The sequence below is a fragment of the Pieris napi genome, chromosome 13 (assembly GCF_905475465.1).
Source record: "Pieris napi chromosome 13, ilPieNapi1.2, whole genome shotgun sequence".
Classification (NCBI taxonomy): domain Eukaryota; kingdom Metazoa; phylum Arthropoda; class Insecta; order Lepidoptera; family Pieridae; genus Pieris; species Pieris napi.
In genome coordinates this window covers 6,707,247-6,850,114 of record NC_062246.1, presented here as the reverse complement: position 1 = coordinate 6,850,114, position 142,868 = coordinate 6,707,247, and the positions used below count along the sequence as shown (strand labels likewise).

At 33.0% G+C, this 142,868-nt stretch overlaps 7 protein-coding genes across 13 annotated transcripts; 4 read left to right on the top strand and 3 right to left on the bottom strand.

Annotated features, from left to right (window-relative positions):
- Positions 1 to 45,034: 45,034 nt before the first annotated feature.
- LOC125055549 (39S ribosomal protein L46, mitochondrial) lies at positions 45,035 to 48,482 on the bottom strand. Its single transcript, XM_047658011.1, has 6 exons — positions 48,322 to 48,482; positions 47,885 to 48,044; positions 47,614 to 47,747; positions 47,190 to 47,332; positions 46,629 to 46,754; positions 45,035 to 45,241 (listed from the first exon to the last, which is right to left on the bottom strand). Exons 1-6 carry the CDS (start codon positions 48,380 to 48,382, stop codon positions 45,095 to 45,097), a joined length of 771 nt encoding a protein of 256 aa, XP_047513967.1. The 5' UTR covers positions 48,383 to 48,482; the 3' UTR covers positions 45,035 to 45,094.
- A 901-nt stretch (positions 48,483 to 49,383) lies between these two features.
- LOC125055213 (non-lysosomal glucosylceramidase) lies at positions 49,384 to 67,350 on the top strand. The gene is made up of 16 exons (XM_047657556.1): positions 49,384 to 49,543; positions 49,740 to 49,902; positions 49,982 to 50,070; positions 50,204 to 50,384; positions 50,754 to 50,916; positions 51,987 to 52,113; positions 55,106 to 55,393; positions 57,300 to 57,423; positions 58,193 to 58,318; positions 59,312 to 59,422; positions 60,082 to 60,196; positions 60,668 to 60,797; positions 61,738 to 62,266; positions 62,808 to 63,023; positions 64,808 to 65,037; positions 66,158 to 67,350. The coding sequence occupies exons 2-16, from the start codon at positions 49,751 to 49,753 to the stop codon at positions 66,376 to 66,378; spliced, it is 2,802 nt and encodes a 933-aa protein (XP_047513512.1). The 5' UTR covers positions 49,384 to 49,543; positions 49,740 to 49,750; the 3' UTR covers positions 66,379 to 67,350.
- Positions 67,351 to 70,194: 2,844 nt separating this feature from the next.
- Positions 70,195 to 92,038, bottom strand: LOC125055229 (phosphoinositide 3-kinase adapter protein 1). Of its 4 annotated transcripts, none has more exons than XM_047657598.1 (15): positions 91,813 to 92,038; positions 83,740 to 84,043; positions 83,265 to 83,509; positions 76,626 to 76,743; positions 76,055 to 76,281; positions 75,270 to 75,436; positions 74,733 to 74,877; positions 74,042 to 74,193; positions 73,713 to 73,845; positions 73,145 to 73,335; positions 72,121 to 72,940; positions 71,965 to 72,045; positions 71,452 to 71,552; positions 70,915 to 71,048; positions 70,195 to 70,434 (listed from the first exon to the last, which is right to left on the bottom strand). In XM_047657598.1, exons 1-15 carry the CDS (start codon positions 91,814 to 91,816, stop codon positions 70,263 to 70,265), a joined length of 2,994 nt encoding a protein of 997 aa, XP_047513554.1. In that variant the 5' UTR covers positions 91,817 to 92,038; the 3' UTR covers positions 70,195 to 70,262. The 4 variants fall into 4 exon arrangements, with proteins under 4 accessions (XP_047513554.1, XP_047513552.1, XP_047513553.1 ...); XM_047657596.1 differs by lacking the exon at positions 91,813 to 92,038 and adding an exon at positions 85,591 to 85,699; XM_047657597.1 differs by lacking the exon at positions 91,813 to 92,038 and adding an exon at positions 84,137 to 84,261.
- A 1,521-nt stretch (positions 92,039 to 93,559) lies between these two features.
- Positions 93,560 to 95,657, top strand: LOC125055376 (J domain-containing protein). The gene is made up of 4 exons (XM_047657817.1): positions 93,560 to 93,709; positions 93,965 to 94,112; positions 94,376 to 94,477; positions 94,641 to 95,657. The coding sequence occupies exons 2-4, from the start codon at positions 94,026 to 94,028 to the stop codon at positions 94,962 to 94,964; spliced, it is 513 nt and encodes a 170-aa protein (XP_047513773.1). The 5' UTR covers positions 93,560 to 93,709; positions 93,965 to 94,025; the 3' UTR covers positions 94,965 to 95,657.
- Positions 95,658 to 101,997: 6,340 nt separating this feature from the next.
- On the bottom strand, positions 101,998 to 120,372 carry LOC125055387 (prolyl 4-hydroxylase subunit alpha-1). 4 transcript variants are annotated; one of them, XM_047657834.1, is made up of 12 exons: positions 120,173 to 120,372; positions 115,484 to 115,679; positions 114,781 to 114,926; positions 111,905 to 112,053; positions 110,556 to 110,745; positions 109,955 to 110,106; positions 107,266 to 107,396; positions 105,936 to 106,089; positions 104,320 to 104,544; positions 103,747 to 103,806; positions 102,791 to 102,956; positions 101,998 to 102,198 (listed from the first exon to the last, which is right to left on the bottom strand). In XM_047657834.1, the coding sequence occupies exons 2-12, from the start codon at positions 115,666 to 115,668 to the stop codon at positions 102,080 to 102,082; spliced, it is 1,677 nt and encodes a 558-aa protein (XP_047513790.1). In that variant the 5' UTR covers positions 115,669 to 115,679; positions 120,173 to 120,372; the 3' UTR covers positions 101,998 to 102,079. The 4 variants fall into 4 exon arrangements, with proteins under 4 accessions (XP_047513790.1, XP_047513787.1, XP_047513791.1 ...); XM_047657831.1 differs by having other exon boundaries at positions 110,556 to 110,737; positions 111,897 to 112,053; positions 120,173 to 120,370; XM_047657835.1 differs by having other exon boundaries at positions 109,967 to 110,106; positions 110,556 to 110,737; positions 111,897 to 112,053; positions 120,173 to 120,369.
- A 725-nt stretch (positions 120,373 to 121,097) lies between these two features.
- LOC125055419 (DDB1- and CUL4-associated factor 13) lies at positions 121,098 to 124,717 on the top strand. The gene is made up of 5 exons (XM_047657878.1): positions 121,098 to 121,331; positions 121,426 to 121,970; positions 122,138 to 122,304; positions 122,814 to 123,114; positions 124,452 to 124,717. Exons 1-5 carry the CDS (start codon positions 121,253 to 121,255, stop codon positions 124,701 to 124,703), a joined length of 1,344 nt encoding a protein of 447 aa, XP_047513834.1. The 5' UTR covers positions 121,098 to 121,252; the 3' UTR covers positions 124,704 to 124,717.
- Positions 124,718 to 127,190: 2,473 nt separating this feature from the next.
- Positions 127,191 to 129,567, top strand: LOC125055464. Its single transcript, XM_047657928.1, has 2 exons — positions 127,191 to 127,632; positions 127,813 to 129,567. Exons 1-2 carry the CDS (start codon positions 127,529 to 127,531, stop codon positions 129,524 to 129,526), a joined length of 1,818 nt encoding a protein of 605 aa, XP_047513884.1. The 5' UTR covers positions 127,191 to 127,528; the 3' UTR covers positions 129,527 to 129,567.
- Positions 129,568 to 142,868: the final 13,301 nt, after the last annotated feature.

Below are 142,868 nucleotides of genomic sequence, written 5' to 3'. Positions count from 1 at the left end.
ATTTATTTCTTGCAAAAGAACAATTAAACTTAATACTATTTATTAATATATATTTGTAAGAAAATAAATTTCACTAATTTCGTTTTTTTCCTATTTTTTATATCTGTTTCCCATTTTTTTTCAAGAACCCCTTCGCAGGTGAAGGCCTCCTCCAAGGAACTCCAAGATTAACACATGTAATTACTTATTTCCAACACACAAATATACATTATTTACAATATGCTTAACCTACATAGTAATAATAATAAAATAGAAAAATAAAACAAATTCAAAAAGTTTGGTCCCTGCTTTACCTATAATGCTGGCAGTGTTTCCTCGCTGTATTGCGATACTGTAAAAGTATAATTATCTATGTATATATTGAATAAATTATATAATTTATCTTTGATATTAATTTAATAATAAATATATATCAAATAAATAATAAATATAAGTTTTTATGTTGTTAGTCATATTGTTTTTCATAAAAACAGTTATGTTAGCATTCTAATAGGTGTAATTATACATCATAATTATTATTCTTTAGGAACTTTACTGGACTCAAATGGTTTCATTAAAATCTAATTAAATCTATAGTAGTATAGTACACATTTCAAAGAACTTAGTCGTGTAGGACTCGAGGCAGTTTATGTTCAAAGCAATGTTAAGAAAATATTAGATTATAGGAAATTGTCGAAAACTATTACAGAAACGTATATTGCATATGTTTATTCTTATAATATTTATATATACATGATTAAATTTTTATTTAAAAAAGTTTATAATGTGGTGGTAACATAAACTACATATTTCTGCCTTCTGGACGTCGAACAAATTTACAATGTATTTACTAAGACCATATAAAGCCCACGAACATAGGCTCCACCATCACGTGAATGTCGAGGCTATACAACTCCTTGATACCACGGGCCTAGTGACTGAAAAGGACAAAACCATTTGACCTAGTGAATTAGTATTAGTGCACCTTACTATTAAGTGCTAAACAGTGAGTGAAAAAATTGAATATAAGAACAGAGTGTCTTCTCCTCAATAGATACTGCAAGTAGCGTTATTGACACTTTCTTATGTTAGAAATGTGTATATATATACAAAATGACTAATGAAAACGAGTTGAATGAGGACATTACAAGAAAATCATATCAAATCGATTCTTAAGTTGTTAAGGCTATTTATGATATAAGAATGATAGAAGAAATTAGATACAATTCAATAATGAACATTTATAATTCGTTTTCATATTACTGTAATTTAATTTAATCTTAAATCTACTTGTAAACTGCGGACTGTATATAGCTATCCGAATAAGGAGAAATGATCCAGTAATTTCACAAAATGGTGTCGTTACGAAAAGTGTAAACATAATGGTTATGTTCACAGATATAATGGGAACGTTTTATGGCAGTGCGCAATAACAAAATAGAAGAAAACAGAAAAATATGTCATCAAAACTATAAAAGGACCAACTTTTGGCGTTACAACCTTTTAGGTCTGGGCCTTAGATTTCTTTCGTGATCATTTGTTTTTTCAAATAGTCGATCAGCCTTCTGTGCCTGACATACGCTGTCGACATTTTTGGTGGTTTTCTCACGTTTTCTCTTTCACTGTACGAGCGAGTGTTAAATGCGCACACAGAAGGAAAGTCCGTTGGAGTACAGCCGGGTATCGAACCTATGACATCAGGGATGAGAGTCGTACGCTGATAATCCTTTTTTTTAAATGAGGTGAAAATGCGCTTACGCAGGCCCGCGCCATGGATGTCTTGACGCGGGGACTGTAAGGCTGTGTCTACACTTAAAGCCCTCTGCTATTCAGCCCTCCACACGACCTTAAGATGGGCCCTCGACGTTCGCCAAGGCATTCAACCCAATGGACACTGACAACCCTATGCCATCACTTTTCTAAAAGGTTACAATACACTTTGTAACCTTACACATTTTATTATTATTTATTACTTAAGATGTCATGTGGAACATGGTGTAATGGTTGCAGCTCCTTAGAAACGTTGTATGAAACAAAAAACTTGGCGATTAATTTTGATTAAAGAGTGGCGGAGAGTTTACTGCCAGTTCTTCTCTTCCGTTTTACGCCCTTGATTTGAGAACTCGCAGTAAATGTAAAATTAGAAGCATTTCATATATATTTTCTTTTTGACATTCATAAGTGTACATTGTGTTACCTATATGGATAAATGATTTTCAATTTAGAATTTTGAAATTTATTGCGCAAGATTAGTTTTCGTCAAAATTGCTTAAATCTTCACGAATGCAAATAGTACAGATTAAATTAATAGAACGATCCATTGATCAATCTTTGTGTCAAAACTAGTGTTATCGTTTTGACAACACAATTACAAAATTAATACAAAATCTATTATGTTGCTGGTGATAACTATGGAGTATTACAGTTGTTTGTTTAATTAAGTTTATTGACCGCAATTTTATTCATTTTAAATGGAAAATATCCATTATTGTAATAATTTTATTTGTGAACATTTAACAAAATAGATATAATATATTTTCCTTATTTGTTTTGGAAATTCTATAATTAAAAGTAGAAGTGTTGAAACTGCATCATATTACCTGTATGTAATTTAATAATTCGTTTGATTGAGTACATCTAAGTACATTGAGAAGATAAAAATAGTGCATGGTATGTGGTCACGTGTCTGGTCATATAACGGTGATGACATATTTTACCGACTCGCCGTCTTGCCGGCCACATCTCCAATGCTCACGCGCCACTTATTGAACTTCGGATAATTAATTCGTCAATATACATTGAATTAAAAAAGATAAACGAAGACGGTCATATGCTGGTGAGAAAAAAATTGAATATATCGCAAAATTGGGAACATTCCAAGCCAACGTTTATATCTTTATATATATAATTCTTCTGTGAGTGTGTATGTCACTGAACTTCTCTCTGACTGGACCGATTTTGATGAAATTTTTTGTGTGTGTTCAAGGGGACCTGGGAATGGTTTAGATTCACAAATCAGCCCGCCAAATGGCGCTGCAGTCGGTACTTTCATACTTTGCTTTACTAATTGCTTGAAATATCATGCAGGACAACGTCTGTCGGGTCCACTAGTGTTTAATAAAGTAAAAAGTTTATCTCAAGAATGAATGTTTATAAAGAATTTGTTGGATGATCCGGGTATGAAAAGATCAGATTTTTTTATGAAAAACCACAACAAAATTTAGCCTTGTTAAATATAACTAGTGGACCCGACAGACTTTGCAATATACGTCTTAAATATAAAATTTCAACCCTTAAAAAATAACATTGTAAATCACCACACCACATCAACACACAAAAAATTTATCGTTAATCAAGACATATCAATCGTTTAGGACATGTTTGGACACACGCACATAAGGTTTATAAACCTATGTTTATTTATTTAATTCACAATTTATATCACAGGTTCTTACCTAGCTAGGAAAGCAGTGTCCCAATACCTTCTTAATTGTAATTATTAATCGTGCTGTTTGTTTCAAATGTTATACGGGACAAAATAAAGAATTATTACTAACTTACTTATTACTTTCTACGTCAAATACTCAGTGGTCTCACTAAGGGTCAGTGCTGTGGTCATAAAGCTTCCCCTAGTGTCCTGAGTAAGGCCTGCCTTGCGATTCTGTAACTCACTTTTCGAACTCCCACAGCGGTTTTCGCATCGGCAGTCGCTCTCAAATCAGTCGTGAAGCAGGCATTTTATGATTTGGCATTCTGATAAACAATAAACTAATCAAATTCGAAAAGTGAGTTACAGAATCGCAAGGCAGAACTCTATATATTTTGTTTTATCTCTCTTCATTAACGTGTTAATTAGTGCGTCCTAATCTTTCTTTCTTTATGATAGTATTAAACTGATTTTGAAACTTTTATCACTAGTAAAAGAGAATGTAATATATATTTACACGCCGTTATTATTGGATACACAAAAATTGATGTGGATATCACGCAGTTACCTGCTATATTGCAGTACTGAAATTGCTATTATTATTCTATAAATAATTAAAAAATGTCAAACCAAATTGTCGGTGACTCTGAGACTAATTATCCTTTAGACGATTTCTTATATATTTAATTTCTAATGTCAATAAGGTAATTGTTAACACTTTCTATATATTTAATATCTTAAACTTGGTGTTAGGCTATTACTATATTCATTTAGACCTGTCCGGTAATAGACATAAACATAGTTTTACCGTTTAATCTCATTTAAATTATTGTTTATTTCGCTTGTACCGTTATAATCTTTCAAAACAAAATCAGTCCTACCTTCTGTTTTGGTATATATCTTTTTTCCTCTTATTTATATAACATTTTTAGTATACGTTTTATGTATTACACGTCAAGAGATTACAACGTTTAAGGTTCAGATTTCTTTATAGTAAAGTAATGAATGAAAAATGGCTTCAATTTATTGTGCCTGATGCGTCGTCGATTTTTGTATCTTATACTAGCCAAAACCGTGTAAAGAAACATTAGGTTTTGAAGAAGTTTTATTTTATTTAAATAAAGTTACTAATGTTAATACCCATTAAAGATGGCATCTTCCTTTCTACTCTTGAGGAAGATTCCATTTCTATGGGAACGTATCAAAACGTTAAAAACGTAGGCGAAATCATGCCCACAAGGATTCAAACTGTCATTTTTTCAAGAGAGGTAGCACTCGTAATTAGTTTTTCACATTTGTAACGTCATTTAATTACTAATAATTAAGTAAAAATATATTGTCTTTATTAACGACCACTTCATATGTTTGGCCGTGTATATAGGTTTTAAAGAATTCATTAAAAATTACTATGTCAGACAACCGAATTTCATTTAGTTAACTGAAATAGAACTTAAATTAAATATTCATTAGGTGCCGTTCTTTCTTACAGATTATATAAACTCTGTGCAAACAATTTTGTCATCACACGATGTAAAGGAACGCAGGTAGAAACTTGGTTCTAGGGCTATCGATTTGCATTAATTTTATCTTGAAAATCCAGTGCATTCCAGCGTGCGCTAGACGGACATAACAGCTATTTATTTCTGGCAACGAACCCACGTCCTTGGGGTCGACCTTATATTGCGCAACACCGGTTTTGAATGCGATGGTCTATGAACGCCACTACGCGAAAGTTAAAATACTGTGATTACAGTAGGTTACGAAAAAGTGCGGTAGATTTTATTTGAAATTTTATTCGTTTCATAGTATAGTTATAGTTATTTAATATATACTTGAACAACAATATATTCTAGACTAGTCTAGACTTGTTTTGTTAGTGTAAAATTAAAATGTGCACTATCACTATAACTTACCTATACATAGTTTGTAAAAAGGGGGCAATCAACGAATAGGGTTACCTGATGTTAAGGATACCGCTCATGAGTACTCAATGCCTGAGGGCTTGAAAGTTGCCAGCCTTTTAAGAATTGGCTCTTTAATATCGATGGTCCCTAAGTCGAATTGGTTCGGAAATACTTCAGTGGGTAGCTGGTTCTACATAATAGTGGTCCAAATTTGTTTGAGTCAAAGAAGTTTTTTTAACATTATACTTCAGTACATTTGCTTACCTACGAACAGTAAAAAAAATACACATATACAGTACATATACTGTAATAGCTGGAGACTCGATGGAACGCCTATGACCGATGACAAGTCCATTTAATAGTTTTTATCCGTTAATTAGGATGTAATTAACTGAACAAACTTGACACGTAGTTAAATCTATGAGACGTTAAACAAGTTCTAATAACTGTACCTGTACATTTTTGTGCTTTGAAGATTTCTATTTTTATTATAAACTCACAAAGAATGCGGCGATAATATTTTTCCTTATAGACAAATAGGTGATCAGTACCTGACTGACGCGATATGGGTCTCTTTTCAGAACTTTTCCTAATAATGCATTGGTTGGTCATAGAAAAACGCCAAAACCAGCCAACAGCGAGATTCCATTCTAAAAAAGATATAGAAAAATCCATGGCAACCTATGGCACAATTAGGGTTTGAACTCAGAACTCGTCAGTAAGAATGAGACTAAAAGCAGTTAAAACGTCCTTTAAATAAATTTTACATACACTGATTCAATTTGTCAAATGATTAATGACATTACTCTTGTCTATGACTTTTTTGAAGGAAGATAGCCTTGAAGATTAATTATTATAAAATATAGAATTTTTTATGTAAAAGACTTGAACTTTTTGTTATATAATATTTGTTATTGCTTATAAGGAATTAACTCATTACTGGTCTGAGTTAAAAAAATCATTTTAGAGTTTTAAAAAAGCCGTGCGAACCACTAGCTGTCACTCATAAAGAAAACTTATCGAATACGTATGAGAATACAACCTAAAATTCTGATGATATAAGACGATTTTTATAAAGAACTTCTTTTATATTATTAAAAAAAAATTATTATATGCCTGTATTTAATTAAAAAAGTTCTGGTATCAAAAGATTCACAATAAGAATGCTGATAATGATAATAGTAATAGGGGAAGAATGTTTTCCATGGACCTCACTAAGTGTATATTTGCTTAACACAGGCGATTGATTTTTGATATAGAACTTTTTTTTATATTATTAAAAAAAATTATTATTATATGCCAGTAGATGAAAAACTACTGGACTTGTTTCAAAAGTGTATCGTAAGAATGATGATAATGATAACACGTGGGTAACACTGAAAATGTTTAGAACTGGCTAGTTAGAAACATTACTAATGAAAACTTTTTTTAATTTCAATTTTAGAACTCTTTGGTAACCTATTGCATTCATTTGTCAATTGTTTTTGAAAATTGGCGGCAAATCCAAAACTCTTGTTACACGTGAACATGAACCTTACGCGAGAAAATTTTCGGTCAATGATTTATTATAACTTTCGTTTAACTCAACAATAAAAGCTATGATAGGTTGCGATTAGCATTTCTTAATGAAGCCCCATCTTGTGCCCCTATTTACAGTTGGTTTAACGAGTTTAAGCGTGGATGTAGCAATCTCAATGATGATCCGCGTGAGGGACGTCCTTTAACAGCGACTACTGAAGATAACATTAGTGCTGTGCGACGCATGATAGAGGAAGATAAGAGGAAGTATGAGTCAAGTTCAAAAGTATTGGCAACTTTCTACATTAAGCTGTTTTTCATTTTCTAAACATTTTCAGTGTTACCTAGGTAGTAATAAGTGAAGAATGTTTTCCACAGACCTCAGTAACTGCTTAACACATGCGATTGCATTTTGCATTTTTGACATAGAACTTATTTTTGTATTTAAAAAAAAACTGTATTGTTATTTGCCAGTAGCTGAAAAACTACTGACTGATTGACTGGTTTCAAAAATTTACCATATGAATGCTGAGAATGATAATAGTAATAGATGAATAATGTTTTACATAGAGCTGAGTTAATTTGTCAAACAGAGGAGATTTTGTTAACTTATTTTTATTTATAGAATGCGAAAGTTGTTTGCTTGCGTTTTATATTTGGTGTGCAAATGACAGCCTTATTATATAAGTTCATAATTGCTACAATCGCTTTTAAAATTATTCTATTTATAGATAGCACCAACATGTTTTTGATATGCTACTTCCATATGTCAAACATGACTTATAAAATAAGAACGAGACATCAAAGTAATAATGAATTAATCTTGCTAATAATTGGATATAATAGTGGTAATCTATTTTATTAATTGATAATATTATCAGCAGTACACATTTATCAGAGAAACATTTTATTATTGCTTTACTATTTAATGCAAAGGAACTTAAATTTAGATATAGAAATCTGAGGTAGTTCCAAAGTAACACCAACCTTTTTAGGTCTGGGCCTCAGATTTCTGTATCTGTTTCACGGTCTTATGTTAATCTAATAGGCAAGTAGGTAATCAGCCACCTGTGCCTGATGCCGTCGATGCTTTTGGTCCAAGGAAAGCCGATTTCCTCACGAAATTTCCTTCACCGAAATGTTAAATGCCCACATAGAAAGAAAGTCCATTGATGCACAGCCGGGGATCAAACCTACGTCTTCAGGGATGAGAGTCGCACGCTGAATCCACAAGGCCAACACTGCTCCAAAGTAAATCTATTTTATTATTTTTGTTTTTAAGTGATGTATCAGGTTTGTCTTGTCTTGAACAGACGAAGTCACAAGTATAACATAGCTATACACTTTCTTATGGCCGTAAATTATAATTGTATTATAAATGCGTATTGTTTTCTATTGTGTTCTTACTATGCGATGGAATACGCAAAACATGAAGATGAAATGTCAACGGGGTATGAAGATGGGAGAGTGCTTTTTGCTTAAATATTAATAAAATATTGTTTTAAACTAGCGGACTATACTAATTAAAAAAATCATCTAATAGTTACCTACTATATAATTATAGACACGGGCCTCGACAGTCCGTTGTCGCCTTTTTTTAATAGTAGGTACATGGCCTCTATATTTGCCTCCTGTCCTGTCCGTTTGCGGGGGGCAAACGGACAGGAGGCAATTCAAATAGAAGGATACCACCGCCCATGGACACTCCCAATGTCAGAGGGCTTGCGAGTGCGTTGCTGGCCTTTTGTTTATATAATATCGGGCAAACGGGCTGGAGGTTCATCTGATGTAAAGTGATACCGCCACCCAAGGACACTCAATGCCAAAGGGCTCGCGAGTGCGCTGCCGGCCTTTTCAGAATTGCTCTTTTCTTGAAGATAATTGTTTTCATAACCTAATCTCTTAAAACTAGTTCAGTTCTCAAACCTGGTAGTACCAGAGGTTTAAGATATTCTGAAGTACACTATTTTTTAGTTGAGTTTTTAATAACAACTTATTTATTTCATATGTAGTTTTAGTTAGTAATGGTCAGTTAACAAAACAAAACAAAAAATGCATGGCCACTTTCCAGATAGTCCAGTTTTCAAAAAGATATTCAGCCAAGCATAGCGGTAGACTTAGGAACAAGACGTCACTACTACGTCACTACATCCACGTCGAAAAGAGAGTTGGGTCGTACTAGAACGCTCCATCGTCAGTATTATTTGCCGCATCTCAGTGCACACATCTCTTAATAGATTCACGTAGATACTGGTGGCGGAGTGAAAGTGGCAGGCACCTCTGAGCTCTCGGCAAGTGAAGGCCGACCTCGCACCAATCATAAATATGTATATCTACTTAGCAACAAGCTTATGATGGCCCAGTATAGTATGAAAAGTTATTTCACTGTATTTATTTTTAAACTCATAGAACTCATAACTAAAATGGTCGTTTAAAAAAATAGCAAAATTGTATTTGTATTAAAGTTTCATTCAATAAGTAATGATAAAGAATAGGCACACTTTCGTTCTGCACTTCACATTCGTAAAGCTTAGTGTCAGAGACAATTCATTTACTCTATGGTCATCTTAGGTCGATCAGATTAAGAGACGTCATCACCTTATCACGTTTGTTATTAAGATACCGAAATCTAGCGAGTTCGGTTCAAATAGTATGTATATAGTCGATTAACATATTAATTACGGATATAAACATAAAATTATTAACCTAGTGATATACTCTATGCTGTATTTGTAATGAACAAAAGTTAAACCTACTATTGATGTAGCATTAAGAATAATTTAATGGACGACTTTGAGCCCAGCCATTAAATCTAACGTTAAATATATATATATATATATATTTGTTACATATGTTAAATATTGAATACAAAGACTAATTAAAATATATTAATTTGAATTTTTACAGTCTCATTTAATTCAAAATTTGTGTAAAACTTTATTGTATTCGAAAATTAATTTGAAATCCTTGTACTTATTTTATCGGCAATATGTTAAACGCGATTATTGAATTCTCCGAAAACAATATCCATAAATTTGAACTTTTAAAATAACACTTAAATAGGTCTATAAAATCAAATATACGATCTGTTCTCGTTTCAAAACTGGAGTAGCCGGATAACGAATCGTGCACTTTTTAAGCGTAAATTGAAACACAAATGGAACACGAGTAGCGGCTACTGATTACCGAGTTGCTTTGAGCAATAAATTTGTGGAATACTCATTACATAGAATCCGGATATAGATAAATCATAGACGCAAAGCTCTGTTGTCGATGGCGTGGCAATTATGGCCGTGCCCGCGGCGCATTCCACCCGTAAGGCCTAATTAGTTCAGTATGCGATGAGCCTTTGTCTAACAGTTCACCTTGTCGAGTTTTTACGAGTGGCTTTTAAATGCTGATCGTTTCGCGTATTCGACCTTTAATAGAGGACGTGTCCCTTTTGGCACAAAACTTGCGTCGATTGCGTGATATCGAACGGATTTATTACAAATAAATGCAATTTCATGTTGCGTTATGAAGTAGTTCTCTGTGTCAATTGCTTGTTTAGACATAGTTAGTGAGGAATTATTTTTATAAAGTTTCGGTATTACAATAAATGTATATTTTTAATTTCACATGATGAAAATGACTGAAGAGGTCTCGAATTCGACTTCAAAATGATTTTATGTGTTTATTAATACAAAATTAATATAAATTAATTTTATAAGTATATGATTTTGGACGCACACTTCTTTTTTCTTAGATTGTGCACGGGCAACTCTAAAGGTATTTTTTATATTTATTTCTAATTAACTTCGTATTATAAAACGAAAAGATTTTACTATCGTGTATTAGGTGTATGTTTATTTAAAACATACTTTTTTAATACGAATTATAGATTTCTTTAGCGCGTACAATATTGAATAACCTAAAATAAAATATATATTTATGTAATCCGAAGGTAATATAAAGTTTACTATACGTTATAATTTGGGCTTTTCATAATAAGATGCGCGAAGTTTATCACGCAAAATCTGGCCAATTGCCGTGCAGACACTACGTTACGATTAAGAAAAAAACTTTAAGTGTCTATTAAACCCGATAACCAGTTCAACATGTCTAAAGTCAAAAGACCGTAAACGGGATTGTCAAAAAATGCTATTTGTATCTAAACAAAGTTAATATTAAAGAATCCACATATAAAAAAGTACATTTTTACCATATTTTTTATAAATCATACTTCAATCCATCAAAATTTAAAGGCTTTAAATTTCTTTAATTACCTCTCAGAAACTATATTGTTTCCATAACGCTTAGAGAGAGTCCCAAACTTAGTCATTTCCCCACTGGTACCCCACAATAAAACAGAAGTTCTATGTATATAACGATTAAAGTCAAAAACCACTGCATTCTTTTCAATAAATTTTCACCATTATAATTCTACATTATCACTGTATTAATTATTTCCCAAATATTTGAGAAATGCGCGCCGTGACAGTTTAGAAAGTAATGTTAGAAAAATTGTCTTCAAATGGTTTTTTGGTGTAGTTCTTTTATATATCTCTTATTATATTAACTGCGATCAAGTTTATTAAAAAGCTGCATACGTTTTAATTATACTCCAATAACCAACACACTCCAGGAAACAGAAAACTGAGTTTCTAAGTTATTCAGAGCAAGATTCGTTCATAATCTCTTTTTTTTTTTATTGAGAAAAAGCTTGCCAACGCTCGGCACACTGAGACATTGGTAAAAACAAACACAAAATACAATTATTAATGTGACAAGCACTTATAGGCAAACATGACATACATATAGAGATCATAACCTATTATTAAACAAAACAAACATTACAAAAAAAAACAGAACAATTACTAATCAAAGAAAAAATTCTAATTACAAAAAACTAAACAAAATATAATAATAAAAATAAATTATAATAATAAAAAATAATCTCTTGATGTCTATTAAAGTTTGATAATTCATTAAATAATTTGTTATAGCAATGACCAGACTATCAGTGCCGCGGAGAGCGCGGCAAACAAGTTGGAGCGAGCATCGTTTCGTACGTGTGTTTGCCAGGCGTAAACCGCTCCTAGGCCAACACTGTTACGCAAACATGTTGAACATAGCACAAACATGCAGCAATGATCGTTAAAAATAATATTTATTCAGCTACCGCACCACGCCGTTTGAACCATGAATTATTTTCTAACTGTAAAAGAAAGTTAACAGTTAATAATAATACTAATCATTTAAAGGTACTGCGTAAATCACTCGGCTTTGGTTGGTTGTCATCTCGTCCCTTAGTGTTACTAAGGGTATTTACACTTTATTTTTGTGACACTAGTTGAGTGGTAGTTATTAAAAAAGAAAGATAAATCCTCCCTCAAACGCAACGTACCCACTAAAACGGGTGTCTAGCTCGTTTCCTCCGCCTCTTATAAAAATACTAACAAAGGTAACCCCTAATTCGCAAGAAGTTAGTATAGAAAGTATATATATATATACTTTAATACTTTTACTTTAATTTACAATATATCAACGTCGAAATCACTACAGCGTAAAATCCTTGGGTATTTTTTTTCTTATCGTTACATTTGTTTTCACTACAGGTACAATAAGTATACAGTAATCAATCAATACGATGAAGCATTGACGATACTTTGGCAAAATTACCTTCAGAAGTTTTTGTAACATATAACTAAATTCTTATTAAATATGTCTATCTACAGTTTAAAATATAAAGTGTTATTTTTAAAGACCAATTCTACATATTTATTCAGTCATTAGTAAACGTTTCACTATTCAATGACACATAAAGTTATCTCATTATAATGTTTTCTCGTGGAAAATTATATTATAAGTAAACTGCGCAACTTGAACACTATTTATTAATGTTTATTACCTAACTTCATCGCTAAAGCTTACAATAAGTATCGGCCTGGTGCAAGGGCGTGTAATGACCGTCTAAGCCTAGTATATCTACACTATGATAATTTAGAAAATTAATGATAAAAACACACAAACATACATTATATTACAATAATCAAAAATTATTTTACTTAACTTTGAATTCTAAAACTTAAATGACCGGAGCGTGTTATGTTAATATTCTGTTGACACTTGTGTACGTGATTAATTAAAAATAATACCAACATTCACTCAAGTGCATTGTACACTCAGATATTTAAACAAAAGCTTTAGAACGCTAAACACAATTCACTTAATTATGTATTCAACCTGCACCTTACAACTTACACATTACCAAAAAAATGATCGTATTCAAGCTTTAGGTATCTAACGATGACTGTTTATGTACATTGCACAATGTACATGATACTTCGTGATTTATAAATAGCTCGAGGCAACGGCAGGTGCAAGCAACCGCGCAGACGCTTGGTCGCCATGCTTCCGCGAATCCAAATCAAACCTTTCAGGACAACATACATACACTCCATACTCAGTACGAACCACTTAAGGAATAACTGGGCAGGTTTTCCGACTGATTGCATTAATTACTCAGTTGGTTAAAACAAGATACAAGTTTATTAACGTTAACTATAACAATTTAGCACATGACATCGAAATTTTCAGTCGCTAACAAGTTTTTTCATCTAGTTCTACTCAAGAGTAATTTATTAGTTTATAAAATATGAAAAATTGCAGCTTCGTACACAACAAATGGTCGCAATTGAAGATATAGGACGAGGGTAACAGGCTCTGCCGGTGCATCGTTCGAGAGGTATTTGTCCGGAGTCCGGGCAACAGGAAAACAGACAGATATAAATGGAATCCCGATTGCAGAGTTTAATTCATCCGGCCGGCTGTTCAATGTCGTCCGCGGTTTTTATTGAAACAAAATGTGGCTTCATGATGTTGCTTTTTATTCGTATAGTTTTTTACTTTTAATATGTATTGCATTTTGCGATACAAGATATATTAATTGCACAACGTATTCTTTTCGTAAATTGCATTTATCATAAAATTTTAATAGCGCAATAATGTAGTTCATTTTAGAGAACTAGAAAGCTGCTCCTACCAAGTACATACGGTACAAAGAGATCCGATCTTGGCGCGTATCGTCGGCATACAGGTCGCAAATGATGATACAAGGATAAAGGTTGTCTGGTAAACGTTTGGACGGGAATAATGATAGGCGGCTGGCAGACTCTAGGGCGCCGAGCACTGACGCCGCGCGGCCTGTCTGCAGCGCTCTGCGTATCACACATACCTACACACAGACAAACATTGTTTAATTAGCATAACTAAGTATGCCGCGAATTGATCAAAGAATAAACACGCAATTAGAATTCTCTGCAGCACTTCACTACCAGTGGAAAATATACAGTGTATCTACCGTACATTCGTATGTATTTCCCTTAGGTGTGTATTGTTTTCATTTAATATTTCCTTATCACTTCGTTTGACCGAAGCACTAACATATTATTGACTGCGACTATCTAGCCCTTTGACCTATCCAGTGGACTTCTACGAAAATTACGTCAACGCGCCCGATGAAGAATTAACATTAAGGGCTAATGTGAAGTTGACAAATGTGTTATGAATAAAAATGAATAGAGATGAGTTAACTGGTTAGGTTAGCTTGGTCCCGGTAGAATGCGACAGCGACCCCGGAGCCTCTGTAACGCGGCTTTGTCGGAACTACTCGAGGTGGTTTTAGTGGGTATTGCTCACCCAGTCTCTGAATAGCAGAGATTTTGGCGTGGGTCGAGTCCCACATACCCCTGTTCAGGGGATGCGCAAATGCATTTCCACCTCGGATATCAAAAAAAAAAAAAAAAAAAAGGTTAGGTTAGCTTGGCCGATGGCTCGCTGTCCTCGGCGTCGGTGTGTCTCACATCTCGTTTTGTACTCGCTCGCACCTGCGACCAATACTTGCGTCATTTACAAGTTACAACTTTAAAATAATAAAACAGGTTTCGATTTTGATCTATAAGACGGTGGATCGGCGATTATTGTTCAAAGCAAACACCTGGCAGACCCCGTGCTGACACGACATTCGATACGATCGCGACTACGGACACAATCCAAATAATACATAATTACATTTACAACTGACTCATTACATAATGGAACACGTATCGCTTCATCTAGATTGATAATTCGGATTGACATTTTACAGCCAGTAAAATCTTTGGGCTATCTATTTAAGCTAGGAAGGCTGTTCTTGAAAAAATAGAGTTGCCGGAATAACGAAGCTATAGGATATGATGTGGAGCTTAATTGATTTCTAGGTTTATATCCGTAGAGTTCGAGTCTGTAAACATTTTCTTTGTCCTGCCCACCTTCACTTGTTTGCATAAATTAATTTAAGTCACAGCGTTTTCAATTCCTTACGCATTCCTTTTGAACAAATGTAGCCTTTTGACTCATTATTCCACCTTAGTTGGCGTTCCGTACACGTATAAGAAGACATATGTTTTTTAAACAAAGACTGCAGTGCAACGACCTGCCCTTATTTGGTAGAGTCAGCATAAAAGACAAGATTCTGTCACAGTAAAGCATAATCGTTATTATACTTTCAATTTAAGGAAATTGCTTTCATTTTAAGTATATTTTATCAGTTTATTTATTGAAAAATCCCTAAGGTAACAAGCCAGCGGTATTTAGGTGTGAGAAATGTATTTGAGAATTAATTGTATATGTGTTGTGTAAAACGTGCAGATGTTAAGCAGGTAGTCTGGATTCTGGGATATTTAATCTATATGGCCTCGATTAGGAGCATTTAAAAGGCCATGACTCAGTTCAGTTTTGTTTAAAGTTTGACCCTCAATTGCTATCACTCTTGTTATACGAGAATTTATTATCCTATTTATTGTTAACTTATATTTAGTATCACATTTCCCATATAAACTCATTATTAACTACGTCTATTAATATAATTTATAGCTTATAATAAAATAATCTTTTCCTATAAAATATACGTTAATTTAATGGCGTAGAAAATGAAACTGTTCGAAAAATAATTCGGTGAGGCTATTATAAGACTTGACGTGATAAGAGTTCACAGGTGTACCGGCAACCAGTTGGGAGCGGTGTCAGTTTACACTAGGTTTCACATTAGTAAATTTATACGCCGTATCACATAACAATATTAATAATTGTTTTATCGTTATAAATTATAATAATTATTAATTGATTCTTAGAATGAACTGCAAAACAAAGTGATTCATCTGGATTTGTAGCGAGCACAGATGTGAGTCTGCGCAGCGGGGAGTGTTGATTAAATTAAGTGACGTTTCATTTTAATTCGCCGACATAAATCTCTGATATTACGAGCTCCGTTATCGTGGCAGGTGCGCCCTCTCCAGAGCAAAGGTCTTCGCGCAACTTCACACGACTCGACCCGTGTTACTGATATCAATTTACAATCATTATTGTCATTTAATTATATTATATATAGAACATTAATAATAATGAAGTTTATTTGCCTCTTAACAATATTGCATTTTACGGGTTTACATGCTGCAGATTTTGACCATCTTTGTGAGAAGTTGGTGCCTATAATAGGACTATAGAATATAAAAACACTTTTTTACCGGATTGAAGTTATGTATTTTTATAAATTTACAATTATTTTACATAATTTTGATAGCACGCGAAACTTCGGTTAGGTTTAAAATTATGTAAAATAATTGTAAATCTATAAAAATACATAATTTCAATCCGGTAAAAAGTGTTTTTCTATGTGTAAAAATTATGTCAATAAAAGACAATACTAGGATTATTACATATTATTAGGTTTTACGGTTTTGAATGCTCCGGGCACTCTACTATATAGAAGTTCTGTGGTAACAGGTCTTTAGCCTTCCATCGCAGACACAAAATATACAAAAATATGACTATATACTATGAATAAACTAATGTAATAAACAAAACAAAATAAAACTAAAGCATTTATTTATTTACTCTTCGTTAGGTACCTTATACAAAAACATACATATAAAAAAGCAGGTTACATAAGTTAATACGCAACGGACGGCCTTATCGCTAACAAGCGATTTTTCCAGGCAACCCTAAAATGGAACAATAAAAAAACACCTACAGAGGGTAAAGTACAAGAAGTGCATAAATTATTAACAAAAACACAAAATTCGGTGGTTGCAGCATTAGTGGTTGTAGGTGTGTGAAAGAATTTAAGTTAAAGTGTAAAAATATTTCCACAACAAACACTATGTTTTACATTTTAATAATTATATAACTTTAAAGATTTTAATAGGAAACTTTTAATTTCGTACTCAAGACTTAATGGTGTAAATGTATATAAGACCATAGTTATATCAATGGATATAACGTTCGAGAACGAGCTTAAGCAATATTGTAAAGCAAGTTTTATCTAGTATTGTGGCTCCTGGTTCATTACCATAAGTATTTGCGTCTCTATAGTAAATCACGACAGTTATGCACAAGTACTTTACTCATTGCAGATTAGGTACAGGTGTTAATCACGAAATTATTCAAATTAAAGTACTGGTTTTGCAATCCTTGCATAATTACACAAACAAGAATTATTCCTTTTGCATCTTATGCTTTTAACGTTGTATCTAATAACAGCGAATAGATTCATTTGTTAACTAAAAAAGCGGTGTTAGCGGCTGGAGAAGTAAATACGCGCAATTAAAACTTGCTCAATAAAGTAAAGCATTGTAATTAAACCGTCAAAACACTAAGATCTCCGGCACAGGATGCTCACTAACTAAAATAGTCAAAATATCATCAATCAACGATTCTATTGACATGAAAGAAAATGAAGATGTGATATAAAAACCAAACAAAATATATTGAAATCTGGAACAATATCGTAAAATCTTGTATTTAATATTGCGTTTGACAAGGTCGTGTCATGGATTAAAACCCAAGCTTTTAGCCCTTTGATTCGATGACAGGCTTGAGTGATTCTGTGGTGTTCCAACAATGCTGTAGAGAGCATATCAAATGTGAAGCGGAGCTATCATGTGAAGCATTCCATCGCAGTAGAACCGCACGCGGCGAGCGGCAGAAATGTGGCCGAAGCGAAACCCAACACCGCGTGCCACTGCGCCGCAAGGTCGGCTACTGCACTGCGCATGCGTGACCTAGCATCTACTGTCTACAACATCTACCCTCGAGACAAAATAACGTTAGCTCATACATAGATGTAAACAAGATGCTATGACTTAGTACCAATTATTATATTTTTTTTATCAAACTTGATTTGTTTATGTTGCCTGGAAGAGATCGCTTAACTATATATACCTAATAAATGAAAGCACAAATTAGCTATGAAATCGCTCAAAATGTTACGTTTATTAATATTTTCAATTATTTTGTGTTCGTCGTTTAACTCTTGTTGTATGTTTATTGTTGTGCAATAAAATGTCAATAAATAATCATGCAGTCTGCATTAACAATCTCTTATCTAACCACAAATATTTTTTAGAATACCAGCCAGGATTCAAATTGCTTACCAAAAACACCAAAAAGGTCATATAACATCTAGATTTGTAGCTATTATATTTTACTGCGCATACAATTATAACATTAACGTGTCATAAAATCCTTACTCAAATATTAAATATATATTTTAAAGCAGTCAACAAACCTCCAATTGTTCGATATTAACTGTTTTAAATCGATTAAATCACGAACTGGAGCACGCTTATTAAGTGCGAATGTCACGAATCTGACAAAAGTATTTAATTTATGTAACAGCCGCTATTTATAGCCGAGATAGCACTGCCGAGGTCCTCGTTACGCAGAGGCATGCCTGGTCCAATTGTCCCATCTAATTGAAACATGCATGATAACCCTTGTTATTTAAGATAACAAGACAATACACCACGGCCTCATTAATATTCCTATTTGCACTTTTAACCACTTAACTTGAAGCCAGTATGTCTACGTCAATTGTCCACTGTAAAGCATAAATTCCATTCTAATTGCGAATACGTAAATACAGGTTGAGTAAATAAAAATTAGACGACGTAAGTCGACAAATGTCGTGGGTTAGTCTGCCTTTAACAATTTTATTTTTGTTCTGAATACAACGTAAAACATATGTTTGTATATTCATATATATATCCAAGCTTAGTCAGAATAAATCAATGCATAATATAATTGTAGTCTTTTGAATTAAGATATAAAATAAAAGTTTAATCCCAATCTAATCTAGTTCTTTATTCTATTCCTACTATAACTAAACGTAAAAATGACGTTAGTTATAATTTATTTGTTGTTTATTTTTAACCACACATCTATTTATAGCGATCATTGTTTTACAATGGAAACCGCAACAGATAATTTAAATAACATAATATTATTTAGTTCACGATAAAATTAAAAGGATGTGATAAAAAAATAAATAAAAACTAACGATTCATATCTCTTTCATATATTTTAACAAGTCAATCATTAATATTGTAGCGTTTTGGTGAAATATTCACGTATTACATTTCGATTAACAACAAAAAACTGAATTATGTGTGATATTTTCTATATTTTTCGATTGAGTTCCGAGCCCAACTCAAAAATGGGTTCTGAATCAGACCTAACAATCGATCATTAGAACTTATTTGTTTTTGACGGTGACAGGATTCGAAGCTACAGGTTGGTTATCTAAAGGTTGCATCACATCATTCGTCATGCTGTCATTGGGACAGGACACGACGAAACAATCAAAGTTACCGCGTGATAACGGCGATGCACTTTAGATGTGCTCACGAAATGTGAATTAAAAATGGTCGATTAATAATTTCATAAAAGGTTTGGAATTGAATTGGAAACCCAAGGCTATTCAACGTGTATTGATATTTTTGATTTAAAAATAACTTTTATTATAGTTTTATATTGTTTGATTATCAAACTAGACTCTATATCGAATACGGATCTAGATTTTTCAATAGATATATGTCCGTATATTGTCTGGCTGTACGAACAAATAAAGAAAAATTGGTAGTATTTACAAAGAAATAGAAGACTCATAGCTCTATTTTATAAACGATATATCGTCTGTTTGTAGGGAGACCTTTGGACCTTGGTTGGTTTTAATTCCCAGTAAAGCTTTAAAGTTTATTATTAATTTTTCATAAAATAACTTTTTTTTAAATATAATACGGCAAACGAGCCTGCGTAACGCGCAAAAAGGGCAGTCATCGCAGCCCATAGACACCCATTTTTAGTAGGTACGTTGCCGGCCTTTGAGGGAGGGGAACACTCGAATTTGAATAGTGTTAACAAATTCAAAATTACGTAATAACATTATACCACGTTCAATTATATATACACTTATTGTAAAGTTACACACATATTTGAGCGAGCAACTGGAATTATTTGCAGATATAAAACCTTATTTACACGGACTCCATGAACTACAAAACAATTAGAGGACTCTGAATTGCTTGCATTTCAATGCAAACACCCTTATTTTCGTAGACATAAGACTGAAAATGTCTGAGCCAGGTTGACGGAACGCAACAGCTATTTGAATGCGAGATTATTGAAGCCAAGTTTTGCATACGACATACCGCAAACCACATCATAAAATATATGTAAATGCTTATGAATTAAAAGTAATTTAATGAACGCAACGATGGATAGTAGATATAAGAAGTGTTAAATCGCTTTTAAAGTCGATAACAATACATTACCTATCAAAACAAAAACAACAACAACTAAAACCGGAAAAGCAAAACAAATATGGAAGAAACACATTCTAAAACAACCTAATCAAGAAGCCTTCCCACCACGGTTGGTCGCCGCGGGAAGATCAGACCACCACCCTCTAACAAAAAAACATAATATATATATAGCATCGCTCAATAATAGGACTTTAAAATTTAGAGGAGGCCTTTGTCAAGAGGCACACCAAACTCCGAGATATACTGGAGTGTAAATATATTAAAGTTCAGATATATAAAACGACAGAGTTTCGGAATTTAAAGGCTATACATATTATTATTATTATTAACAATACATTTAACTCACAATTATTTAAGAGAAATAATTGTGAGTAGTATCCTAGAACTCTACGCCTATTGAATATTCGTGTCTACTATAACATTGTGTTATCAATAAAATCCTAAGATATTTTATTACACGTGTTTGTGATGGTTCACGTATTTTAAAGTACATTTTGTTGTTAATAGCTTATAAATAAATCATTGAATAATTAGTGTTTACCTCATAAGACACCTGAACGTCTGACCAGATGCATTTGTATGCGACGGTGGTGCGAGCACGCCCATTCATTTTTAAATGACAACAAATTTCAATCCAAAACATCGTTATCTCCATTCCCACTCTTGGGACAATAAAATTTCGATAGCCGATGAAAAACTGGCCATCTCGATAGCCATAAATTCGAGCCGAAACGGATGGGACAAATTTTTATAATGGGCCTCCCCCATTTGAACTCCGCGCCGCGTTAATGACAGCCTAACAGTTTGTTTTAACATCATTATAGGAGCGTATCAGACATTCCATCTCGGGTACCTGCGCCTGGGCGTGTAGATAGGTACCTACATGTGTCGGAACAACTCTGATACATTTCGATACTTATTCCATACCAATGATTTTATGATCACTGTTTCATAGAGTTTTTCTATGATATATTTTGGAAATGAAATGTTTTTAAAAATAGTCTGTATTATATTAGGGAGCGTTCAAGTATTACGTAACGCAATTTTTGGAGATTATTACCCCCCCCCCCCATGTTACTCGCCGTAACGTTTTTCAGTACCCAAGTACAGTACTGTACCCAAGTATAGTAAAACGTTTCGTGACCACCTAGTGACTCCTAATGAAAGAAGAACATAGTCATATATTATAAGTTAATAAGACGCCGGTGTTAATTGGTTTGTTTTCTGTTCGGTTCATTTGAAAATGGAGTATTTTTTAAGTGTAGTTTGTATCTTAGTAATCTACAACATTTTTGTCAGTCGTAAAAATGGAGACAAGTTACCTTACTTTGTTTTTTCTTTGTTAACATTATCACCAATGCCCTCCACGATGATAACGAATAACCGATAATACGATATTTCATTTATCTGCCAATTAAAAGCAATAAAAACTATAAATCCTTTTTTATTATAGTATTTATTAAGGAAAGATAATTAAATCATCAAGAATTTTATAACGCTAATATAAACTCCAGGTTCCTTCACCACCACCAGGCATAGTCAACCCAAAGCGTACGTCAAGACTGATCGGGACCTCTGTCAAAAATATTAAATATAAGAGAAAGTTTGGTTTAAATGATCCTACATTTGCAAATTTTATCCCCAAGTAATCAAAGGTAAAAATATTGTTATATGTTCTCAATAACTTGATAAATATAGACATTTATAATTCCTATCGTGTAGCACGATTATATATAATCTACAAAAGATACTTAAAGCAAATCTTTTAATAATTGCAATAACAAAGGACGGTGAAAAAAACAAAAGAAAGTTAACTACGCCGCGCACCGAAATGAGTAGTCTTAATTGATTTCAGACGCACAAAGTGACCGAAGCAGAGAGGATTGACATTTGAATGGTAAAAAAAGTTAAAGGGGATGCAAGGAGAGTGGCAAGCGAATGATTTAGCGCAGACACAGGTTCCCATGGGAAACCGTCCGCAAATATTGACAGTGCAACATGTTTATATGCACTTAATGCATCGCACACCTTTTTTACATTTATTTGCTCTGAACTCGCGAGGCAGACGTACCGTCGGCACCGTGTTTGTTGTTTTTCTCATAATTTTATTTAACAGGTATAATATCTTACGTCCGTTATAAATTGATAACATCCGATATCATGGAGTGTTTCAAAATTTTATATAAATTTCTCGATTTATATAGGATCGAATTAAAGTTTTTGAATAATAAAATCGATCATTATCAGTAGTTCTAAATAGCTTTGAATTATGTTTCCTTAGCAAATATGTGTGAAGGTGTTAAAGAATTCCACCCATACCTATGCAAAAATCTCTGTCTTGTATCGCGCAGTTCTGACATACATTAACCACTATTTAAGCCTCGACTTGTTTTTAAGAAATCACAGAATATACTTAAAAGAAGTATTAAGAATATCCATACCGCAAAACACCCCACATTATTTTTTAGAACGGTAAACGGGCAGGAGGCTCATCTAAGTGATATCGCCGCCCATGAACACTCAATGCCAGACGGCTCGCGAGTGCGCAGCCGACTTTTAAGAATTGATACGCTCTTTTCTTGTAGGACCCTAATTGGTTCGGAAGTACTACAGTGGGCAGCCGGTTCCACATACTGTTGTGGGACGACGGAAGTCCAGGTAATACGGATGGAATTTCGTATAGTGCGTAGGCATCCGATGATGTAACTTAGCTGCAGGTATAATGCCAAACAACTCATCTGAACACTCTCCGTGGTGAATGAGGCAGAAGATGTAGAGAGCCTCATCACTACTCACCGCCGGGTCAAGCCGCTCGGCAAGGGATTGAACGTGAATGAATCGAACCCCTCTTCGTTGAATACGGTCAAGTGGAAGAAGCTGGTACTGGGACGCTCCCAAAATATACCTACACACCATCGCGTACATACCCTCACTTTCACACCATCACACAACACAGCCGAATTAGGTATTAGTTAAATGTATTTTAAATTTTTATTGATTTTTTCCTTTGTAAGTTTCGTAAATGTTTGAACCTTTTTGTGTATATTATGTTAATCTTTGGCTATATGTTTAGTATAATTGTATTTTGTTATATACAATTTAAGTAAGCTGTAGAAGAACGAAATAAATAAATACTTAAGCTCTATATCATAAAAAGCTCTTAATATCTACGTATATACTCGTAGAAGCATTAGTGCAATATAAAAACTGATTGTATTTCTGTTACGACTCAATAATATATATTTGAACGCTTTAATTATAATTTACGCATTAGTAGGTACTATAGATTTAGGGTGTAGGAAGGTAATGTGTTCACAATATGTTTAGCTTTTCTATATTTCGCTAGAACGAAAGACTTATTCCTCCATTGTTGCTTTAAACGGCTTTATAACAATGAAGAATTATAAAATAACTAAACTAAAGTCTTCTAATATTTTTTCACAAAATTTTAATTAAAAAATAACAATTAATGCTAGGTTCTATAATAAAGAATAAGAAAATGTATGAATTACCAAGTCACAATTGTGTTTTTTTTTAAAGTCAACAAAAATACTCACCTACCTACGGTAGTCTTAAGTCTTACTGTCTACTCATTTTTCCAAAGACAATTCTTTGCTCAAGGTTTCAAAGATAATACGCAGTTAGTTGCAAAGGATGTACCTAATTAGTTTAAATTTAGAACTTCATTATACCTTGTAATTTAAAATATTGAATTGGAATAGCAAACACAGAGGGTGAATAATTTGCGGTCACAATAATGGGTCAAAATTATGTGTTATGTCCTTGTGGGAATGTGCAAGTTATTGCGTCACGTTCCCTCTAATTATCTTAGTCGATGGATGAGCAAATTATAGCTTTTCGATTGCGGTGGGCAGCAGATCCCAAATGAAACAGATTTAATGGATTTTTGGTCGTGTCATTTATTTTATGATTAAGTTTTTTATGTTTTAAATTATTTTTAACACTTTGGCCTGCGTACATATAGGCTATTTTTTATTGAGATATCTAGCAAATAGGCTAATTTAGCATCTAATATGCTTTTGAAGCTTGTAAGGTTTGTTATTGTTTTGGTGATATCTATCTTTATATATATAATTCTTCTGTGAGTGTGTATGTCACTGAACTTCTCTCAAACGACTGGACCGATTTTGATGAAATTTTTTGTGTGTGTTCAAGGGGATCTGGGAATGGTTTAGATTCACAAATCAGCCCGCCAGATGGCGCTGCAGTCGGTACTTTCATACTTTGCTTTACTAATTGCTTGAAATATCATGCAGGACAACGTCTGTCGGGTCCACTAGTATATAATATATAAAAATGAAACCCGTTTTCCGTAAGTATGTATTAAAAAAAAAAAAAGAATCGACTGTTAGGCGGTACGATGTTCGCCAGGCCAGCTAGTGTTATATATAATTTTAATTACAAATGCCAGAGTGAAAAGTAGGCATCGTTAAAAATTTAAATATCTATTGTAATCTTTTAGATAAACTTTGATTAACTATGCTATTTTATGTTCATCTGCTAAATTGTGACTTGCTTTCATGTATTTTCTAATGCTTTATTGTATTTTAGAACCTACCAATTGCTATTCAGAAACCAAGGTTCATAATCACAAGAAGAAAGTAGATTATAGATTTTAGTTAAGTAGGTATAATTCTCCATTGTTACTTATAATTTTATTTTTGTTAATTAGTTATGCATTTAGCCTAATTATTTCATTATTTTTTTTCAAAACTAGGTTTGCCAGGATCGCTTGTTAAGGCCGTTGTATTCCTTATAATGAATGTTACCTACCTGTTGTCTGTACTTAATATAAAGTGTTAATAAATAAATATAAGTATTCGATAAACAGAATATTGCTTTTTTAATAGGCATACGTTTGTTTGTTAGACTCAAGAATCAAATTTGTCTATGATGCAAGCGTAACTACAAAGTATTATTTATAATTTTAGTAGTAGTTAGTATAGTAATAAGGTTGACAATTGAATAAAAGAATTAGTATAAAATACTATTTACGATTACACCTATTGTATTTGTATATACATAACTATCTATATATTATATATTACAGCCAGCACGAAAATAAGATATGGTTAAGACATCAAATCAATTATTGGTTTCCGAGTGGACTCATCTTTAGAGTTATTTTACCATTATGATTTCGATCAAAAAAGGAATAAAAGCCGGAATAACTTATTTATCGGGTGCAAGGGAGAACCGGCCTTATGGTATAGAAAGAGGTTCACAAATAAGATACACATTGCTCATGTGGTGCTTGGAGCGATTTCGATTAACGATGAGGCCCCACTGGCGGTTAAACCGCCGCGGTTGCACAAAATTATTAATTCAGGCGGTCGTCAATATCTCCCGGGTGTAAATGAACTTTCTTGAATAAAAAAATTGTGTTTAACTATAGGACTTCAGATAAAATAATTATTTATTGCCAGTTCTCTTTCGTTCTACTGGATTTGAGAACCGGCAGTAAATTTAAAATTAGAAGCATTTAATGTATATTTCTTTTTTGACGTTCATAAATGTACATTGTGTTACCTAAATAAATAAATGACTTTTGACTTTTCTTTAAGTTTTTGTAGGTACACGACAAAAGCTTATTCATGTCTGTATATACCTAAAGGCGTTTACACCTTTGATAAACACACCAAGCCTAATGTGAACTCAAATCTTAACTCCAAATTGCATCCGCATCCCCTTGATGTCTGGAACTAGCGAACTGTGGAATTTATAGGTGGTCTTCCCTGGAGATACGACCTCCAACTGTTAGAAAAATAGCATACTTCTCCCTCACCGGCAACTCACCCACTGAAATGGGTGTCCATTGGCTGAGATGGCTGGCTGCCCTTTTTGGGCGAAGCTGGGGGGCAAATTAGCATTAAAAAAATCTTTTAACCGTCATTATTTTTTCTATGAAGCAAATACTTTACGCGAAAACACGTTTTAGAATGCCTAAGGCTTGTGAAGATGAGCAAAGGAACCGTCAATCTGATCTGTTTGTGTGGTCTGGCGTTTATAAGCGGGTAATCACCGCAGTGCGGCCGTCCTCTAAGGATACATGAATGCGTGCAAAGGATTTGGACTGTTTACGACTTCGTGGGTGGTTATGGGCGTGGTGTCTTCTATCCCTTTCCCGCAAATGGACCCTGGGTATAGGCGTTTCAACTGTGGCCGCTCCCACAGGACCCCTCGTTAACTTTTTGCCCCTCACGCTTTAAGACATGGTCACGCAGGCAAATATTTACTCACGATTTTGGAAATCTTATTATCGGACGTACTACCACATTTACATCAAAGAAGATCCGATTAAAGCGTATATATATCAATTTTTCAACTCTTTAGTCTAAAATTGTTCGTTCGAACCCCGTCAAGAATCGGAATAAGATAATAAAAATAAGACGTAAATAATCTATTATCGTGACACAATTGGTAAAAATAGGCTTGCTATTCCATTCACATCTAGAATTAAATTAGAAGAATAACATAATAATTAAAAATAGTGTAATATGTATGACTGATTAGTTTAATTATTATTCAATTCGACTGAGGGCCCTTCAAGAATGCCTACAAATTCTTAAGACCGGCAACGCACTCGCGAGCTCTCTGCCATTGACAGTGTCCATTTTATCACTTATAATCAGGCCAGCCTCCTGCCCAGCCTTTGCCTAGTTCTATAAAAAAGTACGGGTATACAGTTTAAAGTAAGTAGGTAATATCACCTACAGGTGATATTCAGAAACGAGACTTAGCGCTAGACTCCCGTGAATCAGAAACATATTTGAATTTGAGATATACGGGACTCATAGTTCGCTCTAAGTTACGTTTCTGAATCTTACCCAAGATATTCACAATCATTTGGAAAATTGATGCAGTGTGTACGTAACTTTGTACTTACCAAGGTCCAACATTAATTAGGTGAATGTAAAATAATAATTTATTAATCATAAATTCAAAATTAATTATTTTATGTTTGATTAAATTGATATATTTCAACAATATTTCTATTTACCGTAATTTTGTTTATTACGGTAGGGGAGCGTGGGGCTAGTTGTAACAATTTTAACAAATAATTGAATATCATGAAGTGTATTGGCTTAATTACTACTAAATAAACTTTGATGGATACTCTAACTATTTATCTATGAAGTCTAATCGAAATATTATCAAATCTACAGGACAACTGAAATATTCACATGTGAGCCATGGTTATCAAGCAGTAACAGAACTGGCTCTTTCTTGGTAGGTTTCGCGTTTTTGAAAAAATGATCTACAAAAATCAAAAATTCTTTATCAGTCATCCACCCTGAAGAATTACCAGCTCCAATGCAATCTTGAGGTCCACCGCGAATGAACATTTCTGAGTATTTAAGCCGGGGAAAAATGAACATCGGCCGTCAGTAACTTACAGCAATCTGGGGGCAAATTGTAACATGTTACAACAAACCCCGAGGTTTTGTTACAACTAGCCCCTTGATATAGTTCTTAATATTTATCACGATAACTATTAAATAAACTTAGTAATCTTGAAAACTGTTATACAACATCATAAATAGTTATATTTTAGCATAAAATAAAATACATAAAACTTCAAAGCTACGAAAATAGTGAAACTAACCAAAAATTTACGTTAGTAAAATTATAGGTTACCTGTCAACAATAAAGCGTTTGCACACACCCACTCACTGAGCCGCCTGGTGGGACCCTGGCTGTGGTAAAGTGGCGTGGCACGTTATAAGTTTAAGATTAGGTAAAAAAAAAACGTGAATAAAATTCAAATTCCTATTGAAAAAGGTCTGTTACTATTTACCCCTGTTACAACAAGCCCCACGCTCCCCTACTCTTAATCTATTTAGTTTAAAATTGATTTATTTTTCCTAATTTGGCTTTATTTTTTGTTCCTGGCTAGTTTGTGATTCCTATGCCCTAATTTGATGTGAATTTGTGTCATATTTACATTTATTTTCTCGGCATGTTGTTCTAGAACTTATAAATAAATAAACAAATCCTCAGCAGGTAGCTACACTCATAACAAGTAGTTTTTTTTTTGCTATATTTTTGTTCCTTGCTTATAATTTTCGTAATAATTGATGTGAATTTGGATCATGTTTTCTTGTATAACGCATGTTTTGTAACTTATAAATAAACAAACAAATACCTACCCAACAAATCCTCACAAGTATTACACAAATATATGTAAAGTAACAAATCATACGAACAAATCAATAAAATTTTCATATGGAATGTATATTTATAGTTTTTAGTCTGTCGGCATGTAAACGCGAGGACCTCACACAGGACTCCACAGATAAAGAAATTATCTTTTTTCAAACTAACGAGTTCTCATCTTCACGTATCTAATTGGTGCCTGCCGAACTCTGATTCATTTTATGCCTTCCACTTTAGACTATAATAAAAGGGTTGTACGTTTGAGTAACAGTAGGTGTATTGGAAATCGGGACGAGGTTATTTAATAGTAGACATAAAATTGAATTCTTACATGAATGTTTACGAATAATTAAAAAAGTCCGCAAAGAACGCCCGCGTTTGAGGGTACACTCCACTCCCAAAGTTTGTGCCCATATAATAGGTATGACTTGTATTCTTTGGTAAGTAAGTAAATAATATAATGCGTATAGTAGAGTTGTGTAGGGTTGTACATTTGGACTGTTTATGTGTTTGCTAAGAACTCCAAAATTGCGGAACAAATGTTAACGCTACCTGCGTAGATACTTAATTAACTTAACAAATTAATATGTATTATGATATATTTGAAAATAAATTTCAACACGAGCACCTCTTTATAGTACTACGCGAACCGATTCATAAAAAATAAGTTCGTAATAAATAACGCGTAATGCAAAATTTATCGAAGTCCTTCAACCGATACATTTCTATGATTTTTGATCTTTTTTTTGAGACTAGAAGTTCCTTCTGTGTCAATCTGAAACATTCTTCTCCAGGAGTGGGTTACGTGGCATGTAAGAGTAATCCAAAAAGGCGCTTCAATAATTAATCAGTTACGAGCTATCCTTTGTTTAGTAGATAACAGCCAGCGGCATCCGTGAAGGTGCTTCTTCTCACAAATTATCTCTCTAAAAGGAATCTGTTAAGGGTCTTAAAGCATAAAAAGTCGTGAGTCATCCGAGTATGAATCATGGATACCGCTACCTTCTAACGTTTCACTGATAAGACTAATGCAAAGAAAACCATCCCTTTTATTCAGCCCTAGTAAGTAGGTACAGCCAAATTTAAGAGTCATAGCACAGTTGGTACCTATATCTTTGACGACTCATTGGTCTAGTGGTTAGTACCCCTGACTGCGAATCCATGGGTCCCGGGTTTGTTCCCCGGCTGAGACGAACATCGATGTGATGAGCATTTGGTGTTGTGCTTAGGTCTTGGGTGTTTAAATATGTATTTATATGTCTATCTATCTATAATATGAATGTTTATCCGTTGCCTAGTACCCATAACACAAGCTTCACCAGCTTAGCATGGGACTAGGAATTGGTGTGAATTGTCTTAAAAAAAAAATCTCGTGTTGTGGTGTTTGTGGTTAAACTCCTCCGAAACGGCTCGACCGATTCTCATGAACTTTTGTGTGCATATTGGGTATGTCTGAGAACCGGACAACATCTATTTTTCATCCCCCTAAATGTTAAGGGTAGTCCAGTCCACCCCTAATTTTTTTTTTATTTTTAGATATTTTTTTCTGTTTTTATTTTTTTATGATACAGCATTAAAAAATACATACAACCCCTAATTTTCACCCTCAACGATCAACCCCTATTTTTTATTATAAATGATATACATGGCAAAACGACGTTTGTAATAATAAATAGGTATGCACCGCAAGCGAGCCGCAAATAAAAGAGTGCCGAGTACATATCTAAAGTGAAATGGTGGACTAAAGTGAAATAGTAGAGTCATAGTGGCGACACAGGTTCTAGTACAATATTTTACCTGCCAAACTAAATTATATATCCTCTTGTTTTAAATCATGCCTTTTTAACATGTCCACGTTCATAAGGACAGGTATAAGTCAAATTTATCAAATCAATGGTTAATTGGTTTAAATTGTATACCTACGGCGCGGAAACTATGGCAATAGAGCAAAGTGATTTTGACTACAGATTTATGCATCAATAACTACATAAAAGTACGCGATGCTATATGCCTAAAACAAAAATCCATATCGCTAAAACATCTTATACTGAAAGTGACATTGTACATCAAACACAAGAATTCGAAGCATCTCACAAGGATTTGAACATTGTGAATAAACAATTGTAAATGATTCCAAGTACAGAAGCGGTGTTCTGTGAGAAATGCCGCTGGCGCTAGCAGTACAATAGCGATTAAGCGTAGACAGACCAACAAACACTGTTCGTCATTACACCAATGAAAAAGTGACACTCGAAGTCGCAGGGTTTTAAGATAAAGTATATTACGGTATGTATTGTTTAATGAAACAGTTGTTAAGGATACAGTTATACTTTGTTCGATTAGAAATTTTAGTTGAATGTAATCTGAGATTGTCTTGTAGTTAACATTGGGAATTGAATTCTTTTAACCGTTAAGCTTTTCATTATCTCATATGGGATAGCTGGGATTCATAATTTGAAGCACATATTTAAGATACAACTGTTCCGTTATCTTTTTAAAGGGCGGGCGGAATTAATATTATGCTTTTAGGCAACCTTTTAAACCTTAAAAGAGATACAATTTTAACTAATATTATAAAGAGGTAAGATTTGATTGATTACATTGAATAGGCTCCAAAACTACGTTATCCCTCATGAACATAGGCTATAGAATACTTTTCCAAGTGAAAAAGACCAATACTTTTAAATCACGTACGCTGTGGAAGCTATTGACAATAGAGCATAGTGTTGTTGGCTTAAGTTTTATAGAAGACATCAATATCTACATAAAAGTCGGCGATACCATATGTGTAACAAAATTCGTTTTACATTTAAAGGACTATCAACCGAAATAAGCTATAGAAGATCAAGCCACGAGCGAATTAATGTCGAACCACAGAGCACAGCTGTATATAAGCATGAAGACAGCAGCAACTGATATTCCATTTTCAAATTGCTTTCTAATAAGTTTCCGTTGACTTAGTTGTTATTTTTTGAAGCCTAAATCATTTAAGTTAGATTCGTGAATTAATTCTATTACTGCAATGTGCGAAATGAGCGAATAAACGCGCCATCTTTAAGTCACTTTTTCCTTAATATAAATTATACTCATAAACAAATGAGGTAACATAATCCTCAATCTGATAATTTTAATATCGTTTGATTAAAGTTATAATTAATTCACAGGTGTGAGTGGCATAAATAATATGATATACCTATATTTTCCATTGTGTGAATTCATAAATACAGCCGATAAACATATCTAGTAATAAATTAATTGGTATTCATTATATTGTGAATTCCAACATAGTGTCTTAGAGTGATTTCCATGAATGAACTATTCATGGTTTTCCTTAATAATCAAGCGCAGTTCGCCTAGAGCAAAGATTCCACTAGACGCTTGTTTATTGCTTCACAAGAATTTCGAGTATTACGAGAACGCAAAATGTACACGAAGAAAAGATTTCTTTCAAAAAACTTCCTTTTTGAAGTGAAACTTCTTTATCGGGGTTGGAAAAAAATTTAGTGTAACATTTTTGCGTTACGCGTCACATTTATCCGTTACGCGCCATGTTGCTTTTTGAATCAAACTTCTTTATCGGCGTTAAAATATGACATATAGTATGTTTTTGACTTTGAAGTTTGACAACGGATTACATTTTCGACTTGAAATTTGCTAATCGAAATTTGCAGCAATTAATTTGTCAATTGTAAGCTAGGCAGTGTATCAAAATTTACTGTGTTTAAAGAAATAGTTTCGGACCTCTAAACTTAAAACAAACTAATTATGGCTCTGCGTACAACAAAGGTTTTATATAAGTTTCACTTCTTACGTGTGTACACCTAGTACACGCACACATTTTTTATTTTTTTTAGGTCAGGGGGCAAACCGGCAGGAGGCTGATGTTAATTGATATGCCGCCGCCCATGGACACTGTCAATACCAGGACTCGAAGGCTTCTTATGGAATAATATCCTTGTTCTGTAGAAATCAATGGTCAAAATGAAATCTATGAAATTACATGACATTTTTAAATTTTAATCTTCTATTTAAAAAAACAACCATCATTGCTTATCTACACGTGCTAAAATGTTTTGAATGTTATTATCTATTAATTTAGCTACATTCTATATATCGTTAGGGTGGAATTAGGCCAAAATACAACAGCAACATTTCGTCAGAGTAGCAAGTTCCCAAAATGCGACAGTACAGAAGTCGATTTTTTATTTTTTTCTCCTACAAGCTACGGATAACTTTTACTAACAGTTTTTTTTATTACATCGACGTTAAAGGCAACACCAAAGCAACACGGCTTTATAAAGGGAACACTAGAACCTGTTAAATATTCCTACGCAAAAACTAAATAAGATTGGCAGAGATATTTAGGTTACAAAATACTACTGAAGGTAGCATAGATTAAAACATCTAACTGTAGGTACATATAATAAAGCTTCCCTTCAATCACCTCTCTTAATTAAATTGTGTTGCGTAGTTGAAAAAATCTATACAAACGAAGCAACTTTGTTTTATAAAGACTTCGGACTATTGTTTCAGAATAGCTGAAACAAATTAAACAAAGGTTACGCAATCAAAAGGTTGGATGACGAACGTTTTAGCACATCCATAAAAACAAGCGAAACGGCAATAAATTAATAACTCATCGTCAAATGCCTCCAATTACCGAACAATATAAAGCAAAGTCAAGCAGGTAAACAAAATAGAGCTGTTATAAATTTTACAAGAGCGCTCGAAGCCCACACTGCTCTCGACCGCATTATGCAGTTTTTTTCTTTGATTTTTTGCTCGTTGGCATTCGCATTGTAGGCCTACTTCCGTCGGTACGGTTTTTATGGTGGCGCTTAGTTTGGACAAAGGCTAAACCAAATAGTGCACACTTGATGGAGATGTGACATGAGTGCGTCATCGCGTTGGCATTTGTTTTACTTTATTACATAAACTAATAAGGATGGAAAACAGTTTTCTTGTAACGATATACATTTTATACTAATTAACAAGATTGATTTGGTCAAAATTATCATTAGAAAATTACCTTAGAAAGTTACCGAAACCATGTTGACGAGAGTTTTTTTTAATTTAGAACTTAATAGGTATAATGTTGTTAAACAATTTGGCGTGAGAAGCATAAATTTTGGAATTTTTAATATTTCGACCACGGATTTTATTAAGTCAAGTATCCTATAGGGGCAAACACAGTTCTGTGTCCGTTTTATTGATTATTTATAAGCAAGTTGGTCATCAGACTTCTTGTACCTGACACATCTCGATTTGTAGCAGATATATGTTAATGACCTTCAAGGAAATTAGCGACAATACGGAATATTTTCCTATTTTTAGACTTATAGAATGATGAAGATATCTTCTTTATATTTTACAGTTATAACCGATGGATTCAACTGGAATGTATAGCAGGAAACGAAACTGTTATTTGTTATATTAAATTATATTACAATTTAATATTGTTTTACTTGTCCGGGAAATTCAGAACGTGTAAACGGACAACAATGTATCAAAAGGCTCAGGGTTAGATCTTCGACGAAAGAATCTCAGTAATCAGTGAAATTGACAAATGTATCTCTTTATATATAAAATTCTCGTGTCACAATGTTCGTTCCCATACTCCTCCGAAACGGCTCGACCGATTCTTATAATTTTTTGTCTGAGTCTGAAGTCTGAGAATCGGCTACTATCTATCTTTCAAACCCCTAAGTTATAACCACCCCAAATTTTTTTTTATATTTCGATTTTCATTTTTTTATGATACAGCATACCTAAATACATGCAACCCTGAATTTTCACCCCTCTACGATTAACCCCTTTTTTATAGTAGATAGTAATTTTATTGAAGTAAAAAATATTTCCTAGACATAATATACAACATACATGGCAAAACAACGTTTGCCGGGTTAACTAGTATAGTCATATAATACTTTTGTACGTCTGTTGAACAAATTTTCTTAGCATCAGATATTCATTCCACAACTTAATACTGAGAATTGAAAGTATAGCGTGAACCACTGATCTACGGGGTCTATAAAAGTGTCTAGTTTTCGGCTGTGTTTATCTTGGAACAAAGCATACGTGATTGATTTCAGGGTTGGGGGGGGTAGGGGAGGTGATGCTTAGCGGCAGTGACCGCTGCAGCCAGGTGCGTCCGGCCATCGACACCATAAAATTAATAACCCGTCGAGCCTCCTAACCGATGCACTCTTGAATCATGACCACTTCATATAAAGTGCACTTGGACGCTGCGTTTGTAACAGGCGTTAGGTTTATGTGATTATCAAATAAGTACGTTTCAGTTGTCCTTGACAAATCATAAACAATAAATATTTACAATCAAGCATAGAGTATTAACAATTTTCTTAACCTTCAAAGTACTAATAAAAATTATTAAAAAGAAAATCGAAATAAATTTAAAAAGTTTGGTCCCTGTGGCAGTGTACCTTTATGGCTGGCAGCATTTCCTCGCTGTATTGCGATACATATTCGTTGAGCCAGGAAAGTACCAGCTCTGGGGTCATCGGTACTATCTACTAGGAGCCAACTTAAATTTTTAATTAGCGCCTGTGTACTTGAACCCCACGGCCCAAGAGTCTCTACTCCAAAGGGAACTAAATTAGGTCGGTACCGGAATATCGATATAAATATTTAGCAATTCTAAGTGCTAAGGTCCGAGATAATTTATACCTGAAAATCATAATTGAAATGCTAGCAATGCGCAAAAAATATGTTGTGTTTCGTAACGTGCAAACGTTTATTTCGTGTGAAGTAACTTTAACTCTCATCGAATTGAATATGTTACGGCGTTCCCAGAGTTATGTCTCGGTATCATACGGAATGTAATTGAATTTTTTCTACATTTTGAATTCCTCTTATAGGTAGCTACCGGCTACCTAGCCAGTGAATGAACCACATTACACAGTATTGAAACATCAATGGTATTATCTCTTATGGCTGTTAGTAATAGCCCTTTCATAACTTGTTAATAGAATTAACGGCGTACAATAAAATGTTCCATTTGTTAAGTCGCATCAAAAATCAGAAATGAACCTTTTCATCGCCACGCTCCATTCAACTTTGGTTTTGTATTTAATTTTATACTTAATGGCTGTTGTGGATTGATGTGATCCAGCATCGAGGCCGCGGGGAGGGGCAAGGGGCACGAACGTATTCCACCGAGACGGTGAGTCTGTCTGATAAAAGAGGATTTTATCCGCCCGATTTAGCATGAAATTGGACTACAAAGTGAATAAAGCTACATGATTGTAAACATTATGTGATCCTCTTTTTACAGCGGACATTCGGCTTATTTAGGTACGGTTTTTTCGACTATATTCCATTACGAGGCCGTTTATTGCCTTGTTAACCCTAGTTAACGAACTGAGGTTTCTTTCAGGTGCGGTGAGCGATCACGTCGGTAAGTTTATTGCTTTTGCCTTCAAGTATAATTGATTTGCGGTATTCAAGATTACAAAGCCGATTCGTGTGGTTCTCTCCTAATCGGCGCGACTTAAAAGGATAACGTAAGTACTTCGGAGGGAATTTTAAAAGCTCGTAAAGACATCGTGGGTGTAAATCAAGAGAGGCGCGCGTTCCCACGCGAGAGCGTCGCAGCAGCAGAATGAATGACTCACTGAACTCGAAGCTCCATTTCCACAAGTCATAGTGCAATTAATAATATACGGCATCCTGTCGAATTATCTCTCGTCGTGGCAGGGGTCCGGGCGGCTTTAATTTACCACAATGGAAGATGGTTCTGAGAAGCGTCGGTCGGCTAGGCGGGCCGATTCTTCGACGAAAACAAACAGAAAATAATTATCATAAAGATGAAGAGCGGCCGCGAGGCTCGCTGCTAATGGGAGCCCACCTGGCACACTAGCGCACACTCGCGCAACGCGTACACTCACACATTCCACGCCACATGTAACCTGCCAGATACAACCGTCATCCCGACAAGTCATCTCCGCTTTGCCGTGATTGACTTTTGATACAGGATTTATGCTATACTAATCCAATGTTAACACAGCCAGTGTAGGTAATTAGAAACTTAACAAAGCCCATAAATTGTAGAGTTTAAACACAAAAAATGCACTGGAAGTTCAATGTTGAAAACTAGTTTTCTATACGATTTAGTATCCAATACCGATAACGCACCCGCGATGTGAATAGGTCTATAGGTATCTATAGATGGCGATGGCATTTTTTATAAGGAGAAACCTATAATACATCTTAGTTAAAAACTTCTTAATTCAAACCTAATTATAAAATTTCTGTTAAGTTTTTTTATTGAACAAATTTTATTTTCAATCGAATTCCACGCAACTTTGTTTTTTTTCTAAAATCATATAATTAAGTCGGCTCGCCGATTATGTCATCTCAACAGCTTAATCCATTATTTTTCAGAGGCATGTGGAAAATTCTACGCCTTAGGTAATTAACAGCGATCGTGTTTATCAAAAGAATGCGTAATGCGTACAATTAAAGGTCTACAGAGAAGCTTACGGTGTCTTTACTGTTATTGAATTAGTAGTGACTTACTTTTCTAGACGCGAGCAAAAGTAAACAATATTAATTTTTGCCGTAAGTTATGTAACTTAACATTAGTTAGTTACATATATATATGTAAAGAGAATGATCTCTTTAATTTGAATATTCGCGCGCACTGGCAGTTTGTGAGTGAGCCGCGTCGTGTCACGTCAAGCTAGCTGACATTGTCAAAGATGTAAAGGGCAAATATGCTGAGATTGTTGAATTGCATTTTAATCTTATTTGTAAATTATTTTAATACTTAGTTATAGCTTAACATCGAGAGGTGATAACAATGAACTTTTATTGTCGTTTCTTTATTTACAGGTAAGATTGTGTTAGTCTTGTAATTATTGTTAGATTGTATCAGTGTGTAACCTACTCGATAAATAAAATTGCATTCTTTATTTACAGAGAAACAAATAGAAGTTTTATTTAGCCTCTTGCTTGCTATTGAAATACAGACTATTGTCTTATATATATATTTTAGTTTATAATTAGAATCGCAGTGTTGTGGCTTCAGCGCGCGACTCTCATCCCTGAGGTCAAAGATTCGATCCCCGGCTGTGCACCAATGCACTTTCTTTCTATGTACGCATTTAACATCCGCTCGAACGGTGAAGGAAAACATCGTGAGGAAACCAGCTTGCCTTAGACCCAAAAAGTCAACGACGTGCGTCAGGCACAAAAGGCTGATCACCTACTTGCCTATTAGATTACCAAATGATCATGAAACAGATACAGAAGTCTGAGGCCCAGACCTAAAAAGGTGACGCCATTGATTTATTTTATTTTAATTAGATTGCAAACCAATTGTTAGCAATCGATTTACACTAGTAGCCAATTAATTGTAATACGTCAATTTAGTAATAATTGTGTCCTTTAGTTTTTCATTCACTCATAAATCTTGTATTCTTAATATAGAAGAATACAGTATAAATAGAAACAGAAGAATAACAGAAGTGTCACTTAGATTTAAGAACCCTTAAATAAGTCCTATAAGTCTTTTGATAGCAACCACAGAACCTCTAATTTTATGTTAGTTATAAGATCATGTTTTAAACGGATAGTTGACACCCAGCTTCAAACCAAGAGTTTCATTTATTCCAACATACTTCAAGCAACCGACACTAAACTTAACTCGCGTTAGCTACAAAAAGATTTAAAGAATTGAAAATACTAGAATTAAGGAATTGGTCTTTGGAACAATGTGTATTACTCATAGCTTCTGGCGAATCATTGCAGACAATTGCGTTCTATAGAAAAATTATTGATTTCAACGAGTGATCCAACACGATTATAGGTTCCTGCAAGTTGTATTGTATTGTAAAAATTATTAGGCCATGACTATCAACCTGTGCAATCACCTTTCTAGAAGTTATAAATCACTGCCGGGTAGTGCTTTCAAGGGGAGGGTGAATAAATTTTTAAAGACAAGGTGCCAATTATATAGAGTTTTGATCATAAGTTTTGACAACAATTATACTTAACTGTTCTTATAATTTTGACATCATGATAATTGATATTAAATTTGCACGTCTATTTTATATGGCTGATTGTGCAGTCTTTTTTTATAATTAAACAAACTAAATGTACCACTTTCTTTGCAAATAAAAACTTATTATTATTATTACTATTAAACTGGTTTCATTCGCCGCCAATTTAAATTTTAGTATTGTCCTGTAAAACATTGATGAAAGGAATGTCTTTCTACGTTCATCTTAATCAGTTAAGCTCTTTGTAATGAACTAAAAACAGTTCTAATTGTTATGTTTCGAAGTTTTGAAAGGGTCTCACTTTAGCGATAAGGCTGTGTTGTCAACGATTTAACACTGCGGCCGCTATCATACTGTGAAAGCCGGAGATAACTTGAGGAATTCGAGGGTCCGAGTCGGAATACGGTTTTTCTCATTCTTTTTTCGGCATCCACATTTCAGACGTTTTTGCGAAGATTCCAAATATCGGGTGGTCCATTAATGTTGGAACAATGGCTCGTTCAGTTTCTATTATCGTTTTTTTTCTACATTCGACCGCTACAAAAATTAGTCTATTTAATTGCAGATTTAATGTGTGAGGGCTAATTGTTGACTAATGGTACATTTAACTAATGGTGATAGTTGAAATAAAAATCTTAGGTTAAGGGTTAAATAGTAGCTTAAGGGTTTTACGTAATTCAAAGGGGACAATGCAATAAAATTAACCGCAATAAAAGGATAGAAATTACGGAAATTTAGGACTTTAGATAATCAAATCAAAGAGTCAAAAACAGAACCATGTATATCATGTTGATACAGTTGGAAGGATTCTGTATACAGATGATATTGGAAATTCTACCTACTGTCGTATTTTTCTAAGGTGAGGTAACTGTAACTAATCATAGATCATAGAGGTTGTAATGTGTCTATTTATCTCTATCAACACTCTTTAGATATTGGTGAGCGAAATAAAACTCCTGACACTCAATTTAAAAATATATAGATCTTAGTTATTTTATTAGAAAGTAATGGAATATGTATCTAAGTGTATTTTTCTATTCAACATTTTTGTGTCTGATTATTTATTTATAGCTTAAGAACGATTGTTCATTATTATGTTTGCTTTTTTTGTTCATTTTATTTATTTATTAACACTTCGTTGCATACATACATACAGTTGTAATAATTAAATGAAAAGGGGGCAACTGGCGGCCGTATCGCTTTCGAGCGATCTCTTACAGGCCTTCCAGGCGTAAGAAAGAAATGTGAGAAAAGAAAATTAGATAAAGCAAGCTGAAAATGTCCAAAAATATAGTTATATCACTGTAATTTAAAAAAATATCACTACTGACACTCCATGCCGAAGGTTTTTCCTTCTATTTCGTACTAATGTACCTTTAACATTTCGTTAAGAGCAGAATTAAGACAAATTATTGGAAATATTTATTTCTAAATACAACCCGTTAACCTAATAAAACCAGAACAAAACATCGAAATTCACGCGATGATATAATATCTCAGAGAATGCCTTTATGGGGCGTATTTCAAATTTTTATCAATTATGATATTCCATAGCCGCAGGCGCACTCCACGGGGAGTCGGGCAGGTTAACATGAAAACAGTTTCTATACATTTATAAATGTAAATGCTTACACGTCTTTGTAATTATTATTTTTATGACTTTCAAGATCGGAATACAGATATCAAATGTTTAATAACGATATCCTTTCGCCGATACATTCAGGACCGTTTGTGAATCAGTGGGTGAAATTTTAATATATTAGAACCGATTAGGGAGCGTTCAAGTATTACGTAACGCGTTTTGGAAGGCCCCCCCTTTTGTACAACGTTACTATGCGGGGCGGGGATTGAACTTCGCGTTATTTTTAATATTATATTCGACTTACACCACATAATAGGTAGTAACTAAAGAGACACAAGGTGGTCACGAAACGTTTTACTATACTTGAGTACAGTACTGTACTAGGGTACTGAAAAACGTTACATGGGGGGGGGGGTCAATAATCTTCAAAAATTGCGTTACGTAATACTTGAACGCTCCCTTAGAACTGGAATCCTTTAATACATCCTATATGTTGTTTATTATTGGTTTAATTAATTAATATTGGTACGAAAGATATTTACAGAGATTGTAGTAATTTTAGACGCTAAATGTGTGAAAGTCTGAGTCGGTTGTTTTATGACCCAACAGATATTATGTTCTATGGATGAATGAGAAGACTCCAATACGTATTGGGCTAACGTGGGGACTACAGACCATTCCCTCTCGCCTAAGAGAGAAGACCTATGGCCATTAGTGGGACATATACAACGTGTAATTGAGTACGCTGAAAAACTTGGTAACGTGTAATTGAGTACGCTGAAAAACAGTTTATTAAAATTAAACTGAGTAGTAAACAAAACAATACATACACGTAGAAAAAAATAAAACAACAGAAATAGATTAAAAATAACAAAAAGACTAAATATTTCTTACAGGAATAAAGGAAGGAAAAAACATATAGGAACTGAGAAGGAAACCTTTCGTCAGTTCCCTCAAATGACAATAATTTTGATATTATTTTCTACCAGCATATACAGTTGTGGTCTCTGGCAGAATGACCAGCGCTGTGGGACACGTCTGCTGCACAGCAGCTGCTGCTAATGCTGAGCCAGGGCCAGTAACAACCGCAACACACACACATTAGGTACACACGCAAAATGTACCTGAAGGTACCTTATTCTTTAAAAATAATTGTTGTTATTTCTTTTTGACGTGATAACGTCTTTAAAATCGTTTTAGTCGGGTGACATGTTCAGAAACTTGTGTCACACCAAAACCTCACGAGCGCGATCGCAGGTATAACAAGAGAGAGACGGACCGATCTCCCGTCTCATCTCGAGCGCTGCCAGTCATTCCGTGAATGTATGAAGAAAAATGTATATCATAGTCGAATAAGTAAACTTGTAATTTTACAACCGAAATTTATTAGACCAGTCAGTAAAGACAATTAATTCATAATAATTCCAAAAGTTTTCAAATTTTGATGTAAGGTCGGGAGTGGTATTAAAAACAAACTATAAAATTTTGCAACCTGCTCTGCGGTCCGGAACATTGTTAAAAATAAGTTTTGGTCGTGAAAAAAATTCCAAAAGTTCTGCAAACTTGGGGAAGTTTTCGATATAATATTTCATATCACGTATAAAATCTGCAACCAACCAAAGTGTACGGAACATTTTTTGTTATTAAAAATTAATGTTTTTCTTTATTAAACTGAAGGAAAACGTTCCAAAAGTTCTGCAAATTTGACAGATATATCGAAAATAAAATAAATAACAAAAAATGTTCCGTACACTTAGGTTGGTTGCAAATTTTATACGTGATATGAAATATTATATCGAAAACTTCCCCAAGTTTGCAGAACTTTTGGAATTTTTTTCACGACCATACAGCAAAAATTAATTTAATTGCAATTTTAACAATGTTCCGGACTGCGGACAAGGTTGCAAAATGAGATTTATTGTCGTCCCAATGTACCATTCACTTGACCGAAGTTTGAAAACTTTTGGAATTATTATCAAATTTTCGATTTCGAATGTCTATAATGACTGGCCTATATCATCAAAAGTGTGAATAAAACGATAGATGTAATTTAAAATTTGAAAAAATTGTTATCTTCATTAATTCCTTACTTCCCAAAAACTTATATCACCAATAAGACGTTATCACGTAAACATCTCGATCGTAAACCTACTTTACAAACAACCAATATTTTTTTTGATTAATATTATTCTGTGTGTTTCGTTAGTACTTAATAAATGTTATGCAATAGTATGTAATAGGACAAGCGACCGCTAGATAGTCAGTTCTTTATTCAATAACACGCTGATGACCGCGATTTTGTCTAGGGTAAAAGCAACTGTGTAAAATTTAATATTATTTCCAGAATGTCATGTATAAAAATGCCTTAATCATTTTTATATATTGTTCTTACACCTCGAAGGTCCTGCTTGAGCCCTGGCACCAATGGTTTTTATTCTAATGCGCAACAAAGACGTACGGTGAATACAGAAAACCAAATATACCTAGAATTAATTCATAGCTGACAATTGACATTTTTAAATCAATTAAAAGTGTTATTTGTTAAACACCATAGTAATAACCCTTCTTGGCTTGGCGACTGCCTGACGTTTCCGGAAGATACTCATATTGTACTTGTAAAGGGGCAAGTTAGAAGCACTATGTTATAAGAGTAGAGGAAGAGAGAGAAGAATGTAAGGAACGTAGGGAGTGGAGGTTTGTAGTCTCTGCCTACAACTTTGGAAAAGAGGTGGGACTTATACAAACGAATAAAGTATAAATCAAAAATCCTTGTTTAACAGTCTAATTGATTTGATTTCAAACTTCTTGATTAATATTCCATTTACGAATTAAAATTTAAAAATAAAATCCTGTAAAATGCTGGCACAAAACTGAGAAATAATTTAACTTTTAACTTCATGATCAACTTATGATTTCTAGAAAATATTTTTTGCTTACATTTTGTCTAGAAAACCAGAGACTAAAAACCAAAATAAACAAACCCATCATTGTCAAACAGAACTAAGTAAAATTACGCACGAGAAGCTGCAGTATATAGTTGCTGATATAATATATCCCTGCTTATCTATTTTATTATAATAGTTTCCTGATTACAGTTAGACAATATTAATTTAATAATACAGTAAACTGTCCCTCAGGCGAATTATAGCAAGCGATAACTGGAAATTATACTTTACTCTTACCTAGGCGTTGTTTTTAACCTAGATAACCTATTTCTCAAACGTTCTACCTTTACTATAAGCGTAGTAGTGTTTTCCAACATCGAGATCTTTTTTAAAAGGTTATTTTATGGGGTAAATCGAAAGATGTTATTCCAGCTTATCTAAATCAGTCTGGGTCGACCCACAACTGTTAAGTCGTTTAAAAATAAAACTGTATTGCAATGCACGCCAAATATTTATTCGCTACTAATCAAGAGAAACCGCGTAATGAATACACAACCACAGAATTACCACACAAAGTAAATCTCGGTTATGAATTGCGGCATAATGTTTATTTTCAATAATATTATTTAATGTTACGTGCGAAACGAAAAACAGTGTTGTGTTTGTAAACGAAACGGAAAACCGCCGGAGCCTTGAGAAGTGCAGCTAACATATTCCATCTTAACCTATTTACGAGGTGAATTAAGCTTTCATCACACCACGATAAACTCAAACTTCAAAAGCAGTTTTGAGGCAATTGATAATCCGTACATAGATACATTAACGCGCGAATATAAACTCTAATTACTTTTAATAAGGATTAAATTTTATTTTATTGGCAACTATACACAAACATGCCCCTGGAAGCTTCGATCTGTTTACTCGTAAATCACGCTCATTGTTTAATTAAACTTCTATTTCGAAGCGTTGGCTTCGAGTCGGAGGATTCGCGCTAAATTTAATAATTTCACGTAAAGTGTGGGATGTAACTGCGCATTTAACTTTCGAATAATAACACGTTGCATTGTAATATATTGTTGGCGTGGCACGTGATTGTTATAATTTTGACTTTTGACAAAATCCAGAAGCGTTTAATCAGGCGAGACTTATAAATGTTGGTCTTATTACAAAAGTTATTAAAAAAAATTTGATTACGATTATGCAATAAACAAATATCATATTGTATTTAGAGCAGGCTTCAGCGTGCGACTCTCATCCCTGGAAGTAGGTTCGAACCCCGGCTTTGCACAAATGGACTTTCTATGTGGGCACTCAGAAAGCATCGTGAGGAAACCGGCCTGTGTGTCAGGCGTACCTATTAGAAAAAACAAATGATCACGAAACAGATACACAAACAAATCTGGGACCCAATCCTAAACTGTTTGTTGTTTTTCTGGTTTTTTTAAATTAAATTGTAATAATAAAAGTCTGTTATGTTATGATTATTTTATTTACTTTTTTAATACATTTATTCTCTAGTGTTACAAGTATTAATATATTTTTCGTCTTTATATATCTGTATATTCTTTTTGTTATCTCTGAAACTGTTCTAGGATGTATAATAGATTCAAGAGTTTTGTTTTCGTTGAGGTTATTATTAACTTGAATATACTGATGTATCTGTTTTTTTCTTTGTAATGAAAAAAGTTAGTTTAAATCTTGCTCAACCGTTCATTTTTATTGTAGAAAAATTACAAAATAACATGCAATGTTCACGGGTTTTCTTAGTTTAATGCAGACACGTCATTATGAAGAATGTTTTGATGAAATTTAATTTATATAATAGATAGTATTTTGAATTCTAAAAACGGTTCATTAAAGATTTTTGTATGCTCACACGCTAAAAACATTGAATATAGGTGAAATAAAACAAATATATTTTATATTAATATTTAATACTTACTACATATTCTTAACTATTCTTAATAATTTGGTATATCAGTATGTTTCTTCTATTAAAAATTCTTTTAATGCTTTATCGTATCTTTGTGGCAAAAATTCACTCATTTCATTCCTCGTCAACCATTTTGATTTTATGTTTTTACTAACGGTTCCATCTTTAAAATTTGCGTAATAGAAGAAAACCTAAAATACACAATGTATGTAGCGACATCTATTGAACGCTTAAAGAAACATTTGTGAAGTTGGAATTATCTGTGGTAACAAAAATTACTGTTCGAAATATATGCAGTAATTGTGCGTTTTCCAATTACAGCACTAGACCGCATTATGCGGCATAATGCTCAACGTTGAATGTTCCAACTACAGCAACGTTTCGCACAATTGAGCACTCTTAAAACGAATGCTCTCGCGTGCTTCTCGCAATAAATACCAACACAGTGACAGAAAATTGACCAGTGTTTTTCTTTAAGTTGGCATTTATCGAAATTTTCGTTAGTAAATATTATTTATTGTTGAAAAATTTGTTTCTTCGTAGATTTAGAAAATAATTAAAGTTATTTCAAACTGCTTAAAAAAAATATAAGTATGGATGAAGGTATAAATAGTTACTTTTTTTATATTCCACATTTAAAATATGAATACAATTTTATTTTAAAATTCGGATCTGTAAAAAAATTTATTTTACAGGATTATACTCTTGTAAACATTGCAATGGTTTTGAAAAAGTATATAATTTTTGTAGAAATCATTTCAAAAAAATTACTCAAAACGTAAATGATGTAAACTTCTTACATGAAACTATATATGTTACTGTTAATTTAGCTTGTTAAAACCTTATATTCTTTAAAGGTTTTCTCTTATTTCAGTAAAAAAATGTTAATGAAATAATTTGATTATTAAAATAAGCGTAAAAAGTTTTCAACCAATTATTATTGTTAACCATTTAGTTAACGTTAACATTATTTATACATTAATGAGGTTGCTAACTCTATTCAGAACATTTTTTTTTCAACACTGACTTAGCACACTCTGCTGATGCATTTGAAAACTAATTCACGTTCCAATTAAGCTTCAGCATTATGCGGCATTGTGCGGCACTAAGTCGCATTATGCTCTGTAATTGGAAAACGCACATTGGTACAGTAGATTTTTATATAGATAAGAACAAATTCGCTTACGACAGAATAATACTATATATAGGCAAAACCGCAAAAAAGGCAAACCATTTATTGGTATTGCAAATGAGCAGCCACGACCCCAACGTTTATTATTTTAATATTAACAAGTAAACAGTGTAATTTTTGTAGATTGTTCAGTTAAGGTGATAAAAATTGTCAGTTTTGCGCATGCGGCATAGAGAAACTGTTTCTGTAGCAATCTTACTACATATTTGTGCCTAGCACAATAAATTATGTAACAGATTAGTAGAAGTATGAAAGAAGTTATTACAAACGATGGCGCGATGAGCAATCGCTGTGCTTTATTTTCGAAAATTCATACTTTTTCTGTTTAAATGATGCTACATTAATAAAACATTATTCCTAGAAGATATTCTATTTAAAAATTTTACCTTAGCTCCAACCTTGCCATCCAATTCAGAAGGATATTTGTATTTATAAAACCCGCAAGGTGCATTTGATAGAAATGTAACTTTTAATTCTTGTCCACATTGCTCTTGTAACACTCGTTCAGCGGTCTGAAGATTAAAGAAATATGCTGTTCATACTATTTTAATTTTAAATTAATTAAAAAGAGTTCTTTTATTTCACGTTCTTCCTCATGGTTGTTCTATGTAATATAAGCCATGTAACTATGTAGGTCTTGGAAGCTGTTGTTTGGTTCCTGTGAAGGCGCAGACGCGAACTACTAGAATCTACGTGTTTAAATAGACAATGATGATACACACTGAAATGTATATGGCATATTCCTTTAGTGCAATAAGACCAGTTATATTGTTGTAAATGTCTCATATATTTTTATCTATGTTTTTTTTACATATCTTCTCATTGAAGAAGGCATCTTGATTACTGCTTATATCATAAGATAGAATTGTATGGCATCAGAAAAAAAATGTAACTATTATAGTTCTTTACAAAAACCAAACCTCAGCAGTGTAAAAAAATTAACTCACTTGTCTTAGAGTCTCTCCCTCTTTCCAATGACCTTGAGGTAAAATAGTCTTTATATCATTGCCTAATTTCTGTTCAGTGACAAGAACAAGATGGCGCTGCAAACACCTATCTGAAGATGTGTTATCTCCCTTTTTGTCTGCATCTGTAATGTTAAAATTAAATAATGGTTTGCTTACTATATAAAACAATTATTTTGGAAATTATTACTAGAGTAGTATTTACTAGAAAAGCTCAAAACATATAAATTTATATATCATGTGTAACATGTACTATGTAGCTAAATCAAATCTTTTATTATTTACAGTCACCACAGTATAGTTACTTGTAATGATTACCTTTTCTTTAAATATTTGGGAAAGTAATTACTTAAGCTGGTTATTGATTTTCCACATTATTATTTTATATTAAGAAGTAATAGGTTACCTGTTTCAATGGGGGCAAATTGAAACTTAGCCAATTCTTCATTTGCTGCATCTTCATAATCTTGGGCAGTTATTTTACTTACAGTATCCAAATCTACTTCTACTGATTCATTTTTAAGGAGCTCTGCCTGTTTTCTAGACACAACAGATTGTAGAAGTAAGCATTTTAATTAAAAACATATAACATTAGAATATAATTGTTTTGACTTAATTATATAACTTTTTTTTAAGTTAAATCATATTAGAATAACAGTAATTAAAATGTTTCTTACTTATCATTTTCATGTCTTAATTCATGATCTGATTTTAAGCTGTTTTCAACTTCTACAGTCCATAAGTGGTCCTTGAATTTCTTTTGAATTTCATTTAAAGGTGGTGTTACTATGGGTAAGCGTTCAACACAAACACTTGTAACAATATTCCATGAGTTAGCTAAAGTAATAAATTAATCATGAATGAATCAGTAGCTCTTTCCTTGAGTATTATTTAAATATGGGATAAATTATTTAAAGAAATTAGTTATTAGGAAAACCAGGCTATCTGTATTAAACACATATTATGGAAATGGGCCATGTGACCGGCCCATTTCCACTTTAACTTTTTTTGAATGTGTTAACTTTGGTGAGGTAAAAAAGTATACAAACATATTTTTTTTAATATGAAAAAACTAGACTTATTTACAAATAGGTTATTCAAAATATACACAAACCTCGAGTTAAAATTCTATGACAAATATACTTTTCTGAACGTAGAATGTTTTTTAAAAACATTGTCTTAGTCTTTTATTTAAATTATGCAATTGATTTAAATACTGAATAAACCTTTATTATTATTTTAAAATAATAATCAAAGTTATTTTTAAATGTTGTTTGAAATGGAGTCAACTGTCAAGTGTGAGTGTCAACTATCAAAGGATAAGTGTCGAAATTTCTTTGATTAGACATTTCATTGACAATAACCACTGACTATTATCCACATAAATGATCCAAGACTTGAGACAAAATCACTTTACGACAGGCGTGACCCACTACCGGCAAATGAATTTGTATGTCAGAATGACAGCTCACGACCGATTACCACCAGGTATTCCCTATACCTGGTGATATGGTAATCGGTAACTTTTTCTTTGGTGAATAAACCGTGATAAAATAATAAAGGTATTTGTTAATTCTTCATTTTCTACCACCATCCTAAGTAAAAATAAGATGAAATTAATATTTTTCATGTTTTATTTAAGATAGGAACGTAAACTAGAGTAGAAATAATATTTTAAAACGACATCCTTAAAAATGATATCAAATAATAAATGTTTCCTTAGATTATTTTAACTTTTTATGGGTTAAACAAATACATTTTAAATATTATTATACTCTATGGAAACAATAACAGTTTCGTGAATGATATCTTGTTATTATAATGTGACTAATAAATAGTTGCGATCGACATCCTTAATTTGATAGTATTTCAAATGTACAAAAGCATTATATTATAATAACATTATAACTATCAACCAATAAGACACATGACTGTGAATAAGGCGACTCGTTCACCCATACATAACAGATAAGTCATGTAATATTTCGAGCTAAATAGCTTATTTACAGTTTCACAGTTTATAAGAGATAAAAGCTAATTATTAGGCTAATTTATTTATATTATCCTACTACTTACTCGACATTGTGTAATCTCATTTCACTTGAGCAAAGTGTTCTTTCGTAATGTAGAGCCACAGTAAAAATTCAATTTGTCAATTTGACATATGCAATGCTTCAACGTTTGTGCGATTTGTCTACAATAAGAATCCAACAATATTTAATCTCATGTTCGTCGTCAAAATTCTCATAATTTATTTTTTTATTTGCTGCAGGTTGTCGTAATTCGTAAATATTCGTAGCCAATTTATATTTTATTTTAAAATCATCAAATTTTTCGTAAGTTTATTTTTTAATTAATATTTAATTAATTATTTACAAGTTTTTGTTTTTGTTAAAAAAATACAAGTATAAGTTATATGAATCGGATTATGTATAAAATGGAAATGTGTACAATTTATACAGCATATTTATTTATTATTAAATCAGGCCAATAACAAACAGAACAATTTTATTAAATTCTTAACTCTTTCAGACTTGATAGGAATGGAAGCAACAGGGGATAGCAACTTGGACCTTGATGAACCATCAAAATGGGGACTAAAATTGCTTCTCAATCATGAATATCCTCTGCAGACAAAACAGCTACTTATACCAAAACCAAATCAGATCCTTGATTTGGTGCCGCTTTCAGCAAGGTATGTATAAAGGTTATATTAGACATCTGTACTATTTTGTTTAATCTATAATTTGTTTTAATAAAAATAATTATTGTAGATATGTGAAGTATTACTGTGCGAAAAGAATGCAAAAGAAGCGGCCCATAATGGATTATTTTAATACAATTAATGCACAAAGGATACATGGTAAGCCATAAGTTACATCTTCTTTCAATATATAGGAATTATAGTATTAATCACAAAATATATAGGAATTTGTTGTACAGAAATCTTTCAAAGAAAATCATTATATTTTATTTTATTTCTATTATATTTCTAGGTTGCCCCATTGGTGGTATTGGTGGTGGAACTATAGGTAGAGGATTCAAAGGAGAATTCTGTAGATTTCAGTTGTATCCTGGTATATATGAATACATAACTGTACCAGAATGCCAGTTTATAGTCAATATAAGAAATGAACAGAATGTTACTATATTTCAGTCAGTTTTGTCTACATATAAGTAAGTAACAATATTTACATATTTATTGAATTAGTAATGTAAAAAAAACAAATACACTTCATAACCTTTCTTCAAAGTAAAAATATACAGTGATAACAAAAGAATATGAGTTACTATGTGCCTTGGTGTTACTTTTACCTAAATTGGTATTTAAATTTCTTCAGCTTGATAAATAACGGCATTTTTATTTTCATGAAAATTTCCTGTGGAAAATACAGTTATTTAAGCCAATGTATCAAGAATTATCTGATATATTTGAGTTTGATTCGCTTATATAATAGTTAACAAAACATTATAAATGAGTCAGAAATGTGTTCCCCATTCTCCATAGACAATTTAAAAAAGTTAATAATTCTTCAATGTTTATAGCAAACCAAAGAAAGCACCGACATCTTGGGAATGGAATCTAGACAGTTCTCAATGTGAATATACTGCATTGTATCCAAGAGCGTGGACCACTTATGACCTTTCCAAATATGGAATAAAATTAGTCTGTCGCCAAATATCACCGATTATACCGCATAACTATAAGGTGAGTATTTTATAGAAATTTATTATTGTCTTTTGTTTGTTCTGAAATATAGACAGATACATTTAAAGAATTTGATGTTGTTTACATAATATGCTGACCACCGTGTTTGAAAAGCAAACAATCTAATGCACATATTTTTATCCCTTAAATCTCTGTTTACTCGCCTGAACCAAAAAAAAATTCCTAAACTGTTTGAGTTTGGTGATACCAGCTAAAATTCTAAAAACTGCAAACGCTGAATCTCTAAGCGTAAATTATAGTTAAAAAACGCAAGCGTAAAATAAAACTCGATGTAATATGTAAATTTATAGCATTATTCATAATTTTAATGTCTGGCAAGGAATATGTTCCCGATGTCCTTATAATAGTTGTTCTATAATCTATCCATTTAGAATCTGATTTAAATATTTTATTAAAAAAATATTATAATAATCGAAATTACAAATTGTTCGTAATACGGAGTAATAACATAACAAGCTTATGAGATTAACTTTGTCTTATATTTAATTGGTATTTATAGTCATATTATCAGTAATAAATTGAACGCAACATATAGAAGTCAACATACTTACGTCCGTATGCCCTTTATAAAATTGTTTATATACTCGAATTATAGTCATAAATCTAGTATAAATCGATAAGAATTGAAATCTTAAAATAAAGATAATTGAGCTTTAGGATTGTCTTGATAAGGAAATGTAACAATGTGTCATAAAATCAATGCATCTAAATTATATCAATTACAGTAATAAATAAGTTATGTGATAAATACTTGGATGAGGAAAAGGAGAGGTAACAATAATCCTAAACAACTGGTTAGGTATAAAAATTATTTTTCAGACATGCTTCAGAACGACGAAAATTTAAATACTTGTGTGAAAACAATTTTTTTTTCAGTTAATTCCGCTCGTTTATAAACGTAAATTGTTTTCATTAATGTACTCTATCTTTTCTTGCTTTCATATATTGCGTTGTAATGAAAAGAGAGATGACAGTGCTTTTGTAAAAATTATGTAATTTTTTTTATAAACCTAAAATATCTGTTAAGTTTACAATTATATTTATTCCAGGACTCGAGTCTACCCTGTGCAGTTTTTGTTTTTACCGCCAAAAACGTGTGTAACGAACGTCGCACCGTAAATATAACGTTTACATGGACCGAGATACCAGTTGGAGTGAATAAACGTAAAAATAGTGGTAAGAGCTTTATATCATTTGTGTCTTAGTACGTAGTAAAGTAAAAGTAAGTAGTTACTTGGAAATCCTGGGTTCGGATCCTGACGAATAAGTAATGTATGTATCTAGTTGTCGCACGGTGACCTTTTTCGCACGCCTGAGAGACGGTGGTGTAGGGATTTAGGGGCTTGCCCTGCCCTTTAGGGGGTTTGATGTTTTCCTAGGTCAAATCTTCTAAAGGAAAGAAAGAATAACGCAACGTCATTACCTGTTAGTTATTGAAATACTTTCAAAGAATTAATTATATTAAAATGATAAATTACGTATCGCACATTTACAAACTTGCGTTTGAATACTACAATTTGAATTAACAGTGACAAATTCTGTAGATCTTTTACGCCAATCAATCACATATTTAATCGGTTGTCATGGTTACCAATGACGCTGATCGAGAAAGTAGTAATTTTCTAACCATGAATATGATCTTGTATTTAATAAGTATTAGTCAACCTTAACCTTAAAGTAATAATGAAACAGGCATATTAATTAGTTGAGATTTCGTAGTAGATTTTCCATTTTTATTTTACGTGTGTTATTTCTTATCAATCTTATTAGAACGCGTTCTTCTATTGTTTTCTTTTTTAGTTGTAATTGTAACTTTAAACTTTTTATCTATTATTACTGCGATAAAATGATTTACACATTTCCTGGGATTGATGAAGATAATTAATGCGTTAATTAATGGTTGTACAGACCATTGTTACTATAATGTTAATCAAGGTCATTTCAATCAATCAATCTTTATCACGGCGTATATTTATTACTAGCCTGATCACTTCTTACACATTTTGGAAATAAATATGTTATGTAATGGAGCCCTTTTAAACCAGTGCAGATAGCCTTTAAAATAAATAAAAAGTGAAAAAAATTACAGTAGGATGAAACCCATTAGAAAAGCAGGGGAATATGATCAAAATGAAAGGAAAAATAAATTACGGTCGATCTGAGGTCGGGAAGGGGTAGAGGGGGGAGTTTTAAGGGTAAAAAACGGTTTATCTCGATTTCCGGCAAAACTAAAAGTCCTATCGAAGAAAGTTAAATGGCAAAGTTGTAGGTAATAAAAAGATCTAAAACTTTTGTATTCACACATTTTTCACATAACCTCAAAATTTATGTGAAAAATTCAAAAAACCAAGTTTTTGGTTTTTAATTTTTATCTTTTACAAAAATATTTTTTTTTTTTAACGAAATTTGGTGAAAACTTACCTTTCTATGTCCCAAATACGCTGTAATTTATTTGATTAAAAATATTTATTTGTTCACCTTATTTTGAATTAATATCGAAAAAACACCCTAATTTTCAATCGAAAATTCTGACGTCAAAATTTCAGCTTTTTTCAAAAAGTTGGTGTGCTTTCAGTTCGTTGAAATCTCTACTTTCCTATGGTAAAAATATATATATATATATTACCATAGTAAATCTTCTCAGAAAACGCAAAAAATCGTATGCAGTAACGCCCAGACCATAGAGAAGTAAGGAAGGGGATGCCCTTCCTTACTTCTCTATGAAATACGAAAATTTTAGCCCATCTAAAGGCTAAATTTTTTTTTTAGGTCACTCAGGTATATATAAGTTATCTTAAAATAGTAATAAATAGGCATCTGATTATAATTTAAAGAAGATTCATAGAGAAGTAGGGAAGAGGATGACGGGTCTGGGCGTTACTGCATACGATTTTTTGCATTTTCTGAGAAGATTTACTATGCTAATATATATATATTTTTTTACCATAGGAAAGTAGAGATTTCAACGAACTGAAAGCATACCAACTTTTTGAAAAAAGCTGAAATTTTGACGTCAGAATTTTCGATTGAAAATTAGGGTGTTTTTTCGATATTAATTCAAAATAAGGTGAACAAATAAATATTTATAATCAAATAAATTACAGCGTATTTGGGACATAGAAAGGTAAGTTTTCACCAAATTTCGTTAAAAAAAAAATATTTTTGTAAAAGATAAAAATTAAAAACCAAAAACTTGGTTTTTTGAATTTTTCACATAAATTTTGAGGTTATGTGAAAAATGTGTGAATACAAAAGTTTTAGATCTTTTTATTACCTACAACTTTGCCATTTAACTTTCTTCGATAGGACTTTTAGTTTTGCCGGAAATCGAGATAAACCGTTTTTTACCCTTAAAACTCCCCCCCCTTCCCTTCCCGACCTCAGATCGACCGTAATTTATTTTTCCTTTCATTTTGATCATATTCCCCTGCTTTTCTAATGGGTTTCATCCTATTGTATTTTTTTTAGGTTTCAAAAATTATCGGCACTGGTCTATTTACGCTCGCACCAAAGGTTAACTGCTTAATATATAATAAAAAAAAATCATGTGTCTAATTCACACGTTTGTAGAAGTGAAACCTTCAAAAACAAAGTTTTTATAATTAAAATATGTAAATTAGACTTTTTCTCTATCTAAATGTAGGATCTTTTCTTTAAAAAAATATATATTTTAATATTAAATTTTTATTTATAACTTTAATATCAATCTTTAATTTGGTAAAAACTAAAATTATAAAAGTTTGAAATAAATTCACAAGATCCAACGTGGGAGAAAATGAGATAGGAAGCATTATACCTACAGTGTATAAACTTTTAATTAAGTGTAGTACGAAGTTTTCACTTCAAAAAGTTTCTATAACTAATGATTTGTAAATAAAATTGATAAATAATCTAATTTTATAATTAAACTACTTACTTGACTTACTTATTTAATTTTCATCAAATTTGTTTTTTTATTTCAGAAAATGTTCAAATACACACTAATTTAAAGTTTATACACTGTATAATGCCTCCTATCTCACTCTCTCCCACGCCAAATCCTATTAATTTATGTGTCTGTCCCTTTTTTTATACTGTAGCTTTTTCTGTTGCATCCGGTTTGAAATCACAACGATTCTAAAGAAGTTTCACTTCAAAAAGTAAATTTATATTTTACATGATTTTTCAGGGAAGCTAGACTTGGAGAGGTATTCAGAAGAGAATACGTGCGGAGTGACATTAGAACAAAGAGTTTCTGACACTCCACTCACGTTTACAATAGCCAAGAATAAATCCGAGAACGAGACAATACACGAGGGTTACTGCTTGTGGAATTCGTTGAAGACGTCCAGTTATGTATGGGAGTGTATTAAGAAGAATGGCAAACTAGAACCAGATCCTAGTCAAAGTGCAACTCCTCCCAAAGGCGAAAAGGATAAAATTGATGATAGCGATAAACCAAAGAAAATTTATAAAAGTAAGTTGTAGTCTTCTTCTTCAGGTGCCACAATTACTAAAGCTTGGCTGTTAACAACTTTAATTGTCGGTCATCCTGCGCTAGTCTAAACAGTTCTTGCGGATGTGATGACGTTTGGCAACCACGAATCCATCCTTCTACCACTCCGTCTCTTTCTTTTTTTTTCGTGGGGAAATGCGTTACGCATACTCTTCCGCGGCATAGAAGTTGTCTCGTGGCGATGGGTTATTGGGACTCGCAGCTGTGTATACCCAATAAAACCTCACGGCGCCACCAGAAATCGAGACAGGACACGGTAACAGCGTAGCATTGTCCGCATCCAGCCACGCGATCAGCCGTTGAAATCACGGTACTGTCTGGCTACAAATCCGATTTCGATTGAAAATTAGGGTGCTTTTTCGATATTCAATCAAAATAATGTGAAAAAATATTTATTTCTAATCAAATAAATTACAGCGTATTGAGGACATAAGAAGGTAACTTTTCACCAAATGTCGTGGAATTTTACTTTTTTGTAAAAGATGAAAATTAAAAAACTATTTTTTTTTTAATTTATCACATAAATTTTGAGGTTATGTGAAAAAAGTGTAAAAACAAAAGTTATAGATCTTTTTATTATCTACAACTTTGCCATTTGACTTATTCCCATAGGACTTTTAGTTTTGCCGGAAATCGAGATAAACCGTTTTTTAGGTTTAAAGACTTTATTTCTCAAAAAGACAAAAAAAAAGACTTACATGAGAATAATACTCTAGATTAACATAACATTGTAGTCGTTCTTAAAATAATCACAAAAAAGATAGCCGCACATGCAATAAATTTAAAAATAAAAGTAACCAAAGAAATATGAATTAAAAGTAATTATAAGAAATGAATTATAAAGTAATTTTGTTTAACATATTCACTTAGCTTCGATTTGAATGAATTGATAGAAGTAATATTTTTTATATCTGTGGGTAGTTTATTATACAGCTGTGCGCCGTCGTAGGTAAACATTTTTTTGCCGTAGTTCGTACGTACTTTAGGTAATGCAAGATAACTCGTTCGACGCATACTTCGATGAGTAAACCGTTTTTTACTCTTAACACCTCACCCCTTTCCCCTTCCCAACCTCAGATCGCCCGTAAATTCCTTTCATTTTTATAATTTTCTCCTCCTTTTGCCATGGTTTGCATCCTACTATTATTTTTTTCACTTTTATTATTTTTAAAAGGCCCCGAGTCTATACCTATAGGCTTTTTTTAATTCATGTTTTAATGTTAGTTTTGTACATTCATGGTATTTAATGAGTAAAATCGTAAATTGGCATGTGTAAGTAAAAATTAACGCTTAAATTCCTTCTTTGTAGTGCCATTAAGACTGTTAATTGGTAATGAAATACTAAATCTAGTTGCCATTGTGGATTTGGCCGCGTACCAGCACTATGTGTAACCAGCTGTCCAAGTGATTCCGAACCAATTTGTCTCAGGGTACTCCAATAAAAAAGAGCTTGCCAATTCATAAAAGCCTGGCAACTTGCGAGCCCTCTGGCATTGAGAGTGTCTGTAGGCGGCGGTATCACTTGACATTATATGAGCCTCCTGCACGTTTCCCCCTGTTCTTAATAAAAAATATTTTAAAGTGATCTACCTATACGTATATTAGTGTATATTAAAAGTACGCGTGTATATTTTATACTTAAAAAACAAGTATAAAGGTTAAATAAACTATTAAGTAACTATACTAAACAACTAATCTTAAAAAAACAAAGCGTAACAATTTTTTAAAGGCCGGCAACGCACTTGCGACTGTCACTTAACATCAGGTGTGAGCCCGTTTGCCATCCGTAATTGTTTTTAAAAATCATAAAATTTGATAGATTTTTTCCGGTTTTATAAATGGTGGAAAATGCAAATTTTAATTGCAGATGATTCCATTGGTCTGTCGAACTCCATATCGTTGGATCCTGGTGGATGTGATGTTGCAGAGTTCTGCCTTGTTTGGGATATGCCTATGATAAAATACAAGAAAGAGAGAAAGGTGCATAAACGGTAAGTATATAACATAATTCTATTATATATATATAATTCTGGTTTCATATATATATAACGTATTGAAGATTCTGTGGAAAAAAACGTGTCAAATGACGATGACTAAGTATGTCATGTATGTATGTTTTTGCCCACTGCAGTATTTCCCAACCAATTGTACAGGTGAGGGCAGGTTATCAGGTGAGCCTTCTGCCCGTTTGCCCTTTACTTTATAAAACAACTTTTAATGAATAAGATTGAGCAATATTCTCAGTCAGCAGTTGGTCGATGTTCAAATGAAATCTGAACAGTCCCATTAAGCGTAATACCTATGATAAGAGTTATCATAGATTTTGGTTGGGGCCTGATAAAAAAGTTCTAGATATCTCTTTATTTTACTGAAATCATTTGAAAAATATCCTAATTTATATTATTTCAAACATCTACCAATTAAATTTTATATAAGTATGTTAGGGTATTAAAATTTGTTAATTTTTTTTTAAAGACAATTCACACCAATTGACCTAGTCCCATGCTAAGCTGGTGAAGCTTGTGTTATGGGTACTAGGCAACGGATTTATATACATATTATAGATAGATATACAATATACATATAAATACATATTTAAACACCCAAGACCTAAGAACAACACCAAATGCTCATCACATCGATGTTCGCCTCAGCCGGGGATCGAACCCGGGACCCATGGATTCGCAGTCAGGGGTACTAACCACTAGACCAATGAGTCGTCAAATTCACATTTAATTTTAGTTCAAACAACATTTTCAGATATTACACAAAGTATTTCGGTAGTGACGGTATAGCGGGTGCGAGCATAGCTGCGTACGCGCTTCGGAACTATAAGAGTTGGGAGAAGCAACTCGCAGAGTGGCAGGACCCAATACTTAATAACAGGTAAGGTGTCTCAATTATGAGTATTCATACGATACACAATATCGCTACTGTGAAATCACTCTGCATTGATATCGATAGTGTCGGAGACCGCATTCAATATGTGCAACGTCTTTGTTAACGGGGATCTATGCCATAGACTCATTTTGGTCCTTCGTATCGCAAAAAACCCGGCCTACGCCGTCGCAAATATCCCCTAGGTACAAAGAAAGTACAAAATCTTGTAAATTCCGATACCGACTCTATTAGAAGTTTTTGGACCTGCATCCCAAGGAGCTAATATGCTCTACGTATATCGTATATATACATATATATTATATAATATAACTTACAAAAACGTCAGGATCGCTGTAGCCATTGAAGGTTACATACTAAGGAATCTGACGTTAATAACTAGATAATATATTAGATTGGCCTAATGTAATTAAATTAGAAAATCATAAAAAAATCTCGGAGATAATGGTATACTTTAAAAACACAAAAATATTAGAAGCACAATAAATATTTGGATTATCTTTAAATTGGGAAACATAAAATATTTATGGAACAATAACAATGGTTTAAAACGCGTTAGAAGCATGTTGAATTAATTCGTTAAACATCTTACAATGGGTAATTCATATTATACCGTCATCGCATGTAAGTGTATCAGGGCGATATGTGGAATTGCCGGACCAATATACTAAGATTATTACAATTACCTGGAAAACTATATATTTTAGGGTGACATTCTGATTTCCGACACAAGACAGCTTGGTCACTCTCAATGTGTGAATTAATGACCTAATTTATAGTATGTTAGTGTAATTTTCATTTTCACAAATTTTTCATGTTGTAAAATGAACGTAAACAGTTGGTAAACCTTTACGCGAGTGAAGTTGTGGGTAATTTCTAGTTATTATATAATTGTTGTTAATAAGATAGTTTACGTAATCTAAAATTTTGGGTCTACATATTAACAATTGACTATATACCTATATTTTTTTTAATTTGCAGCAATATACCAGATTGGTTAAAAAGTGCCTTAATGAATGAGCTTTACTATGTGGCGGACGGTGGGACTATTTGGTTTGACGTCAGCGAAGACTTTCCTGAGACTGATCCTAGGTTAACATACATATATAACTCTTATATAAGCTACCTTTTAGTCATATAACAAACACAATTATTTATATAAATAGAGATAAGTAAAGAAATTTCTCTATTCGTTTTCTATATCTCTAGGGGCCGGTCAAGTATCACGTAAGCAGATTTAATGCAATATATCCCCCTCCCCCTCCCCTTGACAGCAAAAGTAAGCAAAGCTCTCAAAAATAATAGTACATAAATGTATTGGTTTTTTGTAGGAATCCCCGAAAATGCATTTTGTTTTCAAGCATAGACAATGTGTGGGTAATATGTTAAAAAAGGAACGGCCCCGATCTGTCAGTTGTCACTTTGACAATGTTCTTATTTTCTCTTCGAAATATCGGTTTAGGGGAATCCTGGAATAGAATAGAAAACAGTATATTATATGTAAACGTCATAAAAACAGATTATGTGGTTACATGGAACTTGAGACAAAATCGCTTTGCAACTGGCGTGGTCCACACGCCAAAGGATTTTGTATAAGAATGATATTATTTATAATTGATTTTTTCTCAAACCCCTGAACAAACATTACTCAACTGTCATTTGTCAATTGTTAACCTATGTTTTAGTCTATGTTCTAAAAATTTCCATTAGATATATTTTTTAGGTAATTTATTAATTTTCGATGTTTTCAGACATGATTTCGGTGTATTCGGTTACTTGGAGGGTCATGAATATAGAATGTATAATACATACGATGTTCATTTCTATGCATCGTTTGCCTTAGCACAGTTGTGGCCTAATTTACAAGTAAGTATAATTGCGTATAAATTTTAAATTTGGAACACTTTTTTGACATTTATCGCGCATGACGGATGGTTTTACAACTAATTAGTTATGCATGAATTTGTGTCGCCTGCTATATTTTATTATTTATGTCTAACTGTTGTATGGGTAAATATTTAAAAAAATATACGTAAAGAGCATTCCATGTCGCATCTAAAATTGTTGTTGTTGGCCTAGTGGCTTCAGCGCTTTCGAACCTGGCTGAGCCCCAATGGACGAAGAATGAATGAAGTTTCCTTCACGAAGAAACCGAAGCATGCCTTAGACCCAGAAAGTCGACGGCGTGTGTCAGGCACAGAAACCTGATCGCTTGCCTATTAGAAAAACAAATAATCACGAAATAGATAAAAATCTTTCAAAATTGTTTTACGTACCTAATTCAACATAATTTTTTTTTTATTGGGTGTAAAGTCAAGTCTTCCTATATTTGTGTAGGTTGTATTACAATATATGTACCGAGACGCGATAGCTCTGGAGACTACTCAATGCCGACAATCTCTATATGATGGGAAATATGTAAAATTCAAAATAAAGGAATCCATTCCACACGATTTGGGCGATCCAGGTCAGTATTAAAAGTCTTTATAAATATATCGAACTTGAAAAAATATAATCTAATTGTAAATCTAAACCATTCTTGGATTTACTTACGGCCGCTTTCTATACTCAATTTATTTCAATCCAATTTTAACTACTAGAGATTATTTCAATTTATTTCGCATAAAATCATGATCAATAATCGATCGATGAATCGTTTTTGTATTTGAAGTCAACAAATCGTTGACATTTATCAATCTAAATTTGCGGAAATAGATTGGAAATAATTTTAGATTATGGATCGAGTATAGAAAGTGATAAATATACCGTTAATCACACAAAAATGTTCATCAAAATCGGTCCAACCGTTTAGGTTGAGTTCACGCTCAAAAGATTTTGTATATAGAGATTATCGTAGCAAGAATCTCGTAGAACTTTAAAACTTGAAGTAATATTTCAATAACCAAGTTTTCAAGAGGTTTTCATTTATTACATTTATAGTACTTAACCAAAGACAAAAAAAGGATTGTGTGGTTTTATGAAACCACGGTAAAAGTGAAAAGTTTTTCACATTATAGACATTTAACTAAAAAATTTTGGAATAATATTCCATTAATGGTATAAAAATCGCTTTATCAATCTTAATTTTATACTTGGAAAATTGGAATGATAATGGGAAATAATAAAAGTTGACTAAAGTCCAACTAATATTTTTATTGAACTCTGTGTCTTAGAGAGTACGACATACATAATACTTAACAATTATTTAGATTATATACACATATTAAATAATTGTCTATACACTACACGGTCAGCTGCTGCGAACTATAAGCGCCGCCATATTGGCCTTGGCTGCTATGATGAGCGCGTTTCACTTTATCCTAACTCCGCGGCCGACCGTCACGCGACATGCACACAGACGAAAAAGTTTGAGACGATGTAATAAAAGTTTCACTTTAATATTACAGAGGACATCCCATTCACAAACATAAACGCGTATAACATACATGACGTGTCCGAATGGCGCGATCTAAACCTCAAATACATCCTCCAAGTCATGCGTGATTATCGTCTGTTAAGGGCCTATAGTGCCCCATTCCCAAACGAACGTTACTATTCCATGGCCTATATTGATGACGTTAGAGAAGGCACAGAGAACGATCTCTACACACGATCAACGGAACAACCGGATGAGAAATCGCCGGATTTATCCGTCGACTTATCTCTCGACCCTTCACCCGTACCCAACAAGGAGGTCCCTGATATTCTGGATCTCCTCTATCGCAGCTCAGAAGTAGTGCAAGAGTGTCAGGAGATAGAAGATCCCAAAGAATCGGTTACGACTTGGAATGCTAAGCAGTATTTGATGGATATGTATCCGTCGTGTGCGGCGTTGCTTAGGAAGGGATTGACGTGGGACAAGGATGGTGATGGGTTGATTGAAAATGGTGGTTTCCCCGATCAAACTTATGATGCGTGGGTTATGTCTGGACCTAGGTGAGTTTTAATTTCGGATTGATAATTGAAGTCTGATAAAGGTTTTTTTATAGTAAAACGAAATATTCTTTCACTGATTGAGTTATAGGATTTGAGCTAAACATACGGCAGGTTACCATGTTTTTACAGACATTAGACATATTTGTGTAGGTGCACATAAAGTTATCTAATTTTTTTAATTATGTCTAAAAACTAGAATAATTTTAATGAGTTGGAAAATACGTCAATATATTCATAAATGTTTAGTAAATACGGGCACCTAAGGAAAGCTAAGTTCTAAAGTCGATTACAGTTAAATGAGAGTTAATTGTATGACGTAGTCCGTATATAATCGTGTAAGTAAAAAAAAATCATGTCTTCATTGCCGACCACTTATTGTTTGACCGTGTACATCGGGTTTAAAGGATTCATCAGAAATTTATAAAAATTGCCAATAAAATTTCATTTAATTGACTGAAATCGACTTTAGAACTTAAATTTGTTCAGGTGGCCGATTTTTTTTGCAAAAGAGTATATAAATATGTTATAAAATTGTTTTTAGTGCTTATTGTGGTAGTCTCTGGGTGGCTTCAATAAGTGTAGTCCGAGCGATGGCACACATACTCGGACAAGAAGAAGATGAAAGAGAGTTCTCGAAACTTCTAGAACGGGCGAAAACGTCGTTTGGTGATAAATTGTGGAATGGAAGCTTCTATAAGTTCGATACTAAGCCCTCGAATAAGAATGTCGTGATGGCAGACCAGTTGGCTGGACAGTGGTATGTGTTTACTGTTTGATTCCCATTTTTTTACAGGAAATCATTGGCGCTACAACCCTTAGTCTTGGCTAGAATTTTGTGTCTGTTTTTCTTAATAGGCTAGTAGATGATCACACGCTCTCGATTTTTGGGCCAAAAGAAATATCTTACATTGGAATCTCTCTCCTAACAATTAAAATTCGACCGTAGAAAGAAATGTGTAGGTTTTCTGTAGAGGCCTTACTATATATTTTGACATGACTTTCCGAAAGCACACAGCGCACGTTATAACAACTCTCAGCCACACTCCCAAATACACTCCCATTCCCACTTCGAAATACACTCCCATTCACACTCCCAAATACACTCCCATTCCCACTTCGAAATACACTCCCATTCCCACTTCGAAATACACTCCCATTCCCACTTCGAAATACACTCCCATTCCCACTTCGAAATACACACCCATTCACGCAATTACTTATTGTCTTATCAAACTTTTGTTTGATTAAATGTAACACTAAGGCCGTTTCTCCACTGCTCCGGTCCGGCAAACGTTAATTACCGATCCGATTTAGAAACTCACAACAGTACTTACGTACTTCTCCACTACTCCGGCATCCGGTTTTTAACGATCCGATAACTTGCTAGATCGGAACGCGGTGTTTTATCGGTCCAAGTATATCCAAGTATCCAAGAGGTTACAAATTATTATTCACAGTTTTATTTATAGTTTGTTTAATTTGAAATCTGGATAACCTGGACCATTAAACCAAATTATATTGCTATTTATTTATATTTTAATACCATAGTATTAGTGAACTATTTAGTAAGTAGATTATAAATTATAATATTTTAAGACAGACAATATAAAAAAAGTAATAAACTTGCCAGGGTAATAAAATATTCAGAATTTTGAAACGTTTTATTAATACAATAAAGTATATGGGTTTTAGTTATTATAGGTGTTAAATGATAAATATACAAGTATCAAACTCAAACTCAAACTCAAAATATCTTTATTCAAGTGGGTTACCAAGTACACTTTTGAATCGTCAAGTTAAATTAATCGTAAATTTACATTTATCGATTATTGTCGGATCGGATATAGTGGAGAAGCGCAATCCGGCCTTCCGATATTTTTCTCATGACTCATTCCGGTATCCGACGCCGGACCGGAGCAGTGGAGAAAGGGCCTAAGACTAGTATTTCTTTAAAAGAATATCATCATGTACCACAGAATAATTGTAATCTAGTTACCGACAACCCCTAGTGTCAGGACTAGCGTTTAATCAATTTTGTCGCAACCATATTTCTGGTATGAATAAAGTTTTATAATAATTATTATTATTGGTGCGTTGATTGTGAGCAGTTTTCGCCTAGTGGATTCAGCGTGCAACTCAAGATAATGAGGTCGTACTAATGCTAATGGACTTCGTCTATGTACGCTTTTAACATTCGCTCGAACTGTGAAGGAAAACATGGTGAGGAAACCGGCTTGCCTTAGACGCAAAAAAGTCGACGGCGTGTGTGACAAGAGGCTTTTCGCCTACTTCCCTATTAGATTGAGAATCAGTATGAAACAGATACAGAAATCTGAGGCCCAGACCTAAAAAGGTTGTGATAGTAAGGATTGTTTTTTTTCTGGTGCTTTGCTGGAATGTACTGTCATTGAAACGCATGCTTAGAACCTGACAGTTCAAAGGAATTCATAATTTTGATATTAATGACGACGTATACCAAATATATGTTAAAGAAACAAAAATAGTTTTAAATATCAACCTTAACAGAAAATAATAAAATAGGTTCCTCCGCGCATCTGACTGGAACGAGGAAGTGTTCCCCGAAGCAAACGTACGGAAGGCACTTCAGACCATATATGATAATAATTGTCAGAAGTTCTTGAATGGGAGATGTGGGGCTGTCAATGGATTCGTGACGGGTCGGCGTAGTAAAATTGATACCACGGCGCTGCAGAGTATGGAAGTATGGCCTGGTGTCACCTTTGGGCTTGCCTCGCTCATGATATATGAAGGTACTGTTTGTCATTTATTTCAGTGAAGTGGGGTTTAAAATTGATTGATTTGTCTCAACCACAATTAAAAAATGTTTTATAATAGAAATCGGACCGGACCTTTATTCATTCACAAAAATTATATAATATTTCATATTAAGTTTAAAGATTACAATTGAACAGGTAATGACGTAATATCAACATATTTTTTTATTATTTATTAAAGTACACCTGATGATAAATTTTTCATAGTATAAGTTACAATCTATCTGTTCATTTATATATGTTATACATGACAATTATGGTGAACACAAATTTTAGTTTTTACTTATTTAAAAGTACTTATTACCTTAACAATGTGAATGAGGCACCCTATAGGCGTAGACGCCGTTTAAAAATTAAACTCACTTGCGATTGGCAATGTGAGTGTCCATGGGCGGGCGGTATCTCTTATGATAATATGGTGAACCTTCTGCCTGTTTGCCTCCTGTTAAATAAAATATTATAAAAAAATTGCACTGTAGGAACCTCAAACGAACGACAGTTCTTTCTGTACATACTAGTTGTAGTTTTAGGCTACTTAAATTATAGAATCAAAGCAAGACTAAATTAAATGGAATAACTAAAATAAAATATTGTCAATTTATCTTGCCTGTCATAATTTTTTGTCCTACACAATACTTAACTGGGAATCTCCTGTAATACTCTCATCCATGAGATCTAAGGTTCGATCCCCGGTGCACAAATAATGTAATTATTTTACGATTTTACCCATGTAACTCGCCGTAACGTTTTTCAGTACTTAAGTACAGTACTGTACCCAAGTAAAGTAAAACGTTTCGTGACGTTAGTGACTCTTTAGTTACTATTATGTGGTGTTAGTCGAAAAAAATATTAACAATAACGCGTAATTTAATCCCCGCCCCGCATCGTAACGTTTTACAAAAGGAAAAAATACGTTACGTAATACTTGAACGCTCCCTTGTTCAGTTCATTCAGCACTTGTATAATGAAGGAAAATTGCGAGGAAACTGGCATGCCTTGGGCCTAAGTCCCAATAAGTCGACGGCTATTAGGAAAAATGATTACGAAACAGATACAGAATAGGCCTAGACCTAATTTAATGATTTAATTATTCCAGGTATGCATGAGCAAGCATTCGCAATGGCTGGTGGTCTCTACAATACATTAACTAAAATGGGCTTGGCATTCGAGACACCCGAAGCCTTATACGAAAATGGTAACCACAGATCCATAGCGTATATGCGGCCTCTTTCGATATGGTCAATGTATCAGGCGATTATTGCTAGGCCGCCGCGAATTAACCACGTAAATGGTCAAATACATGGAAAACATTTATAGTGATGCCACGGTAAGGGCGGATGATTTTGAAAAAATAAATTAATTCGGAAAATAGTTTTGCTAGAAAGTGGATAAAATTATTGATTATCGCTTTTTGTCACGTGATGAGTCATGGACAGTAGTTTTTGTGCATTTTTGATTTGCGATGGTCACACCTGTCGAAAAGTTTGTATTGTCTAGAGCTCCTGGCCCTAGACATGTGTAAGCAGCGACATTTGTTATGTCGTGTCCGTTAGGTTCGTGATGCCTAAAATAAAAGTGCCTAAAGGATACATCGACTTAATTAAAAAAAAAATTATATTTTAAGTCATCCGCCTTTGTGTCATTATCGTGGAATATTTTACTCTAAGTGAATGTTACCCACGTGTCAAAATGAGTAATTTATTAACACTTGTTTAGCACTGCACAAAGATATTTTAAATCACTTATGAGCATTCTTCACGTTTAATATTTATTGTGTACGATAAATAATATATATATATGTATATATAAATAATTAAAAATGACTACGGAGTCCAAATACTATATTTAAAAAATTGTTTATGGACTATTTCTATAAAAAACATAAAACCAGGCAATAAATTCTGAGATTTGTATTTTGAAAAAAGAATTCCAAAACGATGTTTATTCGACGAATCCTCCAGTGTATCGATATATATATCGATCTTGAAAACCATAAATCGAAATAAATATCGATCGTGGAGTTTGCTCCATATTAAATGCAATAAAATTGCGTGTTGACATTACCATTTTATTGTGCCATTTAAAATTGTTATCTACGTGCTACAGCGAGCTTACCACGAATTTTCAATACAGCTTTCACTGCTTGACTCCATGATTTATTAAATGTAATGATTAGATCATCTTGTCTACCAATACTCGATGTTAAATTAAATCTCTAGTTTTCGAAAAGTTAGGAAATTTAAACTGAGCTGTGTATTTCCAAAGATAATATATTCAAGTAATTATTTTTAAAAAAACGCGCAAAAATTAGCCTAAAAAGGCGGCAAATTTAAGATTTTACTGATGTTTACTGTAATATGCATGCAATGCGTCATTTAATATAATTTAACTAACTATATAGGATTCATACTAAAATGTCGATCACGGTTCGTTCTCGATCTAATAAAATATTTTTATTAATGTATAACTAAATTTATACCAGACCGAGAACGAACTGCGAACGGCATAAGTGTATATCCAGCCTAAATAGGCATATTGACAGCCTCTTACTGTATTTCAGTAATTAATACCCTTAGCACAAAAATACGTAAATCTAAAAGTATTATAATTTTTGTATAAAAAACTTGACTAGCACAGTGTGCATTTTTGTAACTAGTTGGAAGCACGAATATCCTTCAAAAGGCATTCGTGTCAAATGCGAGCTGTCAGAAACTGACATTATCGTTGACAGATAAAAGGTTTGTGCTACGGGCTACAACATTCTAAAATGGAAACGACTGATGGAGTTTGATTAGCCTAGGTTTTGGCCAATCGTAATCGAGCTGTTACATTTGACGTTTTTTTTTTTATTTAACTCAGGTTGTACGCCAGCCTAAAGGCCGATTTACATTATCTTAGTGTTTAGGAGAGTGCTTTAGTAGGTACAACTTGAAAGGCAAGTTCTTTAGCGTAGCGTTTACTAAAGCAAGTAGCGTTTACATGTTTCAACTAAAGTACTATCCTAAAGCACTCTCCTAAACACTAATGATAATGTAAATCGGCCTTTAATAATAGGCCACCATTTCAATAACCAATGTTTTTTAAACTTCGAATTCTTAATATTATTTCTAAAATTTTTATATGAACTTCTATTATATCTGTCATCCAATTTCGCCACGATAATTTTAAATATATGTAAGAATATATGGGCCAATTAAACATAACGGTGATAGAGATGTTTTCATTAACCCCGACATTTTTAACAATGTGGAAGCAGAGGAATTATTTTTGTATGTTGGTAACGAATATATTAATATACTACACTATTCCTAAGTAATAAAGGCTATTTTAATTTCCAAAATATAAAAAATAGCCGTGAAAATCCGAGGAGCGCGGAGTCTCCTATAAAATGTAGTCGATGCCAGTTAATGAAAAACTTTATTCATTTAAATTTTTAAAATTAAAATATACCGTGATGTTTCTTGATTGACCCAAGTATTAAAAAGAGGCCTTTGTATCTTAATATTTTAACTTTAATGTCTACACAAAGTCTTGCTCTCTTAGAAAGTAATAAAACTGTATAAAAATAATAATTAGACTATACTCCTATTTTAAACATTTATAAATATTCCGCATCTATCTAATCAATTTACATTTTTTACGAATGTCATAATTTATAACTATTGTTTGTATTTTTGGTAAAACATTAACGTACCAGTGCAATAGGATTAAACAATCTATGAATTAAGGTCTATGGTTAGATTCAGAAACGAGACGTCTAGCGACCAATCAATGTCAAAATTCAATAGGTTTTTGACATATTGGCGCTAATTTCTGTTTCCTTAGATTGTTAATTCAGACTTAATGTTATTTGGTATAGTTCTTACCCTCTTATAAAAGAGGCCATTCAATAGTTTAGAAGTAGTATATTTTATAGAAAATCTATGCTTAACGCCTTTCTTGCAAATTCCTTTTAAATTCACATAATGCTGGTCAGAAACAATTATTATGTCATAAGAAGTATTATTTTGAAGTTATATCATTTTGAGTAAATAGGATTTCATTTAAATTAAAAAAAATGTTTTTAAATGCAGGAGAAGTGAAAAATTGCATGAATTCCTTTTCCGAACTATTTTATGCTTAATTAAATTAATTAATGGTCTAATTACAGCCAATATATACAACATTGTTTTACGCTATAGAAAATAAGTACAGTGTTACCATTATTTTTATATTGAAATAACATCGTAATGGCAACAAAAACAGTACTATAGTCTACGTTTTATAATAAGGCCCATACGTTAAGCATAGATCAACTGACGAATTTGAATTAGTAGCCAGTGTAGAGGGGATATTAAAAGGCGACTTTATCATTTATTTATACGTATATTTGTATCATAAATGCATTTTGGGAAAGTTAATATAAAAGTATGAATAAAATATTTTGTTTTTATTTATTCCTAAGATCCTAAAGGTATAAAGTAACTATTATTTTGTACCGTAAAAGCATTCCAAATAAATAAAATTTTCACTAACAGTAATTATTTACAAGTATTTACATTGTTGTAATTTTCAGTCTTGGTTTTAAAAATGAATCAAATCGGGCATTAAGAAAAGTAAACAATTTTCAATAGTCTGTAGCTCTAGTATTAAGTCTATGTCAAACATATTTATTTTTCTTACAAAAAAAGAGTAGTAGCTAGTAGTAGCTTGAGACAAAATCACGCCAAATTTTTAATTAGGTTTTAATGAAATTGGTCACGTGACAAAGCGAGAGCTAATGTCATTGTCATACAAATTCCTTAGGCGGTAGTGGGTCACGTCTATCGCAAAGTGATTTTGTGTCAAACCCGGGTTTTATAGAATAAGACGTTATCTTTGTTAGAGATGCTCTGTTAACAATATACGTCTATCTCGTAAACAGTTACAATTGACAGTTGCTATGACAGCTAGATTTAATTTGATCAATTACCAATATACACGCCTCAGAGCGGAATATGATAGATTTTTTGGAAGTAATAACATGTTTAGAAACAAAACAAAAAGCGACTGCGCTTCTTAAGGCCCTTGTCAACTAATTTTCTGGGAACTATTCACCATCTCTAATTGTTTAGGTGGGGACATAATTATTAAGTGGTTGGCAGAAAACATTCATTTTACTTGGTAGCAATGTTTATGTATCATTATTTTTAATAAGTTTGATAAATGTTCCTAATGACTATCTAAGAATGAGTAGCAGATATATTCATGTACATGTGAGCTCCATCGCGGTCGTCACAACGAATTCGGTCGCGGGCACCAAAAGTCATTCGTAAGTGCGTTGCGTCCGAGTCGCAGTCGAGTCGCTCGCGAGACGCAGAGGCCTCCCTTTCTACTATTGTAGCCATGTGTGTTCTGCGGAATAATATAAAGATATAGTATTGTTGTGATGATCTTCAAGTGGAAGCGTTACATCATTCACAGACTACGTAAGTTAGATTACCGATATTTGAAAGTAGTCTATAATAGACAACTTTATTATAAAATTATGGAGTGACAGTCTATAAGGTTTTGTGCTTGTCTATTTATCCTATAAAAGGTTGTAGCAAATTGAGAAATTCAAAATTATAACCTGTAAAAATGTATAGCGCTGTTTCTCATTTAAAAAAATTCTTTATATGGAAATCAAGTCTATTTCAATAAAAAATAACATGTCTTACGAACGTAATCGAACCGACATACAAAAAAAAAATTATGTACCACATTTGATTACGTTTCAAAAGTCCACTCAATTCAATCGCGTAGTGTTACTAAGAATAGACGCGTTAACTAGCTTGTTAAAATTGAGTTAAATGAGTGAATTCCTGTAGTTAATGACAATTACATGTGCTTTACCTATCTTGTTTGGGATGTCCAAATGTTGTGAATTGAGCGCATCCGTTGACAGGGCGAGGCGGGGGCGGAATCAGATAATCATCCAAGCGATTGTCGCCGTCGCAAGAGTTCATTGTTAGTGTACTTGACGATATCTGAAATTCAATATTTATTACTATACCTTAAGTATGAGCAGTAGGCCACTTATCGATCTTTATTACTGATTAGTGTGTAATTATTATGATTTTTCATATAAAATAGCTTTTTAATCGATGTGAAATGATGTGATGCCTATGAAAAGTAATCATTAGGTTTTAGGGTTTGTCAAGGAGTGTTGTTTAATATTTAGATTTGAACAGTTTCATACACTAAGTAATTTAGTCCCATAAGAGATTGAATCCTAAAAATGTTATAGAACATATGAAGGGCGCTAAAATTTAAATTTATTTAGTATAGAGATGTAGACCACAGGCTGGGCGTTGTTTGTTCCTAAATATCTTTCTGTATGATCGAAAACATCTATGTTAACACAACTTCTAAGAAATTTAAAGTACTTACAATAGATCTGGCCTTATCATCGTGGCATTCTGATTGTACACTATTAGTCTCTCCAACACTTCCGCCACTCACTGTGCTCAGACGACCTGATGATGATGAACCTAAAAAGATAACTCTTTAAAAAACTGTAGATTCAAAATCAAATTTATAACTTATAAAAATATAATGTTTATGTAGCTGTAGTCATGAAATATTTGTATGAAATATCTTACATCGCCAACAAATGGTTACGCGTAAAAATAAGATTTTAAAATATTTTACGACTCATTAGTCTAGTGGTTAGTACCCCTGACTGCAAATCCATGGGTCCCGGGTTCTCCGGCTGAGACGAACATCGATGTGATGAGCATTTGGTGTTGTGCTTAGGTCTTGGGTGTTTAAATATGTATTTATATGTCTATCTATCTATAATATGTATGTATATCGGTTGCCTAGTATCCATAACACAAGCTTCACCAGCTAAGCATGGTATTATTTGTCAAAAAAAAAAAAAAAAGACTAAAGCGTACTTACTTTCACTTAGGCTACTATTAGGTCTAGTACTTCCATTTCGTTTCTCAATAGTGCCTGTATTACTATTACTGCCATCGTTATCTACAAAAAGGGAATATATTTATTTGGTTTCACTTGACAAACATTATTTAGAAATTTCATAATATATATACGTACGTTTATTTTTACTCTTAGAAAACATCTTTTTAACCCTCTCGAATGGTGTAGGCCTCTTTAGCTTATCTTTTATTTTCTGTTGAATCTTATCGTATTCCTCACGCATTTTATTTAACTGTTCTTGCTTTTCTTTGAGTGACTGTTGCGTTTCATTTCTATTCCGCCATTCCATGACTAGCTTTTCCACTTCGGATATTGAGAAGACGTTGTTTTTAAAATCATTGATTATTTCAGCTAATTCTTCTTGTCCAGTTGCATCTTTACCGGATTTTACTGAATTACCACTATTGCGGTTATCTTTGGTACTCAAAGTAATCTGACTTATATCAGATGTTGGAGTCTCTATCAGAAATGATTTGGACTCTTCGGTGGGAGAGTATAAGAAGATATCAGATTGGTGGGGGATTAATCTCGAGCTGTTCGCGTATAAGTTGTTTGGTCGAAATTTGGGACTTTCTACTTTGATGTTCGATGGTTGTACTAAATAGTCGTGTTCGATTGCTTGTTGGATTCGGTCTGCAGTGTCGTCGCGAAGTTGGAAATCGTTTTGGTATAATTGCTCGCTAGGTTTTGGTATTTTGAGACTAGGTCTTCTTTTCTTTGTGATATCGTCTGGTTTTTCGAAGTTATCTTCCAAACTTTGTGTACACGTCTCGCTGAATGGATCAGAGCCATTGACAGCGGTTTCACGCGTTGGTGAATCGATGACGTCAGTGGACTCAACGATTTGTAGTTCTTGTTTGCCCTCTTCCTGCCCTTCCTTATCAGGGTCAGACATGTTCTTAAGATAGTAGTACATGTTCGAGAATTCGTTTATTTTCTGAAAGAGAAATGTTCATTAGAATTGTTGAACTTTGGTTATTAATGCTTTTTAAATGTTGTTAATGTATAAATTACTGCTATGTATTGTTCTTTTTAAATAGTAAAATTATATTATTGCTTGCGATACTTGAAACTAATTGGACCAGATGTTTTGTATGTTCTCGACACAATATTTAGGAATATCAATATTATAATGACTTACAAGATGATCAGCTAACATATCAGCTAGTTTGTAATGTTTATGGTCGCGTGCAAGGTCCGCCGGTGTGCGTCTACGTGCGTTCATCAACGCGACCGCAGCCCCACCACCGGGACATTCGAGGAGTTGCCAACAAACTCTTTCTAGACCGAATCGAGCTGCCCAGTGGAGTAACGTTGGGTATTCTTCACCACCTAGTAGATTCAATAGATTATTAATGGAGGAACTTGTTCCCTTTATTATGACGTTATTTAGTTATTATATATATATTTGGCGCATTTACTGAAATGCGCTCAATCTGAGGTCGTGGATTAGAACTGTGACAGGATTGGTTTTTCTTTATGTGGGCAAAGTAAAGCGCGTATGGAGAACGGCAATATAGCAAGGTATAGATGCACTATCAAAGTAAGTAAATATACATTTTAATATGTTAAGATCAAATTTTGATTTTGTGTATAGTGTTATAGTGATTCTGAATAATATTTTTTGCTAAATAAACTTCGAAGTTTTGGATACCTTTGGGCTTTTTGATGTTATTTTATTTTTAGTAATTATAATTGAGTCCACTTACTCGATACATCAGCTTTCGGATTGTACTGTTCAGTGGATGACAGAAGATTGAAATGAGGCGGAATATTCTTCTGAAAGGCATTGAGCATCCAGCTATCCAGTTGTTCTTTGCTAGTTGTCTTAAAACCTAATGTCTGAAACAAAATAATATTTCAATTTAATATGAAGTTTTTTACAAGGAGTTGCAACTTAAATTTATAGATTGGTGTAGGTACTAGAAGAATGTAAGTGCGTGCTCCTTTTTCACCATGCCTACTGCTCATAGAGGACAAATCTTTGTTTATATTTTTTTTTAAATGAGAATAATATGAATTATGAGGCAAAACTTACCTGGCACATAAATTCTAAAGGATGGTCGGAAGCACGAAGCAGCTGGTCCAATTCTCTGAGTCGACTCTCGCATTTGATTTGTCTTCGTCCTAAGGATTGTCCGTTCTTGCTTACACGCACCCAAACTAACATAGACACTTCCAAGCATGACTCTGTAAAAAGTTTCTAGTCAAATAACTACAATAAAAATCAATTAAATATAATCACAGGACGCTATCCAAATATTCTCTTACCACAATTAAGTTTATCGCTTAATGTGAAATATTTATAATAAGGGTAAGGTTCAGAAACTAGGCGTGAATTAGCACTCCAGTATGTCAAAATCCAAAATCCAAGAAGTCACAGTTAGCACTAAGTCTCGTTTCATCACAAGAAACAGTATCTCGCCCGCGAAAAGACAAACTACGTTTGACATACAAGTATAGCAAGTATATATATATATAAGTAGTACATTAGAGACAATAAGAAATATGACAAATTTGTCGAAAATTTTTGTTTACGCGCTAAATTACTAATAATGTTAAGGTAGAAAGAATTTAAATTTTTGGATATGCCTCGTAAGGTCTGAGTTATCGAGGTTTTACGAACACATGTTTGAACTCATAATACTCCTAAAATGTGAGTTACGCATAGAAATTATATTAAATAAATATTACTGTTATTTTCATCTAAAAACCTTTTGTTAATTTACCTGGTATATCAAATTGCAATGTATAAGGATTCCTCTTCTTGAAAGTAGGTATATGAATGACCTCGCCTTTCTTATCGACCATAATCTTGATACTGTCTTCCTCTCTAATGGGGTCATTCAGTAGCGCTATCACTCGACTTTGACCCTACGAAAATGATAGTTATTAGGGAAATTCTTTGTTTAGAACATGATGACCGTATGTGGTACATAAATGTTTGAGTTTCGCATTACATTGTAAAAAATGTAATTTTTTATAAATTATGTTCCTATAAATATTACTAAGACTATCTTAACTTTTTAAATAAAAACGTCTATGAGTTTGTATTATTGTCTATACTATAGACTGTTAGATGACTTAAAGAGCAAAAAGTTTTCATGAGTTTACAGTTGACATTTCATAACATTTAAACGAGTTTAACACTATATTCCTTTACATGTCTTAACATTACAGCAATCGTCAAATGGTCCCTTGTATTGTAATTCGTTAATGGGGTTGAATAGCTTATTTTAATTAGGTATATAATTACATCCACTTACAATTTTCACTTTCTTTGGCACAATGGAGAAGCTTGTTCTGTCTGTGGCTGTGTCTTTGCAGTCCTTTGTACGGAGTATACCCACTGCTGCTGTCAGGAATGTATCCACAAATGATGTGTCCTTCTCCCGAACTGACATCATCTGCCATTCGTCAACGGTTGGATAGTCTGTGTACAAAAAAAAGAAGCTATAGAAATCAATCAATATAGGTCTAGAGAATAATGTGCGCAATTTGCTCGAACGGTGAAGGAAAACATCGGGAGGAAACCGGCTTGCCTTAGACTCAAAGACGGCGTGTGTGTCAGGCACAGAAGGCTGATCACCTACTTGCCTAATAGATTGACAAATGATCATGAAACAGATACAGAAATCGGACAACCTAAGAAGGTTGTAGCGCCACTGGTATATTTTTATTTAAACTGTATGCAAAATAATACCGCAAAATGGAGAGATCAGGTTTTTTTTTTTTTAAAGACAATTTACACCAATTGACCTATTCCCATGCTAAGCTGGTGAAGCTTGTGTTATGGGTTAGTACCCATAACACAAGCAACGGATATACATACATATTATAGATAGATATACATATAAATACACATTTAAACACCCAACGCCTAAGAACAACACCAAATGCTCATCACATCGATGTTCGCCTCAGCCGGGGATCGAACCCGGGACCCATGGATTCGCAGTCAGGGGTACTAACCACTAGACCAATGAGTCGTCAGTCAGTGTCAGTGTGTCGAGACAAAAAATATTATTATTATATTAAAAAAAATACATACCATCACAATTTTGCGCGATAACACTGTTCCTTTCTACTCCCAGCAGCATGACAAGAACTTTCTCGGACTTAAATATGTCATCACAATGGAGGTCTCGCTTTAAATCCGCCATTTTTGTCGCAAGTATCGGACATAGGATAACGATTTGCAACTGAGCTTTTGCTAACTTATCCAATTTTTCCTGAGAGTCTGGAGACATCAATTCTTCGGCCTTTATTGGTGTTACTCTATAAAAAAATTAAGTCTGTAGTAGTTTCATTACCGCGTGCATGCGTCGAAGCATTCTTTGTTCGATGTCTAGCAAAACAATTATTTCGATTAAAAAGGTTTGGCTGATCGCCTACAAAAACCGAAAAACGCGCACTTGTTTCTGTCTTCCCTATTGTTTAATAATAATTTGTAGATTAAATCATCACTGATATAATATTAATTTTACAAATAATCAACCGTAAATGTTTGAAATGATTTCGTTATTCATTTCAGGTTGAAACCTTATTTGTTTCCCCGAGAATCCAACAAAGCATCACCAGTTAGAAGAAATAACCTACTAATTACATAAATAACAAATTACCTGTAATGGTGCCTTGCTCTTTGTGACATGATTTTGTCAAAGCTGGCCACCAGATAATTGGACCATAGAGCGCTCTCAGGCGAACCCGAGCTCCACAGGATCGCGATATCTTCCATTTCTAAAAAAATAAATATCATTTATGTTATTTAAATTAACATACAAACCCTTACAATAGCTCAATCTAGAACTAATTAAACCGACAGAATTTTTGTCCTTTAAATTATCTTAATTTAAGTTAATGCCTAATTAGTCAACGATTGATTTAACGTCAGTATAACCTTATTAGTTTGCGATTGGTGGACATATTTAAATCTTTACTAACTAAAGTTACCGTTAAATCCAATGAAAGAATCTGAGTATATAATTAAGTATTAAAAAATAGCTGTATATACAATTTTGAATTTTTGATTTAATTTTGACGAGAAGGCAACCGGGGCTTCTGCCACGGGGCCTCAACAAAAGAGAGGTCCTCTCAAGACATCTTCATTTTACTACCATTAATTCTCTAAAATCAAAATTTCAGAGCTATCAGATGTAGCAATACCTTGAAATTTCATTGCGAATGTATGTGTTTTTGATGGTATCAATGTGCACAGGAGAGGGCAAATTTTCCAAAATTAAAATCATAAAAATGGCCTTTGAACCACGATGAGACAAAACCGTCTATCAAAGCTTTGAAAGTCATTTACTTCAGGAACAAGATTCAACGAAATCATCAACAGTTTTTCGGCGGAGCTCGGAAGGTTCCGTTCGTTAACTCTAAAATTTAATTTCCGATAATTTAATACAACGTAATAAAACAAATACAAGTAACATTCATGCAGTGTCGAGTTGCTCTTCTCAATCAAGATTAAAACCGAAAGGATGTGGTGTCAAGGGATAATCAAGGCATAAGCGATGTTCACCCGATATCCCATAGGTCATTGGCTGGACCAAAGTTCACGGATTCAGTAATAAACTCTCGGCGTTAATACTGAGCTTTATGTACGAATTGGACATATGGTAACTATTTAAAGTCATTGTTGTACTTGAACTTGCTGTTAATGTTTACTCATATTCTCCATGCGAGTTCTTTCTCGTGTAATCTAAAAAGCGTAGTTAAAAGTATATAATGTAAAATACTAATATCGAATCTTTTATCTAAAAGATGCAATTTAACAAGCTTTGCATCAGAGAATGAAGTTATAAAATACTTCTAGAAATGCGTAACATGTTACCTACTGTCATAATTAATTAATTCTTTGTAATGTTATTATCTATATAAATAAAAATTCATGGCAACATATGTTGCTAAGAGCAAAACTCGAAAACGGCTGGAACAATTCGAGTATTTTTTACATATGGCTTGAACTATGAGGAAGGTTTTAATGGCGAGAAAAATTTGAAAAACCTAAAAACCAGATTTCTGTAATTGTGTACGCAAACAGTCTCTATGCAAAATGTTCCATATGTAGCTGTTAAAAAACAAGGCGTAACGAAGTTTGCGAGGGCAGCTCGTATAATACAAAATAGTTATGAAACTTAAATAATACAGAAATCCACAAGTAGTCTTATCGCTAACAAGCGATCTCATTTGGCAAGAATAGTAAGCATAAATAACAACATATTATATTAAAGTTTCCATACAACAGTAATGCTATTCTCTTAATTCCATGACGCACCAATAAAAATGCAGCTACGATGAAACTTCAGTAAGTACTTTTAAGATTGACGTACTTATTATTAGGCAAGAGGACGTATTAAAAATGAAGTACTGTGTTGCTACCGTGTTACTTTAATGGATCAACAGATTGCATTTAAGTAAACCCAACCAGCTCTTTCCATTAACCAATCTTAAATGGTACTTGAAATCAATTAAACAGAATTTAAGTCAGACATGCATTTAAAAGATAAGGATTCATTTACTCATTCTGAAATTACTGAAGAACATCTAAAAATAATGTTGTCGGATCTTTTGTGTTCAGTTCTAAAAGTACTGAGCCGATCTTAAAAAGGATAAACTAATGAAGTTCTTGAACGTTATTTTTATACATATTACGCATAGATGACTGCCGATTCTAAAACTATTATTATCTCATTTTTTATTTTAAATTTACTTCTGCCTATAACAATACAAACAACTAGAGAACGAAAAAAAAAAGTCTCTACTAATGATCCACCTATCAAAATAAGGCCTGTTCAAAAAAGTACGGATGCCCTAAAAACACATTTCCAAGTGTTAAAGAAAGCAAACGACTGTTTAAGATTTTATTGCAGGGTGCGCTGTGCTTACAAAATATTCTATGCATCGCGCGCGCCGGAAACCGTACGGATTTATATATACCTTTGCCGCCAAATGAAGACTAAATGTAATATCCGTTTCCTAAATAGACAAACGTCTATCAGAAACGCCCGGAATAACTTATGCATCTGTGTTTTTAGCCCATCAGCTGTGTATGGATAACAATTATTAAAAAAAATTAATCTATTGTTTATTAAAATAAAATTTATATGTAAAATAAGTTTCGATATACCACGCGATTAGGTATGGCCATTAAAAATCTATGCTTATAGATTTTTAATGGAAAGTAGCTGATGACGTGGACGAAACTATTTTCTCAACGGTAACTCCTGCCTCCAGGATCTTAGCTACGTGATATTACAAATACACTCAAGGTTACCAGTATGAGTTTAAAAATTGCAATATTTAAAAAAAAAGGGTGCGTGTACTTATGTACGCGCGTAAGAAGTTATACTTCTTTGGCATTATTAAAAATAGTTTTTGATTGCATGCAAATAATTAATTACAATTAAATAATCAAAGACTGGGAAAGGAGTAATTATAGTCAATAAAGTTCAGTTTACATTTGAAAAATAAAATAAATAAATATTTATTATTATTCTCTTACATTAAGTGTAACATAAATTCTATTATTATTCGAATGTTGTTTTTAAATTATGTCCAATACCGTAGCATCTTCCGTGGGCAACTTCATTCTGTTAATTTTGTGTCACGGTGCGCGCGCATCGTAAAATTTCACTCTCATCAATTTTTCATAACGCGCCTAAAGAAGTATAACTTCAAAAATGATAGAAACATATAAATACAGATTTAGGTTGTACAGACCAAACAGTATCATATGGTGGTCTTTGGCAGAATGACCATGTCTGCTCTGCAGCATAATGCTGAGCCGTCGCCATTACACACTTTAACCATATTCCTTTTTCTTTTCTTTCCATAATTATTTGTTTATTATTATTATTATTTTTTGTGTTTCTCTGTGTGTGTTTCGCTAGTAATAAATATCCGTCTGTCTGTCATAAAACAATTAATGTTATAGAACAAATGCATTATGAAAATATCTATTTTCGGAATAAAAATACTCAGAAGCATCCGCCCCGTAATGCATTTCCATGTAATTCAATTACTCCAAGTACCTACAAACTAATTGTAAATCATTCTTGCTCAGTCGAAATTTAGGGCGGAGGGCTTTAGTTTTCAGTTCATTAACCTCACGCTTTGAAGTACCGAATGAGATATTGCAGTTTCCTACCAGTCAGGTGGCTTTTGATCTATTCGATTGGGAATAGGTCATCCTTTGTTTATGCACATTTCCTTAAAAACTGGAACAATATAACCACGTCCGGCTGGTTCTAAATTGTATTACAAACTTTATCTATCAAGTTACTGGACTCCATTAAAAGTTAGAATAGTTAAGGCATTTCCCGTGATTTATATTTAACATCCGAGATCTTCTGCAGATACATTTCTGCCTCTCTATAGGTGTTTAGGTTTTAGTATATTCTAGAAAGCGATGTCCGACAAATCCTAAATCCGGTCGCAATTTGAAAGGAGTAGAAATCTCGTGCACAAACACAGAAGAATCATATGACTTTTTTTATTTCATACGTAGTAACCTGATGGATCCACGAAATCGCAATCACTATTCGTAGGGGCTTTGGGGGGTTGGAAAGAGAAATAGAATCAATTTCTCTTAGGCAGAATATTTTTTTAAGACATACAGAAATGACAATGTTGGCTCTCGAGTAATTTACCCAGGGTAGGTACCTACAAATAAATTATTGTCGCTCCGGGAATCGAAGCTGGGATTCGGATATACGCACTATGATGAGATGACGTCATGAGGTTAATGATTAAGCCACGAAGGCGGTCATGTTTTCATATTTAGTTGATTCTAAAAACAATGAGTTTAGTGAGAAGTGTGAGCTGGCCGTCATGATTCATCATGTTAAAATAAACATCCCTCTTTTTACCACTTTCTGTCTGCTAAATAATTTTTAGGTCGCGTTAATATTATGCTTATTTTCAGAACACTGAAAATATCCAGATTTTAGCTAATCATACTAACTTGTAAAATTATTAATCATTCTAAAAAAATATTATATTAATGAAATTAATAACTGAAATAATTTAAAACCATTTTAGATTTCAATTGTTAGCTATGACTAATGCAGTATTAATTATTGTACATCGTTTAAATATAGTATTCAATATATTTGGTTTATAAAAATTAATTGAACAAATAATATATCAATACTGGGAAAAAATTACGAAATTTGTTTTATCTAAATTAATTTGACACGTTTAAAATTTACTTTACTAAGTTGTATTTGTAAATTTGGAAGAATTAATATTCAAACAATGTTAGCACAATAACAATAAAAATTACGTTAATTTTATTGAACGAAACATCAAAAGCTTTAAGTAGCACCATTAAAGGAAATATGCGATAATGTGGCGCTACTTGCGTATGGCGACGTCTGGCACATATTAATTAGCAGGCTATTTAGCACGAGTAAACAGTTAAATCAGTTAAGGGTCCTGATAAAGATGATGTCCTGTCCAATATAATCAAACAATATTGAGAAATTTATGAAGTGCAAACTGTGAATCACACAAAACAATAGTACAAAATAATTCTTGTTCTAAATTCAAATTTTAATAAAAATAATTTCGTGGAAGTAGATTTTATCACACCTATTTTAGGAGATTATTCTTCCCTAAAATCGTCTGCGCTAATATTGACTGACTAGTGACCAGGTCACAAAGAATATATAATATATGCAGTCAAGGAGTAAAACTCTCGTGATGTTAAGACAAAATAGGCGTCTGTGCATTTACATTCCCACAGCGAGTACATTACGGGAGACGCTCTTATGCATGTAAAGTACACCATGTTTATTCTGTTGGTCTTGCTACCCTGCATAACTAATGTGCCCACAGAGAAGTTCTTAATATTGTCATGCAATTATTAGCCTTATGTTAGGTAACAAAAGGTTGGTATTGCCATGACACGAGGCGGGTAAAAAGATAGGTTGAGCTACTCTTTGACATTGATTTGGGCGGTCTTCGGATTTCAAGAAGGACTAAGGTCGTCTCATCTGTTTCAAATGTTTCTTAGAATTCATATTTATGAACGTATTTTTAAGTTCTACGCCGCACATTTTTCGCAAAAACTTAACAATGATTTAAATAATGATATATATATTATTTAGATATGGAATATATTGGTAAATAATAATAATTTTAATCAAGCAATCTAAGACATTAAAAAGTGAAATGAAAGTTATGTTATCATTTTCCTAAATATAAACAATCGTAATACAAAAATATGGTAAATATTTTTTGATGTACCAATAATAATCAAATTAACTCACTCAAATTAGGATCCGCCATTGTCCTCAAATTGATTGACCGATTCACTTATAAAACTTAAAGATACATTGCACTGAAATGCATCTAAGCACTACAAATTATATGTTCGAAGGCTGCGAAGAGCAGTTCAAAGTGTCGGTCGGAACTCCGGCGCAATGTTCACTGGCGTCAGCCAACTCGCGCGCACGCACTTCGCATACTAAAAGCGCTAAAACGCAAGCTCGCGACCACAATCGCAACTTCTCTAATCTTATTTGTCAAGACCCAACGTAAATATTCCCGAAACGTTATCGATCATCAAATAGACTCTAAACACGTATTGATTGTCATGAGGAAAAAAATTGGTCTCCTAACGATAAGCTTTATTAGAATCAATATTTTGCTTATTTTGTCACTAGATTAAATTGTCGTTTTAAGATAGGACTTTAAAGGTAATAACAAAACATGTCACGTGTTTTTATGTAGGTGAGAATTATTTACTAAATTAATATATTCAATAATTTATTACGGTAAGTCATATGTTGACTACCAAGTGATAATAAGTTCTCATATCAAAGAAGGTTCACATAAAAAGGTTAATATATGCACGGATATCGATGCACGCTTATGCAATAGTAATGGCTGTCGGTGTTCCTATAAAGAGTGATATCTATTGCGAAACGCTAAAAACAAAAGCGCCGACTGCTTTCTAATATTTAGGGAAAGACGTTTATCAAAATAGGGTCGAAGGGCCCGAGTGCAACGCTCTTAGATAATATTTATGTGTTGTCTTCGTATTGTTTATGACCATTTATCAGTCGTGTGTACATAAATTATCTTATAATAGAATTAAATTATGTCATGTTCCTGGAATCACAATAAAATTGCCCTTCCAATTTATTATCACTATTGATTCTGTATACAAAGTTTGTTATACAATTAGGGTCTATTGAACAAGCTCCGAGCTGTGATTTTCTATTCCTATATTTGGTAATATAACTAACCTTTAAATGAGAAATTTCTTGGACGTCTTCTTCTGACTTCATCGTCCTGCTGATTGAATCTTGGAGGTGGCATTTTAGGGACTTCACTGGGCACAGTTGTAACTTCACCCGCACCGCTTGCTCCTGTGGCAAGATAGCCCCCAACTGAATGTCGTCTGCGGCCCTGTTGGGGTACAGTATAGAAAACCTCTTCATGCTCCTTTGTCCCATCTGATGTCACTATAGTTGTACTGATTTTGCCTTTCCTGTGCAACAAAACATATGATTTATACAAGGACCTTATGTATTTGTTAGTATTTATTCTAACTGCATTATTATTAACAAAAGTAACCACAGTTTAAAACTTTAATACCTATTATACATTTGTTAGTTAAAGCCATTTAACTTGATTTTGAAGACTTCAAATAATAGTTAGTACCTACTTTGTCTTATTTAGAAGACAAATAAGGACATTAACCAAATGTGGTACACTTACTTTATCCTCGGCGCAGTAAATGTATGTCTCATGTCACCAGGCGCGCAGTCCCCAGGTCTTGGCTGTCCTTTGAGAAAAGCTTCTGCCTTTTCAGGTTCCTTCGCTGACAGCGACCTAAGGAGAGCCCTGAACTCTTTTCTCCTTGGGCTTTCGGGCTCCCTTCTCCTTGGTGATTGAAGTGGTCTACCACCATCTGCCCATGCTCGGGCAGGAGCAGAACGGGAATACTGCTCCGGCCCACTGACCGTTGAACTGGCATTGTCGGTGACATCTTTTTCCGGAAATGCGAAGTAAGATGGATTATCTAGAAAAAAAGAGAATTCAAATTTGGAATCAGGAATTCAAATTGAGTGAAAGTCTTTATTTATTTAATTACAATACTCGTATGGATTCTTACCGACGGTCATAATATATAGGAAGAGTATCGCACGATGGCTACCGCCGTCCGAGGCAGACTGCGCCTTGAGGGAATTATTCAATAACGACAATGAAGTAACGGCTCTCGATTACGACCAGTATGGGCGCGGAGAGCAACCTACTTTTGTACCTAAGCCGGAAAATGCGAATTGAAAGCAATCTTCGTCCAGCACCGTGATACTTAAACCACTGTTCTCGTATCGCGATGATTTGGTTAGATAAGAGAAGCTAATGTTGTGACCTATTTTAAAGAAGGATATTATTGTTCCTTTTTTAAATGAATGACTCATAAGCTTTATATGGAATTTAGCTGTTAATGAGTTTAATTCGGCGAATTAATTTGGACTACAATTGACGTGTTGTTTATCAATCAATTAAAACATACGCTATTATTCTTAATTTAAAATTCAAATATGTATATAGTCGGTTTAAAAACGTACTTTGAAAAAATTATAGCATAAAGTTATTGTTGTCTGGTATTCAAAAAAAATCTTTTAATTGTCTAATGTAATAGGTTTATAATATTTTCGTTAAAATTTGGCGGATGTATGCTGTAAATAAATATGACGCTACACTCTGCATCTGCTTTAATACAAAGACGAACTTTTACACATAGGAAATCACTTAACTAATTTTAAAAATCTCTAGTATCCTGTACTAAAGGTTTTTTGTTGACCCGCATGCTGGGCGTATCCCATTCATCTCTAAGGGGCGGAAAGAATGCACCCTGAGGACACATGGTGCTCATCAGGTCTCACTGTACTCACAAATTAGTATACAATCGTATCTAATCTTAATGTTTTTACACATTAAGTACCGTGAGAACTACAAAATATCTTTTTGAAAATCTATACTTAAACCTATACGCCACAATAATATAATAGTTATGAATATTCAATAAATCACATTAGGTCAACACAATAACACATATAACACTTCTTTCTATGCTTCTAATGGCGTTGAATTAGCAACTAATTATAGGAATGTTTGGAGAACAAAATCTAAGAAATCGATCGTTAGAGATGAATCAATCTAAGTTCTTGGAAATCATGTTAACTTATTCGTAGAATATGTACATATTGTTAGAAAAACAAATGAAAACTTCAGTGAATCCTGAATAAATATTTTTTGACGAACAATATCAGTTATGAATTAGGTATTATTTTAAATGCCTTTGAATAAGATTGGCGGAATTATACAGCAGTGTATACTGTGTTGATAGATATATAGAATAACAAATTACTATATAGAATATATAATAATAAATCACGTTATATGTTCGCCCTTTAATAATTGTAATCTACATATACATGTAATATATGTACTAGTAAAATAATATGTATCTTCGTTTGACATTAACATAATCTACTAACGTTTCAGTAAGATATAAAATCACTAGTGAAAGCGGTGGATCGAATATTAAAAAAAACTTACTTGTCGCTCGTAAACAAAAATCGAACTGGGGTCCCATGATTGTACGATAAACGTTAAGCACGACACATCCCGTCGACAGCGTAGCGGGCTCTGCGCTATCACAAACTTAGAGCAACGCTTGCGCAGGTGGAAGCTTCAGCACACGTGCGAGCTTTTAGGAAGGGAAGCTTTCTTAGCACGCGCGAACAGGAAACGAACCCCAACATACGTTTATGAAGGGGCCTGCGAGATTTAATTTTGGTCGGCGTCCGTTTTGGTAGCACACGCCACGCTTCAATGTTTGTAAATATAATTGTTGACGTTTCATATTTGAACCAATCGTATTTGATTAATTCTATAATTATAAGTCAAGCTTACTTCCTGGTGTCGACATATGTAGATGGAGACAATGATTATTTGTATTAGGACTGTAGAACTTTTTTTTTATATAAGTCTTTATCTTGCAATCAGTCAGCTAGACTATGAGCAGATGTGTTGAGAGCTGTTAGGCGTTCAAAGCAAAATCTCCATCGAGACTGCTCCTCTCTTTCAACCGTGTCTATCAAGACTTAGGATTTGTCGCCTTTAAAGCCTATTTATTAGGTCCGTATGGTTTCTAGCCTTTTTCTGTATTTCATACTCCAGGTCTTGATCTCCTCTTTGACAGTCCTGATTTTGAGGTGCTCATGAATCTCCGATGTTTTTATAAACCACGGACAGTTGGATATTTGTTTCAAAATGTAATTTTGAACCCTCTGTATGATACTTATGTTAGAGTCACGCGCCGAACCCCATAGTTGAATCCCGTATTACCAAATTGGTTTCAAGAGCATTTCGTAGATGAGTAGCTTATTATCTACTGACAGTTTGGAATTTCTGACAAGAAGCCAGTAGAAGGACTGTAGAACTTAGTACCAAAATTGTTGCGCGTGACATACTTTACATTGAGTTCAAATCTCAGCATTTAACTGGAGACGTTTGTAAAACGAGAAGTGTTGGGGGCGACATCTTGCAATCGTTTGCAGCTGTTGCGTGCAAAATATTAATAACCGAATTCCTGTTGAGTGGTACTACATTTTTGGGTTTATGTGAGATTTCTTTTAAAGTAATTTGAGTCGGTTTTGTTTTTTGGTTGGTTTTAGCAATTCTGAGTAAGAAGTTTCCCCAATAAAGTCTAAACGTTTAAAACAAACAGTACTGTAAAATCCTCACAGTATTTTCATTAAATTACCACGTTTTCTGTGATGTAATTAATTCAGATATAAATACAGATTGCTACAAAACAGTTATCGGCAGAATATGTTTTACAACAACTAACGTTTCAGATTAAATTTGCCACATTAGAGGTTTTCTTATACTCCTTGTATTTTATATAAAGGGCAAACGAGCCTTCATGTAATGTTAAGTGTTACCGCCGCATAGAAACTAATATTCCCAGAGGGCTCGCAAGTGCGTTTTAAGAATCGGTACGCTCTTTTCATGTAGGCCCCTAAGTCAAATTGGTTCGGAAATACATCGATGAGCAGCTGGTTCCACATAGTGGTGGTGCGCGACAAAAACTGCCTTAAAAACGCTCAATTATGGTACGACGGACGGCAAGGTGATACGGATGGAATTTCGTAATCTGCCTCGACGACCGATGATGAAACTCAGTTGCTGGTATTTTCTGAACAAATCCTAAAAAACGTATAGATTTGACAATAGACAAATCGTAATTGCTGGGATCATCCGTCTGCTGCTACGCTCCGTAGACGCTAAAGAACTTAGAATAATGTGGATACATTCACTTCGAAGCCTAAAGCAAAATCGTTCTTGTTTATACCTAATACATACAGCCTTGCGATTCTGTAACTCACTTTTCGAACTCACACAGCGGTTTTCGCATCGGCGGTCGCTCTCAAATCAGTCGTGAAGCAGTCATTTTATGATTTGGCATTCTGATAAACAATAAACTACAAGTTCCCACGTTATCAGAATGCCAAATCATAAAATGACTGCTTCACGACTGATTTGAGAGCGACCGCCGATGCGTAAACCGCTGTGTGAGTTCGAAAAGTGAGTTACAGAATCGCAGGGCAGGCCTGTAACTTTATACTTTATGATATCTTAAAATGTAAAGACATCTAGGTAAAGCGTCCTAAATCTGTTTTATCACTGACCGCTGCGACAAAAAAACCTATACCAGATGTGGATGCGACTGTGTTTACAGATGCATCTGTTTTTAAACAAAGGTCACTTTTGTCTTAACGCATATACAAAGGATCGACACAAAGTAGAATTACACTTGACAGTCATTTAGTTTTAACACTATTAATCAAACGATTTACATTATCTGTATTGAATACTAATAATTTACGACTTTTCCACTAACATTTCGCAATGTATTTGCGTTGCATCAGTTTTTGTAATTTATTAAATATAAAAAAAAGAATATGTATGATTAGTATCATACATATTCAACAGGGTCAGCTAGTGCTGACCCGGCAAACGTTGTTTTGCCATGTATCTATAAAAAATAGAGGTTGATCGTAGAGGGGTGAATAAGGGTTGTATGTAATTTTTTAATGCCACAAAATAAAAGAAAATGGTATCCAAAAATTTTTTTTTGGGTCGGACACCCCTTATCACTTAGGGGTTTGAAAGATAGATAGTAGTCGATTCTCATACTTACTGACTATGAATAAAAATTATCATAAAAATCGGTCGAGTCGTTTCGGAGTATTATGGGAACGAACATTGTGACACGAGAATTTCATATATAAAATATGACTAAAGTATAACAAGTGGTGTAAATGTAATGTAAATAATAATATCAAACATCACAGACTGTACGAAAAATGAATTTTTAAGTTTTTTTTATATTGCGGTCACGCGAATAGATACCATAAAGTGTATGTAATCTTTGTACAAATTTCAGTTCAATCAAACTTTTTCGTTTTAATATAGGTATTATTAAAATGCCGGTAAGCAATAGTACCGGGTACAGTATACATAAGCGACACCTTGAATATATATATAATTTTATTCCTTATACTTTTACGAAAGTAAAACATTTTTCGGGAATCGTAATTTCTATATTGTATGCTTTTTTTCATAATTCCTTGGGTGTATGTTCCAGATCAGTTTGTTATTTATGGAATGCACACTCGGGTTTATTTAAGTGCAATGCGCTAACGCACCTACGAAACAAAACGAGATTATATCGCGCATTACTCACCAACTTGTACATCATTAATTTAAATGTTAAGAGATGACTTTATTTAAATTGATATGTTCCATTTATTATCTTTATACACAACAAGTTGTGACCCATCTGCCAAATTACTCGTGTTACCAAGTTATTTTCGTCATACTTAGTCATACATAAAAGTTCTTAATTTAAAATGTATAGTGTTTCTTTAATGAAGACATCCATAGAATACAGAATAAGGGTCAATAGACAAAGATGGGCATTATGGGATAGACGTCGCGACATGCGCCGTCCACAGCTTAGATACAATTGGCTACTTCCGTTTGTATCGAATTAATTCAAAGTGCTCACATAGAATATATAGTATACATCCGCGACTCCCTTTCATAACTATATTGTTTATTTCTTACGACGTTTTAAACTCGCTTCTGTCAGCTGCTCTTTAGTAGTATTGATTTTTCCTTATAAACGTTTACCAAAGCTTTTCGAATTAATTCTTAACATTAGATAATGCTGAAGAGTTTTTGAGTTCTCCAGGTTTGAATCAAAATAATATTGGTATCTAATTATCCATAAAAGCTTTACTTAGTACTCAATAAAATATAAACAATTAATTAAGCAGATTACTTTATATATACCGTGGTTAATTTCAAGTAAACGAAGCTTGGACTCAGATAAAATATTATTACCCTAAATTAATTTTCCGTTCTATTTATTAGCAGGTACAGAGTTCAATGACCACTCCAGTTTATTAGAGAGATTCCAGAAGCACGCATGTTTTAGATCATCGCGGCAATATAAAGACATACGGTCAGAGGTAGAACACAAAACACGTGAACTAATTTGAATTTCTCAGTAATGACCAAAATAATTTAACGAGAAATGCTTTACAGTGACATCACTATGACTTCAAATTTTGTTTAAATTACTCTTATTTAATACAAAGAGTCTTGTTCTTGTTAATGCACAAATACCTGTATCCGTCAAACACCGTGCACCGTAACTGAACTCTGTCTCTTTTCAACGAAGTTTTACACTTCGTTGAAAAGAGACACAATTTGATAAAAAGAGACGAAAGAGTATTTTAAGAATTTAATTAAGATGATCTAGTTTTTATGGATTTTTTATTTCATATACCAAATAAAGTATGTATGTAGTTATAAATAGAACTTCGTGGATTCGTCCTGGGTTCGATTCACAACGAAGCTTATGTCTTGATGGTTCTTTTGAATAAGCTAAGCGAAAAGTTACTTAAACAGTGACATTTTTTTTCTTACAATAAACTTCACAAAAAAGCGTGCGACTTTACACGAATTACAATCTAGCCTATACAATAATTATGGCTCATAAGTAATATTATGTTGACTTAATTTTCTACAATACGAATAGCTCAAACTAAGGAAGAACTAATGTTCATTAATAGTCTTAGGGTCTATATCACAATGTATGGATAAAGTACCAAATATCTATGGACTATGGAACACATAAATTATTTGGAACTTTTGATGGACTTTATGTGACGAATAGCGCTATCTGACAGTCGTTAAACTCAACAATAGTGTTTATCCTACAAATAAGTAATAAATAGCTAATTTGGAACTTATGTAGAACTTAAATGCGTAGGTACATTGTGAAACAGACCCTTAGTGTTCTATAATGTTTTGAGTGTCAAAACATGCACGCTGTTCGTGTGCCCGAGATACCGCACTTGCACTAATTATATTCACTACACTAGACTTAACTCAAAAGGTTTAGTTCTCTTAAGGCGTCTTATCCTTGTCGTGTCAAGAAGTGACATAATTCTATTTATTGAAAGCTGGAGTAGCTAAAATTACTCACACCCTCCAGTTTTCCTTACATTTTATTACAGATAAAATATTTTATGTTACAAAGCAGCCGCGCTAGATTTTTTTTTGGGAATCGGAACATACCTGAAACATTGAACTAATTAAGTACATGGTCCTACTGAGTTACGTAGGTAATTGGATTATAAATAAAAAGTTAGTTACTTAAAAATAAGTATTTACTAGATGTATCAATTAAAACCTTTTCACCGCTGCATAAACTCTATTTATATATTTATATAGTATATATATACATGAGTAATATTGTTAAAACACTGTAAAAATACTAAACTATTATAGGGAATAATCCTTTACATAAATTCCTAGTTCATAAGCGTTTTCTCATCACATATATTCTGGTAATAAACTAAGATCGTCTGGAAACAAAGAATAATAACGTATAATCGTTGCATTGTTGTAACCAAGAACCAAGTGTGATATATGTTTGGCACGCATACCTAACAGTACCTAAGTTATTCAATGTCACAAAATTAGTAGGCTAATCATATACAAAGTATAATTAATTAGGCGTTTGCATGCTTATGATCTTAACGTATTAGTTTAGCTGAATTATGGACATGTTATTCTTAACGGGAAATCCTATTTTTCTTTCAGGACAATGACGTATAACTTCTATACATTCTGTTCAAGAGACCATTCCGCTATTCGAATTGAATTGGAGATAATTATTGTGTTATGTACTCATTAATAATACATAATTAATCTACTAATGAATTATATTGATGCTAATTACAAATGTATATGTAGATTTATATATTTATGTAGATTTCTCATATGTATGCAAATCAATTCTTGGTCGCATGTGTTGATTTGATTATGCTGTTCATAATAATTATAATATTATTAACAGCATAATCCATAGATAATCGTAGATACTACGATGTAGCATAGACACAAAAACATAGAATAAAAATCCACTATAAAACAATAGACACTTATAAACATTTACGTTGTAGCGTTTGTTATGATTCAAATTTCATAGGCCATAACATCTATTTACGTACGAACAAAATCCAGAAGAGCGAGAGCTACGTGTATAGATAATTAAAATAAACACCACCATATACATATTAAACGCATCTCGACAAAAAATTAAAGGTTGAACAAACTTTTGGCGGGACACGGGGCGCATAGAAAATGTGGGAACGAGGCGATTGTTGTTAAGCATTCATATGGTACTCTACTCACCCATGCCGGGACATCCGCCGCTACTTCCGCTGCCAAAGATGGTGGATCTTCGAACGACTAGTTCGTTGACGCGCGATGACCCCGATAACAGCTCATAACAACGGCATCGCGATTATTTACGAGTAACAAATACGCGCGCACGTCTCGGAAAACTCATGGCAAGGTTATATTAATTTTCACAAGCGTAGCACACAGCCGCTGCGTCCGATGAGCTGCGTAAACTTGCGTTTAGAACGTCTTGGGAGCTATTTTTGATGCAAAATCGATGTGTGTTTGTTGAAACACCAATGTCTAGAGCATGCACGGAATATGCAATGTCGTCAGCCTTGATGTTTATATTGAGTGTACGTTTCCCTACCCTTTTATATTTTTTGTAGAATTGTTGAGATTTATTGTTTAATTTTTTTATTCTTCGTTGTATGCGGTACGTGTAGCATCCAACATGAGAAGCATAATATCCAAGATAAATAATGGGTTTCTTATTTTATTTATGTTGCGACTATGTTACTCATACAATTCATTGTTTTGGAGCTTGCACCTCAATAACCTTTGTCCTTGAATTGGTAAAACGCTTTACAGTAGCACGATAGGTACTTGTATATACTTAGCTTTGATCTGTTCTTATTATTATCTGATAATTCATAAGTGTACTTGTTTACCTACATGAATAAAGATATTTTGAGTTTGAGTTTATATTATTTACATATAGGTAAATAATAATAAAAAAGAAAATTTCTGATGATACTGACTAAACATAATGTCGGTTTTGCTTTGTGTGTGCGATTTTTGGGCATATTCAATGAAATAAGTATTAAACGAAGTATCATTTTGCGTGTGGCGCGCGTAGCATAATAGATGTTAATGTTTAACTGCCGTAGTAAACAAAAATACATAATGCATTATTTAAATTTTCTTTTTTATAAAGAAATACAATCATAGTTAAAACCTGATTGATCCATCACAGCAAGGACAAGCTGTCGTGGTTAGTTTTGTTTTGGCAGTTGTTGATTTTTTTATTTAAACCAAAAAAATAAATTACCTTTACCGAGGATTTTTTTGCAAGTTTTATGCCTAATGAAACATATTTATATGCTTATTATAAGCGTTTTAGCCAGGTACGGAACCAGTAGTCTATCCCTTTCCATATTGTTAACTATAATATAAAGATCGCCGTTTTTGTGTGCAATTTGATGTAGTTCTCTTAATATCCGTAGCGCTGATATAGCAACTAGCAATCTTGGTATTTCGCGGTACAAAAACTTAACAAACTAACTTAAAAGCGGTATCGCTATCGCTATTGAAAAATACAGAGTGCCGGTGTTGATTCTTTACTAATATTTATACACAAGTTAAGTCCCGGTTAATAGTTAGTTAAATATACAAAATTATTAACACTATCGAGTAGCAAACCGCTCAGGCTTAGTTCGGGTGCGAGGTTTTGTTTTTTGTCATAACTTAACTTATCAAAATCCAATACATTAATTTATGTCCCGTACCTACGGTATACTGTACAGTCAGACTGAACGCTATCGATTTTAAATCTTAGCCCAGAGATTTAAAAAAACCTCTGAACAAGGATTATCATTAACATTCGTGCGACATTCACTTTTCAATTAGGACTTGGGAAAAATTTGAAAAAATTACTATACAATACACCAAGATCAGACCACCAAAGAAAGGACAAAGATCTGATTTTGTTTATTAAAATAAAATTAAAGGCCCTATTTATTGTCATCTAGTCAGTAGTTCAAGTAAGCTGTCACGAGAAGATGTCATTTATCAACGTCGTACATTAGACGTCAATTATCACTTTTGACTTAGCACTTTACAACCAAAACAGTCATGATTCAAATTTCAATCATATATAAAAGGGAAACCCCAATTTCCAAACAAATAGGTAAGAATAATAATTCTATAAAAGGAGATTTGCATTTTGTATATGGGAAAATCTTGTGATTAACGAAACTTCCTATACATCTTTATATAAGTAAACTACCCTGGAGCATGCGCAAGAAATCAGGACTCGTATTAAAATCATTTGCTTCTTTCCTATATCCAGTTAGAGTCCAAAGTTGTTTGTAGTGTTCAAACACTAATGTAATTCGCACAATCACTAGCGTGCTATATCACAATATTCAACAATCAATTACAGGTTCTACCTAGAACGTACAAAGCCAGTTTCCGTTAGGGTGTTGCAAGGGTGGGTTGTTACGATGACTGGAGTGGATGAAATCCTCAATTATCAAAAAAACCCTGACGACGATTTTTATGGGCTGCTAGGATGCGACGAAAGCTCCTCGGTAAGTTTGTATTTCGCTCAATTACAAGAAATCACAATCTATTGATTTGCTGTTTGACCTTAATCTCACGTCATAAATTGACCTACATTCTATAGTTACATACTTTTATATTGTAATCGCTCAGGCTTGAGCAATGAGAACTATTCTTATTATGAGATCTTAATGGTATTTGAATTAATTGATAAACTGCTAATAATAAATGAACAAGTTCTGTGTCAGAAAAGAAAATGATTTATTTTCTCATAGACACTTAAACCTTACAGGTTGAACAAATAAATGCGGAGTATAAAGTGCGAGCCTTGCAATACCATCCGGACAAAAATGCTGGAGATAAAGATGCTGAGGCCAAGTTTCAAAAACTGAAGGTAATTTATTTATTGGTCTTTTTTTAATGGATTTTAAGTAATGGGGTAACAACTTTTTTTTGACATCTAATAGTAACTCTTTGCCTTCAGTGGTGATCTGTGTGTTATTTTAAGTTTGTCACCAATCCATGCTTTATGTAAAACTTAAGTATGTGTTTTTTAGGAAGCAAAGGAAACCCTTTGTGACCCTTCAAAGAGGGCCTTGTATGACAAGTGGAGGATGAGTGGAATTTCAATGGGATACAAACAGTGGTTTGGGATGAAAGACCACATTCAACAGTCTATGCATTGGTCCAAGCCTAACACCAAGGATCGTATGTTGGAAGATGACTCTGGTCGTGCCTCTGGACCTTCCAGCCTGGGGCCAAGCAATGCTGCTGCTAGGCGAGCATCTGAAGGAGGAGCTAATCTTTGGGGACGGTTTGGAGGTGGAAACCAAGAACCACCAACTGAAGTTATTGCTAAGTTCCGCAATTATGAAATCTAAATATCCCCAGTTTGATGATGGTACCTATTACCAATGGTATTTCTTCAACACAATATGGCTTGCCATTTTAACTTTTGTTTAATGTAAGTAGAGTTAGTGAACAACCTTAGTATTTATCAGGTCAGCTCAATGATTAAGCGTTCTCGAATGTAACTCGATTATTGGTGTTTAATGTTTTATTAAATGTTGGTGTTAGCTGGCCCCATTAAATGTAGACTTCCTTTAGCTTTAATCTGTGCACATTCCTAACAAATATGAGTCTGATAATGACATTTCAGATATAGTACGATATGTATTCTAAGAATCTATTTTATATTTTGAGATCTTATATTTTTGATCCTCTTTATATTGCTGCAATGTTTTTATTGTGTATTCCTACTGATTGAGAGGGTGGGATCAAGCGAGTTGTGACTACAGGGTATTGTTTGGAAGAAAGGATGGATTTTGTTTACAAATTTTTACATAACCTAAGTATTTACATCTATTCCTGTTTTCTTCTTATACCTATTGATGTGTTACCCGGTTAGGGATAATTAGATTAATATGTGTTAATTTTAATCAGTATTTATTGATGTTTTAAATGTTCTATAAATGTTATTTACATAGAGTAGTAATTTTATGTCTACAAGAATCTCAATATGGAATTGTAATTTAATTTTGATGTAAAATCTGCGATTAAATAAAAGGTAAAAACTGTGTTTTTTTTCTACCTTCCTATAGTTACATAAATCCAAAGTAAGGTACAATTAAGAAAATTGTTGGTAATTCCCGTAGGCCGTAACTACGCGGGCATACTAAATATTGGGAACTTCTGTGCATACCGACTCAAATATACACACATTCGGCGGGATCGAACCCGGACTTAAGGAATATATGCCGTGTGTTAAGTAAACCCCAGATTCACAGTTAATACATAGCACTAAGTGTGACTCGAGTATGTCAAAAACATATTGGATGTCGTGTATGCCAAATACTGGAGTCGTACTTAGCGTGCTAAGTCTTTTCTGAATCTTACCCTGAAATACGGATATTATCGATGAACTAAAACTAGATTCAAAATGTAATGACAACAAATAGAAACAAGGTTCTCTATGACCAAAATAAGATTACATGATAAGGTCACATAATTCTTATATTCTTCAGTTATACTAAACATTTTAAACCCCTTGATAAGTAAATGTAATGCAAAATAGAATTGTCGAATTACGAACCAAACACTTTCCGTAATTGTTTCACCGTACTAAGGCGAAAATGAGTATTCCATAAACTTATTAGAAATACTACGTATTGTGCTAATAGCGTATCTAGCTTATTTTTTAGTAGTTGCCTTTGGCCTCAATGTCAATTTCTTGGCTTAGAATTTCGAATTGATAATCGACAACATGGAGTAAGCACCGATGACCTCTTTATACGCCTATATGATTATTACTATTATGATTCTATTATCTGCTGTAAATAAATAAATATGGAATTAAATAGAATTCTAGCGGACTATTTTCAAAGTCAAATAATATTGTAGAAAATTATAAACATTACTTTCATGTTTAATAATTACAAAGATATTTTGTCGGAAAATGCGCGCGTGCCGTTAACATCAACATCTTTTGTGGAAAAATGTCAAACAGGATAAGGCACAAATAACTTAGTTAAATACATGGTGTTTCGTAAAAACGATGAAATATATTGTGTCCCTCCTAATACTTCTAAGTTTGATTCTATTTGGCTATAAAACTAGCCAAATAAAATGGAAACAATAATTGTGTTCTTGAAAATCGAACCAAGAGTTTTCGAGGTTTATCTCTATATGTATATATATTTGTAAGGAGACCATCCTACATGCGTTAATTTTTGCTACCGCCGTTGCGAGCGCAATAAATACTTTTTAGGATATACAACTAATCGCAACACAATAGGTAGGTATGTTTTAAGTACTTAGCTACTTACTCATGAGTAAGGTAATCCTTACTCAATATTGAAGTATGTACTATATATAATTGTAAACGTAACCCGAAACTGAAATCTACATTAGGAGATAACATTGTTCGTTCTCTATCAAGTAAGTAGGTTTCGCAAATATATTCTAATCTGATTCAAAATAAGATTATCTATAATGATTAAGGATTTAGAGTGATCGTTTAAGCATAACAATATTTTAAATTTGTATTTATTGGTAAATACAACTACATTTTTAAAATAAGTTAAAAAATAAACAATATTGCTTTAATACTGTAAAATAGTTCTATAATATTACTTAAAAGACATCACCTAAGAAGATTCTTACCGCCATTAACTAATTATCAAAACTAAAAGAAATTGATTTTGTTTCTAAGACATAAAAAGTTACGAATGTTTTACTTTTTTTAACTCATCAAGACCTCCATGAAGGTCTTGTTAATTTATGGGTCAAGCACATGGATATATGAGAATTTAAATGCCCTATGTCGGATGGCTGCTTGGATTCCAGTCAGTGGATGTTTATACTTCAAGCTCCGGTTTCATTGACGACAACTCATTTGCTACCATCAGTGTCTTGGTGGCTCTTTTAAAAGAAAGTGTGTGTTATATGTGGTTCAGTTTTGTGTATTTTCAGATTGGTTTTAAGCTATTATTAAGGGTATCTGGGAAAATATGGTAAAAATAAATTAATGTAGGTGAATACGGTTAAAGTAATTTATTTTTAACAAAAAAATATGTTTAGATTTTTCAATCATTTATTTAACTAAGATTGTGGTCACGAATCAGGTTCGTTATCAGAAAACTCACTTTTGTATATATGGTAAGTCAACTAAGTTAAAGGTAAGTTTATAGATAGACATAACAGTTTTTGTGTTAATTTATGAATGTAAACTTCGTGTTTTAATAAGGCACAAATATCTACTGGATATGATGTTATTTATCGTTAATTTAAATGGTAATAAATATATCCTATGCTATTTACGGGTAGAATTCCTCTTCTGAAAGATGTTTTATAATCCTACCTTACAAACCTTTCATCTTTACAACATAGCTGTTCAATAGAATCTTTAAGAGAAGTGTACCTAAGTTGAAGTCCAAGTATTTATTAATAATTTGAAACGTAACATTTCCTAGTTCAGGCCTTGCATTCTTTCAGTCCTTCCATGAATAATGTGTTTAGGGTCAAGGATTACATGGGATATAAAGAAAGATGGAAGAGGAATGGAAAAAATCTTCCTATTCGAGTGTATCATTGACAAATCTAAAGACGTTATACATATATTTTTAATCTTCGGTGCTTAACAATTTATGTACAAAATTAATTACCGAATAGAACCTATTCATCCAGATAGCTCGTGCTTTAATTTAAAGCATCAGAAATTTAGAATAGAAAGAATTTTAAAGTTATATTCGCTTTCAACAGATTCCAATAGGCTTTTGTTACCGATAACGACGCATGAAGCATCATATGGGGCTTTCCGTGAAAATGTATTGAAGTAACTTGAGATACGATCGCACTTCCTGACCTCGAAACAAAGAGTCATTATGTATTTTACATAGCTTTTTCAGTATTTGTAATTTGCGATTCTTTATCTATTGTAAGCAGAAAGCGTTTATTGTTGCTTGTTAATTAATTTAAGGAATTCTTTCGAACGTTATTACCCTTTTCCGATAATGCTACATAAGATTATTATGTAGCATTGATCTATTTTAATAATAAATACGCATCTACATAGAAGTGTATTATGTACGTCATGATAAGAAGGTGTGAGGTCGTTGCTTCCTTTGAATCACTGCTTAAGCGAACTCGAAACAATTAATTTCGAGAGCTTTCATAATTGTCGTTTAAGCAAAAAAAAAATGTTTGGTATATAATTTACTTTTGTTATGTCTTTATACACAACCACCAATAGTTTTTCACTCCGGTAAACAATTGCCCGTCTGTTTCCTTTTGTCACAATGATTGGGTCTGCGTTTTAAACAATGACACACGAATTGTTATGACAATTACACCTAGGATACGGATTATACGTAATAATATCGCGATGGCTTTTCATAGAAGTTTTATTATCATTATATATATAATTCTTCTGTGAGTGTGTATGTCACTGAACTTCTCTCAAACGACTGGACCGATTTTGATGAAATTTTGTGTGTGTGTTCAAGGGGATCTGGGAATGGTTTAGATTCACAAATCAGCCCGCCAGATGGCGCTGCAGTCGGTACTTTCATATTTTGCTTTACTAATCGCTTGAAATATCATGCAGGACAACGTCTGTCGGGTCCACTAGTTAATTTATATTATACAGGATCATATTGTTATCTATGGAGTATCAAGACTAGAAGAACTATTTGAGTGTCTCACAGCAAACAAAGTAATGTGCAATGCTAAAGTTCCATGCATGTACTTACTTTATTTGTTCTGAAACACCCAAACCATCAACAGTATTTTAAAATGATAAAAGAAGACATTGAGTAATGTATAACAACAGGAATCTTATGTACAGTATACTATTTATTCTATATGTAACATTTTTGTTGTCTTAAATTACTCTACAATCGATCTTGAAGAATGAACTTTTTAACTTGGATTTTTAAGGTGTTATTATTAGATTATCAATAAGGTAGCATCGGAAAACTCTATTCTATGTTTTAAAATTTACCTTTAAAAATTGTGTCGACTGTTTATTCCTTGAAAACTAGCGAGTTTCTTTGATGTCATATTAGGAATAAGCGATGGCGGTTAATTCTAGGTTGTCAATAGTCTCACAATACGAGGTCACGCCCATGTAAGATTTTAGAAGATATGATAGAGAGATAAGAGATGTTAACATAATTAAAATTTTATGATGCAGAAAAGGTTCAAGGGCCCTCCAAGATTCCCCCTGAATGCAGCATCGTAATTAAAAAAGCTTTAGACTATTGGCTTGTTGAACCAAATCAAATTAAAATAAATTTATTGAGATAAAGGTTAAATAAAAGATATTTTTATATTCTCATTATTTTTTTATTATTATTACATTATCATTTAGATTAGTAGATTCATTTGAACATAATATAACCACTGGAATACAAATATTTTAAAAATTACACAAAAAAACTTTTATTTCAATAATAAAGCAATATTTAATATATTAATTCGTTATATTATCACATATCTTAATCAAATAAATGCTTTAATATGGCTTTATAAATGTTCTTAAAATATACGTTAAGCCTCATTTTATATACTAATTGAGGCAAGAAATTTGTAATATGTGAAATTATATGTGTATTTCAAACTTAAAGATTAGATAGATTAACATACATCGTAATCTATATAATCTTTAGGTAATTTTCATCTATGGCTTTCTTAATAAACTTTATAATTACATATTTTAGTCTTCTGTAAAAACTTTAACAAAAGAAAGAAATCATAGATTCAATACAATCACACCGATAAAATATAGGATAAGAATTGACGAAAATATTATTAGATAATAAAAACTTTTTGTTACGTAACTGCTAATTTGAACTCATACATTATATAATTACGTATAATATTGTCGCTTTGATATGACAATATTGACACCCTCATTAAACCATCTATTTCTCCCAGTAAATTGATCTAATTAAAGCACTAACAACAACATAGAATCGGGTGGGTCACACACTCAGACTACCGAGGGATTCAAGTCATCAGACTGGTGTTTTACGATGAAGAAATATCAGTACTTTAATTAAACCAGTTTAATGAGACCGATTTAGTGTTTGGGAGCGTTCAAGTATTACGTAACGAATTTGGGGGGGAGGGTCCTTTTGTAAAACGTTACGATGCGGTGCGGGGATTGAATTTGTTAATATTATTTTCGACTTTCCAGTAGGTACTTTACACCACATAATGGTAACTTTTAGATATAAAGAGTCACTAGGTCATGAAACGTTTTACTATACTTGGGTACAGAAAAACGTTACGTCGCGTTACATGGGGGGGGGGGTCAATAATCTCCAAAAATTGCGTGACGTAATACTTGAACGCTGGTTTGATAATTCATAATATTTACCTATTTTTGTATTCATTAAATTTAAAGTAATAAAGCTACGATCATACTTGTTGCCCTCTAGTAAGCTAATTAATAACTAACATAGTAAAATTACATTAATTTCATAATATATAATATTTGTATCAGTTCCGCTAATCGTTAAACCAAGACTGTCAAGTATATGTTGGCAATTGGTGTGAGAGACACTCAAAATTTTCACTCAAAGAAAATTCAAATAATCACTTATAATACCACAAGAGCAAGAGACGAAATGTACAGTTAACAAATAAGAATTTCATAATGAATAAAACAACTACTTAATACTTTTCTTGAAGCAACGACCAGAGAAAATTTTCACAAAAAATTATCAGTATAATACCATGTAGGTTGTACCACGTGACGTCGAATGGTGCAATTCTATTGGCCGATATTTGGGTCGGAAAAATAATCTATAAAATTATATTTGGTTCCATAGTACGTTAATATTTTTGTTAGTTTATCTAACGCACGCCAACTTATACCCGACAGTAGTAGTTTTGTTATAAAAAGTTCTTATCTTAACCTAACTCCAGGTTTTTGTTTACCAGTTTTAATTTATTACATTATATTTTCACATAAAAGAATGTCATGTGCAACAAAAATATATATTTCATGTCAAAGACTGTACAGAAATTATAATATCCAGCATAATTGTCTTGTAAACTACGCTGTAACTATGGCGACAAACTTTTGTTAATCATTCAACTTGTCAACACAAATTTGACTTTGACAAAAGACAAAAAAAAAAGACATGAAAAAGTTTACTTTTGAAATTGGGTTGGTCTGATTAAACGATATTTTTCAAAATCTGTGTAATTTATCTATAATAAATGCGAACTTTTCACCAAAAAGGTTCTTTTCGTTTTTATAATACGGTTTATTACGAAAATTACAAAATAAACTTTAGGACAAAGAACAAGAATTTTTTTTCAGTCGTGTTTTTTTACAACAAATAAAAATAGCGCCTTATTGGTAAAGCTGGAGTCAAGGAGTACAAAACCTTAATACAAATAGTGCTTATCTTAAGTTTTTATATTAAGGAAACAACAAATTATAAAATATCGAATCGCGCAGATCAAAGTCTGAATACATTTTTCCCTATCTAGATGATTTTGGAATCGGTCGCGGGATTTTACGTCGCATACTTTCGGGTTGGTACTCCAGATTGCATGGATGTATTAATTCCTGGCCACCTTGGTGAATCCATTTGTTGCATACTGAAAGAGGTTTGATATATCTATTTATAATTTCTCTAATGCGATTAACAGGACAGATTTCAAGAAATTCTACATGTATAAGGGAAATCTTTATATATATATATATATATATATATATATATAATAGTAATTAGGTCTCATTGAAAATATACAATAAGTTTTTACTGTTAATTTACATGTTTATCATATTATCGAATTATTATAGGATTATGTATCTACTAGTTGTCCCGGCAAAAGTTTGTTTTGCCATGTATATTATTCCTAGGATAAATTTTTTTGAGAATTTTATATATAAGATTTATTATTATTTACTTCTTTTGGTACAGTGTTTGATGTTTACTATCTATCTTTCAATCCCCTAAGTGATAAGGGGTGTCCACCACAAAATTTTTTTTTTATTTTTTAGATTTTTTTATGATTCAGCATACAAAAATACATATAACCCCTAATTTTCACCACTCTACGATCAACTCCTATTTTTTATTATGGTTTTATTGAACTAAAATAATATTTCCTAGAAATAATATACATGGCAAAACAAACGTTTGCCAGGTCAGCTAGTATTATATAAAAAGACCAAAAAAAACATTACCCCATTTAGATCCAGTGAGGACAGGACAGGCTGCGTGGCGTGTCGCCAGATCGCCTTCACCAGACGGATGCAAATTAAGCCAGTATACGGCAGCGCCACGGACGGGGAAGACGCTAAGACCCAGTTCCGTGAAGACTGTGGCGCCACCTTGAGCCACGTTCGACATCTGGAGACAACGTTTCTTCTCAAATTTCTTCACAAAGCTATTGCATAGATTTTATCGCGGGCTTTGAGCGCGGCGACCAAATCAAGAAATTCCGTAACGAAAATAACCTAACACACGATGACGTAAAATAGGTGCAGCAAATACGCGTTAGAGTGGGACAGAACGCATACTGCGCATTCCCATCTCTCTGACGAGATTGGTGATGTAGCGGAAGCGCTGAGTCTGTTAGAGTGGTAGATTGAATTAATACCAAAGAAAAAAATACTGCTTAAATAAAAAATAAATAAATAATTATAATTGCATTAGTTGATAACAAATGCTATGCAATAGCTTTACTGCGGCAGTCCCCGAGTGCCACAGAGTTTTTTTATTTTTTTTTATGTTTTTTTAAGTGTTATGCTACTTGTTTTTTTTAGTGTTATGTTACTTGTTTAAACGAAATATACGAGAAAATGATGAAATAGTATTAAACTATTTCAGATTTATACGTCTTTTCCTTCCTAGAATTTTCTAGAAAACATCGTTTGTAAACGCTCTTACTTATTGTTTAACGAAAAAGAAACCTTTCATATGACGGTCCAAGATTTTTCTTGGATCTCTCTGAAAGTAAAAAATAATATTTCATAACGGCTATTTTTAGGCTGTAGATCCGTCCTCTGATGGTCTGTGCAACGTCAAATCGAAACAGAACTTCATACGTAAAACCCCTTTAGCGGTAAAATTTTTGAGCTATGTTTTTAGTAAACAACTAACTAACTAATTAAACGTGTTAAATTATACAATAACTTACATAGAATAAAACTGTTGCAATTCTGTTGCCATTTGCCTTTCCAAATGCAGTTTCTTGTTTCTGAAATGAAAAATAGTATGAAAAAATATATATGCGTGAATATGATAAGCATAATTAATACGTAAATTAAATTTTGGTTCGTTGTATGAGTAGGTCTTAATATTAATCGAAGAATTTTTGTAACCTACACCTTTATACATCGAAGAAGAACAAGAGAGGAAAGAATAACATATATTTATCTTATATAATATATCTATCTTTCAACCTAATATACTATGTTTTGTTAGGTACAAATTTTTGTAGATTTAAATTAGATTAGAAATTAGTATTTTCTATTAGCTATTTGTTAAATATAGTAAATATATCATCCTAGTTAACTTTTGTACTATATTATTAATGCATGAATTAGAATTTTATTATATTCTGAGTTTTGAACTGTTTGTGGTGTGCTTGACAAGAAGTTCTGAACTCGTAATTTTTTATTCTATTAAAATCTTAACTCTAGTTACAAATGCCTAATAAAAAATATTATAATTACATGAAAATAAATTGATATAACATATATAAACTCACTCTCGCAAAATCGAAGTGGGGTTCATAATGTCCCCCAATCCCATAGTTAACGACCTGAAGTTCTTCAGCAGACGTCATACTGAGTCCTGTGAAGTGAGCCACACGGCGGGACACACGAGCCACTATGGAGGACTCTTCATCCTTCAGCCACCCCGACTTGCTGATGCGGTAGTGGGCTGGAACTAGTTCGCCCGTTTTTGGGTCGTGGACCGTAGCACGTTTGAACTGTTGAGAAATCCATTATACATACATAAAAAAAAGTATTTTCACAGATTTTTGCTTTCAAACGTTAAATGTATTAAAATGAGGACAATCAGATACTTATGAAAATATGTTGAAGATAGGATATACACGTATGAAAATGAAATAGGAACTTATGAAGGCGCAGAGCTAACGAGATCCATGCAACTTCCTCACAATCGAGTATTTTGTATGGATACAAAGAAGGGGTGAATCCTCGGACGCATACGCCAATCGAGTGGAAGAGAGGATGCGGCGCAAGCGTACAATAAGCGTAACGGGACAATGAGACATGCTTTATTAGACGTAGTCACGCATTGATATACAAAAAAAAAATCATGTTTCCAATTCACACGTGGTAGAAGTGAAACCTTCAAAAACAAAGTTTTTATAATTAAAATATGTAAATTAGACTTTTTCTCTATCTAAATGTAGGATCTTTTCTTAAAAAAAAAAAACATTTTTTTATGTTAAATTTTAATTTATAACTTTAATATCAATCTTTATTTGGTAAAAACTAATATAATAAAAGTTTGAAATAAATTCACAAGTCCAACGTGGGAGAAAATGAGATAGGACGCATTATACAGTGTATAATCTTTTAATTAAGTAAACTTTAAATTAAGACAATTTTAAATTAAGGTAGTAAGAAGTTTTCACTTCAAAAAGTTTCTATAATTAATGATATTAGGTAAATAAAATTGATGAATTTCATCTAATTTTATAATTGAACTACTTACTTGACTTACTTATTTAATTTTTTGCACATCTGTTTTTTTATTTCAGAAAATGATCAAATATACACTAATTTAAAGTTTATACACTGTATAATGCCTCCTATCTCACTCTCTCCCACGCCAAATCCTATTAATTTATGTGTCTGTCTCTTTTTACTGTTGCTTTTTCCGTTGCATCCGGTTTGAAATCACAACGATTCTAAAGAAGTTTCACTTCAAAAGGGCCCTTTTTTGTATATCAATGCGTGACTACGTTTTTTGTATATCAATGTAGTCACGTAAAAAAAAAGTTTAAAGGTGTATGTTCGCTATTATTGGAACACGGAGTAGAAATGCTAAGCTGTAAATTCGGCACTTTCAATATCTGAAACTCGATAGGGTAATTTAAATAGAAAATAAATATATCTGCTATTAATTATTTTATTCAAGCTGAAATCGCAAAAAATCACGAAAATTCTACGATAAAAAGGTATTGGAAACTAGACAATTAAAAAAAGCTCTTCCAACATATGACAAGTATTGGGAAGCCGAAAATATTTGTATGAAAATGAAACAGCGCCTCTGGTTACACGAAGAAGCTTTAGCATACAATATTTTCTGAATCTATAACAAAAATAAATTTTAAAATAAAATATTCACCCTTGGCTTAGCCATCTTCTTGATATGATCTATTTCCTGGTCGGTGAGTACGTCATAGAATACAACAATATCGGGGTTCCGATACATATATTCCATCTTCACGGCTGCCAATCGCAGGAAAGGATGAGCTTCTGTTAAATATCTGCAGGTTAACCTGAAATTATTTAAACGTTTCGTTAAAAGTACTTATTTTAATTAGGATCGATTTCTAGAATGTCAATCAAATTTAAATCTAGTTTCAAGAACTGTCATTTTTATGTATGAAGTTTGATGTCAGCGCTTAAGACGACATTATGTCTAGAGATACGAATTATAATATGGTAATTAGATTATTCCTACCAAGCGATCTCTTTAAGGCAACCTTACTTAGATGAACAAAATACCATACTCTGATTTTTAATTCCTTAGAATCCTGACAGCTATCATTTTTTGACATGTCAGTGATGGCAAACCTTTTTTGTCGGGCACATCTTTCAATTTCAACACGAGTTTGAACATCTAAGTCTATACATACATTTTATTGTTAGTTAATGTATCCATTTTATTTAGTGCGGTGCTCCTAAAAGTGGTTTAACAGCGAGTGATAATTACGTTCCTTTTCATCACAAACAGTAAAAAACGCAAAAGTAAAGACAACATTTTTTTTTAAAAGGTTTACTATACCTAGAGTTAGTAGGCAGTGATGCCAGTTAAAGAATAAAATAAAGTAATTAAAGTTAATTCGATATAGTGTTCGTGATATTGAAATATTTGTAATTTTTTTATTAGGCCACTTGAGTAAGAAAATATTTAGATTTACATTTCATTTCAAGGTCTTACTAAATATTTAGAAAATGATTAGATTATTACGATGGCAACATTTATTCCTACCAAGCGATCTCTTTAAGGCAACCTTTCTAAGATGAACAATATACTAGGTCCTTAATTAATATCTAAAGGATATCTTCTATTCCAAAGATGGAGAAATTTTTATTCATAAAAACTAAAACAGTCCTACTTCACTATTCTAATGTAAGCTTTTGTCTCTTTTCGTCAAATTGTGTTTATACTGTGTTAGTTTTAGCAATATAATTGATTTATTTAGTATGATTAAGGAGTTATAAATTTTCTGCGGTTTTATGCATAACTTTAATTATTATTTGGCAACGGAAGCAAAGCATACAGTGATCCATAATTAACTTGGATCTGTGGTGAACTTATTAAAACCAATACTTAAGTGACTATATTATTTTAAGGTAGAGTTAACTTTAACTGACATAGTTTGGCTGTTAAAGCATAGTTCTATTACATACATTTTTTGTTTTTTTTGCCTCTAACACTTTTTGCTTACGTTTTAGTTATTTCTTGTGGAAGGTCCACTTCGCCACGGCAGAGTTTTTCATAAACCTTTCTCTCTTTCGCGTATGGAGTGAGTGTTGGCGGCTTTTGTGTGATTTCTTCCTCTAATTCTTTCCCAGTGTCCTAAAAATTTAGTTATATGACTATCCAGAAGAAAATTGGGAGTTACATAATACGCAATTAATGTAGGCCAAAAAGCCAATATATATCTTACTAACAACCAAAATCAAAACAGTGTTAGCCTATAATATTAAGCCAGCTAGTCTCGAAAGTCGTGGGCTGATCACCTATATACGCTTGCTTATAAAATATAAATAATTATCGAAGCAATGGATCTACTCCGTGCCTCGGAGTTTTATAATGAGTGACAACATGTGCCAACTCTTGAATGAAACGTTTAATTTAATATATATGTATATCTATTACTTTTGTCAATTTACATAAAGACGACATCTATTAATATTGATTGTCACTTTATACTCGAAACACGTTCACGAATCTTACACTCAAATATTTGTAACTTATTCAAGTTCAAAATAAATTGCATGTAAAACACTATATATATTTAATTATTACGTACATTTAAACTTATTTATAAAATATAATTTTTAAAATATACTATAATTTGTTGTAATTAAATATAAGCTTTAAACGCAATTTATTTTCAACAGCCAAATAGACCCAAGTGTGGTAACATTGCACAATTACTACAACAGCCCTTACTCTAATTTCTTTATCAATGATGATTGATGAATATACAGGTCAAACTAAAATAGTATTGCTAGCATCAAACCAATTAAGTTTTATCCCGACACTGCAGCAACATCGTGAAATTTATTTAAAATACCTAACCTAATAGTACGGGAGGTAGCAACGTTTGAAAAAAAAGAATTTTAGGTCAGCTGATTTTGTGATATGTCTTCCTTCTTGCACTTCCGGTTAGAGTCTGGGCAATCTGGCTGGCGGTAGCGGTTGCGTTCATTAGTGCGCATCCTATCTGTCCAGGTAATAATCCTGGATTTTAAAAGCATTTTAAGAAGCGTAATTTTTAATTTTTCCTGTTTAGATAAGTCTACCTGACATACTTTTTTTATTGCCAGACATTTTTCACGTTGCTAACTATGTGCCAGACGCGATTTTAAGTTTTTTTTTTATAAAAATTTCAAAGTATTTTAGAATGTCTGTAATTTTAATATTATGTTATTTAAATAGAGGAAAAACTGAAAATGAATTTGCCAGACATTAATTCGATTGTTAAGTCTTGAATTAAAATGATAAAGTATTGCAGTATGATGAAGCATTGCATTTTAAGAAGCGTAATTTTAAATTTTTCCTTTTTAAATAAGTCTACCTGACATACTTTTTTTATTGCCAGACATTTTTCACGTTGCTAACTATGTGCCAGACGCGATTTTAAGTTTTTTTTTTATAAAAATTTCAAAGTATTTTAGAATGTCTGTAATTTTAATATTATGTTATTTAAATATAAGAAAAACTAAAAATGAATTTGCCAGACATTAATTCGATTGTTAAGTCTTGAATTAAAATGATAAAGTATGTCTATAATATCCATCAGCCTTATTAATTTGTGTGGGCAGCTCAATGTCACTGTACTTTAATTTATGTTTCATTCGTACACTTAAAACTTGCTGACATTTTTTTAGTTTATCACCCTCGAAAAGTATTAAATTATCGTTATGTCCTTTACATACTGCAATAATTTATCATTTTAATTCAAGACTTAACAATCGAATTAATGTCTGGCAAATTCATTTTTAGTTTTTCTTATATTTAAATAACATAATATTAAAATTACAGACATTCTAAAATACTTTGAAATTTTTATAAAAAAAAACTTAAAATCGCGTCTGGCACATAGTTAGCAACGTGAAAAATGTCTGGCAATAAAAAAAGTATGTCAGGTAGACTTATTTAAAAAGGAAAAATTAAAAATTACGCTTCTTAAAATGCAATGCTTCATCATACTGCAATACTTTATCATTTTAATTCAAGACTTAACAATCGAATTAATGTCTGGCAAATTCATTTTTAGTTTTTCTTATATTTAAATAACATAATATTAAAATTACAGACATTCTAAAATACTTTGAAATTTTTATAAAAAAAAACTTAAAATCGCGTCTGGCACATAGTTAGCAACGTGAAAAATGTCTGGCAATAAAAAAAGTATGTCAGGTAGACTTATCTAAACAGGAAAAATTAAAAATTACGCTTCTTAAAATGCTTTTAAAATCCAGGATTATTACCTGGACAGATAGGATGCGCACTAATGAACGCAACCGCTACCGCCAGCCAGATTGCCCAGACTCTAACCGGAAGTGCAAGAAGGAAGACATATCACAAAATCAGCTGACCTGAAATTCTTTCTCGAAAACGTTGCTACCTCCCGTACTATAAGCTCGACGCCTCAAAAATCGAAGAAACAAGCTTTAGTTTGACTACACACTAATTACGGTCTTATTCATAAAGCTATAAGGATCAGAATGCATTGAAATAATCGTATTACTTAAAATGTTACGTACATGAATTTGGAGAAAACATTAAAGAAGTTTATTGAAAAAGAAAATATTTCCTATACACATATTGAGAACTTTGGGCTCTTAAAGATAAAAAAATATTTAAAAATAAAATTGAATTATAAATTTTTCGTTGTATCATACATTAGGACCTACCCCGCGCCTTCTTCTCCGTAGTTTTTCTTCATCTTCTGATATAATCTTATTGTAATGAGGAACATTACCGCGCGCGCGCTCATGTTTCGGATCCAGAGACAGCATCTTTTTTGTCCATTCCAGTGCAGATTTTACATCACCTATAAACATTTTTAATTTTACGAGAGTGATTCGCAATTTAAAAAGGTGTATTCAAAAATGCCGTCTTTTTTTTTTTGAGTTTATGGCCTGGTATCTAGACCTTTAGGCCATGCCACGTCTTTTTTTGACGAGGTTGCCATTTAAAAAATATATTTACTTTTACGATATTATTTTTTCCAAGTATGTACACAAATTTTCAATACACCTAGAAAATTATTCGAAATTTAAAAAAGGAACTTTAAATAGTTGCCACTATTTAATTTTGTCTTTGACGGGGTTGTTATGTCAAAAAATATAATAACTGTTTTGATTTGTTTTCCATATTATTTGCTAGATCATCATCATATTTTATTGATATGCAACCTCATGTAATAAATTATATACTAACACATCATATAAAGTTATCTGGATATGTTTTATACTAGAAATTAAACGTATATAAATTTACCTAATAAATAGTGAGAGAATCCAATATATTCCATAATATCGAGTTCCTTGAACAAATAAGGCTGGTTTTCCTCTTTATACTTTCGCATAGCCTCTGTCATCCATGCAAGAGCGTTCGTGTAATCTTTTTCGTTGTAGAGAGCTTTACCAAGCTCATAACAATCGCCCGCACTCATTGGTGCGCTGTAATTTAAATATATAATATATTACTAAAGTAATATGTTGGTAAATAAATACATTTATGGTCAAATAAATAAATTAATTAAAATATTTTTTACCGTTAAGCTGTAATGATTCATAATTATAAATCTGAAGAAGAAGGAATTGAAACGGTTACTAAAATTAAGTTGAAAACTACTAAAGTTCTATCGGGTTTAATAATTCAGGCTTAACTTTTATAAACAGAACATCTATTAAATATATTTTTCTTTCTCATTTTTTGTAATATATTTCTCACATCAAAATGTATAATATAACGAACATAAATTGTTGGAATTTTCTAGTCTTAATTTGTTCTTTAATACAGACTATGTCGCTATGACAGAGCGAGAGTAATAATAAACATTCGACGTTGCTTGCACCCTCGTGTTACGACTTACGTAAACTCTACGCAAAAGTATATAGATTATGTGATAGGCACGTAAAACAGAGAGAGAACGGTAAAAAATTGTGTGTTAGAGCGAGATAAACATACGGCGTTACCGGCATCTTTGTGTTACGTGAACGCTCTATACGCGTATATATTTATTTTTTAGTCAAACATATGGTAGAGTTGAAAATATAAGGCTGTAAAAAAATGTAAAACTTTATAGATTAATAATATTTGCTTTAAAAACTGACATTTAAATGAACACGAGTAATGCGCGTATATTATACAAGTGACTCGAAAATGTAAAAAAAAGGACCTTGACACCACAATATGTCAAAAATACTTGTTGTCTACTTGACCTTGTCTATGCCAATTCTATTACGATGTAAATAAAACGAAAGCATAGCATTTATCTTTGTACCTTAGTTCTATAGTAACATATCGGAGGTCGATCGATTCCCGGTGAAAAATTTTTTTTATTTTTATTAGCGTTTTTACTTATGAAGAGCATCATACAACAGAAATGTGCACCTTCAACGCTCACTTCTTCTACTTAACTTTGAGAATTACGAAAACCATATGCTGTTGTCTATGTTGCTAGATTTAAAAAAAACAGCAGGAAATTGAATACGCTTACGAGGCTAAAATTCCTTTAAGGCATCAAAAATAGGTCTTGCTTGCGTTCTAGAATTTTCTACAGAGATTTTAGATAAAATGCGCTGATATTTGTGACGTAATTGATTTTTGTTATACCTATAGTTGACTCCATTAAGTCTTCCTTCAGCCAATTCAGAGACTTCCAGATGGTACGTTTCTTGTAATCTCGTGAGAGCTTGGGCGGCGCCGGCAAGGTCTTCCAACGTTGGGTATTTAACATCTGCATGGTTCACTGTCAAGTTCTTTATATAATCTGAAAATGCAGTAATGATTTTTATTTGACACACAAGTAACCAATAATAGGGAAATAAATCTAAAGGCTGAGGCAACTGGCACCCCGCGACAAAAGAGAGTTAAGGGGGTAAAGGGAAAAAAAGGAGCAAAGACTAAAGAGTAACACAAAGTGAAAATCAGAAAGAAAAAATTTAAATAAACGTAACAATTACAACCTACTACCATAGGTATTACCTCGTCACTTCCGATTTTTGAATAACACAAGGTTAGAGCAAAGATTGTAACGGCTTTTCATAAATTCGCCAATAAAAAAAATTTTTGGTTCATATAAATAAAAATCATCGTAAGTGTGATGAACATTCTTCGTAATAACGTTATGAATGACAAAATTACGTCAATATTTGAATTCTCAGGTACTTAAAACAGTTATCCTAAAATGCGTATTTTGTACAATTTTGCTGCCGGATCTAAAGCAAATATCGTGATGTGCTAATCACTGCATCATATATTTCGTAAGTTATGTTTGCCTAGAACTCATTGACATTTATTACCCAATTGACATTTAGCTAATAATATTGTATGCGTTTGTTATTTTTAGTTTTATATTAAATAATAATTACACTTAGTGCTTATTTTACGATGAATCGAATATATGCTAATGGTATTAAGAGTTTTATTTTTATTTTGGTATGATTGTCGATTAAACACGGTTTTATTAAAACCATTGTAAAAAATTAACATCCATCCATTCAAAAATTGTTTTACAACGTTTTAATTTAATATATTTTTTTAGTTATTTATAGCAGTACAAATGATAACTGTTCATAAGTCTGATAGTAAAGGCCCTCAATTGTTAAGGGTTTGCCTGATTAATATGAAATTTTATCGCTAAAATAATACAGAGCACGTTGCACTTAAAATGTCTATAACATATTAATTGTAAGTAATTTAGAATTTCAATACACATATGTTTATACTAATATTATTATTAAGTTAAAAGCGGTAATTTCACTAATGGTTTTAATAACTGATTTACAACAAAAAAATCCATCTTTGTCCTAAAGTTTATCTTATGATTTTTCGGTTAATTATACTCATTTTTCACTACATTTGGGGTTTATTGAGAGAAAGTAGGTACTTATGAACATAAAAGTAAAAGCGTTTAAATTATTTTTCATGTTTTTGTAAGTTTGATAGTAAAACTTAATAAAAACAATGAACACAAATTAAATGGTGAAACCATTCTCTCATCTCCAATAAAAATTTGAGACACCACATTTTTATTGTTGGTAAAATATCGCTCCATGTTCCTAAATACAGAAGCCAACCTTTTTATGTAATCATTTTTTTTTCGTCTAATTACGACGTAAAATATCATATGAATCAATTGGTGTAAATAAAATCTTTTAACATTGTAAGCTGAGATAATCCAGTATTAACAAACCAAATAACTTAAAACTCACAAAAGAACGGGACATTATCACCTCGCCGCGGCCGTTATGAATAAAAATTTACATAAGTCGTATGTGCTGAGATGGGGTCCGGCTTAATCGATAATACATATAATAATTGTTTATAGAGACATGTATCTTTGGGTTAGTTGGTGGCAATTTATTCAAATTTGCCTTGCAAAATATTTGTAAAAATAATAACTTCAAGTCCTAATGACGAGATATGAGGCATGGCCAGCCATCGGCCCCTCGCCATATTTTAGGGAGAGAGACAACCCGACGCATGGACGCCGCCACAAGCAATGACATTTAAGCGAGCATGACGATCCTTGAAATGTGGACTTGGCTACATAAGAAAATAATAATAATACTGAAATAATTGGATACCACATGGATCACGGTTTGTTCCCACTTTACATTAAAACAGTCGTGGATGTTGACGATCGCCCCAGAGTCTGGAAATGCAGCCGAGAGATTCAGTCGTGTTACCTATAATATATACTGGAGCAACACATATCCAAGCACTAGGATCGTTTAAATATTCATTTATATTATAATAAGCCTTAGCAAGCAGTTTTACTTTAATGTACGATTTAAATTTATTTATTGACAACGCTTGTATCTCACTAGGGATTTTGTTGAAAAAACGTATACAATTGCCTTGGAAAGAATTACACAACCCACAGATCGCTCTTATAGCCCGCTTTTGCACTACAAATATCGATTTAATGTCAGCTGCATTACCCCACAAAATAACACCATATGACATAATACTATGAAAATAGCTGAAATAAACAAGCTTTGCTGTGTTCAAACCAAACTCCTATGGGTTAAATACAGTTCGTTTTAGACATACAGCCGCCATACTTATAGATAAGTCGAGAATTATTTTCATTTCGTTCCTATGTTTTATTTAAATATTGTAACCTTTTTTTGTATTTTTTTTTAGTATAATTGTTTGTTTTTCTATAATATATCTTATCTTATTTACTCATGTATCATAATTACACCAATAGCAATGCTTAAGGCAAATATTATATCCTATTGAATATGTTACATCATTTTCATATGTTGGAGCAATGGCGCTGGTAACAGCTTATAATTTACTAACACCAAAGTCAAATTAGTTCAGAACTATTCTGTGGTGTACTTGATTTGCCAATATTAATAGATCTACAAATTAACAGACTATTTGATAGTCTGTACTAATATCGTAATCTTTATTAATGTAGGTGCAATGGTGTTAGTATCAGCTGCTATTGTTCCGACATGTAGTATAACAGTTAATAACATACCTGTTCCGATCTCAATGCTATGCTCGATGTGATCCAAATCAGACGTCAATCGCTTGATAAGCGTGAATGCATTAATAGGATTTCCCAAATAGTTAGGAATATCTTCCATTGCTATTTCGTGCTCTCTTTTATATATTTTCAGGTGTCTGAAATTCAGTTAAAAACATTGTTGTTACTAATGTAATAAGTTATCTGATTTACAAGGCACTGGCCTAACGATTCTATAACGTTAATTAAACTTAAATATAGTTTCAAGAGCTGTCAAACCATTTTTCGTGTATGACGTTTGACATATTTGACAGCAATTAGGGTAAGAATCAGAGTCATAAGCGCGAAATATGTTTCCCGTATGTCAAAAACGTACTGTAATTAGTTTCACAAAGATATAATATACAAGGTTTACAATAAAAATAATATAATTATTGTATCACTAACCGTAACTAATTGTTTGCAGTGTTTCGAATTAAGCACTAAATTAATAAAATTTATAGGAGCTGTCAGAGTGTGCAAAAACGTAATGATTACAAAAACAATCAATTTTGCAATTATTTTATTTAATTTTTAATTTAATTAATTTTACCTTTGTGTTTTAAATAGAGGAAAGGAGCTGAGCAGGACCTTCATTCCATAAGCTTGAGTTTTGATGATTAACAAACTTTTAATTACAAGCAATACTTAGAAATTGTGATATTTCAAATCCTACCTTTTTAAAACATTTAATCTTTCTTCTTCCTTAAGGATATATTCGTCCAGGTCATCTATGATCCGTTTGTGTGTCTCCAAAAGAGGTTCGACGTCTGATATGGCAGTGAACAGTTCCGCATTGGTCCATGACCAGTGGCACGATAAGAGGACACAGGAGATAGTAAAGCGTAGGAGTAACGCCATCTTTCTGGGTTCTTAGGGATAAACAAATTAAATGGAAGGTTAGAATCAATTTCTGATAAAATGGTGGCCCCAATTTGGTTTTCAAGTCTAACACATTGTGATTTTAATTATTGTAATATGTAACTAAGGTGTATGCTATAATGTGCTGTTATAAATGATAATAATAAAAATCCAATGGCCCTATATGAGTCTTGGCCTCAGATTGCACCCATTTCTTTGATCATTTTTATTTAATAAACAAAAAGTAGGTCAGCCTTGTCTGACACATGTCGGTTTTTGGATTTGAACCAAGACGGTTTCCTCACGATGTTTTCCTTGCCTGAAGAAGTAAGTGTATCCATTGGAGTATTTAATAACGAATCGAACCTACGATCTCAGGAATGCAACTTCAGCCTCTAGGCCAAAACTGCATCACTATTTTTTTATGTTACAGGAGGCAAACGGGCAGGAGGCTCACCTGATGTTAAGTGATACCGCCGCCCATTGACACTTGCACTGCCAGAAGGCACGCAAGCGCGCTGTCGGCCTTTTAAGAATTGGTACGCTCTTTTCTTGAAGGACCCTAAGTCGAATTGGTTTGGAAATACTTCAGTGGGCAGCTGGTTCCACATAGGGGTGGTGCGCAGCAGAAATTGCCTTAAGAAACGCTCAGTTGTGAAACGACGGACGTCAAGGTGATACGGACGGTATTTTGTATTCTACTTTGACGTCCGATGATGAAACTCAGCTGCAGGTATTAGTCCGAACAACTCCTTTGAACACGCTCCGTGGTAAATGGGGTAGAAGATGCGAATACTGCATATCAATATAGGATATATAAGCGAGTGCAGATTATTTACATAACACGCCTTTCAATTACTTTCCAACAGTCATTTATATCAGTTAAAGAAGTTTTGTATTACAAGAAACTAGATCTAAACAATACGATAGAAAAGTGTAGTTAGCAAATCTCGAAACATCTAGTTGGTTCACGTTCTGGAACATGGCGATATGGTACCGGCATGATTTTCTCTTTATTGCTATTTAACTATTATTACAATCACAGCGCATTTAGTAAGCTACGTGGCACTTTAATTTAATGTCAACGAATGAGCAATAGAAGGGGCAAATGAATGAGTAGCTATAATTATAAGTGGGACACACCACAGCAAATATGTCGAACACCGCACAAAGCTTCCACGTTGTAATCTTACAAATGCCGGCATATTTAATTTATAGTAAGGAATATAAGGCATTTAATTATTTAAATATTTATATAAAGTTCGAAGAATCATTATCAGTACGTGCTTTATTGATTCAGTAGCAAATTTATTTAAGTTTGTTTCTAGAATGTACTAGATTAATTTTATATTAGATTTCTTAGCAACGAATTTTATTTTTTATAGAGGTGGAATACATTATGTAAATATATGATTATGCAAACAAATTAGAAAAAATTAGAGATTATATTACACAACAATTAAAGCACACGATACGTACCGGATTTACGAAACTGACGCAAAAAAAAGGCAATAAATCACAGCAGGTAGCTATTACGAAATATTAGCGAAAATTTCACATATATCGCACTTCCTTTAACATTTTCTCGCGGCACAAATACGTGCTCCGGCGCAGCACCCGACCGGGTCAACGAACAAATTAAAACTTCGTCGAAGCTAGCGAGAAGCCGGTGACCTTATCATTGTGATGACGATATATGTTTTATAAATAATAATAAATATTTATCTGGCACGTATGCCACCCTTTGGATGATAATTTTATTATATTATATTACATCCCATACATAGGCCCCAATCATCTATTAAATAAATATGAAACTCTTTACATAATGGGTCTAGATTAACTAGCTGAAGATTAGTCGGAATTAAGTTATAATTGGCTGATTTTTGAGAGCGTTTTAGTAGATTGATTATAAAACTGTCTACGAGCCTCGATGCAAAATAGTTCGTCTAGCAAGGAAAGTAGTGCAAAGTATATATTGGTAAAATAATTAAGAACGTTTAATAAAAAGTAAACCACAATTTGAGGAACACTTTAAAGTTTAGTTTAACATAACTGAAATTCTTTCATGACTTTACATAAGGGAGCGTTCAAGTATGACACGGTAACGAATTTGGGGGGGGGGGTTTCCTTTTATAAAACGTTACGATGCAGGGCGGGAATTGAATTACGCGTTATTGTTAATATTATTTTCGACTTTCCAGTACTTTAGACCACAAAATGTTAACTTTTAGGTATAAAGAGTCACTAGGTGGTCACGAAACGTTTTATTATACTTGGGTACAAAAAACGTTACGGCGCGTTACATTGCGGGAGGGGGGTGTCAATAATCTCCAAAAATTGCGTAACGTTATACTTTAACGCAAAAACTAACATAAAAAATTTAAAAAAAAAATTCTAAAAAAACAATGTCATTCACGCAAAATATTTCGTCTACCACTTAGTTGTGTCGCCTTTGCTCTCAATGACAGCTTTCATGCGAAGGTGCATGGTTGTAACCAACGCTGCACACTCCTCAGGCGTAATTGACTCCCAGATAGCCAAGAGCTCTTCGATCTTGATGGATTTTTACGGAGAACTTTTTTCATTTTCCACCATAGGGTTTCGATCGGCGACGAGTCCGGGCTGTTAGATGGCCAATTGTAGGGATGTTTTTCGCCAGTAGCCACGTCTTTGTTGTCCTTGCAGTATGGCAGGAAGCACCATCCTATTGAAAAATGAGGGAATCTTGATGCTTAAGTGACGGAATAGACGGCAGTTAATTCTCTTCCAAAAGGTTTTGATACCTTGCTGCATTGATAGAACAATCAACAAACAGCATACCACCAACACCTTTTGCAGATATGCAGCCCCATATCATAAGAGACGACGGAAACTTCACCTTGCGTTTGAGACAATCAGTATGAAATGCCTCATTTTTGATCCGAATCACTTTTTTCCTTCCATCGCCGACTGTCACTTCAAATTTGGACTTGTCACTCCAAATGATACTACGCCACTGATCGGAAGTCCAATTTAAATGATCACGAGCAAACTTTAACCTCTTTTTCTTTTGTACTTAGCGGTGTAAAATCCGTAACCCATTCTTTTTAGGACTCTTGTGCAAGTATCTACTGAGACGTCTTTGAGAATCATGTCCTTCCATTGCACTGTGAGTTCTCAAGCTCGAGCACAGCGATTATTTTGATAAATTTCAGAATTTATACTGTCTCACTTGACAAATGACTCAGAATTACTTTTACAAATTTAAATTATGCAACATAATTGTAGAAAGGAATAATCTTATTTAACTCACCGATAGACTAACTCTTTTGCATCGATTAACAAATTAATAGATTAATAAGACAAACTATTTTTCTTATAACTTTTTCGAATGTAAAACAGGATATGTATAAATTTAAAAAGCTAATATAGTTTATTGGTTCATAATTAAAAAATGGCATAAGTAACGCGACATGTGAGAGTAGAATAGCTTAATATTTTATATAGATATACAAAAATAATGAAGTTAGTAAAAATCTCACAGAGAAAATTTCACACGAGACAAAATATTTTGCATCGGGGCTTGTATTCTATAATCGGCAGGCAGACTGGAAAATAAATTAACTGGACGTTTTCATGGGTATTCAGTTACTAATATATGGTACAAGGATTAAATAACTTTTTTACTGATAAATTTGACTTCTAGTCTAGTAACGGGCAACCATCAAAGATGACCTTTTATAATTAGTTTAATGTTCATAAAAACACAAGTAATTCAGGAAACTTCTCAAGTGAAGCATATTTTCGTTAATTTGCTATTTCAATGTTGCAGTGTCCAAAAAAAAATTTAGTGAAAAACTTGAAGAAAACCTCATTAATTCTATTTTAAATTAATTTCTAACTTTCTATTAGCATCAAATTAAGAGTGGTACTATCCAGTTTATTATGTATTACCTTTGATCAATATAATCACATGCTTAGTATTGTGTTTAAAAAAATTAAGAACAATAAACATTAATTTAAGAGAGTGCTTAATAGGCTTTTACTTGTAAAATGTATTTTTACCAGCACCTTTGAAGTTTTTCTTCATAGGTATCTAGGATTTATAGAAGAGGTATGGGTTTTGAGAATCTTTTTTATTTTTCTAATATGAAACCTAAATAACTTTTTTATTTACTTATTGCTATAATGAAGGACTACATGGAGACCACTGCACAGCTATTTAACTTTACTAACAATATTTCATATTTAAACGATTATATTAAATAACAAAATAATTTGCCAATCTTTAAAACTATTACATATATTTATGCAGTGTTTACTGTTTAGAAGTGACGAAGCTCGGCTTAGTACATCATTTTAACACAAATTTCAATTAGGTAAAATATAGGCTTTACATTCGATTTCGACAAACACTTGTAGTTGTGTGAGTTAAATGACACCTAAATGGGCGAATGAGATGATTAAACATTAACAGAATTAATAAATATGTTTTTAAAAACCAATCAGATTTTATACTCACTCTATTTCTTCAGCCACAACTCACAAGTTATGAAGTTAATAAATAAGCCGGCACATCAGTAATTTTTAATATTTTATATTAGTATGTATATATTTTTTATATTTTATATTATACACTTGAAAATAGCGCTTATTTTGCTTATGCGAATTAGTAACTTTGGCAGAGCTTAAAAAAATTGTGGAAGTTCGAGCTTTTCACAGTTTCTCTTTTGTTGTGATTTATGCCTTTAAAAGCATAGACTTAGATTAAGTCATAAGGAAGTCATACATCACGATGAAAGTTGATTAGTTCGGTGTCTAACTGTCGGGTGTCTACTGTAAATTGTCATTTATGATTTAACTTCTATGGTATTTTATTATTTAAACAGTCTGCGACAACTTTTAAGGGTTACCACCTTTCGGTTATCCCTTTACATATGATGGGTAAATTTAATCTAAGAGTTTTTATTAGAAATTTCTATGTTTATGTATAGTGTAGATCCTTCGATAGTGAAATCTAGTCTTTAATATTTCTTTTTTCTAGTAATGAAAAACTTTGTAAACAAATACATACTTTCCCCTTAGAATTATATGAATTTAATTGGTTTGCATTGCATCACATCTTTTTTTGCAACAAATAAATAATCGAATACCACTAAGTAGTTTTCAACAATACCGGGATCTTAATAACTATTCACTTACTTTATTGATCGTAATAATAAACCATCGATGCTGTAAAGAAAAAGTTCAATGTTTTCTCAAGAGCCATTGTGTAAATATATACATAAAATTGTTTTTCCAGTAAAAAGAAATAAAAATACTGTGGTTTAGGAATTCAAATTCAAATTAATTTATTCATATAGGTAACGAAACGTACACTTATGAATGTCGGAATTAGTAAATATTTGATTGGTCACCCTTGACGTTTTATAGGTTAGAATCATGCGTATTTTGTTGTTCTCTTCATGCACTGATGATAAACTATTAAACTAAACATTCATATTAATTTAGATTATACTTTAAACTTTTAAGTTATCCGATAACGATTTTGTATTTATTATATCATAAGCTTACGCCATAATTATAAACAAACTAATGCAATATGTCTGGGCTTAAAATAAAAGTTATTAGTCGAAATCCTGAAGATTATTTACGTGCCACTAAAAAGGATATTCACAAAAGTAAGTTTTTCTTGTAATATTAATTAATTCTACAAGGTAATTATGTGTCAATATAAAAGATCCTTTAATAATATAAACTACCAAATATTTCCAGTTCAGAGGAATTATGATCCAACACTTCATCCTTTGGAGGCCCCACGCGAATACGTTCGGGCCTTAAATGCTGTTAAGTTGGAGAGAGTGTTTGCCAAGCCCTTTTTAGGCAGTCTAGATGGTCATTCAGATGGGGTATCCAGCATGGCCAAGCATCCACAAAGACTTGCAGTATTAGCAAGTGGTGCATTTGACGGAGAAATTAGATTATGGGATTTGGCATCTAGAAAATGCACACGGAACTTTGTTGCCCATGAGGGATGGGTTCGTGCTATTTGTTACACACCTGATGGGGATACATTCAGTAGTGTTGGTGATGATAAAACTATAAAAACATGGAAGTCTGAAGTTTGTGATGCTGAAGATGAAGACCCTGTCAATACCTTGTTAAGTATGTCAGTAGTATCTGGTATTTCACATCACAGAAATAAGCCTATATTTGCTACTTGTGGAGAAAATTGCCAGTTGTGGGAAAATACTAGAAATGAACCTGTTAAAGTATTCAAATGGGGTGTAGATAGTCTACATCATGTTGCATTTAATCAGGTAATATCTTATGTTTAAAAAATTTTGTCCTTTGATAATACCAAAATTTTGCACTAGCATGTGAGCATTATGCATCACAATCGAAAGAAAATATTGAGTCTACTATATAATCTGGCTAATATAAAAATCAACAATAATAATTTTATAATAACTTGTATATGTTTCAGGTAGAAACAAATTTACTAGCTTCCTGTGCTAGTGATAGAAGTATAATTTTGTATGACTGTCGAGAAACTGGCCCACTTAGGAAAGTTGTACTAGAACTGAGATCAAATGCACTGGCATGGAATCCAATGGAGGCCTTCATGTTTACTGTGGCAAATGAAGATTATAAGTGAGTATTTCATAATATTTTTAAAAATGGATTAATATGTATCCACCTCTTTTTTATAAAGAGGTCCCCAAAAGTTGCAAAATACAGTCACCATTGTTAAGTATTCTAATATTTAATTTTTGCTTTAGTGGGAATTGTAAATACATATTAGTTTGAACAATAAATTTGAGTATACTATGTAGATTGGCAATTTACACACATACACAAATACACATATGACCATCTAAAAGTGTTATTAAGAATTTTTAATGTAGCATACATATAAATGAGCTAGCTAGCTATCTCATTATATGACAGGCTATTAATACTGCCTTTAAAGTAATGATTACATTGTATTTAGCCAATATTTTGTATACAAATCTTTTATGAGGAATATAATATAAGATACCCCTAGATAGTGGTAAATGTTTCGGTACACTTGGTGTAAAGGTTATTAACCTTATTAAAATTTTTTTTGTTTATAAATATTTTATTTATTTATTAGCTTTAGTTTCAAATTCTGATTACAGTTTATACACATTTGATGTTCGAAAGTTAAAACAACCAGTAAATATCCATCTTGACCACACTTCTGCAGTGGTAGATCTTGACTATGCACCTACGGGAAGAGAATTTGTTGCTGGAAGTTATGATAAGACTGTTAGGATCTTTGAAACACTCAAAGGCCATTCGAGAGATGTCTACCATACAAAGAGAATGCAAAGGCTGACGTGTGTCAAATGGTCTTTGGATAATAAATACATTATGTCAGGTTCAGATGAAATGAATATTAGAATGTGGAAGGCTAGAGCATCAGAAAAGCTTGGTGTTGTAAGTATTTATTTTTTGTATGTGTTTAATAAATAAACAATGTATTTAAATGGGTGATCCCGGTTCATCAGAGAAGGCTGACTGGCCTGTTACAACATAAATATACAAAGAACAAAAAATATTTGTAAATGTCATTTTTCTCTTTGCTAGATTCACATGAATTTATTTAATATCAGTTCAATATAGAGCTCAGTAGGAATTAAATTATCACTACATAGTATAAAACAAAGTCACTTTCTCTGTCCCTATGTGTGTTTAAATCTTTAAAACTGCGCAACGGATTTTGATGCGGTTTTTTTAATAGATAGATTGAAGAGAAAGGTTTATTATGTACTTTTGAGGTTTCTAATGTGATGTCGTAAATAATTACATTTCTTTCGCTTACATTGCAAAGGCAGGCTGAACCCTACGAGATTAATCAAAATATCCAAATTTAACGTACGGACAACGGGCAGTATTGAACAAATCAAAACTACTGGATCGATTGTAATCATTTTTCCACTGAGTGACATAGGCTATATATTTAATACCCGTGCGAAACCGGATCGGGCCATGTTTCGGGCATCGGGCTATGTTTTTATATATGTTAACGTAAAATTGTAAACACCGTTAGATTGTAATCTAACTCGCTAGATTATAAACTGTCGAAAGATTGTGAACCTCAGGATACTGCTTACAATTTAACGTATTATTATTCGGTAGATTGTACTACACTAACTTAGTTATCATTCAAACTTCTTTGGTCAGTTACAGATTAATTTTACTTTCCAACAATTTCATATAACTACCGAATAATAATACGTTAATTTGTAAGCAGTTCGTTGAGGTTCACAATCTTTCGACAGTTTACAATCTCGCGAGATAGATTACAATCTAACGGTTTTTACAATTTTACGGTGACATATACAACGTTCACAGTTTTTCTGTGGTGTATTTAGTATCAGCATTGCACCCGTGCGAAGCCGGGGCGGGTCGCTAGTTAGTAATATAAAATATTATTTCTAATAAAAACAATACATTTGTCATTCTACTGTGCGTGTTGAATTAGACAATTATATTTTTTTTTTCTATCGCAATATTAAATTGTAGTGAATGTTCAATCCATAACGTAGATATGAGTTACAACTTGAGAGTTAACAACTGTTTCTGGCATTTATGCTTTCAATACACTTTTCCACCCATTATATGTTTCATGATTTATTATACCATAAGAATGCTACATTATCTCTAAGTAAATGGGTAAATTTTTTACCAAAATATTATTTAAAAACATCAAATGCATGCTAGAAATTTCTTGTTTCATTGTTTGAAATTAATAAACATGAAACTTATTTCAGTTAAAACCACGTGAACGCACCGCCTTGAACTACGCAGATGCTCTCAAAGAGAAGTTTGCAAGTCATCCACAGATAAAAAGAATAGCGCGCCATAGACATGTACCAAAACACATACTAAACGCCCAGAAGGAATTAAGGACTATTCGGGAGAAGTCTAAAAGAAAAGATGCGAATAGACGGGTGCATAGCAAGCCTGGTACAGTACCTCATGTGCCCGAAAGACAAAAACATGTTGTTAAAGAAGATGAATAAATTGTTTATAACTATTTTGGATTTTTTTTTAAGATAATATGATAATGATAAAGATAATGTGATTATAAAATCACATAAGGTTTGATTGTAATATAGTAAAATTCTAATATTTAATTATGTAAGATAAATTTGCACGCCATTATATGTGGCAGAATGTGCGGAGTTAAGATTGTACAACCATAAGATTTTTATACCATATTCTTGCAAATAAATGATTATGATGTTTTATCTATTCATTTAGTTAATAGTGTTGAACAGTCATTTCGTAGTTGTTATACCGCATGCCAATGGCGTCGTCAAGTACGGGGGGGGGGGGGGTCTGCACCTTCCTAGTGTATGAATTTATGAAAAATATATTTTTTTAATAATTTGTCAAAATTTAATATAATTTCTTCTATCGGCTTCCTTATTAATTACTGTTTACATGATTTATTATACTAAAGTACGTGTCTGCGTCGTGTACTATGTTGTCTTAACGTAGCTTTCACTTGCTTGCATACATTTCCCACCCTCTCTACCTACTTGTACTGGCCATAACAACAACAAGCAATCCTAACCAAGAGTACGTACAGAATCCAATAACCTTTTTATTGGATTCTGTACGTACTCGACGTTTCGTATTCTTAACAGCAGTCGTAGTCAGTGACTGCCTAATATACTTCTAGAACGGACATGATAATCCTTTATGTATAGTATTTTTAAATTTATAAGTCGTTACTTTAACACTCGCTCGTACAGTGACGGAAAGGTCATAAGACCGGCATTCCTTAGATTTAAAAATGTGTGCGTGAACTAGGTGTACACACGTAAGAAGTGAAACTTCTTTATGGCCTTATTTTTCGAAAAATGATCTACTATATGTAACTTTACAGAAATTGGTTAAATAAAGTTAGATTAGATAAAGTTTAACAAAAGGCTTTTATTATCATAGACATGAATACAAATAAAATTATTTCATTTTACCTTATTACTAGTAATATTATTACAGAAACTTATTAATTGTAATAGAATTATTACTATCATTGTAATCGTTATTATATATTTATGTCATTAATGGCTTCGAATCTCTTCGGATCAACCGTGGTAGGGACAAGAAAAAGATGGCGCGTAACCGAAAAATGTGACGATTTGCTACAAAATTTCTCCCATACGTCGATAAAGAAGTTTCACTTCAAAAAGCAACATGGCGCGTAACCGAAAAACGTGACGATTTGCTACAACATTTCTCCCATACGTCGATAAAGAAGTTTCACAAGATGGCGCGTAACGGAAAAATGTGACGCGTAACGAAAAAAATGTTACACTAAATTTTTTTCCAACCCCGATAAAGAAGTTTCACTTCAAAAATCAACGGCGTGTCTGCCAGGCACAGATCACACTTTATTGCCTAAGTGTTATCTGTAACGTAACTAAAAAAAATGATCCAGAAACAGATAAATCACTATTTTTTGGTGTACGTCGTTGTAAAATTGTTCCAAAGGTCGATATTTCAAGGAATATTTGTACATTGCTTGGTTTAGCCGGTCTTACATTTGTTGTCACGATATCGATGTAAGATGTCGAAACATCGTATTTCACCAATCATTTTGCACTTTGCGTGAACTAATGGTTCTTTTTTTCATCAGTAAAACGGCAATAGGCGTGATCTTTCAACGCCAGACGGCGTTAGGGCGCGAATCATTTGTTATTATTTCTATCACGCGTCGAGTTTCCAAACAAATTGTATTGTAACTGACAATATGAGCGATTATTGTTCGATTCGAAGTTTTATTCGAAGATATCTCAAAGAAAAAAGGCAGAGTTTGTTCAATTATATTTTAGCACAGGTTCCCCTAATAATTGAGATAGCTACTCAGCTAAGTAGGTACATAACTGGATATAATTATATGATAAATGTAATGCGGTTTAGTTCCTACCTAAATGCGATTAATGTTTGATTTGTAACATGTAAAAAAAAATACGTAATAATAAATTGTAACTTGTAAAATTCCTAATATTGTGAGTACAATTTACAGTGTTTTGTTATGGAAGAGTTGAGAACCCTTTTACTTAAAAGGGTCCCCAAATATAAAAAGTAGTTATGCATATGCTTACTTAACGATAAAACATATGTTTATTTTATTATATTTTTATACATTGTCTATAATGATATGACCCACAATGTAATTGTAGCTCTATTCTACCTTTTAAGAAAAATTTGCTCGCCATTATGTGTGGCAGAGTATGTGAACTTGAGATTGTACCACCATACAATTTTTGTACCATATTTTAGAAAATAAATTATTATAACATTATTATTACACAAAATGTCGCAAGGACTCAATAATCATAAGTAAATAATTGTAGTTCATTCCTCGTAGATCTAGCAGCAGCTAGATTATTATTTATCTTTATTTGCATTATTATATAAAAATAACATTAAACCTTCGTCTCAAAACATCCAATACAACAAAACCTTTGTACACAAGATTCAACATAACCTATAAATGTGTCGTATAGAAACAAAATCCGCCAGATCCAGTTTTGGGGAAAAATAAGCTTTTGTAGTCTATGGATTCAGTATCTTGAGCTCTATGGTCCAATAATATATATAATCTTTCAAACCCAGTTAAATCCTAGTTAATTCACGTACTTTTTTTGCGTTTCATTTCAAAACACGCCAGATCTTTGACAAGACAACATCAAAAGCCGCTAGATCCACCTCAGCCAATCAGAGAAAAGCATTTTGACAGAAAACCGTCATGGCGTTACTAAATATAGTAATGGCCGCTCATGCATTTGCTTGTGATTTCGTGCCGGCTATATCGTGAATTTTCATCAAAAAAATGTCCGATTTACTAAAAAAAATAGAATCAGTTCTTCCGGAACATGCAAGGAAGCGAGGGGTCAACAAAAGTAACTGGAAAAGTGAGAAAAAACGATGTGAGCGGTGAGTGAAACTTCCATAGGATTTGCTATACAGAGTGTTACAGGATGTGTACTTATTATGGTTCCAAAGATAGTATTTTAAGACAGGCAGAATCAAAGTAATAGAGTCCCATTTGGCACCCTTCGTGTATGGAACCCTAAAAACGGATTCGTGTCTAATTTATGTATTGTTTATTTTCAGATATTCTGCGAAAAAACTGCCATCTTTCCCAAAATGTAAGCACAAAACGAATTCTACTTTTAAATGCCTTACACTAAAAACGCAAGATGTTGCTCGGTTTCACCAGAATTTCTACAAATTGAACAACAAAGTCAGCCAAGACAACTTTATACTAAAACATTGCCGTCTCTCCAAATGCCACAGAAAAAGGCTCAAAGATCAGTCTAGAGGACCAAAGAATTTAAGTGCAGAATACTATGTCACAATTAAAAATCCTCACAAACAGGTCAGGGTATGCAAAAGTGCTTTTATTAAAATATTACAAGTGGGGAAAGATAGAGTTACAGGCATTCTACAGAGATCTTATAAAGATGGAGGCAGTGTTGCTAAAGAGAATCGAGGTGGAAACCACAAAAAAGATCGATATGCGCAGAGGCAAAGAAGTGTAATGACATTTATTGAGTCCATAGAAGCAGCTGAACCTCATTACTGCAGGGCCAAATCGTCTGTAAGACTGTACTTGCCACCTGAATTAAATATTAAAAAGCTGTGGAAAATGTATGAAGAGCAAGTTGCAAGTACCCCCTATCTAAAGGTAAAACAGTCATTTTTCAGACAAATCTTTAACCGCAAGTACAATGTTGGTTTTGGTTCTCCCTTGAAAGATACTTGCTCCAGATGTTTTGAATTAAAACGGAAAATAGAAACTACTAACGGCCAAGAGAAACAGATTTACATAACCCAAAAAAGGTTACATAGCATGAAAGCCAAAGCCTTTTATGACTTGTTAAGAAAGGAAGAACATGATACCATATCACTGTCATTCGATTGCCAAAAAAACAGCGCGCTGCCTAAACTGCCCGACCAAGCGGCTTACTTTAGTAGGCAGTTCAATATGAGCAATTTTACAGTTGTTATTGGTAGTTCTAAATCTGCTTTAGATAACGTACGAACTTATTACTGGTGTGAGAATGAGCATGCAAAATCTTCATCTGAAATCGCAAGTGCAGTATTCGACACATTGATCAGCTTGGATATCCCAAGCGATAAAACAAGAGTAAGACTGTTTGCTGACGGTTGCGGCGGTCAGAATAAGAATACAATTTTAGTGGGCATGTGCATGAAATGGTTGTATTCAAACGCACCACCACACGTAAAAAAACTTGAAATTATATTCCCCATGGTTGGACATTCGTTCTTACCGCCCGACAGGGTATTCGCGAAAATTGAAAAGGAAGTAAAGAAGATGTCAGTCATATGCGACCCACAAATGTATGTAAATTTATTTACAAAACACGCAACTATTGTGAAACATTTGGGTGTGGATGTTGAAGTGTATGACTGGAAGAACGAAGTGACTAATGTATGTAAACCTCCTGGCAGCTGGCATTTCAAATTTAATTCTTGCAAACGATTTATACTGCACAAAGGACGCCAGAATGTAAGCGTACAAGGAGAGGAAAACTACAGAAGCGAATGTACTCAGCCAAAATATGTGACTAAGAAAGGAAGACGTTGCGCGGAATTGGAACCTGTAATAAGACGAAAGGGGAATAAAATTAATATAAAAAAAATTGCTGATGTCTCGAACCTGTTATCGAAGCACTTTGGCGAAGACTGGAGAACTATTGAGAGTTTAGCTTACTATAGGGACATTGAACTTAATAATGACAATTCCGAAGAACGTGAAGATCTAGTATGCGTACCGCTTGAAGAAAGTGACAATTGTATTTGATACAATATTTGCGATATTAATTAAAGTTCAGATTTATAATTTTTGGTAGTTTTACTTTCTCTTAATCTGTAATTTTAGAACACCCTGTAAGTTGACAATGACCTAGCGTAGTTGGCATCGATCTCCGCCACATCCATTTCTGTCAGAAACAAACTCCGTCAGATCCGTGTGTCATTATCAATAACCGCCAAATCCAATTTTTTCAGTTGGTTATTAGTTCAGTATCCTTGTAATCTTCAATTGTTTATTATAAGGTCATTTAAATTAGTCAAGTAATATTTTTCTCCTTATTTAAAAAAATAACAGTTAAATGTAACTGTTACCAGCAAAAAAAAATGTATACTGTAAAATTCACCTTTCTGGATCTGGCGGATTTTAATTCTATACGACACAAATATCCGATATAAATCGACACGGTTGCGTATTTTTCTTCGTTTTCCCCATGGCCCAGCGGTGACATTTTGTGACGTATAGAAAGCGTATTGCCAATGACGGCCGGTCTATAAATCATATTTTGTATCCATCGCCCATCCTCCCGTCTCCTCAATTTTTCCCGTTTTTTGTCTGAATCAAAACCTACGTAGCATCTGCTACGCGAGTACGTAAATCGTTGGGGTCGTCTGAAATTAAATGCGTACAATTATGAAGTAAGTAGTATGTGAAAATTAAAAATATAAATTGATTGAAATTTTGGTAAACTGTGGTAATATGACCACTCTAGTAAACCGCTGTGCTCCGCCGTACCTGCGTTAATTCTGTAGCATATTGTTCCTTTCCTCGATCAATGGAGTATACAAAACAAAAAAAAAAGGGTGCGTGTACTTATGTACGCGCGTAAGAAGTTATACTTCTTTGGCATTATTAAAAATAGTTTTTGATTGCATGCAAATAATTAATTACAATTAAATAATCAAAGACTGGAAAAGGAGTCATTAAAGTCAATAAAGTTCAGTTTACATTTGAAAAATTAATTAAATAAATATTTATTATTATTCTCTTACATTAAACAAATAAAACACTATTTATCTTTAAAACATTTTTATTTCATTATACTATTTATTTTTAAGTGACTGTCTTCATCAGAATTTCGGTTTGTAATTTTAAATTAATCATTACTTGGTTGTGCATCTACGAGGCTTCTCCAAAACTAAAACTACTACTTGCTTTCTGCAACAAATAAGAGAATATTAATTTAAGCTCTGTCCATGCAAAACTTAAATTTTTTTATAATTCATATTATAAATTTTTTAACACATTTATATTAATATAATTATATAAATGTGTTAATAATATAATTTGTAGCACATGCTACAGACCTGGATAGCAACTTTCTTTTATTCTATTTAGAGATAGAGATAATTTAAATATAATACCGGTGTCTTCCTTGTAGGTTTCTTTGGAGTTGTTTGGGGATTCTTGTTGTTCAGTTCGACATGATTTTCTTTAACCTTTCTTTAATCCTACAAAATAATGAAATTGTTAAGTTATGTTGTCACTGTTGTGCACACCTTTGTTTGGCTTTTTTAGTATTCAAGTTATGTCAAAACTGATTTATTACCATGTCATTGTTGGCTTTTGGGATATCAATTGTTTCCAAAATGATTTTATTTGTAATATCCTGAAATATATAAATAACATCTATTAATTTAAGTATCATGGTGAGTGGTTCGCACTCAGGTATTAAGGTGTATTATACCCACTGTCCATTATAAGTGGGAATGGGCTCACTTCTGGCTGGACAGAGTTTCGGTACTACAAGTGCAACATGGATGTTTTGAGGTATTACAATATCTCTAACTACCTGTAGGGGAATAAAGTACTGTTGTGAGCATATGCCTATGCTTGAAAGGTTGAACCTTGAACATCACCATACATCATATTTATAATTAACATTCCTACCTCGACACCATCACAATCAAATTCATTGAAATCTACTTCAAACCGTTGCGGTATCATCTCTGCCATATCCATTGTGTCTCGAGAAGGTGATGGTGGCTTTGTTCCACCTCCAGTTTTAGATGTTTCACGGCGATAAGATGACAACTCTTTTTTTGTATTAAATTTAGTGCACTTCCACTGATTCATCAATTGTTTTTTGTCTCTTGTCCTTATATTTGCTAGATTAAATCTGAAAAATTACATGTTTTGATTAAATAATGTGGTCATTTTTTTGAGATGCAGGTACTTATTAAAATGTTTACTTCTCTGTTATATCGCTCCAAGCCTTCATTTTCTCCTTATTAGTATTCGTGCTTAAATCTTTGTTCTCAATTATTGATATATAGAATATTTCTAAAACGTTGCTGTAACAAACGCAATAAACATAAGCAATGAATAATGGTTCATGTTTCAGTTTTAATCAACAATAATACTCGATAATACCTACGGATAGTTAACCTCAATTGTATTGAAGCACTCAGGAAGGTTGGCACAGTTTTTTCACAAATATTTTATCATATTAATTAGTTTTGATTTAGATATTAAATTTAAATCACTTCTGATTATAATTCAGACGCACATATAAAATTCGCACTTGTATAATGAAAATAACTAGATACATAGATAATCTTTTATTTTAAACAATAATTCAAACTCCTATATTTGTTTAAAAGGTAAATGTCAATGTCAGATGTCAATTGTCATGGATATTCAAAATTCTTGTTAAGCTGCTAAGCTAAGAAATAGAATATGCGTGAAGTTAGCTTATATTCTATTTCTTTTGTAGATTGCGCACGCTATAATCACACTCCGAATTTTGTGTCATAGGTGCGCGCGCATCGTAAAATTTCACTCTCATCAAATTTTCATAACGCGCCTAAAGAAGTATAACTTCAAAAATATATTTTAATTTGAACCGATAACTCCTAATAGTGCGTCAACCAGAAAACTTTAGCTTTATAATTTTATTATAGATTACATTACAATATCACAGTAAAATACGACTTTAGTTTGCAATTTTTTCTTAAATATAGCGTAATAACGCAGAACTTTAAAAATATTTAAACTGGTATCTAAAGAAAACTTTTCTCTCTTGTAAGCTGGATGAAGATTTTAAGGAATGCGACAAATTAGTACTTAAACATCCAACTAGACGATAAAGATGAAATATGTGTTTTTGTTTGTAACCGTAATAATGTTTTTTACTTTAAATCATATATTTTCCTATTGCGGGCAAAAGAGTATGTGTCACCCAATCCATGACATCTCCGTGGATGCGTTTCTATACATTGCTAATTAGTTTTTTATAACAACATTCGAACGTTCTAAATATTGATACCACTTTGTATACATTTCGTAAATTCAAAGTGGCTATTAAGATACGTTTCACGCACCATCCGTTAGCATATCCATTGGTAACATTTATCATCGAAATCCTATAAAAAGTAAACCGGAACTAATCCTACGCTACGTGTGCACCCCACCCTAATCTGCATACGCCAAGGAAAATAATTTCACGCCCTCACAACACTGGAATGATGCTCTTTGTTGTGATTTAGCGATAAACATTGCGCACCAGTGCGGTAATATACTTTCATATTGAACGTAAGGTAATCTACAATGTTATTAAACGAATTTGGTTTTAAATTAAGGAATACTTTGTGTTATTTATATAACAAAAAATCTCTTCATAATAAGTATTGGATAGAAATAAATAAATTCTACAAACGGATGTAAACGAGAATATCATACAAAGTTACCGGTCACCGGTGAGCCAGTTGTTTTAATAGGTTTTAGTGTATTGTAATATATTAAAGTTGAAACAAGATTTCTTTAAATTACTTTAAACTTGATAAGTAATAACCTTTTTTTCAACGGGACTCACACGGGATCTTAAGTAATACCGCTGACCAATACTGCCAGAAGGATCGCAAGTGCGTTGCCAAACTTTGTAGAACTGCTACGCTACTTTTTCTGAAGAACTGTAATTTAAATCAAACATTATTGGTTTTACGATAAATGACTTTGAGCTCAAAAATCGCTATTTATGTATTAGTTTGCTAATCTTCATATTAGATTATAGACTTCATTGTCAACCTTCAGCTTGTTTAAATCGTTTATACATCAATGCATTTTAACTATGGTCGCATTAACACGTACTATGGTTAATAAAAGAAACCGGCATATTATCATAATTTGGTAACTGCTATTCAAGATCACCTACTTGCCAATAATAATGCTTTTTATGTTAGATATGTATTACATAAAATACATTTTATTCATAAACACCGTTTAATGTATGCGTGCCCTTTTTTTGACATAAATCTCCGAATTACGTAATATAATAATCTAGTGGCGCTACATCCCTAAATGGGTCTTGCCTTCAGATGGTTTCCGTTTTTCGGTATTTATTTTTATTTTATAGACAAGTAGAAGTCTGAGTTCTGACAATTGTCATCGATGTTTGGGTTTGAGACATGTCTGTTGTCACGATGTTTGCCTTCGCTGTGTCGATTAAAGAGACTTTTGTCGTGCTTCATAACCCACAATAAATTATAGATTTGTGTGTTATTTGTTCAATAATGTTTATTTATTATTCATTGTTGTTGTATTATTTTATCTTGTTTTCTTTTTTGTGTTGTATAACTGTTAATAGATGGAAAGATTAATTATAGGTATACAAATAAAACGAAAACGTAAGACAAGGTCCATAATGGTTTGTATGTATGTCTGGGTAATACGTATAAAGTTTGTTATGTCTGCTTGACGCCGCGGTCGTCGTTATTGAAACACGGAAAAGATTTCTCTTTGATAGTTGAGGTCGATGCGATTTGACGCCTCCCGGACGTAACTATCGGTGACGTTAGGGTTGGGATAAATTTTATCGATAATTCATTTATCGGAACGGTATTTAGTAACCTATGCATGTTTTGAATCTGGGGGTTTAGTCAAGATGCCTTAACATGTATGTCAAATGACAGTTCGTGTCTACAAATTTTCATACAAATTTAGTTTTCTACTTTCTACATACTACTGTTAAGGCACCTTGACTAAACCCCTTGATTACAGATTTGTAATGCTATATCTTTTTAAGGTTGAAATTTTCGCTTGAAATTTTTCAAGTCCTCACTCTCAAGAAAATTCTCCCTCTTGTCCTGAGTTATTCATTAACAGAGCTACAAATATGATAGTTGATGCATTTCAAGGGGTAAAATAAAAGTAGTACAATGATGGAAGAATAATAAGAAGATGTATTATGTATAAAGTTATAACATTTTTCGCCACCGAAACCGTAATATTACAGAATTAAATTTTAGAAAATTACATTTTTATTTTGAAAATATAACATCAGATATCTCTCAACTGAAGTTTTATTAACTTTTATGTAGTCTGTGATCTTATTATAAGATGGATTAAGGCTTGGCTTAAAGTATCTACGTGTGAGAGTGGAGAAGATATTGGTGACCTCAACCATATTTTCTTTTTTTGTTCCTAATATGACAGCACCTCCTTTCTGAATTCCTTACAATTACTACATGTTCCGTTTTCGACTAAAATATCCTGCCTTTTGCTTCATGCTTGATTGTATTATAATGTATTATCTTCTTTTATAATCAATAATAATATTAAGATTTAATATGTTTACGTCTATCTTTTGTTTGTAACTAGCTTATCCCTTTGTTTTCTTTTGATGTCTTGGTTTATTTTTCTCGCGTGTAGTTTCCCTACTTTTTACTTGAAACTGGCATAAAGTTAAAACTATTGCCATAAAAAAAGTTCCTACTTCTTAATAGTATTTTTTCCATTTATAAACTTGATTAATGGACAAACTAAATCGCGCTATGGTTTAATTGTGTTTATTTCTAAAGACACGAATTAATTCAACATATACTTTTGTATTAAGTTAAAATAATATTTATGTGTGCTCTATGTAAATATACTATTCCAAATGATTAACAAAACCCACTAATTCTCCCGAAGATATGACTGTCTATAATCTATGTTTTATTTCTAGTAACAGTTTGTTATATGAAAGAAAAATAATTTGTGCTGAGTCAAAATACTAATCGAAATAATCAAAAATCTAAGCCCCAAGCTATCGATAACTCGAAAAACTCCCATCCCTAGCACGGACGTAAAGCTCCCCACACAGTGCTACATTTATTGATGGACTTTGGAAGTTTTCAATATTATGACTGCTATTTTACATGCGACATGGACTTTTTATTACGATTTCGCATTTGCCGCCTGATGTGAAAAAAACTTATGCCCATAAGGAAAATATTGATACTTCGTGGAGGTAATTTGCGATATATTCTTAATGTACAAAAGAATGGCCAGATATATACGAATGCGACAAACGAGCGTCTTTGGAAGAGGAGAACGGAGGTCCTTGCCGAACAAGAACTCTCATCTCTGAGGTTCGAATCCCGCCTTTGCACCAATGAACTTTCTATGTGGGTTGTCAATACTCGCTCGTAATGTGAAGGAAACTATCGTGAGGAAACAGCAATAGACACAAAGTCAAAGGCAGGACACCTACTTGCCTATAAGAAATATCGATCACGAAACATATAAACAAATCTGAAATAACGATAAGAGTAAGAAAGAAAAGAAAGAGGTCTAAAAGATTGTTGCGTCACAGTTTTTTTCCATAGATATTTCCCTGAACTTTGATAATAAGTTTTTGCAGCAATAAGGTTTTATATGCCACAATAAATATAAAATGGCACAGAATATGACAAGTGAAAAGCTTAAAAGTCGCGGTCGGTTTTTCCATTGGAACCGTAAGTCATTTTTATATGGCCACTTTTCGACAATATATTCTTTTCTATTGTCAGCGAGGTGCTCAAAGGGATAAGGGCTTTAATATACGATTATAGGTGACACTCACTATTGTGCTTGACCTGTTCCTTGAGTTATTGACGTTATCGCTCGTAATGGGACAATTTGGAGATTCTTTTGCGGCCTACGTATATGTATTTGATATGATTAATTTACGCAACAGAAATGTCTAAAATTGCGGCTTAAATTCACAATGATACAAGTAAACTGGGAGAAAGCAAACTGTTCATTAATTTATTTCCTACATTTATTATATCAAATAATATAAAAACAATTTATTTACTGTATTTATCATATCATATCAAATCAGAAACCAGTAGAGGAAAAGGTAGTCTATCTGATGAGAGCAGTTCCAGACAACCTAGGAAATTGGCTAAAAGGAAAAATATTAAAAATAGTATATATTTTATCATTTAATCATGCTACATACGAATAATTTGAATTTACAATTTTCTGAACATACAAAGTTATATTAAAAATAAATTAAAAATTATTGAAAAGATAGATAAAGAGAGAGATATATAGTAAATTATATATAAGCTATAGGTATATATTTAGTTAATAGTAGAAACGTTTTAGTTCCCTATAATACCCTCATTATCCATCGAGGTAAAAACTTACCTACTACAATCAATCAATATTAATCAGTCAAAATGTGTGGACCTTGCGGTGGTTGCGGCGGATGCTGTGGAGGATGCGGCCCTTGCTGCCTCTGCATCACTATATACACGTGCTGTACGAAGATTTGTTAAGCAGTATGAACGGGTCGTCTCTATCCTGGTATCGCGGACTAAGGTGCTTCGACCCTATGTGTTCAGTCTACTCAGTGCCGTCTTGTCTTAATAAAATATCCTAACAATTACTAGTACCTAGTACACAGTCCCATACAACAGTAACTAGTTGTATGGGAGTGCGTTATCCAGCTTCTTCTAAAAAACGTAAGCACACAGTTTTTATCTAGATTTTTATAGAACAGGCAGTAAGCGTTATATACGGTCAAGGTGAAGGAGGTAGTACCTGAATACTCCCGCTCTCAGTACTCCATGTGGGGCCGAATGTGCGCTTTATACAGATGCAAGCGATGGCCCTGAGTGAAGTACCGTCTGTTCTTGCTGAGTCCACCAAGCTCCTTGGAGGCTAATTTAGCCTTTCCTTCCAAATAACCGCGAAACTAAACGTCATTCGATATGTCAACGCCCAGTATTCAAATGCTTATTTGGCTTATGGTCCCCTGGTATCGTTTAAGCAATAAAAATTACCATTAAACTCATATCATATAACATTTTTTATTTTATTTTATTTTAAGATCAATATTTTTCAGCGTTACTTGTAATTTCATTCTAGTTGATTTGGTTATAACCTTCTTGCACTTTACTCTAAGTATTTATTTTTTTAATTACTAGGGTTGCCCGGAAGAACGATTGCTAGCGGTAAGGCCACCCATTGCATCTCTTAAAATTTTTGTTACTTGTATTTATTTGTTATAAAAAATATGATGTCAAAATAACCATCAATTTATTTATTTATAAGTAATCTTACAGCTAACATACATATTATAAAACAAAACCCTTAGACAACATAGAGCCAAAGCCAAAACAGATTATATATATAGATAAACAATATGATAGATAAACATATATGTATATTATACAAACAGGAAACATAAGTAAGTATATTAATAGACAAAAATATATTAAAAAAGAAAACTGAAATCTAACATTAAAAAAACAACAATTAATACTTAATATTTCGAAGTAAAAATTAGAGTGTTACTGCTTAAACAAAATCAAAGTCTTCCCGCCCCTTCAAATATTTCCTCTCATCCTCTGTGGTGAGATGAAAAATATCCTAATAATTAGTGTCATAGTTAGACATTTCTTGCGTAAAACAAGTCGTGTCTGAATTATCAAGTTTCAATTAGCATAGCATACATATTGTATGACCTATAAAAATTGCAGCTTAAAACGCGTAACGACAAGGTATCTAAAGAATAGCGATATTTGAAGAACTCATAAAAAGCAGACATCGTTTTTCTTTTAAAAAACTCTCTCATTTGCCTATCAATAGTGGTTCGAGCAGATCTGACCGTAATAAATGTCATACTTTATGGCACTTAGGGAAATATGCTAGGGAACGATTTTTATATTTTACGCGGTCACCGGGCATTGTTACGTTTGGTTCCTTGAAACTTTAAAATTATTCTAAGTAGCAGTAAAGTTATTTGAATCATATATACATTTGTTAAATATATAGGAATAGGAATATTCTTGGAGAAGTGGCTACGCCAGTCCCCTCGCGCGTATTCTTAACAAAATATTATGTGTTAATAAGGTCCCGTATACAAGCGTCAGAAAGATTAAGACATTTATAATAATAAAAAAAAACTTAGGGATTATTAGTGTGTGTGTCGAGTCCTAAGTATTTTTTCGATAAAATGTTACCTTATTTTAAAAAAAACTAATCATATTGTTACAAAACGCTGATCTGTTCTGGCATATTTTGACCCAAAATTAAATAAACTAAAGTAAAAAATATTTATTTATTTATTAACACTTGCAAGTATTCAGAGACATACCTAGTACAAATAAATTAATTCAATAAAAATGATGGCAACTGGTCTGATCGCTTTCAAGCGATCTCTTCCAGACTTTTGCCACAATTGTCAATGAAATATTATGCGCAACACTTCTAATTATTTGTAGCGCAAACCCAAAAAATATTTATAATAATTATTTTCTGTAAACCCCAACCATAGAAGTGATCGATCAAGTTGAAAAGATGAGATTATGCAAAATTGTAATTCACAATATGAGGACGTGTTTAAAATAAAATTATATGGATTATCTGTGGTTCGGGTAAAGAATTTTCTAAATTGTATTTGAACATGAGAATAAGGGGCTGATATGCAACGCATTGTTTTCTCGATAACAGGGTACGTAAACAGGCTCAGGATTAAGTGATATCGCCGCCCATAGACACTTACATTGGCAGAAGGCTAGAAAGCTTCTTTCTGGAAGGACGCTAAATCCAATTGGAAATACTTCAGTGGGCAGCTGGTTCCACATAGTGGCGGTGCACGGTAGAAACTGCCTAAAGAAACGCTCAGTTGTGGAACGACGGACGTCGAGATGATACAGCATGTTTATATGTTTTCATATCGTAATCAAAATATGCTACGTCATTTATCTGTGTCTCATATCTCATTGGATGCGACATTAGTAAATTTAATTTTCAAAATCAAATATTATAATAAATATACTTTAGATGAACTTTTGTTTTATGTAACAAGGGGCAAGCTGGCAGGAGGCTAATCTGTTGGTAAGTGATAGAGCCGCCCATAGATACTCACATTGCCAGAGGACTCGCATGTGACTTTAATACAGCAATACCATTCAAATTAATCAAATTTATGCCTTCGATAATACTCTTCCGAAATGAAGGATAAATTATATAAATTTTAGTTAATAAATGCTAAAATAAAGATTTTTATTAATGATCATTACAATCAAATATACAGAATAACAATTTTTGACCTACATACTGATAATAAAAATAATTAAAAATTTATGAAAAGGAAATAAACAAATTTAAAAAGTTTGGTCCCTGTGGCAATTTGCCTTTGACGCTGTATTGCGATACTTATTCGTTGAGCGAGGAATGCACCAGCTCTGGGGTCATCAGTACTATCTACCAGGCGCCAACTTAAATCTTTGATTAGCGCCTGTGCACTTGAACCCCACGGCCCAAGAGTCTCTACTCCCAAGGGAACAAAATCCAAGTTGGAGGAACTGCTAAAATTAGCTACATAACTTTAAATTCTTAACTTTGACTAAATTTTATTATATAATTCCAATATTCAACGCAAACGCTTCAACGCAATATTTGCGTATAGGGTCTGCGAATGTTTGATAATATTTCTCCAATTTATAACCACGAATAAGCCCTAGACATTTAAAATGCGTCACGCATTGACATCCGACTCTGCTAAGATGTAGGGCTGTGGCGAAATATTGATGGCATGAAACTATAAAGAATTGCTCTCAGTAAGACTTATCCTCTACTGTGATAAGTAAATAAAGTGTTTAGGAATGAGCAGTTTGCTTTCTGCCAGTTTGTGAATGTGAATTTAAACCGCAATTTACCCATCTCTGTTGCGTGAATTAAAAATATTACACTAACATTATAAATGTTAAATGTTGTGGCAGAGAAAGAATAAGAGTTGAATAAATTATAGATTAATAGTTTGATATCGATGTATACAAATTATAGAATAATAGTTCGAAATCTCAGTGGATCTAAATAATTGGAAATCTAATAGGTATCTATATAAAATTCTCGTGTCACAATGTTCGTTCCAATACTCCGAAACGGCTCGACCGATTCTTATGAATTTTTTTAAGCATATTTAGTAAGTCTGAGAATCGGCTACTATCTATCTTTCAAACCCCTAAGTAGTGGTTGATCTTAAGAGTATGTGGTATTAAAAAATACATACAAACCCTAAATTTTCACCCCTCTACGATCAACCCCTATTTTTTAGTATAGTAGATAGTTATTTTTATTGAACTTAAAAATGTTTCCTAGAATTAATATACATGGTTTATTATTTATTTATTTATACTTTATTACCTTAATCAAAAACATACACATAACAGAAATAAAGAAAAACAGGTTACAAAAGTTATAAGGCAACGGGCGGCCTTATCGCTAAGAAGCGATTTCTTCCAGGCAACCCTAAAGTGGAAAAATGAAAAAGAAACACCTACAGAGGGTAGAGTACAAGTAATCCAACAATTATTAACAAAAAAAAATGTGTGCGTGTACTAGGTGTACACACGTAAGAAGTGAAACTTATATAAAACCTTTGTTGTACGCAGAGCCATAATTAGTTTGTTTTAAGTTTAGAGGTCCGAAACTATTTCTTCAAACACAGTAAATTTTGATACACTGCCTAGCATACAATTTACAAATTAATTGCTGCAAATTGCGATTAGCAAATTTCAAGTCGAAAATGTAATCCGTTGTAAACTGCAAAGTCAAAAACATACTATATGTCATATTTTAACGCCGATAAAGAAGTTTGACTTGAAAAAGCAACATGGCGCGTAACTGAAAAATGTGACGCGTAACGCAAAAATGTTACACTAAACTTTTACACCCGATAAAGAAGTTTCACTTCAAAAACATAGGAGGGAACCATTTGCCGGGCCAGCTTGTAATGAAATAAAATTCGTTTTTTGACAACCCTATGAAAATTTTCGCGGGATCACATGACACCCCCGTCAATATGTGTAATGTCAATACTGTCGCGTGAATAATTTTTCATCCATTCCTATTCCCATTTAATGTGTCAACCCACTATCAGCACCCGTACAGCATAAACTTTTCACATTGATAAAGATCATCCAAATAGGTTATTGAAAAGCTGTGTACGTAAGTTATTGCGTCGCGGGATTTCATTTATATGCAAACGGAGAGACAGATATTACACGTAATTTAACATTAATGTTTCATCAATGTCGCATTAGTTAACTGATTAGAACGGCAATGATATCGCACGCTCTTGCAACTCCTTCTCCTCTGCAGCTATCTGAGCTGGTCAGCAGACTATCTGTTTTCACCGGTTCTGTCCAGCGACTCTCTTATGACAGTGTACAACAGGCAACTTTAATAAGGAAAAAAATTTCTTTATTTTTTGCTGACTGACAAGAACTTTTGAAATCGGATCATTAGTTACAACTTTCAATATGTAATCATTTATAGTACAGTGAATTTAGCCATAAAAATACTGGTCAAATTCCATCCTCAAATTTTGACCTTTGACCTCGAATAACTTTTGTAGCATATATAGGATCGATGGGGATTTTTAAAACTTTATTTGTAATGGTAAACCCCAGCTCTCACCAATATTTGGATCTCCGAGAATTTGTGTGGGTATATTGACCGGACTATTATGCGATACATTAAAGAACCCTATGCAAAATGATTAGTATGGATATATATGTTGACAGAAAAAAATATTTTTAAAATTTCAATTAGCACAAAATATTTGAATAGCTTTTACGATCTAAATACAGTTTTTCTGCCATTTTAATAACATTTTTTTTATAATATTGTTCATTCAAATTGTTGATTATTTAGGTTGTTATGTGGGTCTTGCTTTCGGTTGGATTACAAATAAATCCTTTACATAAAAAATAGTCGTAAGTCGTCGAAATTACCATGCCCTGCGGGGCTTTATACGTCCGTAGACGACAGATTTGTATACAGTGTACATTAAATAGCTTTCGAAAATTGCGTTCCTTTAGCCAAGCGTACATTCCTTTGCATACGGCCAACATTCTATTCAGGTTGGAACTATCATTCATTCCATACTGCGGTCAGCATCGAAGTCAAAAGAGCTTTGGCCTCAAAGCGCCCGGGAATAACATCTAACATCAAGAGAATACAAAATAAACTCGCAAAGAAAGAGTGCAAAATAAATGCGGCAACACCACATCACACAGCCATTGAATCAAAAGACAGACAGAGCGTGAAGTGATGAAAACTGGAAAAAATA

Coding starts and splice junctions, on each gene's coding strand:
- LOC125055387 (XM_047657834.1), bottom strand. CDS start 115,668: ATGGCGTTACTCCTACGCTTTACTATCTCCTGTGTCCTCTTATCGTGC. Junction 114,927..115,483: donor AGATTAAATGTTTTAAAAAG/GTAGGATTTGAA, acceptor ACTGAATTTCAG/ACACCTGAAAATATATAAAA. Junction 103,807..104,319: donor CCCACTTCGATTTTGCGAGA/GTGAGTTTATAT, acceptor TTTTCATTTCAG/AAACAAGAAACTGCATTTGG.
- LOC125055464 (XM_047657928.1), top strand. CDS start 127,529: ATGTCCGATTTACTAAAAAAAATAGAATCAGTTCTTCCGGAACATGCA. Junction 127,633..127,812: donor GAGAAAAAACGATGTGAGCG/GTGAGTGAAACT, acceptor GTTTATTTTCAG/ATATTCTGCGAAAAAACTGC.
- LOC125055229 (XM_047657596.1), bottom strand. CDS start 85,627: ATGGGACCCCAGTTCGATTTTTGTTTACGAGCGACAA. Junction 84,044..85,590: donor TTTTTGTTTACGAGCGACAA/GTAAGTTTTTTT, acceptor CTTTTTTTCTAG/ATAATCCATCTTACTTCGCA. Junction 70,435..70,914: donor GGACATCCCAAACAAGATAG/GTAAAGCACATG, acceptor ATTATTCCGCAG/AACACACATGGCTACAATAG.
- LOC125055376 (XM_047657817.1), top strand. CDS start 94,026: ATGACTGGAGTGGATGAAATCCTCAATTATCAAAAAAACCCTGACGAC. Junction 94,113..94,375: donor GATGCGACGAAAGCTCCTCG/GTAAGTTTGTAT, acceptor TAAACCTTACAG/GTTGAACAAATAAATGCGGA. Junction 94,478..94,640: donor CCAAGTTTCAAAAACTGAAG/GTAATTTATTTA, acceptor TGTGTTTTTTAG/GAAGCAAAGGAAACCCTTTG.
- LOC125055419 (XM_047657878.1), top strand. CDS start 121,253: ATGTCTGGGCTTAAAATAAAAGTTATTAGTCGAAATCCTGAAGATTAT. Junction 121,971..122,137: donor ATCATGTTGCATTTAATCAG/GTAATATCTTAT, acceptor TATATGTTTCAG/GTAGAAACAAATTTACTAGC. Junction 123,115..124,451: donor CATCAGAAAAGCTTGGTGTT/GTAAGTATTTAT, acceptor AACTTATTTCAG/TTAAAACCACGTGAACGCAC.
- LOC125055213 (XM_047657556.1), top strand. CDS start 49,751: ATGGAAGCAACAGGGGATAGCAACTTGGACCTTGATGAACCATCAAAA. Junction 60,798..61,737: donor ACACGATTTGGGCGATCCAG/GTCAGTATTAAA, acceptor TTAATATTACAG/AGGACATCCCATTCACAAAC. Junction 63,024..64,807: donor GACCAGTTGGCTGGACAGTG/GTATGTGTTTAC, acceptor ATAATAAAATAG/GTTCCTCCGCGCATCTGACT.
- LOC125055549 (XM_047658011.1), bottom strand. CDS start 48,382: ATGTTTTTAAAAAACATTCTACGTTCAGAAAAGTATATTTGTCATAGA. Junction 46,755..47,189: donor AGGGAGAGACTCTAAGACAA/GTGAGTTAATTT, acceptor TTTAATCTTCAG/ACCGCTGAACGAGTGTTACA. Junction 45,242..46,628: donor ATGGCAAGGTTGGAGCTAAG/GTAAAATTTTTA, acceptor TGTGTATTTTAG/GTTTTCTTCTATTACGCAAA.